General features: G+C 42.7%; 1 protein-coding gene and 2 pseudogenes across 1 annotated transcript; 1 reads left to right on the forward strand and 2 right to left on the reverse strand.

Annotated features, from left to right (window-relative positions):
* The first annotated feature begins 51774 nt into the window (after nucleotides 1-51774).
* On the forward strand, nucleotides 51775-93449 carry LOC140188262 (ubiquitin carboxyl-terminal hydrolase 35-like; annotated as a pseudogene).
* LOC140188081 (immunoglobulin lambda-1 light chain-like) lies at nucleotides 61815-64094 on the reverse strand. Its single transcript, XM_072244031.1, has 3 exons — nucleotides 64005-64094; nucleotides 63545-63901; nucleotides 61815-62512 (listed from the first exon to the last, which is right to left on the reverse strand). The coding sequence occupies exons 1-3, from the start codon at nucleotides 64048-64050 to the stop codon at nucleotides 62190-62192; spliced, it is 726 nt and encodes a 241-aa protein (XP_072100132.1). The 5' UTR covers nucleotides 64051-64094; the 3' UTR covers nucleotides 61815-62189.
* Nucleotides 93450-143902: 50453 nt separating the features above from the next.
* LOC140188140 (immunoglobulin lambda-1 light chain-like) overlaps nucleotides 143903-144179 on the reverse strand; it is a 4555-nt pseudogene continuing 4278 nt past the window's right edge.

Genomic DNA, 144179 nt, shown 5'->3' on the forward strand with positions numbered 1-144179 from the left:
GTGGAATTTTGTTTGGACATTTGGATGTACACACCTGCAAGGTTATGATGTTGTGAAGAATCAAAATTGTTATGGTTTTGGGGTGGAAGTTGTTATGGAAACAAGTCGAAGTGAAAGTCATAATCAGATGAACGGATTGTTTGGTCTATTCCACAATGTATACATGGTTCTTATAAGTCTGGTGATGGTGCTAAGTTTAGTAAACAATGGAGGAATTTTGAAACCTCTCCAAGATAAGGTCAATATAGCTGTTCAATTAATGAGCAAAGTTGCTGTTGAGAATTCACACAGAAAGACTGATATTTATCTCACATGTGCAGATAATCGAAGCATGTTTAGGAAGCCTGTAGGGGCCTATGATAGCAAAACCAGAGGTTTAAATTATGATGATGTGTCACAGACTTTTCTACCTTCCAGTTTTCCACAGGACTTAGAGGGTAGTAAAGCTGATGAGAGTAAAGTGTATGAGGAAGGTTTGTCTTTATTGAGGAAGGAATTTATAGAGGAACAGAAGGGAGATTCTGAAATGGTGGCTTTAAAGGAGATAGCCCTCACAGGAGAGGAGGTTCAGAGAGAGTCAGTTGGATATTATCTTAAAGATGGGGTGTTGATATGGAAGTGGAGACCAGCCACTGTGTGTACAAGTGAGAATTGGGTTATTGAACATTAAATGGTGGTTTCGAAAGTTTACAGGGCTGAAATTTCAAGCATGGCTCACAGTATGTCTTTAGGTGGACCTCATGGAGTGAGAAAGACAGTGAACAGGGTTATGAAAGAATATTACTGGCCTAGTTTAAGGAAGGATGTTGTGAATTTTTACAGGACTTGCCATACTTGTCAAGTTGAGGGGAAATCTAAACAGGTTATTCAAGCCATACTACTTAAACCGATACCTGCTTTTGGTGAACCTTTTTCTGGGGTCATAGTGGATTGTGTAGGTCGATTGCTAAAGACTGCAGCTGGTTATCAGTATGTGTTAACAATTATGTGTGCTGTGTCTAGGTCCCCTGAAGCCATGTCTTTTGAAAACATCAAGGCCAAGATTGTGGTGAAGGCATTCAGTAAGTTTTTCACACTGGTAGGACTGCCCAAAGAAATTCAATTTGACCAGGGCAGTAACTTTACTTCAAGAACATTCCAGGGGATAGTTAGAGAATTGGAAGCTAGGTACATGGTGTCATCTGCATATCACACAGAGCCCAATTATCACACAGAGTCCAAGGTAGCCTTGAAATGGTTCAGCTCCACTCTTAAGACCATGATTAAAACATATTGTGTGAAAAATGGGGAAAAACTGGGATGAGAGGGGTTCCCCTCCTCTTATTTATTATTGGAGATTCTGTTCAGAAGCCACTGGAGTGTAGTCTATTGGAACCTGTGTGCAGTTACAGGCCAAAAGAACCTTTGACCCTACTCAGAGAACTATGGTCTGATTTGGAAACATGTCAGTGTGCTTAATTCTGTTTTAAAATTCAAGAAGGGATTTAATAATATTTGTGACCTTGCATAGGAAGGTTTCCAGAGTGTTCGAATTAAAATAAAGCACTTGTTTATTAGAATGGCACCTGGGAGAATTGTTATGGAACAGAATGGAGTCATAAAGGCTGTGGAATCTGATAATGGAACGAAAAAACATGTTTACCCACTGAATCTAGTATCCACAAGATGTCAGAATTCCATTGTTTTGAAAAATATTACTGATAAGGTCTATAAGTTGGACCCTACACCACAAAACCTAGTGAAAGAACTAATTAGCAAGCATGGAGATTTATCTTCTGACATTCTGAAAGGGTGCACAGGTGCAGTGCATCATGTCATTATAAATTCAGCACAACCCATGAAACAGCATCTTTACAGAGTGAACTTTGAGAAAAGTAAAACGGTTGAAGAAGAAATTAGAAACAAGAAAGAACAAGGAAACAGAATGGATGACTGTATTGATAGAGTGGGGAAGGCTAAATACCTTATAAAGATTGACTTGTTAAAAGGATGCTGGGGTGTTCCTTTAACAGAGAGGGCTAAAGAGATATCAGCATTTGTGATACCGTCTAGACCAGCGGTCCCGAACTACCGGGCCGCAGAGCATGCTCTACCGGGCAACGATATGATTTGGTGATAGGAGTCAGCTGCACCTTTCCTCATTCCCTGTCACGCCCACTGTTGAGCCATTACGCATGCGAGTTCATTACCCGTACGTCATCCATTTCAGCGCAGGAAGAAGATCAACCGCTCAATCTTGCAAATGACTGGGGGCTGAAAAGTATGTTTGACATAACAACTCCGCTGGCATTATGGATCAAAGTCAAGGCTAAATATCCTGAGATAGCCACGAAAGCACTGAAAACGTTGCCTCCATTTCCAACGTATCTCTGCAATGAATGTAACAAAATCTAAATTGCGGAATAGACTCGACATTAGGAACCCCGTTCGAGTATCGCTGTCTCTCGTCACCCTTCGATAGGACCGTCTTGTTGCAGGAAAACAATCCCAGGGCTCCCACTGATTCAGCGATATTGGTGTGTTGCAACGATTTCATATGTTCATATGGGGAAAATAAGTGCTGCGTGTTTAATATCCAAACGATACTTAAAATGTCATGATGCTATTGACTTATATAACCATATAACAATTACGGCACGGAAACAGGCCATCTCTGCCCTTCTAGTCCGTGCTGAATGCTACTCTCACCTAGTCCCACCGACCTGCACTCAGCTCATAACCCTCCATTCCTTTCCTGTCCATATATCTATCCAATTTTTCTTTAAATGATAATATCGATCCGGCCTCCACCACTTCTACTGGATGTTCGTTCAACATTTACTTCAAGCTCCCCTGTCCTCCCCTGATAATTGACTTATCACTATAGCCATGAGAGGAAAATATGCGCTGTGCGTTTAATATTAAATTCGTTAGATAAACCGTTTTAGAAACAAAATTGAGTGTATTAGCTAATTATCATCTATATTCCGGTCGTGATTAACACCCCCCCCGAACAAAATTGCCAAAAACGATTTGTAGAAAAAAAATCGTACACGCATGCTGAAGTTACGTATGCGCACTGGTGCCTGTGCAGGGCTTCACGGTCATTGTAGTCTTTCTCGGGGAAAACCCAGAGTATTTGACTGCTACTCTTGTCCGTTGACAACCCTACCCGCCCCCACCCCCCGGTCGGCCGGTCGGCAAGAATATTGTCAATATGAAACTGGTCCGCAGTGCGAAAAAGGTTGGGGACCCCTGGTCTAGACTGTATGAATACCAGGTTTTACCCTTCGGGATGAAAAATGCTCCAGGGACATTTCAAAGAATGATCAATTCTGTGATTAGAGCTTTAGAAAACACAGGCGCTTATATTGATGGTTTAGTGGTCTGGAATAACATGTGGAAACAGCATATTAGAGCGGTAGAAAAACTGTTTGACAGACTTTCCAAGGCCAATCTTACTGTGAACCTCTTCTAAAAGTGAGTTTGGCCATGCCACAGTCACATACCTGGGTTATGTGGTGGGCCAAGGCCTACTGGCTCCTGTAGAGGCCAAGGTTCAAGCTATTGCTGAGGTTCCTGTTCCAACCGGCAATAAAACTTTGAGATGGTTTTTAGGAATGGTTGGGTATTATCGTAAGTTTTGTAAGAACCTTGCTGACATCACTGTCCCCCTAACAAAACTCTGAGGAAAGAGTGAAAGATTTGTATGGAATGACCTTTGCCAGGGGGCATTTGAACGTCTGAAAACCATCCTGTGCTCAAAGCACCAGGTTTTTCCAAGCCATTTTCTATAGCAACAGACGCTAGTGATGAAGCTGCTGGGGCAGTACTGTTACAGAAGGGTGTGGATGACATTCAACACCCAGTAGCTTATTTCTCAAAGAAATTCAATGTGCACCAGAAAAATTATTCAACTGTTGAAAAGGAATTGTTAGCTCTTATTCTGGCTTTACAACATTTTGAGGTCTATGTTCAGAAACCTCAAAATTTTTCTGATGCCCAGAGACCTCTTGTGGTTTACACGGATCATAATCCGTTGGTGTTTCTAACTAAGATGAAGGATAAGAATAGAAGGTTGTTAAATTGGAGTCTGATATTGCAAGAATGTGACTTAGAAATCAAACATGTGAAAGGTACTGACAATATTATAGCTGATTGTTTACCCAGATGTTAAATTGGAAATTGTACACATTTTTGGTCTGTCATCAGATTATCATACATGTATTGTTTCAAACTCTGTAATTTACATTTAGACTAAAAGAAAATTTCGCCTTCATCAATTTTTTTTTCTGAATGAAGGGGGTGTGACGGGATCCTCAATTACCCCTATGAAGTGTGCTTTTGAAGAGAGAGAGAGAGAGGTATTTAACACCGACATGTTGTTTTGAAAAGAGAGAGAGAGCGACAAAGACTAACTTTTGGACTGTCACTTTAAGGCACGAGGAGGAACTGAGAATTACTTTTGGATTTCTGCTGAGTTGGAGAGAGAGAGACAGAGTACCGAGCAGCTCATAAGTCGCTATGGTGATCGAGAGCGGAGTTAATTGATGGACAATTGATGTTATGATTTTTCAGCAGCGTGTTTATACCTCCCAAGGACATTTGCCTGCTTGTACATTTCTTACACAGACAAAGGAAGGAGGAGTTATTTGAGAGTCAGTTGGTACTCAGTACGGTGAGATAAATAAGTCAGATGATAGACCTCAGGCGTATGTTTTTGGACACTGAATAGGCTTTGTTGTGCCAACTGAAAAAGTGGGTTTTTGGAGGATCGATCAGGCGGATTGATCAGTGGCTCTTGCAGTGAGAAAAGGGATTGACCGGTGAGGATTTGTCCATGTGTCCACCCTTGCCTGGGTTGATGACTCCACCACAGAAAAACAGTCCCCTTTGTTGTGGTCACAGTCAGTGACTTTTAAAGGATTTTGGAGGACAATGGGAAGATTGATGGCGTCAGCTCACCTAAAGACTCAAATCTCTCCATCACTACTCAACTCAACACCACGATCTGTTCATCAAGATCTGGGATGAGGAGAAGATTCCAGCTGAACTCAGGGACGTCCTGACTGTCACACTCTTCAAAACAGCTGAAAAAGATGATTGCAAAAATTACAGAGCCATCTCCCACTTCTCTACAGCAGGAAAGTTACTCATTGAAATTTGTGTCACGAGCTTTCACCTCTGGCAGAAGAATTGAATTAAATTGAATTGAATTGACTTTCTTTCTTAATCCTTCACATACATGAGGAGTAAAAATGTTTATATTGTGTCTCCATATAAATATGCAAAGTGTAATCTTAATAATTCAAAATAATTTATAATAAATAGAACAGAACACGTAACATAGAAATACACTCAAATCAGTGTGAGTTAATCAGACTGATAGTGTCATGGTCCGGTCCATGATATCCGTATTCCGGTTCATGGTCCACTCCATCGACGCTTGCTCCAGGTTTTTCTGTCGACCCTGTTTCTGTTCTTGTTGAGCTCTAATTGAGGCAGCTGATGCTCGTTGGGGCAGGCTGCATAAGTACCTTCAGAGACCAGGGCGTGGCTGCTGGGTTGTTCTTGTCCATACTCCTTGTATCCCTTCCTCTGCCTTCTGCTTCCTCGCCTGAAGCCCTGCCTTGTCTTGCTGGCAACTCTTGCCTCATGTCGCCTGCAGTTTTCCCCTCGAGCCACCCTGTACCTTGCTCCCTTCCTGTCCCTTGCCTCCGCCCAGGTAAGCCAGGCCATCTTGCCGTTACCTGCAGTTGTTTCTGTCCCTTCCTAATCCTTGCCTCCATCGGGTAAGCCAGGCCGTATTGTTGTTACCTATGGTTGGTTCTGTCCCTTCCTGTATTCCACAACTAGCTCTTTTGTTATTGCGACATTGAAGGAGAGATTGTTTTCTTGACAGCACTGTGACAGAGAGATGATTTCTGCCCTGTTGTCCACCATGTTATTGTTTGAGCTTAGGCCAATCAATGTAGTGTCCTTGGCAAAATTAATTAGTAGATCAGAGCTCTGGGTGATGACACAGTGGTGAGTATACAGGGAGTAAAGGAGGGGACTTAGTACAGCCCTGAGGGACTCCTATGTTGAGAGTCAGAGGGGTGGAGGTAAGGGAGCCCACTCTTCCCACCGGCGGCGATCTGACAGGAAATCCAGGATCCAGCTGAAGAAGGCAGGATCAAGGCCGAGGGCCCTGAGCATAGAAAAATAGAGGGCGATAGGTAAGCCTTGTAATTTCTAAGGTAGGGACATGTTCGGCACAATCTCGTGGGCCGAAGGGCCTGTTTTACGCTGTAGGTTTTTTTATTTTTCTATGTTTATATGTTTCCTGTCAGGTCAGGATGGAATTATGGTATTGAATGCAGAACTGTATTCCAACAAGAGCATTCTCACATAAACATCCTTCTTCTCCAGACGTGTAAGGGTGGTATGTAGAGCAGTGCCTATTGTGCCGTCTGTCAATCTGTTGTGTCGGTAGACAAACTGTAAGGGGTCGAGTCTGGGTGGTAGCATGCTGCAGATATAGTTCTTGACTAGCTTCTCAAAGCACTTGTGTATTATTGAGGTGAGCCCGACAGGATGCCAGACGTGCAGGCATGTTACTTTGGTCTTTTTTGGTACAGGGGCAATGGTGGATAATTTGAAGCAAGAGGGCATCCTACACTGGGAGAGGGAGAGATTAAAATGTTTGTAAACACACCTGCCAATTGTTCTGTGCACATCTTGAGTACTCGCCTTGCGACTGTCAACCCATCGGAAACATCAGTGTACCTCAGCCTCAGAGCCGATGAAGCTGCAGGTTATAGTGGTGGCTTTCCTCGGGGGCTCAGAGTTAATGACATCGAACCGAGCAGAAAAGCAATTGAGCTCATCTGGGACAGAGGCCGCGATGTTGACGGCACCACTATGTTTGGTGCCTGTGTTTACTACCTCTTGCCTGAGCCTCAGTGCGGCTTCCGTCCACCCACAGGAGCATCTGAAATTATCTTTACAGCACGTCAATTATAAGATAAGGCCCAGGAACAGACTCACTGACTTAATATGGCCTTCACAGACCTTACAAAAGCATTTGACTCTGCAAATTGTCCTTTCCTTTTGCTGGTACTGTCCAACATTGGGTGCCCAGAAAAATACATCAAGAACCTACAGTTCTTTCAGTGATATGTGTGTAACAGTCATCAGCCACTACATCACTTTTCAAGGTGCGGCTGGGGTTAGACAGGGCTGAATCAATGTCCCAACTCTGTTTGCTGTTTTCACTGCAACCATTCTTCACCTCACAGCCTAAAACCTCTTACAAGGACTCCAGATTCTCTTCAGGACAGATGGAGGATTCTTTAAACTTAACAGGTTCAAGGCAAGGAGCAAGGTGTCAACTATTTCTGTCATTGAGCTCCAATATGAAGACAACAACACCAGCATAGCTCTCTCTGAAGAGAATCTACAGGGCACATTAAATACTTTTTGCAGAGCATACAAACTCCAGGGACATGATCTAAACATCAGGAAAGCCCAAGTTGTGCACCAACCTGCTCCAGATCCAGCTCCTGAACCTCCAACCACCCAAGGTGACAACATCCCTCTGGATAACACTAAGCATTTCCTATATCTTGGCAGCCTTCTTTCTTCAGGTGCCAAAAATTGACCTGGAAATAGATCAAAGAATAGGCTGTGTGAGTGGAGCTTTTGCCAGGCTGAGAAAAAGTTTTTTTCAATGTTGGGTTATCAAGACCAGCACCAAGCTTCCAATCTCCAAAGCTATAGTCCTTCCCTCCTTTCTACATGGAGTAGAGTCATGGACAACATAGAGCAGGCATGGAAAATCCCTTGAAAAGAACCATCAAAGTTGCCTCAGAAAGATTCTGAGAGGTAGCTGGAAGAACAGGCACACTAACTCCAGCCTCCTGGAGAAAGGTAACCTTATTTCCATAGCTACAATAGTGACTCAACACCATTTGCGATGGGTTGACCACATTATCTGCATGCCTGACTCTTGCCGACCTAAACATCTTCTGTTTGGCCAACGCAAGGATGCAAAGTGCAATCCTGGTGGGCAGAAAAAAGCAGTTCAATGTCAATATCAAGACCCAACTGAGAAAATGTCACATCAACCTGAATGAATGAGGGAAATTGGCATAGGATTAGAAAATTGGAGAGGACTGTCTATAAGGGGATTGCAGGCTCAAAGAATACCTCCACCTTGCCGCTCAGTCTAAGCGGTTTCAATGTAAGGAGAAACTGGGAAAGGCCCGACCAGCTACATCCACCAGCACTTCAAGGACCTATACATCCCACATCATATAGTCTAAGTCCCAGTTCGGATCCCCATTTCCAGCTTCTGTTTCGTGTTTCCAGTACAGAATTTTCTCTGAATTGAAAGACCTACTGTACGGCCAACGACCACAACTCCATCCATACAAATCGCTCGAGAATGTGACAGAGTACCTGCTGTCCCTTGTTTCCCGCCAAACCTTGTCGGCAGTTAAACCCGGGGAACAAGCGGATCGGTTACGAGGTGGTTTGCCTTCTCATACTCTTCAACTTTCCTCCGTAGATATTCTTATTAATCGGTGCCTTTATTAGTGTATTGACATGCCTCAATTGGAGAAATGATTCATCCCTGGGTCATTTTTCTTGATACTTACATTGTTATGCACCATTATTTTTACCCAATTCCTACTCCAGTTACTGTTAAAACCAACTTTTAACAACTATATACGATCCAATATTCTTTACAGGTATTATTTCCAATCCCTTCGCCCCAATGGTTAGCCCATCATCTACCACACACTGCAGCTTCTTCTCTTATCTTTTAGTCTAAATGTATTCTCCCGGAGCCTTCAATATCCCTTCTTCCAGTCATCATCTTGTTCCTCTACTCGAACTCAGGGGTGGTCACAAGCTGGTGTGGGACAGCTCGGGCAACCGTGTCTGGTCTTCACCCCTCTTGCTCGAGCGAACTTCTATCTTTTCCAGCAAGCATCAGGGATGGGTTCCTTCAGAATCCCATATCGTAGGGATCCCATCCTCGTTCCCAAAATACTGTCAAAGAATTTCGTCACCTGATTGCTGTTTTACCCTATTTTACTGTAAGAAAATTTACCCTGTTATCAAACAGAATTAAAGACACAGACTTCGGTGCATGTTTAACCTTTTTTGCGAGATTACGACTCCGCCAATGTCAGGTTACACCTTAAAATTATTCAGTAAATTTTCGGCAACAGCCAACAGCTAAAGATAATTAGTCAGCGACTTCGAGAAGCTCTTTTAGGTATCAGCCAGTTTACAAATATTCCTGCGCGATACATAAAATTGGTAGTGTACGTGTACAGTCAGTTCCTCTATTAGCTAGACAGTCTCGGACAAAGGTCAACAAACTGTTGATCACAACCACTGTTATGAATAATTTCCAGCTCTTATTAGTGAGCACAAGCAGGGAGGCATCTGCATATCATCCTGTCACCTTCATCATCCAAATCTTAAGCAATACTGAGCTAGTCAAGCTGGACAACAACGTTTAATTTAACTTTTATTTTTTCTCTTAAGTTACTTCCACAGCCATTCATGGAGAACGTTTCTTTTATATTACCACTAAGGTGAATAAAATGGCTTCTCTGTACTGTTAACTGCTGAGACAGTGGTTCTCTATAGCAGTATGTTTGGATTATAATTAGTGATAACGGGACTTGTATTCATTAGTTAACCAATTGTGATAGCTGTTATTGTTTCTGTCTGTGTGAAAGCTGTTAATTTGCGAGGGCTTCGGGGGAGAATGGTGTGAAGAGGATGAAGAGAGAAGACGTAGCTTGAGGAGATGGTTGCCGGACCCATTGGGCCTGAGCTCGGGGAGGGGGCCCAGGGGTCGACGACGAGCGAAGGAGGATTAACGAAAGGGAATCTGTGAGCTCCAACGTTTGTGCACTGGACATGTTTATGAGATTATTGGCGCCTTTGATTTGTTTTCCTTTTCTTTTGTTTCTCTACTAACTCCTATACTTAAATATAAAATCTTAATTGTTTAACAGCACAGTGTGGACTGAGTGTTATTTTGCGGTACTTATGTTAGACGGGACGCAACACACAGCATCTACACAAACTTGATTACCCAGTTTGGCAGGGCCAAAGGCTGCTATCCCTAGACGGAAGGGAGCTGAGCGAGACTGAGGTTTACCAAGGGCTACATTGTGGTGGCTATCATCCAGGATGTGGATTTTTGTAGGGTGCTGTGTGATTGCCATTTTTAAATCAGTGCTGCTGTGTCTTTGTGGGATTGCTGTCAGTAATGTGTCTCCCTGTGGAATTACAGTTAGTATTGTGTACCTCTGTGGGATTATGGTTAGTAACAGATTGAGTGGGGTGGATATTCGTACCTTGGATGAATTGTGAATTCGATTTTTCAGTGTGGTTAAAGCAGATGGTGAAGTTGAAACCGTAGCGCAAAAGTTTGATAAATTGGCGGGCTCAGACCTTGCTTCAGGCGGGCTAGCACTGACATCATGGAGGTGGGATTGCCAGTGTCTGTTGGTGCCCCGGTGGGGCGGGGCCAGGGGCTGTCAATACTGTCAGGAGGGAGGGGAAAGAGTGGTCTGAATGGTCCATCTATGGCCTGGTCTTTGGAATAACATTCACCCCTAAAGGGGCGGAGGCGTGGGTGGAGCGGACTTCGCAGTTGTTAGATGAGTGGCAGTGCTCGGCTGAGGGAAAGTGACAGGGTTTGGTTGGAAGTTTGGATAGGTGGGCTGTTGACCTTGTCAGAACTGTCAGGTTCAATTATCCCGTAGCAACAGCTACCAGTTATATGTAAGCGGAGGAAAATGCATTTGGTTCGACTGGAATTAAAATGCGGCACCTGGGGGTCTTACCATACCTGTGTCAAGAGATTGGGGAAAGGCTTTCAGTGTATCTTCTGTGGCTCGGAGGGCAGCTAAATTGCTTGCAGTGCCAGGGGGATCATTTAAAGGGGTCAGCCCCTCCCTCAGTTGTTCAGCTGATCAGAGAGGTGTCGGGAAACTTAGTGTAGGCCCAGTGGGGGAACGGCTTGGGGTCTCTGGGGGAACACCTTCCCAGCAATATACCAAGGAACTCGGGGTCAACAAGTTTAATGCGAGGGTCTTTTTTTGTAAAAGTGAAATGTATCCTCCATAATTTCAGAGGTCTGCAAATCGTTACGGAAAGCATTGCAGCCAGAGGTCTTTCCCTGCCCTTCAGTCGGCCAATGCGAAGCCACTGCAGTGCAAGAGGAAATGAAATGCTACCAAGCGGACCAATCACAGTTGTTGCGGTTTGCGTTGCTGCGACGCGCATTTACATTTTGGGATGGGTGCACGTCAGGCTACGGCGTTGGGAGCCACGTTACACTGCGTAGGTTTCGCGGTTACGTCGAAACTACCGCACTGAGTTTACGCAGAAGTATAAATCAGCCTTTAAAGGGGTTACTCCCGTGTGTGTCGTTACGGATAGATGGAAGCTATGCTAAAGCCATCCTTAACACCGTGGTGCATGCCAATTTGCTGCACAGTTCGTTTTGCAACCGGTATTTGAAGCATTTGCTCTCGGCACCATTCAAGGCACTGGAAATTCGGAATATAAATGCTAGGGATTATTCAGAAAACGATTATGGGTCAGTGAAACTGGAGTTCTTGGAAGCCAAGGTGAAGGTATCTCATATTCATGAATCGTTAGTGCTGATGTGTCTGGACACTGTTGAGACGCACAGCGTTTCGATTCTGGACAGGATCAAGACCCCGCTGATGAGGAGGCGCAAGGGGGCCTGCCAGGAGGCGGGTGAGAGCTGTTCGGGGGCGTTGTCTGTGCACCCAGTGTTTTGAGCTGCTTGTGAGGACGTGTGTAGCAGCATTGGGCCGGTACAGAATTTAAACGAGAGCCGATGGTGGTACGGCCTGGGGGAAGTATCTGCGGGTGAGACCCTCTTAGTGGATGCTCCGACGTACCACGTGGGGGGGGCGGGGAGTTGACCGCTGAAGACAGCTCGGTGAGAAAGAGGTTGCGGCGACTGGGCTCTGTAGCTGTGGAAGACGTAGTCAGCGTGTGTGTGCATTATAGGAGTCTGAACAGGCGCATTGTCGTTGACCAGAATACGGTCCTGAGGGCCGAAGACGAGATGGTCTGTTTGTGTGGTGCGACGTGGTTTAATATGCTGGATCTGAGGAGTGGATGTTGCCAGATCCCGATGAGTGAGGCCAACAATGAGAAACCCGGCCGTTATAGGTCCCCTAGGATTCTTCTGGTCCGAAAAGATGCCGCAGGGCATATCTGGAGCCCCTGCAACCTTTCTGTGGGGCATGAGGAAGACCATGGGGGATGTGGAGGTGTTTGGAGCTTTGATGTATGTGGATGATCGCCTAGGGTTTGGATTCGCCTTGGAAGACTATGATGTGAGGCGAGTGCCGGAGCATGGGACAGCCATTGAAGAATTGGAGTTCACGCTCGGCAAAGTGGAGATGGGGAAACAGAAATCCAAGTAGAAATTGCGGTCATTTACCGATGAATTAATCCGGAGAGACGAAACAATGACCAGACTTTGAAAGGATCAGCGGAAACTCTAGAAATCGATCCAGACAGATTGGAAGAAGTTGGTGGGATAACTGCACACCAGGTGGAGATGGACACGGAGCGTGGGTCAGAACTGCTGAGACTGCGGCGAGAGTTGGAGGAGTCAGAGAAGAAGCTGACGTCTCGATTACAGGAGGCTGAAGAGGCTGCAGCGGCCGCCAAGGCTAAGTGCTTCAGTTTGGAGAAAATTAAACAGCAGCTACCGATCGAGGAAATGACGAAAAATACGGATTCGAAGGATGACGTGCGGGATGTGTGTACATGTTGCCCTTCGCTAACTTCCCCTTGATTGATGAAGCGACTTTTGGCCCTTCTCCCACTGAGTCAGGTGTAGTGGGGAGGGCTAGCTGTGGGCAGTCTGGGTTACTATAGGACCCTGAAGGAAAAGAAGTGGTGACCCGGACACGGGACAGGTGGTTCCGATTTGCAGTCGGGGCATGAGTGAGGGATTGAGAGAGGAGTTGTCAAGCAGACCCGAGGTATCTCCAGTTGAATCCGAGCCGGAAGGGTTTAGATGAGGGGTTATGGAGGTCTAGGAGGATTAGGAAACTCTCAGATATGTTGGCCCATGTAGCGCCTGGAGAACAGGGCGTAAGGTCTACTGTTTGGGTTTTTGTGTCTGCAGGGAGTGTTGGCGAGTTATTTAGAAGTCATAAGGACATGACTAAATTTGGTGGTAGGAGAGTGTAAGGGTACATTTTTTTATGTCACTGCTGAGGTGAATAAAATGGCTTATGTGTACTGTTAACTGCTGAGACATTGATTCGCTATAGCAGTATGTTTGGATTATAATTAGTGATAATGGGACTTGTAATCAGTTATTAACCAATTGGGATAGACGTTATTCTTTCTGCCTGTGTGAAAACTGTTAGTTTGCACGGGCTTCGGGGGGGGGGGGGGGGGACAAGCTACGAAGAGGATGAAGAGAGAAGACATAGCTTGAGAAGACAGTTACAGGAACCGCTGGACCTGGGCTCAGGAAGGGAGTGCAGGGGTCAACGACGAGCGAAGGAGGATCAGCGAAAGGGAATCCGTGGGCTCCAACATTTGTGCACTGGTCATGTTTATGAGATTATTGGCACCTTTTATTTGTTTTCCTTTTCTTTGGTTTCTCTACTAGGCCCCCATACTTAAATATAAAATCTTAATCGTTTAACTGCGCATTGTGGACTGAATGTTATTTTGGGGTACTGGTGTTACACAGGGGATACAACATGCAGCATCCACACAAGCTTGATTACCCAGTTTGGCAGGGCCGAAAGCTGCTCGCCCTAGATGGAAGTGAGCTGAGTGAGCCTGAGGCTTACCAGGGGGCTACAGTGAGCACAAACAAGGAGGCATCTACTTATCATCCTGTCACGCTCATCATCCAAATCTTGAGAAATACTGAGCTAGTCAAGCTGGACAACAACATCTAATTTAACTTTCAATTTTTCTCGTAATTTACTTCCACAGCTATTCATGGAGAATGATTCAAAGTCAATAATGAGGAAACATCCATGGTTATTTGCTTTCCTGGAACATAGTTAGAGACCTACAACCTCTCCCAGCAAATTCTTAAAAGCTTCATCTCTCCACGGTTTAATCAAGGCGTACACCATGACTGCTCAAAGTATTTTAGAAATCTATTGGAAAGCTACATGAAGAAGAGAAGATGAGTAAAGGAATTCTCATACACTGAGACATTCAGGCAGTGAACTTCATAGAGAAGGTCGAGATGCAGAGAAAACATTAATAGAGATAATGTTTGGTGGGACAATTGTGACTAGGGTTATTTGTCATAGTTGTTCTGAGGTTTCTTTAAAAAAAAGCTTTCACTGGCCTGTCACCATCTAACAACATTCAAAAAATGTGTCATTATTCAAGTGATCCGTGTATTTCAATGCTTACTACTGCAGTTAGTTTGATATCACAAGCTAAGCAACAGCACAAGATTGCCGAGACTCCAAATAAAGATACAAACAAAATATAAAGATAATACAGTGCACGTGGTACCATTTGAAATAATCGCTTCCAATGGAAAAGCAAAAAGGGAGACTGCAGCAATTGGAACTAGTTACTTGCCATAAAATGATTTTGCAGTAGTTTTCAAGGGGTAAAATGTGTGACTCATCAAAATGTAGATCTGTGTCTGAGCTCATTAACTACTTTTTTTTTTCACCAGAAAGGTGTTAACAGATATGATCATCGTTAAAGGGGAGTGTAGAAGTGTGTGGCAACAATCGTGAAATTGGCAAGTTCTGCATGAAATCAGAATACATTACTGATGCGTTTATCAGTGCAATAGAAGAAGTTGGCAGTGATGCCGGAGTAAGTTTGGGATGAAGACTGTTCCATATAGCCAACAACAAGACAGGCTTAGCTAGGCACATATAAGTACTTATGGTCTTGATATTCTTGAGTGTTGTTGAAGCTGTTCTCATCCAGACAACTGGAGAGCATTCCATCGCATGACTGCCTTGAGCTTTGTAGTTGGTGGATTGGATTTGGTGAGTTCGGAGGTGACTTACTCGCTGCAACATTCCAACCTCTCATCTGCTTTTGTAGACATGTTGTGCATATGGTCGGACCAATGGTAGAAAATTGCATTTACATCCAGGTTAGTCCTGACAAAGGGTCTCGGCTTGAAACGTCGACTGCACCTCTTCCTAGAGATGCTGCCTGGCCTGCTGCATTCACCAGCAACTTTTATGTGTTGTTTACATCCAGGTGATTGGAAAATATCAAAATATGGGAGATGACATTTTCTGAATGCATAAAGTTCACAGAGTCACACTACAGAGTAACAGCCTCCTTACACCAACTGGCCCATACCAAACAATATCTTTACCTACATCTCCATTGGGTCCTATTTGCCCATAACATTCTCAACATTTCTAATCCATTTTCCTGCCCAATTCTCTTTTAAAAGTTGCTACTGGGCATATTTCAGCGACTTCCTCTGGGTCTGGCTCCACATTTTACATAGATACCACGCTATTTCTGTAAAAAAGTTATTTGCATGACACCAGGCCTCAAGCTCTTCCAACTCGATCCCTTCTCATCCATCTCAGACCACAGGAGCTGTGCTGGATTTCGGCACCTGCACAGTTTTCAAGATTATGATCAGCTGTGAAATCTGTCATTCAGTAGTTTGCTACAGAATGGGGTGGAATAAACCTGTTTGCATAACCTTCCCCACCCCAGATCGTCCAATTGTTATCCTGCAATTGATCAGATCACTGGTTTGGAGTGCAGCTGCTTTTGGCAAAACAGTGCAGAGTAAAGCTGAACTTAACAGTCCCAGGGCTGCACAGGTTCCCCCTTATTCCTATCTAGTTCCTTAAGAAACAGTGGGCCATTCATTGGGAGGATAGGCTCAAAAATGCTTTGGTTACACGTGAGGCTTTTCTCTCGGTCTGATAACTCACAACTTCAGTGACCTGGATTTGATCCTGAGCTTGTCAATGTGATATCTGTATGTTCCGTCTGTGACTACTTGAGTTTCCCACTGATGCTCTATGTTCGTTGCACAGCACAGTTATGGTACTGAAATTTTTCCCTTGGAGCAATGAAGAAACAAAAGAATCAAAGGGAGCTTGAAGGCGTGTGTGAGGGGAGTGGAACTGGCATTAATGGGGTTGTTTTATCGGGATCTTATATAAACCCAATAGGCTGAATAACCTGATTATGTGTTTTGCTAAATAACAATCCCTCAGTTTTCTTTGTAATATTTGATTATAAGAATTTATTCTATTACCACTTGAATAAATTGTCTTTACTCTCAGCACTGCAGCCTCAATTAAGAAACAGGTTCAATTGCAGAGTCAGCTTAGAGCAGAGAATGGGGTGTGTTTACTCAGAATGGTCAACTGGTTTAGGTCCAGGTTTCAGGGAATTTCATAGGATACTGGTTGTGGACAAGGAAGAGTTAATTGTCAATCTAGGATTCAGTTTCAAAGATAGACAAATTCTCCATCATAGTGAATGCAAGGTGAAAGTAGCACACTGTGCAGAAAAAAATAAAGTATGTACTCTGGTTGGTGTCTTAAAAGTTGGCGTTCTGTAGCAGTACAAACATACTGAATCAGATAGTTTTAAAATAGATTTGGCTTCTCAAAATTAGCACATGATGCAATGGAAATCCACAGCAGTAAAAATTTATATTTCCACCACAATCTGAATCTTGTTATACAGCATATCGTCACTCCACCATTACAATTAAACAAAGCTGCTGACCCAGGTTCAGTGTGAAATATAGATGAGTACATGAGGGGAACAAATGATACCTAAAAAATGCCTAAAGTGACCAGACAGTGTGCATTCATCAGTTGAGCTGCCTATAGTTAACTGGCAGCCCTAAACCAATAGATCTGAACAAAGAGCTTCTGCCCTTTAAAGGCAAGAAAGAGAAAATTAATGGAGGATATGCAAACAACAGACTTGTTAAAACAAATCTGTTACTAGCTCTTCCTGCAGTTAATCCTGATGTAAGGGTCTCGGCCTGAAACATCGACAGTACCTCTTCCTAGAGATGCTGCCTGCCCTGCTGCGTTCACCAGCAACTTTGATGTGTGTTGTTAAAACAATGAGGTTTTTGTCAGTTGTCCCTGTGAACACATCACTATTCAAGGGTACAAAAAACACAATCCTGGAAGAATACAGCAGGTCAAACAGCACCTGTGAGGGCAAGAGGTCTATGTTGATGTTTTGAGCAGAGAACAAATATCATAATGGAGGAGGATCAGGAAATGCTACCAGTGTATAGCAGTAAAAGGGAAGGTGGGACAAAGGCTATCAGATGATAAGTGGAGATACATGGATGATCAGATAACGGACAGACAGAAGTAAGCGAGAAAGCGGGAAGGAGATGTGGACATAATGAGAGGAAAACCAGTGTTATGGTTATCTGAATGTTATTATAGTTCAAAGTTCAATTGCAATGTCACTTGCAAGGTGTCTGAATGCCCTCCCCATTGAATTCAAGTTTCATGGTTGAAGGTACATTTATTATCAAAGTATGTATGCAGTGTCGAACTCTGATTTTGTCTTTTCCAGACAGCTTTGAAACAAATAAAACCATGGAATCTGTTCAAAGAAGAGAAAGATGTCAAATTGAACTACAGTCCAATTCATAAATCTCTGGCCCAGGACTTCGCTACCATCCTCCGGCAGCATCGAAGAGAGAGTCCACTGGAACGCATGGGCCTTCTTCGGGATCAGTGAGGAAGAGACAGTCACATGCAGGCACCTTCTCCTGAATCAGCGAGTGAGAAGCTGCTAGATGGCACTGAACATTTGCTCGCCTCCAGGGTGCTCCAATTTCCTCCAAGTCTAAAGATGAACAGGTTCTAATCACTAAATCTGAACTTTGTACCTCTCTCGGCAACCGCAACCTTAAACTTGAACTTGACTTCCTCACTGGAAGACCACAGACTGCGCAGATCGCAGATAACATCTCCTCCTCACTGACAATCAACATAGGTGCAACTCGAAGATTAAGGCTTAGCACACTGATCTACTCTCTCTCTACACCCATGACTATATGGTTAGGCACAGCTCAAATGCCATGTATATATTTGTTGATTACATTGTTACGTACCCCGTAACTGGGTTGCCAAACCAGCAGAAACGGATCACTCAGTTGGAGTCTGGATTACTAGAACTATGAAAGTTTTATTAAAGAAACAAGCAACACAGTACTCTAATCAAAAGGATAATAAATGCAACAGTTCAGCAATGATAAACACACATGTACACAGAATTAAGGTAACAGGATCAATCAAGCTCTATCGTTGTCTAGGGGTAAATGACCAGTTTCAAAGTGATGCAAAGTTCAGTTCAATTTAGTTCAGTTCAGTTCGCAGTAATCGCTGCCGTGGGAAATGGACAGTGGGGGGGGGGGGGAGAGAGAGAGCAAAACGAATGAATATTCAAAACAGCTTCCACACAGACCTTCGCAGTCAGCTTTCGTGCGAGCCCTTTGTGATGTCATCTGAGGTCACCAACCGTGACCCCTCCGTTTCCAGATAGGATCATTTCTCTGCGGTGAACCTGGCACCCAGGCAAGGGCGGACACACACCAGGTTCCCGCCGATCGTACCTTTCCACCTTGTGCGTCTATGGCTTGATCCCGCGTTCAGCCGTCCAAAACTTCCCACCGACTTGTGGGAGACGCACCGCTTCCAGGGTCTCGTTACCTCGGGGTGTCGTGTGTGTCTTGCCTTAGCGAACCTGTCCCTTTTTATCCCCCTGCTGGGGTATTGCCTGTCCATCACTTCAAACAGTTCAGGGTTCAAAGAGGGAGCCGACCTTGACAGCTCTCCTTCCGTTAAACTCTCCCGTCCCTTCATTAACATCTCCAATGCTGCTCCATTGTTTTCCTTATCTCTCTCTCTCCTGAAGACAGGTGGCAGACCAACTGCTGATCCCACTGGTGCCAGCACAGGACAGCTAACATCTTTATCTATGTGTATTCTCGTCACAACATAACTACTGTTTGCAGAATTTCAGAGAGTGACGGTAAGGGGAACACGAGGGAGATGGATCGGCTGGTTGAGTGGTCCTACAGCAACAACCTTGCACTCAGTGTCAGTAAGACCAGTGAATTGATTGCGGCCTTCAGGAAGGGGATGTCGGGGGAACATGCACGAGTTGTCAATTGCAGATCAGAAGTGTGAGCATCTCCGAGAATCTATCCTGGGCCCATCATATAGATTCAACTATAAAGTAGGCACGACGGCAGCTATATCTCATTGGGAGTTTGAGAAGAATTCATATTGTACCAAACACACTTGCAAATTTCTACAGATTGACCATTGGGAGCATTCTGATTGATTGCATTACTATCTAGTTTGGAGGGGCCACTGCACAATATCGGAGAAAAACTGCAGAAAGTTAGTCATAGTCATAGTCATAGTCATGCTTTATTGATCCCAGGGGAAATTGGTTTTCTTTACAGTTGTGCCATAAATAATAAATAGTAATAAAACCATAAATAACTAAATATTATTATGTAAATTATGCCAGGAAATAAGTCCAGGACCAGCCTATTGGCTCAGGGTGTCTGATCCTCCAAGGGAGGAGTTCTAAATTTTGATGGCCACAGGCAGGAATGACTTCCTATGATGCTCTGTGTTGCATCTCAGAGGAATGAGTCTCTGGCTAAGTGTACTGCTGCGCCCACCCAGGATATTATGTAGTGGATGGGAAACATTGTCCAAGATGGCATGCAACTTGGACAGCGTGCTCTTTTCAGACACCACCGTCAGAGAGTCCAGTTCCATCCCCACAACATCACTGGCCTTATGAATGAGTTTCTTGATTCTGTTAGTAACTCAGCCAGCCTCATCATTAGCATGCATTAGAACAGCTTCAAAAGGTGATGCCTCAAAAAGGTGGTATCTCTTATTAATGACCTTTATCAACCAGGCCATGTCTTCTTAGCATTGCTACCATCAGGAGGAGGTCAGGAGCCTGACGACTCACAATCAATTTTGGAAGCTTTTTCCAATCTGCCGTCGGATTTCTGAATGTACAATGAACTCATCAGCATTTTTCATTCTTCTCTTTTTGCAGTACTCATTAATTTATTTTTCCATATGCACCTCATTATAATTTATAGCGTGTAAGACAATGTTTTGCAATGTATTGCCGTTACAAACACAAGAACTTTCATGACATATGCAGGTGATATTAAACCTTACTCTGATTCTGGTTCTAATTGTGGTAACAGGTTAATTGGTCATTGCAAATTATTAGGTTACAGCAAAATCAGGGGTCCTGGGCTCTGCGGATTAAAAGCTGGAAGGGCCTACAGTGACATGCAAATGTTTGAGCACACCTGGTCAAAATTTCTGCTACTGCGAGTGAAAGATGACCTGATTTCCAAAAGGCATAAAGTTAAAGATGACACATTTCTTTAATATTTTAAGCAAGATTACTTTTTTATTTCCATCTTTTACAGTTTCAAAATAACAAATGGAAAAGGGCCCGAAGCAAAGGCTTGCACACCCTGCACGGTCAGTATTTAGTTACACCCATTTTAGTAAGTATCACAGCTTGTAAGTGTTTTCTGTAGCCAGCTAAGAGTATTTCAATGTTGGTTTGAGTTATCATCGCTAGTTCTTCCTTGCAAAAGGCTTCTAGTTCTGTGAGATTCTTGGGCCGTCTTGCATGCACTGCTCTTTTGAGGTCTATCCACAGATTTTCAATGATGTTTACATCAGGGGACTGTGAGGGCCATGGCAATACCGCCAGCTTGCTCTTGAGGTTGTCCATTGTGGATTTTGATGTGTGTTTAGGATCATTATCCTGTTGTAGAAACCATCCTCTTTTCATCTTCAGCTTTTTTACAGAGGGTGTAATGTTCGCTTCCAGAATTTGCTGGTATTTAATTGAATTCATTCTTCCCTCTACCAATGAAATGATCACCGAGCCACTGGCTGCAAGACAAGCCCAAAGCATGATCGATCCGCTCTCGTGCTTAACAGTTGGAGAGGTGTTCTTTTCATGAAATTCTGCACTCTTTTTTCTCAACATACCTTTGCTTATTGTGGCCAAAAATTTCCGTTTTAAATTCACTAGTCAACAGGACTTGTTTCCAAAATGCACCAGGCTTGTTTAGATGTTCCTTTGCAAACTTCTGATGCTGAATATTGTGGTGAGGACGCAGGAAATATTTTCTTCTTATGACTCTTCCATGAAGGTCATATTTGTGCAGCTGTCGCTGCACAGAAAAACAGTGCACCACCACTGCAGAGTCTGCTAAAACTTTTTGAAGGTCTTTTGCAGTCAAATGGGGGTTTTTCTTTGCCTTTCTAGCAATGCTACGAGCAGCTTTCTCAGAAAATTTTCTTGGTCTGCCAGACCTCAACTTGAGCTCCACCATTCCTGTTAACTGACATTTCTTAATATTACGAACTGAGGAAACAGCTACCTGAAAACGTTTTGCTATCTACTTACAGCCTCCTCCTGCTTTGTGGGCATCATTTATTTTAATTTTCAGAGTGCTAGGCAGCTGCTTAGAGGAGCCCATGCCTGCTGATTGTTGGGACAAGGTCTGAGGAGTCAGGGTTTATATAAAGCTTTGAAACTTGCATCATCTGGCCTTTCCTAACGATGACTGTGAACAAGCCATAGCCATAACAAGCTAATTAATGTCTGAGAACTTCGCAAAAGTTATCTGAGAGCTCAAATCTCTTAGGGTGCCCAAACTTTTGCATTGTGCTCCTTTCTTTTTTTCCACTCTAAACTTATACAAAACAAAAATAATACATTAATCTTGCTTAACATGTTGAAAATGATGTTTCATCTTTAACTTTATGACTTTTGGAGATTAGTTTATCTTCTACTCACTTAACTATTCACAGTAACAGAAATTTTGACCAGGGGCGCCCAAATCTTCGCATGCAACTGTATTCCGCGCAGTATCTCAAACGAAATACACTCCAGTCTACCTTGTTTATTTGTGTGTGTGTGTGTGTGTGTGTGTGTGTGTGTGTGTGTGTGTGTGTGTGTGTGTGTTTGTGTGTGTGTGTGAGAGAGATGGTTCCATTTGCCTGTTTCCCTTTAACGTTCCTTTTCCCCTGATTATGCCCTAATTTCAATTATTAGATTTCCAATTGCTGCTAGTTTACCTAATTACAGTACACCTGGTTTTCATCACAATCTGTGAAATAAGTATGATGGCTTCTCTTTCTCAGGTTGCCAGTTTGTTGGTTTAGTCTCTTGTGATACCTCATACTCTTGTCCGCTTAGAACCGTTAGTTCTAAGTTTAGTTCCATTCCTTTTCAAATATTTGTATTGTTATATTATACAAAAGAAATAACACAAGTACATTAAAGTATAACACTTAAAATGTCTCAAAAATACATTATCTTAAAGATTGAAAAACATTTTTGTGATAACAAAAAAACCTACTAAGCAGAGAAAGTGAGAAAAAAAGAACCCATCAGGTGTACAACCCTGGAGTCATGCGTCATACACAAAGTGTCCAAAAATAAACATCAAACCACCAGCAAGAAAAGAAAATATACTAAAAAAAAAAAAATTACAATTAGATCGTGGAAGAAAAAACTCTATCAATAAGTTCAAATGATAATAACAAGCGAATGAGCCCCATCTTTTCTCAAAATCAAATAAAGGTTCAAAGGTTCGACTTCTAATTTTCTCCAAACTAAGACATAGCATCACTTGAGAGAACCATTGTGACAAAGTGGGAGCTGATCTATCTTTCCACCTCAACCAAATGACCCTCCTACCTATCATTGTAACAAATGCAATAACATATTAGTCAGACACAGGAATACCATGACTATTTTGAGGAATTATTCCAAAAAGCACAGTTAATTTATTAGGTTGTAGAGTAATTTTAAGTGCTTGAGAAATTGTTGAAAAAAACGACTTCCAGAACTGTTTCAATATTAAACAAGACCAAAACACATGGGTCAGTGTGGCTATCTCAGTTGTACATCTATCACCATGACTATAAACATTAGAAAACTTTACAGAAAGTCTCTCATTCGTCAATTTATAACAATGTACAATTTTAAATTGAATCAATGAATGACTAGCACAAATTGAAGACGAGTTAACCAACTTCAAAATCCGCATCCAATCCTCTGTCATAAAAGTCAAATTGAGGTCCTTTTCTCAATCCAGTTTAATCTTGGATAAAGGACGCTTATCCAATTCTAATAATAAATTAAAAACTTTTCCAATAGAACCGTTGAAATAAGGATTCATACTCATAATAGTATCTAACAGGTCAGCCTCCAATATGTGCGGAAAATTACTTAAATATTTTTGTAAAAAATGTCTAACTTGAAGGTATTGCAGAAAGTACGAAAGAGAAAATTTGTCAATTAATTGTTCAAAAGACATCAATCTATCTTCTTAAATAAATCCAAAAAAGAATTAATACATTTATTTTTCCAAAGTAAAATAATTGGATCACTCAAAGAAGGCTTTAAAAAGTAATTTCAAAAAATTAAAATGCAAAGTTTAAATTTTTAAGGTTAAAAAAATTGCAGAACTGTAGCCAAATTTGTAAAAAAAATACATAATCACAGGATATAGGTTTACATTAACAACTTTAGCTAATTGCATAGGTAAAGCAGCTCCCAGAAACAAGATTAAATAGAACTGTTTTACAACTTTCAGTTCCAGGTCTACCCAAATTGTCCGATCACTCTTATCAACCCAATATAACCAAAAATGACATGTTTCGCACATTAACAACCCAATAATACATTCTTAGATTAGGCAAAGCAAGACCTCCATCCTTTTTCTATTTTTGTAAGTGACATTTACTTATTCTTGGTCTTTTATTATTCCAAATAAAAGATAAAATAATTTAATTAATCCGATGAAAAAACCTCTCAGTCAGAAAACAGGAATATTATGAAATAAATATAAACATTTTGGTAAAATCATAATCTTAACTATATGAATACGACCAACAAGTGAAAATGTAAGCGGACTCCATCTACTAAATGAACACTTAGAGTCTAATAAAGGAACAAAATTGGCTTTATAACGATCCTTATATTTTTTAGAAATTATGATACACAAATATCTAAAAGAATCTGTGACTTTAAAAAGAGTATTATCATATATAGAGACAATCATTTAAATGAAACAATTCACTTTCAGTAAAATTTATTTTATATCCTGAAAAACCTCCAAATTCATTAAATAATTTTAGCAAGGTAGGAATAGATTCATCAGGATTAGGTATATAAACCAATAAATCATCAGCGTAAAGAGAGATCTTATGCATGGTCTCATTCACAAAAATCCCATGGATATTTTTAGCCTCATGAAGAGCAATAGCAAGGGGATCTAATATTAAATTAAACAACAAAGGACTTAATGGACAGCCTTGCCTTGCCCCCCGTGACAGCTGAAAAAAAGAAGACATGCAACTGTTAGTGACAACACTAGCAATAGGGGCTTTATATATCATTTTAATCCAATTATTAAAATCAGCACCAAAGCCAAATTTCTATAAAGCATCAAATAAATATTTCCATTTGACTCGATCGAACGCTTTTTCAGCATCCAAAGATACAACACATTGTGGAGTTTTAAAAGAGGATGAAAATATAATATTAAATAGTCTCCGAACATTTGAAAAATAAGACCGACCCTTTATAAAGCCTGTTTGATCTTTACAAATAATTTTACCCAAAATATTCTCCAACCGATTGGTCATGATGTTTGACAGAATCTTAGCGTCAACATTCAGTAATGAAATAGGTCTATATGAAGCACAGTCAGTGGGATCTTTATCTTTTTTAAGAATTAAAGAAATAGAAGACTCATTAAAAAGTAGAGGGTATGTCACCTTTCACAAAAGAATCCTTAAACATTTCCAACATATATAGAAAAAGCAACTTTCCAAATTTTTAAATAAAATTCTACAGGATAGCCATCAAGTCCCGGGGACTTACCAGCTTGCATTGAAAAAATAGCTTTATGAATTTCGGATTCAGTGATTTCAGCATCGAGTTTTTTGATCCTCAGCCGACATTCTAGGAAAAACAATATTTCGTAAAAAAAAAATCATTCAGTGGAATCTAACGGACACTGAGATTTATAAAGTTCAGCATAAAAATCTTGAGAAATCCTATTAATTCCTTCATATTCCTGAGCCAAGGTACCTTCTTTCCTACGAATTTTCATGATTTGCCTTTTGGCTGCAGCCATTTTTAATTGAGATACGAGCAGTTTATTATTTTTATCTCCAAACATATAAAATTGGTTCTTTAACTTAAACAAATATCCTTCAATGGGATGCGTTGATAACAGGTTATATTGTGATTGAAGTTCCACCCGTTGTTTAAATAAATCAATATTGGGGGAAATTGCATAGATATAATCTAAATCTTTAACATGTTTTGAAATTCTATCTAATTTCGCTTTAGATTTTTTTTAAATTTAGCTGAATAAGAAATAATCTGACCACGTAAAACTGTTTTAAATGTATCCCATATAATTAATTTAGACATACCACCTATATCATTAAAAAGAAAAAAAACCTTATCTGGGTTGCAGTGAAATTGACGAAGTCAGAGTTTTGCGATAATGTCTGAGACATGCGCCAAGGTGGGTGGACAAAAATGACATAATCAAATTCAAAAGACAAACTCAGAGGCGCATGATCAGATATAGCAACAGTGTCATATTTGCAAATTTTAACACGGCAAGAAGCGGGGATCGATTATAATGTAATCAATCCTCGATTATTTTTATAAACATGCGAGAAGAAAGAATATTCTCTATTATTGGGATGGAGATACCTCCACAAATCAATCAACCCAAAATCAATCAAAAAGGAATTAATGAATGACGTGGATCGATTTTGAAGTCACTCATTGGTTGAGCTCTTATCAATCATAGGATTTAGGCAGCAGTTAAAATCCCCACCCATTGTCAGCATATATTCATTTTAATTAGGTAGTAAAGCAAATACCTCTTTAAAATAAAAGAAGGATCATCCAAGTTAGGAGCATACAAATTAACCAAAGCAACTTTTCTATTACAGATCGTTCCTTTATCAATTAAAAATCTACCATTAGAATCTGATTCAATATTCTCTTGAATAAATAGATTAGGTTAAATAAAAATAGACACGCCTTTTGTTTTACTCTGAGAAGTAGAGTGGAATTGCAAACCATTCCACCATCCTAAAAATCTATTTTGATCTCTCGCCCTGATATGTGTCTCTTGAACATAAAGTATATAAGGTTGGAATCGGTTACTAATTTTAAAAGTCTTTTTTCATTTAATAGGATGATTCCAAACAATTACATTCCAACTTATTATATTAATCCGTTTAAATACCATACTATAATTTTATTCTACTTTATATATGCGCAGAGCACATACCAATACGGGATGATCAAAGATGGCGGTGATGACGAATACAAACACATAAAAAACACGCATGCTCCGGAACCACTCAAAGGGAAAAAAAAATCTCCTAACTCTAAACCCACCCACCCACCCACCCACACCCGGAAGCCCAAAAAAGGCAAGCGACCTGCTATAGAGTTCAAAGCCACTGACCGCTCTGTCTGTGTTTTCTTTTCCTCCCCCCAGTTAGTAAAGAAGTAAAGTGACCTTGTAAAAAAGACAATAAAGTCTCAGCAAAGAAAGGTATTTACATTCCATCAACTAACAAACAAGAAAGAACCAAAATAATGTTATCTCTTAGAGAGAAAAGCAGCGCCATCTTTAAGTTAAATATTAATCCCCTGAAAAACATTACATTCAATTATAAAATGTTATAATAAAAGAGAAAAAAATAATAGTATATTTGACCTAGCTGAATTTTCAAAAAGACTGATTAATAAGTCATAAGTAATTAAACCCTCCCAAATATATATAGCCCCATTACTAGAAAAACTACCAATTAGCTGATTAAAAAAAGAAATATACAAAATATTAAATTAAAGGAACAAATCCCCTTATCTTCTTCTCTCAGTCGAATGTTCACGTGATTATTTAGACAGTCATACTTGAGCCGTAAATCTTCTTTCCAAAGTAATACCAACAATATGCAAAAATGAACAACTCTCCTTGTCTTCTTTAATTAATTTCTCAATGAAATATGCAAATGACCTTCATAAATCTTCTTTCTAAAATGCGAATAATATACAGATAGCCAAATAGCCTTTCACATAGTTCCTTCAGCAGCGACGTCGGTAACAACGGCTGGTATAGCCTGAACAAAGACCAGCGCAGCTTTCGGATCAAAAAAAAAGTCCGAGGAGGAGAATTAGCAGGAAAAACTTTAACTCTTGCCGGATACCTCAAAGAGAGAAAGAGATTTTTTTTTATCATATGCCTGTTTCATTACCAGGGCAAATTTTGATCTTTGTTCCATAATCTCCCTTGGATAATCTTCGTAAAAGCGGAGCTCAGATTCCATAAATCTAAAAACTTTGTTTTCTTGCCTGTCGCATCATTTGATCTTTAATTTTAAAGGGATAAAAGCAAACCAGAACAGATCTTGGTTTACTAGAATCCTTCAGTTTTGAAATAAACGCCCTGTGTGCCCTTTCGATAGCGGGCAGCTTTGACAGAATGGTAGGAAATAAAGCGTGGAAAAGCGTACCGAAGTAAGCAGTTAAACCTCCATCTTCAGTTCCTTCTCGCAGTCCAACAATTCTTATATTCTTTCGGTGAGACCTAGTTTCCAGGTCTTTAATCTGATTTTGATATCTTTCCAAACGAGTTGTATCTTCAGACGACTTTTGCTTAGTTATCTTCAATTCCTCTTCATTTGTAATAACTTGAGTTTCCAGGTCTTTAAGTTTTCCCAGAACGGAGTTAATTTCATTACTAATCTTTCCCAGTTGGTCTTCCATTGATCCATTCTGATCTTTAACTGAATTCAGTGTCCGAACGATATCTTCAGCCCACGATGGCATTTCATCAGACCTTTCCTTTTGCACCTTTCCTGTCCCATTACTTTTATCACTAGGTTCAGCTAAATTCTTCCTATTTCCCGTAGACATAGACATATTGTTCCCCGTCAAGAATCAGTAAATAAAAATTTTAAATTCAAAGTTTAAACAAGGGGGAGAGAAAGAAAACTAAGGCCAGCACAAAATTAGTGCTACTCCATTTGCAGATAGGGGCGGTCCTCCTATGTTTAGTTCCAAGTTCTGCTCTAGTTTCAAGATCGTAGCTGCAGATCCCGTCTCCTTGTCAAGAGTCCTCCGGTTTGCAATTCTACGTTCACGTCTGCGCCAGCATCCTAAATTCATTCGATGTGCCGGTGTCCTGCACTTGGGTTCTCCTCAGTCGCCCCGTGCAACAGAACGAACTGGCCAACTTGAACCCAGCGGACAGGAATCCTCTGCAGCGAGACCTCGCCAGCCAGGGTTTCCTACTGGGCTTGCACGATCGGCTGCTCCAGGAAGTCATGCAGGGAGGGAAAGATGGCGGCGCGATGCAGCGCACGCGGCCGTTCCGAATGATATCGTTTGTGTTAACTAGTGGGCTGTGCACAATCCGGATTTGATGGAGACAGCAGTGAGAAGCATGGAGGAACACCTGGAGAAACTACTGAAATGCCCGCTTCGCTGCCGCTGCACGAATCTCTGGAGCGGAAGGCCCCAAATCCTCGGCTTTGTCTATTACTTGTTGCCAGGACCGGGTCGAAGCGCTCGGCAGCGGTGGTGCTCGGTGCTCGGTGTCGGAGAGCTGGTCGGAGGCTCGGAGTTTTCGGACGGACTCGGAGTCGGACTGTGGTCAGATGCTTCCAGGATGCTGCATCAGCAAGTTTGCGGCGCTGGAGGTTTGCCGTCTGTGTGAGATGATGGGACTTTCGAGAGCCTTTGAGACTATCACCGTGCCATGGTCTGTTCTTAACAAATTAACCGCATTGCTTTGCACTGTTGTGACTATATGTTATAATTATGTGGTTTTTGTCAGTTCCGTTTTTAAATCGGTTTCTCATGTGTTTCTGGAAAAAAAACATTGTATTATTTCTTAATGCATGCATTACTAAAAGAAAATAAAAGAGGACTGCGCGTCCTCATAATCTAATCTAATCTAAAAACCTCCGTTCCCTGTCAGTAGACGTAAGAAAGGTCAGTGAAGAGGTCGACAGAGTATCCACCCATCTTACCCCGTCGACTCCGGGAACGCTGTCTGACCAGCCCAGACATCCTGTATTGGCGATGCCCGATGCGTCAACAACACGTCCGCTAAGAGAGCCGCACGTACCTGAACCAGAACCCTACGCCGGAGATCTGGGGAAGTGCCGGGCTTTTCTGCTGCAATTCTCCTTTGTGTTCGAGCAGCAGCCATCCACATACGCCGCAGACAGGTTTAAAATAGTTAACATTATATGGTAGTTGAGAGGAAATGCCTTAGCGTCCGCCACCACCATTTGGGATAATCAGCCAGACACCTGCTCTTCCTTCATCTCAGAAATAAGGAAGATTTTTGACCATTCCGTCTGCGGTAAAGATGCCGCTAAGCGGCTACTCACCCTCCATCAGGGCTCACGTAGTATTGCCGAATACTCCGTGGAGTTCCGGCCACGAGCGGCCGAAGCGGGCTGGAATGATGAGGCACTCCAGGAGGTATTCCGGCAAGGCCTCTGTGACAAGGTAATGGACGAGTTGCCAGCTAGGGGATGACACTAACAGCTTGGATTCATTGATCTCCCTAGCCACAAGGCTGGACAACCGACTCCCAGAACGTCAGAGAGAGAATCGGTCGTCCTACTCCTTTGGCTACCCCACGACACGATTTACCATCTACTCCCAGCCCTAACCTCTCTGCTCCTCCTCCTCCTCGAATAGCATCCGGCCCGGCCGTTTCCACCAGCCCAGGAGAAGAACCAATGCAGCTGGGACGGAGCCGTCTATCTCCCTCAGAGCGAATCTGGAGATTCAGAGCAGGGGATTGTTTCTATTGCTGTCAGTCTGGACGTTTTCGTATTTCCTGTTCCCATCGGCCAAAAGGGAGGGCTCACCAGTAGAAAAGGGGACTCTGGTGAGTCAGACTACATTCCCTTCTGTCCCCCAATTCCGGATGCAGATCCAAGCCACAACCAACAGTCCCTGTCCTTGTCTGCCTTGATAGACTCTGGTGCTGAGGGGAATCTGTTGGATGAAAACATAGCTTCTTAGGCCGGAATTCCCCATGAGCCGTTGACTACCCCTCTGGAAGCCCGAGCACTGGACTGAAGACTTCTGGCCGAGTCACTCACTGTACCCCACCACTGTCTTTGATTCTCTCTGGGAACCATCGGGAACAGGTACAATTTAACTTGATCTCCTGTCCTCAAGCTCCAATGGTACTTAGGTACCCCTGGTTAAGCCGCCAGAATCATTACATTGATTCATCCACCGGGAAGATAGCCAGCTGGAGTCCGTTTTGTCACGCCACTTGTCTACAGTCGGCCCTTTCCCCTGTAACAACTACCGCGACCTCATCTGCCGCTGAAACCCCTGACTTATCCAGGGCTCCAGCAGAGTACCACGATCTGGGGCAATTGTTTAGTAAACAATACACCCTTTCCCTGCCTCCACACCGACCGTACGATTGTGCTATCGACCTTCTCCCCAGAGCTCCTCTACCCACCAGTCGATTGTATAACTTGTCCTGGCCAGAGAGGGAGGCAATGGAAGGTTACATCAGTGAATCTCACGCGGCGGGCATTATCCGACCCTCTTCCTCCCCGGTGGGCGCAGCGTTCTTCTTTGTAGGTAAGAAGGATGGTTCTCTCCGTCCTTGCATCGACTACCGAGGCATAAATCATATTACTGTAAAGAACAAGTACCCACTGCCTCCTCTCAGTTCTGCGTTAGAACCCCTTCACGGAGCTACCATCTTCTTGAAGTTGGACCTGCGAAGCGCCTACCATCAAACACACGGGTGCGAGTCGTTTAATTACTTCTTCTAAAGAGCCGCTTTGTTCGGGGATTAAGGGAGAGACCTTATCAGTAGACCTGGCCAAAACAATAGCCTTCTCCCATCTGATCAATCCCATACTAATCTTTTCAAAATGTTTTTTTTCTCTTATCAGGGGGCCCCTAGCTTCATTGATTTCCACGCTAACACCGACTAGGTTTGTTAGCATATCAAAAGCCTGTGACCGTCTCAGTTCGCGTCGGTCATGATCAATAACATCCTTCCCCCTAGGCAGCCGGTAAACCTCTTTCATGATTCCACCAACTGTTTTCTCCAGCACCGCAAAATGTCCACCGGGGGGTACCTCGGGGGCCATGTTAAAAATCTCATCCTCATAACTCTTTTGCACCACCCCCCATTCCTCATCTGCGGGTACGGTACTTGGTTTCCCTTCCTTCCTTAGCACTTCCTCCTCCACACAATAGCCTACTAGTTCCCTTGTTAAAGCTGTGTCAGTGAGAGCTCTCTCTGCCAAAATCATCAGCCGCTCGTCTCGCTCCTGCGTCTGCACAAATTCTTTCCTGGCTACTGCTACGTCTGTCCCAGCTCCCTCACTACCTCTTGTCTCACTACACTCCTTTTCATTTTCTACCCCCGTCTCGTACAAGACTGGCAGAAACGTCTCAGCTAAATTTACTACTGCGGTCCCGTGATGAACCTGTGAGTCCATGGACGGGGCCTCAATGCTGGCAGGCTGACCTGTCAATCTCACGACTGGGAACACGATTCCCCCGGCGATGTCATTACCGAGCAAGACTTCCACGCCTTTCATCGGTAATTCGGACCTCACCCCGATCGTGACTAGTCCAGAGACCAGGTTGATTTGTAAGTGTATCTGGTGCAAAGGGACTGACTCTGTCCCTTCCCCAACACCTTTGACCTCTACCTCCCCAGACTGGGTCTCTGAGCTAAACTCTAATACACTCTTCAGTATTAGTGACTGACACGCTCCCGTGTCTCTCCAGATCCGCACTGGAACTGGTTTTAACCCCTCCTTCACTGACACCAATCCGGCCGAGATAAACCTCTCGCGCCCTTTCTGAACTTTGGCAGACCTGTCCTTCCCTAGCGGTTCGTTTACCAACTCGATACAGCCATTCAAAGTCACCGTTTTTCCTTTTCCCGTCTCCTTCTTTGGGGCAAAGCACCTGGACGCAAAGTGTCTGACTTTCCCGCAATTATAACAGACGACCCCAGGAGACTTCCTGCCAGACTGCTCCCGGTCTACCTTGTCCTTCTCACTAGTCCCCGGCTTACTTTCTGACTTTTCCGGCGGACTCTCCCCGCCGTCCTGACTACCCTTCTGGTAGCCTTTACTCGGGGAAAACTTCATTTTATGCGTCAACGCATACTCATCCGCTAACTTAGCAGTTGCGGCTAAGGTGACTGCCTCTTTCTCATCGAGGTAGGGTCTCATATCCTCAGGGACACAACCTTTAAACTGCTCAATCAGGATCAGCTGTAGCAGTCTGTCATAATCCTCCTCTACCTCCTTCGAGGCGCACCAACGCTCACAATATGTCTGCATCTCACGGGCAAACTCTAAATACGTGCGGTCCCGCTGCTTCCTCGCATTCCGGAACCTCTGCCGGTATGCCTCCGGGACCAACTCATAAATCCTGAGGATGGCCTCTTTCACCACCTCATACCTCTGGGCATCCTCCGTAGACAAAGCGGAGTAAGCTTCTTGGGCTTTCCCTTTCAGTACACTCTGAAGTAAAACAGCCCATTTATCCCTCGGCCAGTCCTGACTTATAGCCACTTTTTCGAAATGGAGGAAGTACCGATCCACGTCGGTATCGTCAAATGGGGGAACCAGCCTAACCTCCTGGGTCGCCCGGAACCCTCCACCTTGGTTTGGCACGAGTCCCTGCTCTGCCCTTAACCTTAACTTCTCCAGCTTGAATTCCCTTTCCCTCTGTTTCTCCAACTGCTGCAACTGTCTCTCTCTCTCTTTCTCTTCTCTCTCCAACTGTCTTTCTCTCACTTTCTCTTCTCTTTCCAACTGTCTCTCTCTCTCTCTCTCTCTCCTGCCTTTCTAACTGCTTCTCTTCGTGTTCTAACTGCCATACCCGGAACTCGTGCTCGAGTCTCAGTTTTTCAAGCTGTACCTGTACTGCGTCTCCAGAAGGTTTTTCAATAGACACCACCCCCAGCTCGCCTTGGGGAAACACACCCTTAGATACATAGTGCTCTACGATAGCTCTGTGTATCTCCTCTCTCCTCATTGTCGACTTCCCCTTAGCAAGATTCAACCGTTTGGCCACAGCTACCAATTCCGATTTCCTGGCATCCTCTAATGCCTCCAAGATCGGCGCCTTTATAAATTCCTCAGCCTCCATTTCTGCTGTTTGTCTTTTCTTTCTTTCGGGAATTTTAACCCAATCAATTTACCCCGTCCCAAATTTAGCGTTCAAAATCGCGGACGAGAACCCCACTAATATTACGTACCCCGTAACTGGGTTGCCAAACCAGCAGAAGTGGATCACTCAGTTGGAGTCTGGATTACTAGAACTAAGAAAGTTTAATTAAAGAAACAAGCAACACAGTAATCGAAAGGATAATAAATGCAACAGTTCAGCAATGATAAACACACGTGCCCAGAATTAAGATAACAGCATCAATCAAGCTCTATCGTTGTCTAGGGGTAAATGACCAATTTCAAAGTGACACAAAGTTCAGTCCAATTTAGTTCAGTTCGCAGTAATCGTTGCCATGGTGATGGACAACGTGGGGGGAGGGAGAGAGAGAACGAGAACGACTGATCATTCAGAACGGCTTCCACTCACAGACCGGCGATATTGCTCACAAGCAGCTTTCGGGCAGGTCCTTTGTGATGTCACCTGAGGTCACCGACTGTGACCCCTCCTCCAGATGCGGTCGATCCTCTGCAGTGAACCCGGCACCCAAGCGAGGGTGGACACACACCGGGTTCCCGCTGATCGTACCTTTCCACCCTGTGCGTTGTCCGGTACTTCCCACCGACTTGTGAGAGGTGCACCGCTTCCAGGGTCTCGTTACCTCGGGTGTCGTCGTGTGTCCTTCCTTAGCGAACCTGTCCCTTTCTATCCCCCTGCTGGGGTATCTCCTGTCCATCACTTCAAACAGTTCAGGGTTCAAAGGGGGAGCCGCTCTAGACAATACCCAGACTGATGGCTCCTTCATTAACATCTCCAAATGCTGCTTCATTGTTCCTTATCTCTCCTTCCCCTGAGGACAGGTGACAGACCAACTGCTGATGCCACTGGTGCTAGCCCAGGCCAGCAAACATCTTAATTTATGTGTATTCTCGTCACACCAGCATTCGCCAATGTGTCCTGCTAGGGGTTCACAATATCACAAGACATTCGCCCAACGAGTCTACTCCGGCACTCCACCATGAGCTAAACTGTTCCCCCATCTAGTTCTTATTTCCAGCTTTTCCCCATATCCCTCGATACCCTGACTAATTAGATACCTATCAATCTCCTCCTTAAACATACTCAATGATCGGGCCTCCGATCACGGTGTTCGCCGAACTACCGGGCAGTCAATTAATCTGCCATTCACGGAACAGCCCGCGGAGTCTTGTCGATGACTTTTATGTCAATGCTCCCGAATCTTTGAATTACAACCGCAAGGTTCTCCTCGGAGAGGAGTAAGGTGGCCCATATAATTTCCCTCTTCTTGGGCTGGGCCCTTTTATGGGCAGTGGCTTCATACGACGAATACGTTCCCGGGTATTCTGATATAAAGTTATTTCCGAGAACGATGAGGGTATACTTTCATCCTTCCTGGGGCGCAGAGTCAGCCAGCAGACTCCTCCAGATGCATCAGGCAGTGCGATCTATGGCCGACTATTCCATTGCTTTCCGTACCCTAGTGGCAGAGAGCCGGTGGGAAAATGAAAATTTCATGGATCAGTTTTGACAGGGATTGCGTGGCCAATTTGAAGACGTTTTGGCAACGAGAGGCCAGGTGGATGATTTGGAGGAACTTGGGGATATCGCCATTAGAATTGACAACCATAATTCCGATGTCACCCGGAAGACCGGTTCTCAGACTATTGCCTACTTATCTATCGCATCAATCCGATATCCAAAGCAGATCCTCGCAGTCCCGTCCGGAAAAAAAAAAACAGATGCAACTTAGGAAAAACCCGGCTTTCCTCAACAGAGCGAGCGGGATGTATGACGTAGGGATGTATGACGTAGAGATGTTGCTTATACTGTGGTAAGGCTGTCCACGTCTGAGCTACCTGCCCAGAGTTGTCTGGTAAACGTCCAGGACGGCCCAGTGAATGCGACACTCTCAAGTCTGTTTCCTGTTCCGTCGAGTCCCAGAATGGTTTATCATTGCTATAATTTTTGGGGAGACATCAACATTCTGTGAGAGCCTTGACAACCTCTGGTACGGCGGGAATGTTTTTGGACATAGGACTGTCAGAGATAAATCCAAATTCTTAAGGTACGGTAATACCAGCCGATCTCTGCTACAGCTGTATGATGGAGTTTCGTTGGAAGCTGGACAATTCCTTTATATTTCCGTTTCACTCAAGTTGCACATTGAAAGGCAACAGTTGTCACTTGTATATTCAAAATGCAATCATCATTCAGCAAATCTTGACCCCATCCATGTTTTTCAATTGAACATACTGAACCACAGAGGCCCATACATTTGATGTCCCATCAAAGACATACTCAGCCAGCACTACTGACTCGAACTTTGTAGGCGGTGGACAGGATTTGGTGAGCTTGGAAGTAAGTTACTCGCTACAGAGATTTCAAGCTCCGATCTGCTTTTGTAGCCATGTTGTGTACACGGTAAGACCCATAATAGAAAAATTGCATTTGCATCGAGGCAATTAGAAATATCAAAATATAGGAGGCGGCCTATCCTGATTTCATAAAGTTCATAGAGTTAGTTTACACAGTAAGAGCCACTTTGCCCAAACTGATCCATATCAATCAAGATCTCCATCCAATTCTCCATTGGGTCCTATTTGTCATTGTTTGGCCCGTAACATTCTAAACATTTTCAATAAATGTACCTGTAAAAGGTATCTTTTAAAAGTTATTATTGTACATATCTCAACCACTTCCTCTGGCACCTCATTTTACATAGATACTTCTCAGCCATGATGATGCCAGCCAGGCTCAAAGAAGTAACCATGCTTGATTTCAGTACCTGCAATTTTCAATATTGTAATCAGCTGTGAAGTCTATCTTACAGCATTTTGCTAAAGAATGTGGTAGAAATAATTGGCTGTCAGTTGTCTCCCCCACTGACTCTCCAGTTGTTATCCCACAATTCCGCTGGTTTGGAGCGCAGCTGCTTTTGGCTAAATGGAGCAGAGTAAATCAGAACTCACCCGTCCCAGGACTGCCTAGGTCCCTCCTTATGCCCATCTACTTTCTATAGAAGCGGTGGGCCATGCATTGGGTGGATAAGCAAAAGGATGGTCAGGTAGCATGTGAGGCATGTCTAGCAGTGCTGATATCTCACAGCTTCCTTGACCTGGATTTGATCCTGATCTTGTCCATGTGAACCATGTGACCACCTGTGACTACTTGAGTTTCTCAGTCATGTCTATTTTCCATGCAATGTGCAGATACCTGACTGTACGTTTCCCCTTCGTGCAATAAAGAAAGAAGAGAATCAAAGTGTGCTGGGTGGTATGTGTCAGGACACTGGAACTGGCGGGAACTTACATGGACCTAATGGGCTGAATAGCCTCATTATGTGTTTTGCAAAATAGCATTTCCACAATCTATGCTGTAACATTTGGTTACAGTTTTCAGTGTAAAACTACTACAAATGATAAATATTTTGTCCTGAAGAGGGCACTGAGATGTCACTGACTGAGAAGAGGAAGGTGTGAGACTTTTCTGATTGTATTGTGGTTATTTGGTGATTTTTTTTCTTCCAAGAACCTCAGGATGCTGTGAGTAATCGAACGTGGGTATGACTCAATATGGTGAATAACAGAGCACTCAGAAAGGAAAACTCTTTCTGCTGGCGAGGATGCTGCTTCACCTGGAGTCGATTTGACAGGTATTCAAACATCCACACAGATACTGACAATTCCACTGAACATAGAGTAATCTGAGTCACTTCGTTATGACGAGGAGATGGATTCTACGGGCTCCAGCCAATCAGATCTGAGCTGGGACTTAACTGCCAACTGAACAAATTGGGACAAAATGGTCCAAAGGCTTGCTGTGTGGACCTATTTTGAAGTGAGGTCCACTATTGATTAGTTAGGTGAGATCTTTTGGTCAGTGATGTGTCATGAATGGAAGTAAGTAGATTTCTTCATGATCATTGGTTTAGGAGATAAGTAGAACACCCAGTCCTTTGAATCTGCTCCACCATTCAATAACATTTAGGATGATCTTCATGTCTTATTACTCCATGTTTCAGGTAACCTTTCACCTTCATCCTGACATAAAAATATCAATTGATTCTGCTTCCACGTCCACTTGGAGAAAAGGAGTTCGAAAGCTTCATGGCTCTCTGAGAGAGAAACACACTTAGTTTCACAGCTGTCCTAAGTAGGCAGCTCCTGATTTTTAAAGACCAACACCTTGACAAAGCCATATTGCTGAGAACTATTTAGAATGAAGGTGCGATAAATTCCCTCTCAGTCTTCAAAACTGCAGTGTATTCAGACTTTACTTTCCCTTACAAAATGACCTACACATCAGAGCACTGAATTCAGTAAAAGGAGAGAGGAAGTAGGGCTCCTCCTTCAAGCTGGTAAAACTATTGGAGAGGAAACAGGGATTTGATTTTGTCAGATTTGGGAAAGCATGTGCTTATTTGTAATGGTCAGATGGCGATCCATGGGATTCAGAGCTGGGCACTTTCTTTTTTATGATGTACAGAAAATGACTTGAATAAAACTAGAGAGTGGCTGATTTGCAGCTTTGCAGATGGTAAGAGGAATACAAAGTGGTATTTGGGGTACACGAATTATGATATTACCGGTGCTCCTTTCATCAGAAACACGGAATGCTGAATTTAGATAAGCTACCTGGATTGACAGACAAGCCAACCAGACCAGATGGACTACACCCCAGGGTTCTGAAAGAGATAGCTGATAAGATTGTGGATGATTTAGTAGTTATCTTTCCAGAATAAGTAGATTCTGTAATGGTTATGGAGTACAGTACTGAAAATTGCAAATGTCAGACCACAATTTAAGATGAGTGGAATGTAAAAGACGGTTGGCAAAATGCTAGAGTCTATTCCTAAGGATGAACAACTATGGTATGTTTAATGTTTAATGCTTAAAGAATGCCTAATCTACAACGTATTTACAGTATGACTCAAATATCAGTGAAATATTAAATATACAACAAATAGGGTCAAAATTCAGTACATTTCCCAGGGTAGAAATATTAAATACTAGAGGACATGCATTGAAAGTGAGAGGAATAAAGTTTAATAGATATAAAAGGGGGAAATTTTTTTTTTACAGGAGTAGGTGACCAAGTGCAGTGAAGGATGCAGATTTGAAAGAAGATTTTAGATGGAAAATATTATGCAAGAGTGGAAGGATATGGATCATACAAGAAGGAAAGATTTAGTTTCATTTGGTATGATGTTCAGCACAGATTTCTGTGACAAAGGACCTGTTTTGGTGCATTGCTCTGGTATTTCAGAGATTTTTAGATTAATGAGCTAACCATCCAACATTGTCATAAATAATCACATCCAAGATTCTTTCATTACCACTTGAAAGAATAGTCTTTTCTATCAGTGCTGCAGCCTCGGTTGAGATACAGGTTAAATAATTGGGTCCGCTTAGAGCAGAATATGGGGTTGTGTGTTTAATAGGAACTGTCAAATGTTTAAGGCCTTGCTGTCAGGAAATTTCATGGGATGTTGGATGTAGACAAGGAAACCATCAATTATCAATCTAAGGTACAGTTTCAAAGATGAAAAACAATGTCGTCATACTGAATGCAAGGTAAAAGCAGCACAGAGCAGAGAAAGAGCAAATATTGCTCTTTAGGTGGGGTTTTAAAAGTCCATCAGCAGAAGTGAATAAGTAACAACTCTTCAAAGTTGACTGAGCCCTGAACATCATAGTTACCAAGTAAGACATTAGAAATACACATGGAATCAGATCTTAACTCTCCTCAGATTAGCCAATCCACAAATACATTTCTTCAAGAGAGTAAATGGGTGGCAACATATGTGGACAAAGTCATAAATTAACGTCAAGGATTCCCTTTATTTTGTTCTGTGGCAGCAACAGCATACAAAATTATATAGTTGCAAAATGGATCTCAGAAACAGCACATGTAGTATTGGATATCAGCAGAAGCACCTTTTAATTCCACGTCAATTTGTATCCTCGTTACAGAGCATACCATCACTCCAGCAGTACAATCAAACAAAGCTGCTGACCCTGATTCAATGTGAAATATAGAAGAGTATATGAGCAGGACTTGTCATATCTAAAAAAAATTCTGGAATCCTGAGGTGACCGCCCTGAGTGCATCTAGCAGTTGAGACGCATAAAGTTAACCAGCATGCCAAAATCTATTTATCTGAACACAGGGGTTAAGCCCATTAAAGGTAAGAAAGAGAAAATTAATAATGGAGTTGCAAATTATAGATTTGTGAAAACAATGATGTGTTTGCCATTTGTCAGCGTGAACACAAAAAAAACATCATTATTCAATGGTAGTGAAAAAAACAATACTGAATGAACAAAGCAATGCAGACAGCACACGTGGAGGCAAAATTTGTATATAGAATTTTTGTTGTACAGAGAAGAAATATCATGACTGAGAAGGAGGAGGATATATTACCCATGTACAGCAGTAGTGGGAAGGGAATGTGGACAAATGGAGAGGTAAATGAGTGTAGTGGTGATTTGAAAGCTATTACAGCTTGTGGCATTGAATGTCAGAGTTGCATTGCGATGTCATCTGGAAGGAGTCTGTCTGTCCTCCCCATGGAATTCAAGTTTCAAGGTTCATGGTACATTTATTATCGAAGTATGTATGCAATATACTACTTTGTGACTCACCTTCTCCAGACAGCCATGAAACAAAGAAAACCATACAAGCCATTCAGAGAAGAACACCCCCCCCCCCGTCCCCATGTACAAAATATAAACAAATCGTGCAAACATCAGGCAGCGAATTGTGCAAAGAGCACCAAGAACAACAAACCTCCCCAAAAGAGAAACAAATCATGTAAAATGTGCAAATGTAAGTTAGGCATTTGGCAGCAAGAACAACAACTCCCCACTACACCAACGTTATCACATACAAAATAAACCAAAAGAAATAGTGTAACCAGCAACAAAAAAGAATAGACAAAAACACGGAATATAACACACAGAAGTCGAAGAGTCCAGTTGAACTACAGCATAATCCATTAATCACCCACTCAGAACATCGATATTATCCTCCCACAGTTCAGAGGAGAGAGTCCATTCGAACACAGCGTCCTTCCCTTGGGAGCAGCGAGTGAGAGACCGTCACATGCAGACACCCTCTCCAGCAACAGCGAGCAAAAAGCTGCTAGATTCACTCACCTTCAGGTTCTTCCAATTTCCATCCAGTCTAAAGGTGTACAAGTTCTAATAAATCAGCCCCACATCCTGGGCCTCCTCACCTCACTCTGCAACTGGATTAGAAAGATAGAATGCCGACAGAACAATAAAGCTCCTTTGTCGCACAAAGCTATGCCGAACATGTCCTTACTTGAGAAATCACCTTGGGTTACCCATAGCCCGCTATTTTTTCCAGGCTCCATGTACCTATCCAGGAGTCTCTTAGAAGACCCTGTCGTATCTGCCTCCACCACCATCACCAGCAGACCATTCCACGCACTCAGCACTCTGCACAAAAAAACTTACCCCCAACATCTCCGCTGTACTTACTTCCAAACACGTTAAAACTGTGCCCTCTTGTGTTAGCCACACAATCAATGCCTCTCATCATTTTATACACCCCTATCAGGTCACCTCTCATCTTCCATCGATTCAAGGAGAAAAGGCGGAGTTCACTCAACCTGTTCTTATAAGGCATTCTCCCCAGTCCAGGCAATCGCAATGTAAACTTCCTTTGCAGCTTCTCTATGGTTTCCACAGTCTTCCTGTAGTGAGGCGACCAGAAGTCAGCACAGTACTCTAAGTGGGGTCTGACCAGAATCCTCTATAGCTGCAACATTTCCTCTTATCTCCTAAACTCAATTCCATGATTGATGAAACTGAATGCCTTCTTAACCACAAAGTCAATCTGCGTAGCAGCTTTGAGGGTCTTATGGACTTGGACCCCAAGATCCCTCTGATCCTCCACACTGGCAAGATCTTACAATGAATACTATATTGTGTCATCATATTTGATCTCCGATGATGAACCACCTGACAGTTATTTGGGATGAACTCCATCAGCCACTTCTCAGCCCAGTTTTGTATTCTATCGATGTCCCGCTGTGACCTTTACAGCCCTCCACACCATCCAAAACACCCTCAAGCATTGTGTAATCAGCAAATTCACTAACCCATCCCTGCATTTACAGACCCAGGTCATTTATAAAAGTCACGAAGAGTAAGGCTCCCAGAATAGGTCCCTGACGCACACCGGAGTTCAACGACCTGCATGGAGAATATGACCCATCTACAACCAAACTTTGCCTTCTGTGGGCAAGCCAATTCTGGATCCACAAAGCCTTGGAACCTATGCCTCTATACTTTCTTAATAAGTGTTGCATGGGGTACCTTACCAAATGCCTTGCTGAAATACATATACACTATATCTACTGCTCTATCTTCATCAATGTGTTTAGTCACATCTTCAAAAAAATCATTCAGGCTTGTAAGGCACGACCTGCCTTTGGCAAAGCCATGGTGACTATTCCTAATCATATTATGCCTCTCCAAATGTTCATAAATCCTTCCTCTCACGATCTTTTCCATCAACTTACCAATATACTGAAACAACACTCACAGATCTGTAATTTCCTTGGCTATCTCGACTCCGTTTCTTGAATAAGAGAAAAAAAATCCATAACTCTGCAATCATCAGGAAGCTCTCCCGTCCCAATTGATGATGCAAAGATCATCGCCAGAGGCTTAACAATCTCCTCCTTCGCCTCCCACAGTAAGCCTGGGGTACATCTCGTCCAGTCCCGGTGACTTATCCAACTTGATGTTTTCCAAATCTCCAGGACATCCTCTTCCTCAATATCTACATGCTCAAGCTTCTCAGTTCGCTGCAAGTCATCTCTACAATGACCAAGATCCTTTTCTGTACTGAATACTGAAGCAAAACATTCATAGAGTACCTCTGCTATCTCCTCCGGTTCCATACACACTTCTCCATTGTCATAATTGATTGGACCTATTCCCTCACAGTTTATCCTCTTGCTCTTCACAGAATTGTAGAATGCAATGGGGTTTTCCTTAGTGCTGTCCACCAAGGCCTTCTCATGGCTCCTTCTGGCTCTCCTAATTTCATTCTTAAGCTCCTTCCTGCTAGCCTTATAATGCTCAAGATCTCTATCATTACCTAGTTATTTTAACCATTCATAAGCGTTTCTTTTCCTCTTGACTAGTTTTACAACAGACTTTGTACACCATGATTCCTGTTCCCTACCGTCCTTTCCGTCTCTCATTGGAATGTATCTAGGCAAAACTCCACGCAAGTATCCCCTGAGCATTTGCCACATTTCTGTAGTACATTTCCCTGAGAATATCTGTTCTCATTTTATGCTTCAAAGTTCCTGCGTAATAGCCTCATATTTCCTCTTACTCCAATTAAATGCTTTGTTTGTTCTTGTCCCTCTCCAATGCTCTGGTAAAGGAGATAGGATTGTGATCACTATCGCCAAAATGTTCACCCACTGAGAGATCTGACAGCTGACCGGGTTCATTTCCCAATGCCAGATCAAGTTGTACGCTTCTTGGCTTTCTCAATAGGAGACCACTGTCTGTGCAGAGTAGAAATATGACCTCCTCCTCACTGACAATCAACACTTGTCCACCTCAAGGATGAGTTCTTAGCCACTGCCCTACTGTCTCTACACCCATTACTGTATGGCTAGGCACAGCTTAAATATCATGTATAAATTTGCGGATCACACATCTATTCTTGGCAGAAATTCAAACTGTTATGATAAGGCATACCAGAGCGAGATTGGCTGGTTGAGTGGGATTGCATCAACAACCTTGTATTCAGTATCAGTAGGATCAAGGAATTGATTGCGGACTTCAGGGAGGGGAAGTCGAGGGATCACAAACCAGTCGTCATCGGGAGATCAAACGTGGAAAGTTTGGAGCAATTTGAAGTTCCTGTGTGTCAGCATCGCTGAGGATTTATCCTCGGCTCATCACATTGATGGAATTTTAAAGAAGGCACGATAGTGGCTATAATTCATCTGAAGTTTGAGAAGAATTCGCATGTCACCAAACACACTCGCAAATTTCTACAGATGTAATGATGAGAGCTTTCCGTCTGGTTGCATTACTGTATGGTTTGGAGGGGCATTGCACAAGATCAGAAAAAAGCTACAGAAATTTGTAAACACTGCTAACTTCATCATAGGCACAAGACTCCCCGGCATCACGACAGCTTCAAAAGACAGTGCCTCAAGAAGGTGGCATCGGTGATTAAGGACCCCTATCACTCAATACATGTCCCCTTCTCAACGTTACCATTAAGGAGGTGGCAACAGTCTGAAGAAACCCTCAATTTTGAAAGCTTCTCCCCCTTTGCTACCAGCCTTCTAAATGGACAATGAATCCATAAACACTTCCTCAGTATCTTTCTCTCTCCTCTACTTTTTGAAGTACTTTTAATTTATTTCCTTTTTATTTATTCAACTCATGTAATTCATAGCTTTTATGTCAATATAGTGTAATGCACTGCTGCATTAACAGTAAGTTTCCCGACATATGCCGGTGATATTAGTCCTAATTCTCATTCCGCTGGTAGCTTAATTGGTCAGAGTAAATTATCCCATGATTAAATCAAGGTTAATTCACAGGCTGCTGGGCTGTGCGGCTCGAGGAGCTGGAAGGGCTTTTTCTGCGCTGTCTCACTAAATACATGCAAATAAAATAGGTAGACGTGTGTGTGTGTGTGTGTGTGTGTGTGTGTGTGTGTGTGTGTGTGTGTGTGTTCGTGTCTTTGTGATGAATTCTGCCGGCCAGCGAGGAACGTCGGATAGCGGAAATTGATTAACTTCTCACGGCACTGGCCTGCCTCGGATAGGCAGCTGGACTGCACGAGCAGCTTGTTCAGGAAACACTTGCCTCATTGCGGAAGGACTCTGGTTTCGAGCATTCGTCAATGTATCCAGCTACGTGTTCCCAGAACTATCCTGGAAAGTCAACTAACCTACCGGCCCTGGTACAATGGAAACTTGTGTCTCAAGGCGGATTCTTAAGTGAGCGATCCCAAGTCTTTGAACCGCAAACCGCAATGTCCTCCTCAGAGAAGTAAGGTAGCCTTTATAATTTTCCTCATCTCGGGCTCGACTGTTTCATGGGCAACGACTTTGTGGGAGAATGACGCTTCTGCTATTTCTAAGAATGAGGTGGAGAATATTCCTTCTTCCTGCTGGGGGCCCACAGCCAGCTAGCAGACTCCTAAGCTGCATCAGGGAGTGTGACTGATGGCTGACTATTGCATTCATTTCGTTCGTCTAGTGGGAGAGTGCAGGTGGGACAAAAATGTTTTGATTGCTCTGTACACAGGGTGATTAAAGGACCACTTCAAAAACTTTCTTGAAACAAGGGAACAGGTGGAGGATTGAGGAAGTTATGGACTTGACCATAAGAGTTGACAGTCATAATTCCGATTTCACCCGGAAGGCCGGTCCTGAGAACCATTCAATCCAATAACCAACGTACAATTTGCTATATGTGCGGAACAACCCATGCAGCTTGGAAGAACCCTGTCTCTCCAGCAGAAGGAAAGGAATATATGAGTTAGATACGTTGCTTATGTCAGGGGGTTTCTTCTCTTAGGCTCATTAAAATGGCTTCTTTGTTATGTTAAACCCTGAGAAAGTTTTTGCGCTCGCAGCTTGTTTTGGTTTACAGTGTGAAAAGAATATGCTACGAATCAATTGGGATAGTGGTTACGCTTTTGGTGTATTTGAAGATAATGTATGCGCGGGGTTTTGTGGCAGAAGGCGGGAGAGAGAGAAATAGGATGGACCAGGTGCTGTGATGTCCGCTAACGGGATCGGACCCCGAGGAGAGCGTTCGGCGAGGAGGCGGAGACGGACTTGTGTGGAGCGTCTGATCGACCACCGTTGTAGGTCCCAGGGGGCCGGTCGAGGTGGTCCGTGGGGTCGCAGGGTGAAGAAGAAGGGTCCTGAGCTCCAACTGTTTGTGCACGAACAGACAATACAGCATATACGATTAAATAATTACAATTTATAGATATTACTGGAACTATGTAATTAGTAGAGATACAATACAAAAGGAAAGTAAAAGGCGCCAAACTTATCAAAGTTCAACCTCTTCGTGCACAAGCAGTTTGAAGCTCTAGTAACGGGGTCGACTTTCCACCATTCGATCCCCTCCGACCTCCTCGACCCGCCGCCTGAGACCAACCACGGTGGTCGACCAGACGCTCCACACGAGTCTGTCTTCGTCTCCTCTACTCACCGAAGACCCTAGACCTCAGACTCCAGCTCGAGGTCCGCCCCGTCGGCCAGCTCACAGCATCGCGTACACTCCCTCTCTCCCCCATCACGCTTTCTCCACAAAAACCCGCGCATACAATAGCTTACAGACACACAAAAAAAAAGAATAACCAATTGGTTAGCAACTGAATACAACTCTCTATAACCCAAACAACCTGCTAGCGAGAGAACTTTCTAAGCAGTTAACATAACAGAGAAGCCATTTTTATCAGCCTGCGCAGTAACATAAAGGAAGAAATCCCTCACACTCATAATCCTTGGATTAACTGGTCCTCTGGCAGCATTCACGGTTGGTCAAACCTGTGCCGAGATAAATGCCCGTGAGATACCGAGTTGCCTTCCTGAGTTTCTGAGACGCCTACCCGAGTTTCCAGGAAGACTGCCCGATTTAATAAGTGACCTGCTATGAACCATCTCCAGTCGCCAGTGGCGTTGGTTCCTGATTCCTCAAGACCGGATGTGAACTCAGTTGAGCTGTCTGCAGTGCCTTCAGATTAAAGCATGTTCTCGTAAGACATATTTTAAAAGTTGCAAAATAACTTTCTAGAGTAAAATGTGCACAACCATGTCTGAATTGTGTTCAAAGTTCATTCTTTCGAGTGATACACTCTTCCAAAAGTATGTGGATGTATGTTGATGGGACATCAAATGCATTGACCACTGTGGTCCTGTGTGTACCATTGGAATGAATGGATGGTTTCAAAACTTGAAGAATGATAAATATATCATGAATGCAGAGCTGATAACTGCTTTGACCAATATGATTGTTTGGCTTGCATGGCTGTTAGCCAGGAACATAAATGAGAAGATTCTTGGTTTGCAGAAATGTTTAGCTGCTGTGAAAATGTTCAGCATTCTGAATGAAGTTACGCTTTCTAAAACTGAATCTGTGTTCTCAAGGCTGTTTTTCGCAGTATTGCTGGTGATGAGCTCCAGCACTGTTTTGAAAGGTGTTTCCTCCCCCGTTAAACCTCTGCCTTTTTGTTCTTAATTCACAAAACTTGTAAAAAAAATGTTTGCAGTTGTTGAAAAGAATGCTCTGATTTCCTTCACCCTATGTATGCCCTTCACGTCCGTATAAACCTCTATCTGATCACATCATAGTTCTAACCTGACTGATATCTGCCCATATCTTAGTCCCTCAAGTCTAGCACATGGTAAATCCTTTCTGCACTCCTTTCAGTGTAATGATATTCTCATTTTACTTCTCATAAGCAAGAAGGGATCCACTATGAATTTCCACATTGGGACTATAATTAGAATGTCAATTTACTGTCGAGCAGGTATCCTTCCCTGGGAATGCCCGGTACATTGTCCGCTTCTGAGAGGCAACATATGGAGGATTATTCCAGTAGTTGTGGAGTTACTAATTTATGGTGGTGGCACTGTCTTCCCTCTCTGTGTCTGTATGATTGTCATAAGGGGGGCGTTGGTGGCGAATCCAAATGCAAGACACAGACACTGAAATACTAGGAATAGGTCTAGGTTTGACAAGAAAGCAGGGAAAGTGCTGAAGAAAGGCTGCTGGACATTGACGCAGGCCCTGGGCGAGACTAGGATGCAGGGCCTGGGATATGATATGGAAAAAAAAACACAGAACCCAGACAAAGAACAAGGAACAAGGAGCCTGATCTAGGGCTCCGAGCCATGACTGGACAGGGACCCGGAACTTGGGTCTTGCCTCGGGCTTGGACCCTAGATCTAGGCAAGGACGAGACGTGGCTACAGGACTGGACGTGGCTCAAGGACAGTACAAGGTACACCAGCACAGGACAAGGTGCTTGGACGTGGCTTGGACAGGACAAGAGATTCCTGGACAGGACGAGGGAACTCCAGCAATGGACGAGGGATCACCAGCACAGGGCTGGGCGAGGTACTCCTGGGCTGGGCGAGCCACATGGACAGGATGAGAACACGAAGCCTTGTCTTGGACTTGGGAGACAGCAACATGGAACAAAGAGGCGGGACCCCTCCTTGGGAGCAGGACGTAGGGCCAGGACTCGTACGCAGCACACAGAGTCAGGACCCCCTCCTTGGTAACAGGGCCAAGGGCCGGGGCTCTTTCTATACACGGTATACTGAACATGAAGAGACAGTTCTCTACTCAGGGTAGCGGTAATCAGCCAGACCTACCCAGCGGAGGCGAAGACACAGAAAGACGGTTCCCAAAATAAGGTAGTGGCAAACGGCCAGACCTACCTAGTGAAGGCGAAGTCACAAAGAGACAATTCCAAACAACAACAGACTGTTCCTCATGTTGATGCAGCAAGACCCCGGTCTTGCTCCGGTGGTTGAACTTGACAGTGTTACAGGCAAGGACACAGGCGAGGTTGCAGCAAGGCTTCAGCTGAGGCTTCAGGTGAAGGCTGCAGGTGAGGGTTCTGTTGGAAGGAGGAGGGAAGGGAACAGTTCAGCAAATGAAGTTCAACCAAGGAGCTATTTATGTCGCTAGCCCAAAATGAGAAACTGGTGCCTCAATTGATGCACTCAACAGAACAAGGGAGAAAACAGGAAAACCCTGAACAAGGGTCGACGGATTGGACCATGGACTGGAATGCGGACTTCACAGTCTGGACCATGACAATGATAATTGTTTGAAAGATGATCTCAGCTTTTAAGTTTTCATGGAAATCATACAGAAAATTGAATGTTTGTTGCTTAGAAACCTTGATGTAAATGAAGCTTGAAAGCTTTAATTTATTGTAGAAAACAGAATTGAAAAGACATGGATGAGATTTCTGAAGTTATGATGTTGTCTTCCCATCCAGCTTTGGTAAAGCATGTACTTGTAAGAACTATTTTAGAAACTGCAAAATAAGTCTAGAAATAATCATCATCATTCAGGTGCCTTGCCGTTCGATGTGAGTGATCATGTCCCTCCATCCATCACGGTTCCTGACCCTCCGAATTGTAGTTGTTGCCTCCCCTGATTCTAACCATGATGTTATTCCATCTATCATTTTCATTCTCTGTCTTCCTCTACTTCCTTTTCCTTCCAGCTTTCCAGTTGTAACTCAATGTTCTAATAGCTCTCTTCGCATGATGTGTCCAAAGAATTTTGATTGCTGTTTTCTGATTTTTTTTAAGTAATGTATGTTTTGCTTTCATTCTCTGTAGAACTCTTCGTTGGTTATCCTGTCCGTATATGATACACATAGCATTCTTCTGAGGAACCACATCTCTGCTGCCTTGATCGTTTTTTCCATTGCATTTGTGATGGTCCATGTCTTCGCAGCCATATATCATTATAGGAAGAATGTAGCAGCTGAGAGTTCTAAGGCGGATTTCAATTGCTATTTTGTTGTTTGTTAGGATGTTTCTCATTTCTGTAAATGCTGTTTTTGTCATTGCTATTCTTATCTGTTTCGCCTTTGCCATCAGATGTTACCCATAATCCAAAGTAATTGAAGTTCTGAACTTATTTCAGTATATCATTTCCCAATGCGGTCCTACAGTTTGGGATATCAGGTTTCTTTGATATTACCATTACTTCAGTTTTTTTTTTGTTTAAGGTTAGGCCAAGATTTTCGCTCTCTGTGTTGATGGTAGATACTAGTTTCTGTAAAGTCACTTCACTATTTGCTACTAGTACTGTATCATCCACATAGCGGAGGTTGTTGATATTGTATCCTCCTATACTTATTCCAGGTAGGTCTTGTATGGTTCTCATGATGTTTTCACTGTACAGGGAGAACAGATCTGGTGGTAGAACACAACACTGTCTAACTCCTCGCTTTATTGGCTGATATTCACCAATCTCGTTCTTTATCCATATGGCTGCACTCTTTTGCCAGTAGAGATTCCTGATTATTCTTAGATCTTTTCCGTCGATATTAATATCTTTAAGCATTTTCATGATGACTTGGTATTTCACCGTGTCAAAGGCTTTTGTGTAGTCAATGAAACAGAAGTATAGATCTTGTTCTACTTCTATTGACCTTTCGACAATGTTCCTGAGAATATAATTTGTGTTTTACATTCTCTTGTCTTCTACAAAGCCGCACTGTTTTTCACTGATCTCTGGTTTAATTTTGTTTCTTATTCTGAGCATGACGATTCTAAGTAGAATTTTTGTGAGGTGGCTAATTAAGCTTACTGTTCTGTGTTGTCCACACGCTGTTGCATCTGGTTTCTTTGGCAGTGCAATGAATACTGTCTGTTAAATATCTTCTGGTACTTTGTCACTGTTGTGTATTCTATTCAATAAGATTGTTAATTTCTCTACACCAAAATCATCTAGCGCTTCATGCAGTTTAACCGGAATTTTATCTGGTCCTGATGATTTCCTCTTTCGCATTTTCTTCAGAGCATGCTCCACTTCTTCTTTCAGTATTGTTGGGCTCTTGTTGTTGTTGCCAATCTCAAAGTTGTCCTCACGTTTTTCTTGTTGTATAGGTCTTTGATGTATCCTGACCATCTTTGCATTATTTTCCCTTTTTCCATAATTGTCGAGCTGTCTTTTGCTTTTATACATCCTGTTTTTGCCCCACTTTTCTTCCAATATGTGACCTCCTTGATCCCGTCATTCATACATTTGCTGTTGTTGGTCTTCTGCAATTGTTCTATTAACTCACATTTGTCCTTAAGCCACTTTTCTTTTGCTTCCTTGCACTTGGTTGTTACCTGTGCATGCATGCTTTTTCGTTTTCCTTACATTTTCTTTGTTCCATAAGATTCAGAATTTCTTCTGTCGTCCATTTCTTTTTAGCTTTTTTCTGTTGTTTGAGAATCACCTCTTGTACTGCTTGTGTTATACTGTCTCTGAGGTTTTCCCATTGCTGTTCTACAATAGTGACGTTTTGTAGAGCTTTGAATTTGTTCTTCACAGTTATTTGGAATTCATTTCTGATGTCACTGTTTTTCTTCTCAAAGGTCCCAAATTCAGCTTTGGCTGTACTTTTGGTCTATTAACCTTTCTGAGTCTCAGGTACATCACACTGATTATTGGTACGTGATCACTGTAGCAGTCTGCACCCAGATATGCTTTGCATGATTTCAGAGCATTTCTATATCTTCTCCTTATAAGCACCAAATCAATTTGGTTTCTGGTATTATCCCCTGTGCTCTTCCATGTGTATAGTTTTCTCGGGTGTTGCTTGAAGACAGTATTACCAATTATATAATCTTTTTCTGTGACCCATGTCGCTAGTCGTTCTCTTCCCTCATTTCCCTCACCATTGCCGTAATGCCCAATATTGTCCTCGTCCCTGGTCTTGACTACTTTTGCGTTGAAGTCACCTTGAATAATGGTATTTTCTGAGTTATTACAATGTCTTAATGCTGTTTCTAGTTCGTCATAAGATTGATTGATGCTTTCTTCACTGCTGTCTGCTGTTGGGGCATAAACTTCAATGATATCAATGTCAAAAGGTTTTGCATGTGTTTTCCATCGAAACATTTGATCTGATATAGTCCAATAACCTTTTACTGATTTGCATGTTCTTCACCTAACATAATTCCAGCACCTTTTTGATGTATTTCTCCTCCTGAATAACTGATGGTATATCCCTCTGAGCTTGTTTTACCAGCTCCTTTCCACCTCATCTCGCACATTCCCAAGATGTTGATTTCTAATCTTTCCATTTCCTGTTTGACGTTGTCTAGTTTATCAGGTTTGTTAAGAGTTCTTACATTCCAGGTTGCTAGCCTGATCTTTTTTGCTTTTAATCTGCCGACAGTTGCTGGGTAATTGTGAGGTTCACCTGTGGCTCATGAGATCCTCTACTGGATGAGGCTCCTTCAGTGAAGGCTCCATTCACATCTTTGAGCTGAGAACATAGTTGATTTGAGTTCATGATTGTACAAGGGAGGAGTACTGAAGTGGTTTCCCGTTGCCCTTCAGTTGCAGTGTCCATTCTGGACGGGTAACCCTGGCCATTGATCAGCAGATTCATCTGCCCAGCATTTTTAGTTTTACTACCATAAATTCCATTTGTAGAATCTGCTTGTAAAGACATCCACCACATGCAAACCATGGCTTCACGTTGAACCTGATTGGGGGGCTAAAAAGATACTACACCATGCCCAAGGGTGACCTGTAGGCTATCGGACGGAAGGAGCGTCATACACCTCCTTTTGCTGAGCAATTGCACAGCACCGATACTGACAAATCTAGAAATAATTGATGTAGTCAAATCTTGATGACTGATGACTACATCGTGAATGCAGACTTGATAACGGTTTTGACCAATATAATTGATTGGCTGGCATGGTTATTAGCCAGTAACATAGAAAAGTGGATTATTGGTTTACTGAAATGTTTGGCTGCTGTGAAAATGTTCAGCATTTTGAATTGAGTTGCACTTTCCAAAATTGAACCTGTGTTCTCAAGGCTCATTTTTCCAGTATTGCTGGTGATGAGTTCCAGCACTGTTGTGAAAGGTGTTCCCTCTGACTTTAAACTCATGTCTTCTTGTTCTTAATTCACAAAATTTGTAAAAATGGCTGAATGCATCCACCCTATCTATGCCCTTCATGATCTGTATCTTTATCTCCATCTGATTACCTTTCAGTTCCAACCTGACTAACTTCTCCCGATAACACAGTTCCTCAAGTCCTGGCAACGTGTAAATCCTTTCTGCACTTTTTTCAGTTTCATCATATTTTCTTTTAGCAGGGCAACCAAATTTGTACTCAAGTATAATTACAGCAATATCCTGTAAAACTGCACCGAGGCCTCCCAACTTATATATTATAAGTCGTGTCAAATGAAATCCATAGTGCCAAAAATCGTCTTTGCCACCTAGTCTAACGGTGACTATACTTTCAATTAACCTTGTACTTGCACTCCAAGGGAGTTCTGTTCCAAAACATTCACATTTATGTGAAAGATCTATCTAGATTTTCTCTTGAAAAATGGAATACCTTGTACTTAGCCAAATTACACTTCATTTGACATCCTCCATCTCACTTCCCCAGCTGATCAAGCTGCCACTGTAAATCTGATTGATCTTCTTCATTGCCTACCATACCACCTATTTTACTGTCAACTGCAAACTTATTAATCATGCCTTGTATGGTCTTGTTCAAATTGTTTGACAGAGATGCCAAACATCAATGAGCCTAGCACCATCCCCCGAGGCACACGCTTAATCATAGGCTACCAGGTCGAGAGACAATCCTCCACTTTGTTGGCTACCATACAGTCAACTTACTGGCACTTCACTGTTGCTAATGATGAATCAAATAAGAACATAAGAAATAGGAGCAGCTGTAGGCCATCTGGCCTGTTGAGCCGGCTCTCCCATTCAATAACATCATATCTGATTGACCATGAACTAATGTCCACCTGCCTTTTCCCCATAACTCGTAATTACCATACTAATTAAAATTTATCCAACCTTGTATTAAATATATTTAGTGAGGTAGCCCCCACTACTTCATTGGGCAGAAAACTACACTGATTCACCACTTTTTGGGAAAAGCAGTTCCTCATCTGCATCCTATGTCCCCTAGTTCTAGGCTTGCCTATCAGTGGAAATATTATCTCAACCAAGGCACCTAATTTCTTCTCCAGCCAGCCAGAGTGTTCTTGGAGATACCTGCTCAGACTCTGGGGACTGTCAAACTCCACACATTTTTTTTAAAAATCCAGGAAAAAAATGGATCTTTGCAATTTTCTTCCATTGGAAGCTGAGCCAATGAAGAGATTCATGGCTGTGTGTAAAGTGAACTATAGTACAAACCCACGTCTGTGATAGGGTGCAGTTGAGGCCGAGATCATGTAACCATGACCTGTATAAATGATGGAGCAGGCTGGAGTGGCCGCATGAATGGGTCCTGTACCCATCTCCAGTGTCCCTATAATCAGAGAGACTGATGATTAGACTGAGGTTATGAGGACACAGTCTGTATGAGAGCAAGTTTTGTGCCCACATTTGTTTGCTAATATCATTGGACTTAGTTATAAACCTCAATGAACATGTGTTGGTCTCTCTCAACCTTTCAGATGATGTAGGTATTTTTACAATGATGCTGATGAAGAAGCCTTGCAGTGAAACTCAGTCCCCTCTGATCTATAAGGGTACCAGCTATGCTGAGACACCATAGCCATATTGAATTTCACCACCCGCACAATCCTCGGTGTTACAATCCGTTGGGAAATTTTGTTCTTCAGTATTTGGCTGGAGAGTGGTGTGCAATAAATTTGCTGTCATTCCTCTATCCCCATTGTCACTTCAATTGTTATCCCACAATTGATCAGCCCATGGGTTTGGAATGTAGCTGTTTTATCCAAAGTGTTGTAGAGTAAATGAGAACTTAGCAGTCCGAGGGCCTCCCAAGTTGTCAATAGAAGGCAAAGGGTGATACTAGACCGGTCATAATCTGCATGGAGGTTGGTGACCAGTGGTGTGCCTCAGGGGTTGGTTCTGGGACCCCTACTCTTTGTGATTTTTATAAATGACCTGGGATGAGGAAGTGGAGGGATGGGTTTGTAAATTTGCTGGTGACAAAAAGGTTGGGGTTTTGAGGATAGTTTGGAGAACTGTCAAAGGTTACAGTGGGACATCGATAGAATGCAAAACTGGGCTGAGATGTGGCAGATGGAGTTCAACCCAGATAAGTGTAAGGTGGTTCATTTTGGTTGGTCAAATATGATGGCAAGACTCTTGGCAGTGTGGAGGATCACAGAGATTTTGGGGTCCACGTCCATATGACATTCAAAGCTGCTATGCAGGTTGACTCTGTGGTTAAGAAGGCATACAGTGCATTGGCTTTCATCAATCGTGGGATTTAGTGTGAGAGCCGAGAGGTAATGTTGCACCTATAAAGGACCCTGGTCAGATCCCACTTGGAGTACTGTGCTCAATTCTGGTCACCTCACTCAGTAAGGACGAGGAAACCATAGAAAGGGTGCAGAGGAGTTTTACCAGGGTATTGCCTGGATTGGGGAGCATGCCTTATGAGAATAGGTTGAGTGAATTCGGCCTTTTCCTCTAGGAGCAACGGAGGATGAGACGTGACCTGATGAAGATTTCAGGAGTAAGTTTTTTTTTTATGCAGAGAGTGGTGAGTACATGAAATAGGCTGCCGGCAGTGGTGGTGGAGGTGGAAACGGGAGGGTCTTTTAAGAGACTTCTGCATAGGTACGTGGAGCTTAGGATAATAGAGGGCTATGGGTAAGTCTATTTTGTTCTAAGGTAAGTACATGATTGGCACAGATTTTTGGGCTGAAAAGCCTGTATCGTGCTGTAGCTTTTCTATATTTCTATGTTTCTAAGGTACTGTAACTTGCCTCTCGATGTAAAGAAGCAGGAAAAGAATCAAAGGGCGTTTTAGGGAACGTGAGGGGAATGGATGTGACATTAATGTAGCTACTCTGTTGGGAGCTTATATAGACCCAGTGGGCTGAATAGCCTCTTTATGTGTTTTGCTAAATAACGACTGCTCAGTTTCTATTGTTTTCTTTGATTTACTGATTTTTTTTCAGTAATATTACCTCAAACTATATTTATTTCCTCCTGCCGTGAGCACTGATATATCACTAATTGGGAGGAGATTGGTGTGAGATTTCTCTGTGGGATTGGTAGGTCTTGACCATTGTCATATTTGTTGAATGTGTTTTCCTTCCCAGGAATCTTGGGCTGCAGTTCCAGTGTTGTGGGAAATCAAACCTGAGCTCCATATTAACACAGTGAATGAGGGAGAACACAGTAAAGAAAACGTTTCCTACATGCGAGCATGCTTTTTAATTTGTAGGTGCTGTTGCAGATATTTAAATACACACCCAGCTCCTGACAACACCGCTAAACATGGCTTAGTCTGAGTTTCTACTGTCTGTCAGGAACGGTTGCATTACAAACAAAGTCATCAGAGAGATATTGAAGCTTGTGTTTGTCGAAGTGTTTTATTGAATAAAATGAGACACTTTTGGAGGAAGATGCCTGTTTGGCTCAATATTACACAACCTTTTATATTTTAAAGATCAAATCCGGCAGCAGGACAATTCTATAGTTACAATGTATCTACAATGCTTCCTTCGAATTCCATATGATTTTCACACCTCCTTCTTTGCACCCACACTCCATGCACACAAAATGAATGTTGATCAGAATTGATTGGTTTTCAATTAACTGGTGTCCATAGCTCCAGAGAACTGCTGTCCAAGTCTACATTTAAAATTTAATCTCCAGTCCATGTTCAGGTCAAAGATTGGTTGTCAAAGTCAATACTTGCTATTTATCCTAACTCTAGAATATGCCCTAACAGTCCCTCCTCTTGGTCTTCCTGGACAAAAAAATAAATTTGTTCCAGGAAAGGCCAAGCCTTAAGGAGATTCTAATCAGATACGGCAACAAAAAAGTACTCTGTATTTTGAAACCCATTTCCCATGTACCTATATGCATCCACATTTACACTATCATCCTTAATAAATACTTGCAAAACACGAAGCAGAGATTGTTCCAGAAATTTGACGGGCTGTATTTAAACTGCAGTTTCATCAAATGTATGGCGGTTGCCTTCTTCCATGCTGGCTTATTGCAGTCTAATCACAGTCTTTACTTTCCCCGATTTGTGTTCTGATAGGTAAAATTCAGCAGTGGCTATCATTGCTTACTCTTTGGTCAGGCCACCAGCAAGGAGAATGTATCAGGGTCATAAGTGTATCAGGATCACAGGCAAAAGTTCACATTCCATGTCATTGCAAATGATTGTCAGAATCTTGATGACTAGTCTCCGGGACACTCTGATGGATGTACAGGAAAAGTTGGTGAGAGCAAATCTGAGAAAATCCTCTGCTTCTCTCCAGGTGTGAATGACTTATGGTGGTCATAATCAAGGTGAATGGCTGGCTTGACCCTCAGAGATATCAACCTGACATTCGCTGACCTCAATCAATGCCACCCTGACAGATATAACTGGGTATAATGTCTCCGTCAAATATCTCCACACCAATTCCCACACTACATATAATGTAAATGGTGGATAAGAATTAAACACTACATACTTAAAACATTTGACTATACCCCTTGCCCATCCTCTGTTTTTTTTTTTCCCTCAACTCCGCCTTTTCCTTCTCCCTGGGCCTCCTGTCCCATGAACCTCTCATATCCCTTTTGCCAATCACCTGTCCAGCTCTTGGCTCCATCCCGCCCCCTCTTGTCTCCTCCTATCATTTTGGATCTCCCCCTCCCCTTTCCACTTTCAAATCTCTCACGAGCTCTTCCTTCAGTTAGTCCTGACGAAGGGTCTCGGCCCGAAACGTGCACTGTACCTCTTCCTAGAGATGCTGCCTGGCCTGCTGCGTTCACCAGCAACTTTGATGTGTGTTGCCAGTTCATCTCTCTGTCGTGTTGGTGATACCTTGTGATCCTGAGGCCACTGACTCATGTAGGTTCAAGTGTGTGCTAAGTTTAAAAATGCTCACCAACTAGGACTGCTATATTTGCAATATACCTTACCTTCAGAATATGCCCTAACAGGAAGGAATATCCCACACGTACCTGCCAATGAGATCTGAACTGGCACTTGGCTACCAAAGGAACAATGGATAGATTGAGAGAGAATGGACAAAAGGGTTCTATCTGGAGCTTTTGAAGTGAAGTCCAATATTGCTCAGGGACGTGCAATCTTCCAGTCAGTGATCTGTCATGAATTCAAGTCGGTAGATTTCCACACAAACATTGATTTTGGAGAATTGGTAAATGACTTAGCCCTTCCATCATGCTCAGCCATTGATTCACATTATGGCTGATCATACTGTAACCTTAATGTCCCATTACTCCATGTTTCAGTAAACTTTCAACCTGTTCATTGTTTAAAAATATGAATTCATTTTTCTTCCACAGCCCCGTAAGAAAAATAGTTTCAAAAGATTATTTGCTCTCTCAGAGAAACAAACAGCTTTGCATCTGTCCTAAATAAACTGCTCCTGATTTTTAAACACTAACATTATGTTCTAGATGCTCTGATGAGACAAAACATCCTGTTCATAGTCTCCCTGCTGAGAACACTCTGGAGCTGATGATCCAACCAATTTCCCTCGCAGTTTTCAAAATTCCAGTGGGTACAGGCCTCCCATTACCTCACAACATGACATAAGTATCAGAGAACTGAATCCAATAAAAGGGAAGAAAGGAGACAGGAAGCAGTGTTCCTTCTTTCAACTAACAAAGATATTGAAGGGGACTATTAGGCATTGGATTTAGTCATATTTAGATAAGCATGTTCTTATTAGTAATAGTCACCCATGGATTGGAGCAGGGCTGAACATGCATTACAAATTGATGGGGGTTTTGGGGAGATGACAAAAATAATTGATGAAATTAGAGTTGTAGATGTTTTCTACATGAATTTTAGAACAGCATTTGACAAGCTTCTCAGGTAGCCTGTTTCAGAAAACTCATTCACTTTGTATCCATGATAACATTTGACTAGATTTTAAATTGGTTGGGCATAGGAGACAGAAGATAGTACTGGATGGGGAATATCCACTTTGGAGGGCCATCGCTAGTGGTGTTCCATAGGAATCAGTACTTGGACCTCTGTTGCTTACGATTACAGAAAATGACGTGGATCAAATACAGAGTGGTTGATTCGTAGACTTGCCAGTGGAAACATAAATACAGAGATTGCTTGCAGTTCCCCAATGTGATCTCACCAGGGCTTCTTTCAAAAGAAACACAGATAGGCTACCTAGACCTGATGACCACCCTGACCAGATGTACTGCAACCCAGGGTCGTGAAAGATGTATTTAAGAAGACTGTTGAGTTGAAGCATTAGTTGTGACCTTTCAAGAATCATTAGATTCTGGTATAGTTTCAGAGGAATGAAAAAAAAAATGAAAATATAACTCCATTCTTTAAGAAAGGAAGGAAATAAAAGGCAGGATAGTATATGCCACTAAGTCTGACTTCAGTGGCTTGCAAGATGTTAGATTTCATTTTTAAAAGTTAGATTTTTCAGTATTCGCAGACTCATGACAAAAGAGAGTTAAGTCAGTATGGTTTCCTAAAAGGGAAATCGAGCCTATAAGTTCTGTTTGAATTCTTTGAGTAAGTAACAGGCAGGATAAACAAAGGGGGGTAAGTGTAAGTTGTTTTAAATTAGATATTCAGAAGCTCTGACAAGAGGTCAATGTTATGACCACTTCTTTTCATGTTTTATGTCAATGATGTAGATGATGGAAGTAATAGCTTTATGGCCAAGTTTGTGGATAGGTGGAGAGCCATCAAGTGCTGAGGAAGTAGAGAGTATGCAGAAGGAATTGGAAAGATTCGGACAATGGGCATAAATGTAGCAGATAGAAGACAGTGAAAGGAAGTGTAAGGTCATGCTTGCTTCTAGACAATTTTCTTAACAGGGAACTATTCCAGAAATCAGAGATGCAAAGAGACTTGGGAGACCTAGTGCAGGATTCCATAATGGTTGACTTACAGGTTGAGTCAGTGCTATTGAAAGTAAATTGAGAGGACTACGATATAAAGGCAAGATGTAATGCTGAGGCTTCATAACGCATTTGCTCAGACTGCACAAGGAGTATTGTGAGCAGTCTTATCTGGAAGTGGAAATGCTGTCACGGGAATGATCTCTGGAATGAAAGAATTATCATATGAGGAATGATTGATTGTTCTGGACCTGTACTCACAGGAGTTTAGAAGAATATGTTGGATTTCATTGAAAGCTATCAAATACTGAACGGACTAGTAGAGTGGACACGGAGAAGATGTTTCCAAGCGTGGGAGAATCTAGGACCAGGGACCAGAGCCTCAGAACATAAAGTCTATCCATTAGAACAGTAAAGAAGAGTGATGACTTCAACCAGAGACTGGTGAATATGTGCAATTCATTGCCACTGATAGCTGTGGAGGCCACGTTAATGGGTATATTTACAGCAAAGATTGATAAGTTATCGATTAGGAAGGACATCAAAGCTAAGGGGAGAAGGCAGGAGAATGGCGATGAGCACGGTGATAAATCAATCATAAATACATGGGATTGAGAAGGAACATTTATCAATCATTCTTTGGGCCAAATGGCTTAGTTCTGCTCCTGTGCCGAATCATCTTCTAGTGATCTTATAGTGGAAGGAAGGTTATTGATGAAGCAGAAGGATGAATGTGTTGCATGAGGAACTTCTGAGCGATATCCTGGGACTGCAATGTTTGACGTCAAGCAACCATAAAATCTTACGTTCAGTGAGATATGATTCCCTTTACCGATATATTTTGCTCATAACATTGAGTCTTGATGGAATGTTTGAAAACAAAAATAGCGCCAATCAGGTTGCTTTACTCGGAACTGAATTGGGCTGAATGGACTCATGATGTGTTTTGGTAAATTCTACCGTAAGGCCACAGGACATTGGAGCAGAAACAGGCTATTCAGCTCATCGAGTCAGCTCCATCATGGCTGATTTATTATTCCTCTCAACCCCATTCTTCTGACTTCTCCCCATAACGCCTTTACTAAATAAGAAACTGTCAACCGTTGTCAAAAAAAAAGGCATATTTCCCAAGTCATTATCCTAACGACTTGGACCCCAGCGCCGTCTGTGGCAATGAGTTCCGCAGATCCACTGCCGTCTGGCTAAAGAAATTCCTTTTCATCTCTGTTCTAAACGGACAGTCTTGTATTCTGAGATTGCGCCTGTCCTTAAATCACCCAATAACAATTGAACAGTGAAGTTCATGCTGTAATATTTGATTAAAGGCTTTTTTCCAGTATAAAATTACTACTTAAATATTGTTTTACCTCTGCAGGAAGCAGAAAGGTATCACAGATTGGGAAGGACAACTTGGGAACAGGTCGGTGTGAGATTTCTCTGTTTGATGGAAAAGATGGGGTTTGCTCATTGCAATTTCGGGTTTTAGTGAGTGTGTTTTCTCTATCAGAAACCCAACACGGCAGTTCCTGTGCTGTGGGATGGCCCTAGTCCCCACAAAAGCCAACGTATGTGCAAACTGCACAGATCTTTCTAAAGTCCATTTGAGTGTGTGTGTGCGTGTGTGTGTGTGTGTGTCTGTCTGTCTGTCTGTCTGTGTGGAGAGAGAGAGAGAGAGAAAGCAGGGAGCAGTGTAACACAGGAAGATAAAAAGGGAGAAGAGGACAGCAAGGGGAAGGAGGGGAAGGTTGTGTGAAATGAGGGGGAGGACATGAAGGAACAATTCGAGCTGTACCAGCATGGCCGGGTTCTCACTCTACCTCTCTTCAATAAGTAATGCTGACCCCACCTCTCACCTGCTTCCCTTATTGCGTTTCTGTCTCCTGGGCTTTTCCCCTCACCTCACCTTCTCTATCAGCTGTTTCCCTCTCTCTATCCATCTCTCACTCCTTCTTTCTATATCTCTCTTTCTCTTACCCACATAATGTTCCTCTCCCTGCCACCAAATTTTCGGCTTCTCAAATGATGAACAGCAGGACTGTAGTCATTACTTGATATCCCCGCCCTTAATCACCAAGTGTTGACTAGCCCTTCACCGAGGTAGCCGGAAGTAGGTGAGTGGAGGTGGGCTTGCAGCATGGAAGCGAGCTGGTGGGAAGGGAGGTGAAGGATCAAAGTAGGAACAGTGCTCGTTAAATAAATGTAATGGCGCTGCCAATGGAGAAAGGCTGAGGGTCAGCCTAGGGTGCATTGAACGGAAGAGTGTTCGGTTGCAAAGAGAAGGCGGAGAGGGTGAGAGTGCGGCTGAGACAGTAAGGGAAAGGGGATCAGGAACTAATGTGAAACAAATGCTTAACTATTCTGCCTCTGGACTCTTTCACCCCAAAGCCATCGTCTGAGAGATAGTGGAGTTACAGCTTTTAAACTTCTGAATGGGCAATTTTCATCCCTTGTAATCCAATTATTTCAGACAACCAGGTTTTCCCATTTGTCAGTATCGGTGATTACTGCCGAAACTTCACTAGCAGAGAACATAGCTACAATATATCCCTCTCTCTACCAAATCTACTCCAGAACCTGAATAGTTGCAGCCATGTTAAGTTTATTTCCTTCGTTAAACTTCCCAAAACCAACTGTTGGCATCGCAGTCTTACAGTCAATACACCACACTGTCTTCAATGGTTCTTGCCGTCCTTCTTTGCTAATATTCGGTGTTCAAGGCTGCTGAAGAGAAACTTTAAGAAACCAGGACACGAACCTAAGCAGAGAGACAAATCTCCTTTTGCTTCGCTCCCCCGTCTCGGTGTCAGAATTTAATAAACACGAAAGATGACAAAACGCACACATGGAAATCATTCCTGCATTGATCATATTTATTGCTAGTTAGTCACCGTTACCTTCTGTTAGTCTGAAACTGAGGGCGAATCACAAAAACATTTATTAATTATTCTAATTAATCTAAATCCCAGTGCCAGAGAAACCTTTCACCGCCTGAAATTTCCAAAAGCCATGGAACTATCCACTTTAACACCGCGTAGCTTCTCCGTAGGAAAAATGACAAAATCAGCCTCAAATCAGAGTACAAATATTCCAACATCACAGTGGAAACTACAGGGAGCGGAACAGAAGGGAAGTACAGTGAAGAGCGAGTAAGAGTGGTAGAGGTGAAAGATACAAGGCCATGATCTCCCGTTAATCGGGGAATAAACTAGGCCGAAGCCACGCTCTGTTTAACAGCTGGATTGTGTGACTGTTGCGGATATTGTCGAGGCTGCTCCTTGTTGAACTGAGCAGGAGTACCTCTTCCCACTGCTCCAGTCTGCGCCGGGCACCGTCAGGTAGCTGCTGAGACTGAAGGTTTTGTCCGCGTTCTGAGTCACCCCGCCGGTTTGCACCTCACTGCTCGTCGGACTGTCGTTCACTGTCCAGCTGACGACAGGGAAGCCTATCGACAATTTACTGACCAGGCAAACTAAGGTGCCCTCTCCTTTAGCCGAGATCTCTTCGGCCGACGGCCCAAGCAGTTTCACTATAGGGTCCAGGAGTTGCTGATCTGCAAAATGAACAAGAGAAGACGTGTTTCAAAATAACAGAAGATTTCACACTTTAACGGAAGCTCAAGTTAAACATTCCAGCTTCATCGACTTTGGCCAAGTATCTCACGGAGGGACGGGGACCAGGGGGAGTTAGAGATGCGGAGAAGGACCCTTCATGCTTGCCAACTAGAAATCTATTCCAACCGGTGAGGATGCTAGGTCCTGAGTCATTAACGGAGTTGAGAGACACACTGGCATCAAAATGCCCCAGAGTAGTGCCCACTCTCTGTGCCATCAGCCCCTTTATCATTCTCGATAAAGGTCTCTCAGTCCAGTATGGCAGTGGGCAGTAGGGCTGTGTTTATTTAGTTGAGTCCATTCTCAGTTATTGACACAAGATAACAGAGGCCACTGATAATTGCTGAGCGCTGTATTTCAAGTTCCTCCTCCACCCTCGGTCCTATCCACCATCAGAAATGGCCTCGCTGCTGTCGGGAGATTAAACACAAGCCACAATCTGTCTTCCCCGAAATGGGCGAGAACACCAAATGCACGGTCCCGAGCTACATTGAACGAGGTAGGGTAGGTCGCTCTGTGATCTGGGATGATGTCGAGGGATTTTGCTCCCAATCTCTGTGGTGATGGGGAGGTTGGAGTCCCCGCAGAATGAGAGCTCTGGTCATAGTCGGTGTAGTGGCCTGGATCACTGAACAGCGGCCCCTGAAAAAAATAGCAGCGCAGAGGGGAACACGTGGCAGGAGAGGAGGCAAGGACTGGGAAGTGGGAGAGCGTCGTTCAATGGATGGGTACTGGATGAGAGTTTGTCCGAAATGACAACCGAAAAGAGAAATGCTTCATTGAAAGACGGAAACGATTCACCGAGCACAACTCTATCGAGTAAAACTGACACTGGACACGGAACATGATTTGATTATAAATCAACATTTTCACTGTAAAATTCTCAGGTATTAATAATAACGTTACAATTATTAAATGCCAGTGACAGTATTCATGCCGTGGTTATTCAGGATTTTATTCCCGTCACTTGCCGGCAACAAAGAGCGTGGTCCCTCGGCCGAACCCGACAGTATTGGTCGATTCAAGCCACTTTCCGCAGTAATAGAGGGCGGCGTCACCCTTTTCCGTGTTCTTTATGATCAACTGGTACTCGGTGGCGGCGCTGTTGGCTGTCGATGTGAAACGGTCGCTGCCGAACCCAGGGCCGTAGATTGGGGTACTCAAGGAGTAATAGTGATATAGGATCCACTGTGTAACTGTTCCTGGAGTCTGCTTGTACCAACCCACATAATAGCCATCATCTGTTCCGATGTTACAATTCAGCGTGGCCGTGGTTCCTGGAAATACCGACACGCTTGGAGGCTGAGTCAGAGTCTGAGCCTCTCCAACTGTGAAAGAACAGGAATTCAACTTTAAGGACTGACTCTTTAACGTGACCCCAAAACCCACTCCAGCAAACACAGGCGGTGCAGACTTGCTGCCTGTACTTACAGCCCAGCCACACTGACAGAGACCAGAAAAAACACAGCGTCCGCATTGTTGTTGCCCCTTAGCTTCTGCTTCCGTTCTGCCGGTGGATCTGTGATGGGCTGTGGCCGCCGCTGCCAATGGAACCCAGTTATAGAGCCATTCGTTCTAGGAGGAAATCCATGCAAATCACGGCGACTCCCACTGACCAACCAGAGGAAGGATTGGAAGCCCTCCCATTCACCGTCACACGCCACCGGATTGAGGCGATGATACCATCAGTAACTGACATATCTGTTCAAGACAACGTGCAGATGAGCAGGTCGTTCATTGTCTGACATTTCTCATACTCTCCCCTCATTTCCTTGATTTCATCTCTCGGAACAGAGATGCCTCTCACGCTTCCAGTTACAACAGGGTAGAAGGTGCAGAATACCGGATCCCACATCGGTCATTCAATATTGCGTTCAAACCCTCCCTGGCACCCTCTCAGGGTTGCTGCTGCTGGCGCAGGGTGTGGCCCATCCCTTGCTCCTCTAGTTTGGAAAACACCCGGACTATCTTCCGGGAGCTTCTGGGAATCGAAGATTGAGCCAGGAAGACGGTTCACAATGCACAGTCCTTGGAGAATCAAGGCAAAATCATACCTGTTGTGTAGTTAATACTCAGTATTATTTGCTTAATATTTTACTTATTTCAGTACATACATAGTTTAACTGAGCATTTTTATTTGTTTAAATAAATAATTACGAGATATATGTATAGATGCGTGAACTGCATAGGTCAACAAGCTACACCTAATAGATGCGCTGCTGGCTTAAAGTAAAACACGACATTAGACTGATGTTTCGAACTGCAGTGTCTTCCTTTGAATTAGCTTAAAAGTACGAAATGCCGTCCTCACGTTGGACGGCATCTTTATGTGTGGTTGCCTCAGAATGTGCGTGGCACCTAAGTACATGGCTACCAACTACGTTTTTCGCGGTCCTTTCTGTTCCCGGTTTTGCGAAAAATGTGTCTGGCCCCGTTACAGCGTAATGTCTCAACCAGCTAAACGGTGCCTTTCTACGTGTTCTTTGTGGAAAAAAAAAAGTTCATCCAGATCAACACTTTTGACTATAGGCCAACTCGTCAGTGGTCAACACAGAACGTCCTACAGACACTACAGCAGAAGGACTCGATGTGTACGATGAGGTTGTTCCCTGAGCAGGCTTGTCAGATCATTTAGCAGAACTCTCATCGCCAGACCTCACCACTAGGCACCAAGGCCTTCTTTGGCAAGCGGAGTGAGGGGCTCTCACAGTCAGATCCCTATTGTATGCCCGGAATATCACTGTCGCTGTGCGTTCCCCGTGAGAGGACTCTTGTTGGGATGAGACAGTCACTCGCCTAACTTTGCGGACTGCGGGGTTGCAAAGAAGGTATGAAGAAAAGTGCTAGGGCCTGCTTCACGGTTCATTCCGAGCAGCAGCGTGCCGGAAAATTATCTGATCCACTGAACATTCCCAACGGCACATCGTGAGACAGATTATGAAGTGCCGCTGAAAGATTATCAACTCGGCGAAATACGCCCTTTGGTCTGCACGGAAGTAGTTGGGCTGGTCATCGAGATGTTGGTGGATCAATGGTGCCAATGGGCACATTTCAGGCTGCAGGAGTACGTGCTGAGGATGCATTGAAGCTTGGTGCAGCCACCACAAGGGATTGGTGGGGAAGGGCCACAGTGTAGGGATCGGAAGAGGGATGGTTTGACGAGGAAAACCCTCAATTATTGCAGCAAGTCTCCGATCCAATGGGACCACATAAATTGAAAAGTACTTAATGAATTTCCTCAGAATGAAAAGGTATTACAAGGTTTACTCTTCTAAACATTTTTTATTATGAATAAGGTTTATTTTGGTGAAAATAACCTTTGCAGTATCATCTGAAATGACTGTGCCCGACTCCAGAACCACACTATGCCCTCTGCAGTGGCCTGCCAACCCAACCCATTGATACAGCCACTTATAGGAGGCCTTCACCGAAACCTCCTCTAGGCACCATTGGATGGGCAATAAATATACAAATAAGCAAGAATGTGGAATATCTGAGGTTGACCAGAGTACCAGGATCTGGAGCAATGCTGTACTAGGAAACGCAGAACAGGAGGTAATGTCCCAGTGAGGTTATACATGCATTGATCTTCTTTGAATACCCAAGTAAATAAATCAGTCTGTTGAGTAAGAAAGGCAATATGTCCTCAAATAGTTGGAAGGGGAATCTCAGTTCTGTAGGAATGGACACCCATATGACGATGGTCATCCTGTAGCTAAAGTGATTGCATGCACTGGGGAGACTGGGATATCACCAGACAGACAGAGAAGCAGGTAAATGGGTCAGGAGACCCCTGAAGATAACTTTCCCTCTAACTGTATGATATTCAGAGTACTGTTTGGGGATACTATTCCTCTAGGTACAGAGGATTGGCCAGGCAAATGAATTCATTGTGCAGGCAGAGGACCAGGAAGAGGAAGAAGTCTTCATTTGTAGAGCAGAATATCAAACTGCTCATGAAAGTAATAGGCCTCTTCCACATGTGGCAAAAATGGTGTCAACTTGAACTAAACCAATTTGCTTCCACCAGGTCTATATACCTGCTAAATTCCTTCGTATGCTGCAGTTTCCTTCTGCATGTTAAAGAACTGTAGTTTGGTAGATTAACTAGCTGCTGTAAATTCCCCCATGTATGTGTCGGTGACTGCTGCAATCAAAGGGACCTTGAATAGAATGTTAAGGTAAGGAAATGGAATGGGATTAATGCATAGTTCGACTAAATGCAGGATTGATGGCTACCACTGACAGGTTGGGCTGAAGGGCCTGGTTCCATGCCGTATGAATGTCACATGTTACATTGTGAAGGTGAAGCAGAATATTGTAAACAGCAAGCATTTAAGGAGGTAGTAGGAATATTAGAGAGCAGAACAAGGATGGTGGTTAATTCCCCTGCTTCACTTTGTGGGTGTAGTAAACTGTAGATAAATGTTTGTCTGAATAAATAGTGCAGAAGGATGCCTGAAGACCATGGGTGATTAGGATCTGTTCATGGGTTTGCGCATGTGTGTGTATGGGAGGGAGAGGTGTGTTGGTGTACACGGTTCCGGCCGGACTGAGGGGCCAGAATTGTGACCAGTGTTGTGTAATGCAGATGGAAGTAAAAAAGTCTAAAAAGGAATAAGGTGAGATAAGTATCTCCAGAGCAGAAATAAACATCTTTATAGAAAGGACAAAATAATGATAAAATACAAGAAGATTCACACAAGATTTACGGAATGGGCAAATTCAAGATGTTAATGAAACAAAACTGATGAACTGTGTGCTGATAATATTGTGATAACTTACATCTATTCAGATTTTGTGGGATCTGAAGCAGCTAATGAGGTTAATGTGAGAACCACAGACTCTTCTGGGGATGAGGCAGGAGGACGTCGACAGGCGAGGAGTGTGCAATCTGTGAGAATTTCTGTTCTCTCCACCACTGCTACAGGACCACAATGTACTCCTGATCCATGGGCTTGAGGTTCTTCCTTCTCAAATCCAAATGCTCCTTTTCATCTAGATTGGTCATAGGCAGGAGAGTCTCCAGAAGCCATTGAGGATGTTGCAATTCTTCAGAGAGGTTTTGAACACACATTTGAATCTTATTTTCTGTCCACCAGGCAAACTCTTCCCATGGCAGAGCTTGGAATACGGTATATTAATTCAACTCTATAGACTCAGCTATATGAACAACCTTCCCTGTCCAACATATAGAACTTCATGTAACTATGGACTTAGAACTGCAAGTGTTTGCCTGGGAAGATTGGCATTAGTTCAATTGTCCCTGCAGAGAATTTTGTGGAGATTCCTTTGGTGGTAGTTTACAGAGCCTTAAGATGTCTTCTGTAATTATGGTACAGCTCAGATGTATCTGAAAATATAGTGACCTGTGTCTCCTGGTGAATTGTGAGTTATGTGACAGTTGAGCAGAAGGTTAATTATGTAGTGTTCCTCAATAAAAGGGTGTGCAATTCTTTCTGTATGTATAAATGCTGGAATCACCTGTCCAAAGCAGGCTGGCTACTGAGTTTGGGAAACCTTGGTTCAAAAGTGTAGTCATGTTGGTTGAAGAGTTTCCTGTTAGATCTGGGGATTATCTGCTCTCCTGCAGAAATGTTGTTGGAGGTGGCGAGCAGCATAGGAGCAAGACAGTGTGAGAAGGGTGTTCAGGAAAGTCTGCAAGTTTGATACTGGTCTTCACAAATAATGACTCTGTTATTAAACATTTGTAGAGCAAATGTAAGATAGAATTGAATTTGATTGTGAACCAAGTTTGGGAAGTCTGTTCATAGACCCTCCTGATTGATGGAGTCAGAGGAGTATTCGTACAGTGAAGATCATGACCTCTGTTCTGTGGGTGAATGAATTTCATGCTGTGATTCAGGGAGCAGCTCTACAGTCACTGAAGAGGGTGTTTGAGGAGGATTCTGTCATTTGTCCCCACTGTGTTGGTGAGTCAGGTGACTGCTGTGTATTTACTACAGTTGGATTTGTTTCTATGACAACCTATGCCTGTGAACATCCTGAAATATTGATTAATAAGATCAATATAATTGTAAAGGTGTTGAAGATTTGCTGGGCCATGGATGACTGAAACTATTTGCTTGTCAAAACACAGAGGGGACATTGGTCAGTTGGGTAAGTGAGTGAAGGAATGGCAAATGGCGTTCAATCCAGATAGCTATAAGGTTTTTGCTTTTTGCGTTTTTCTTTTTGTGCATGAATGATGTGAACAATCATGGTCTTTCCATGACGATGATCGTTCTTGGCAAATATTTCTCCAGAAGTGCTTTGCCATTGCCTTCTTCTAGACTGTGTTTTTCCAAGCTGCGTGACCCCAGCCATGATCGAAACTTTTCAGAGATTGTCTGCCTGGGGTCAGTGTAACATATCCTGCAGTAGTGATATCCACCAGCTGCTCATACTAGCATCCATCAGCTGCTCCCATGGATTCTCTTGACCATGATCACGGGGCGGGGTGTTAGGTAGCGGTTACACCTTGCCCAAGGATGACTGAGGCTATCAGAGGGTACAAGTGGCATACATCTCCTCTGTTAGAGAGGTATTTCCACCTTGCCACCAGGGTATCATGTTTTGAGAAATAATACTACCATAGGACAACCACAGAAAATGGTCGGCCTCTGTTGAATGTTGTGGAATAGAAAGACCAATACGCAATATTACATATTGTCTGGAATATCGTCACAGCTAAAAAGGATTGAATAGAAGTCATTTGCCACACTGGCCAGATCAGTCAGGCCACCAAATATAGGTTTCAGGACACTATATTACAGTTAAAAGTCATGGGTGAGGCAGTACCTGGAGTATTGTGTACAGTGTTCATTGCCCCGTTATAGAAGCAACCTCATTAAGCTGCAAAGAGAGCAAAGACAGTCTCTGAGAATGTTGGTAATACCTCAGGGTTCTAGGAGGAGGTTGGGTAAGTGAGGACCTTTTCCTTAAAGTGGATAGAATAAAGTGTGGACTTACAAAATTATAAAATATGAAGTGGAAGTATAGATAGGGCAAATCCAGAAGGTCCTTTTCCAAGTGATGGGGAAGTAAACACTAGGGGGCCTAGGTTGAAAGTGAAAGGACCTCCATGCAGAGTGCAGTGTATATATGGAAAGAGATGCCATAGACAGGTATAACAACAACAATATATGGTGATGTGTATCTGAACCTAAAATGGATACAGCAATAAATAGAGAGTAGCAGTAACAGGTTATTTATCAGACTGGAGGTAGATGTGAGTGAGTACTACAGTGATGATTATGATGACCACCACTCTTTTGCCTATTTCTTTTATTGTGCTGCACTTGGGTTCAGTGGACGCAACCTCCAGATTTGCAGGTGGCACAAAACTTGCAGGTGCAGTGCAGTCTGAGGATGATAGCAATAAGCATTAAGGGGGCAGTGGCAGGCTTGTGAAGTGGTGAGACAGGTGGTAGAGAGAGACATGGACACAGTGAAACTAGGAACCGTAGTAGGCCATTCAGCCCCGTGGACCTACTGTCTCATCCCACATGATCATGGCTGATTACCTTCTTCCAAACCCATTCCTTCATCCCCAAATTCCTTCATTGATTCAGCACTGAGAAATGTACCCAACTTCTTCCTGGATATTTTAATAACTTGGACACCACTTCTTGTTTTTGCCTCTTCAGTGATTGATGATATCTCCTTTGGAATGGTTCTGTCCAGTCCTCCTGAAATTTTAAATTTTACTGTGAGAGCCTCTCATTCCTCTTTACCTTGGTGAATATTGGCCTTCCCAACAAGTTCTCCTTTCACAGAGAAATACTGACTGCAACAAGGACACAAAATATACTCTGGTTCGGAACCTCATTCTCCATCACTGCATCTGGCTTGGAGTCCCACCACTACAAGCTGACTTTGTACTAAATTATGTATCTGCCACACTGGGTCTAGGTAATAAGTGAAATTACTTGGGGCGTGGCATCCCAGCTTCCTGAACAGATACAAGACTTTTCTCTACTTGTCAATGGGGAAAAATACTCAAATTTGTTCTGTTCATCAAACGCAGCACAGATCCAATCCAACTAATTACTGTATTTTTAATTGATAGTCACTCATCAGCAAATGTGGAACAATTCATGGATAATGGTATTAAATGTCACTTACACAGCAATAATTTGACAAATGAACCACACATTGATTTTCACAGAAAGATTTGGCTTTAGATATTGAAACGAGTCAGTAGGAGATAGAAGAGCCAATAAGTAAAGGGAATTCATGTTATAGAATGTGGATATTAACAAGGGAATTATACAGTAGTGTTTTAAACTGCTGCAGAGTGGACTGGGATTGCCTCAATGAGAGGGGCTTAGATGAGTGAGTCTCAAGAAGTGGTAGAAATGTCAGTAAACAGTATTTTGGTGATAGTGGGAATTGTTCCGTACATTTCAATGCCAATTTGTGAAGTGTTCACACTTATCTGGGAAAGCTGATTCCAGTAATAGATAAAGCTGATTGGAAGAAGCTGCTTTGGGTACAAACAATATCTAACTTGTTTGAAAAGTGTTAGAGTGAGTGCTCAGGGCTAACAGGCTTCTATAAAGGTGAATGGAATGGATGGATAGATTAAAAAGTCATCAATATCAAGGTATATGAAGGGCTTAATGAAGCAATGAAAGAAGCACATAGCTTGTTTATATGATTGAAAATGGAACAGATCCTTGCATATGAGGACATAGATGATATCTTAGGAGAGCAAAGAGGAGCCATTAAGCCATTAAACACACTTAACACACAGGTAAACAAGAATCCCAAGGCATTTTACAAGTATGTTAGGTGAAAAGAAGTAAATAGGGAAAACATTGTGTTCTTTTGGGACAAAGTGGAACCTCTGCTTGGAGCCAGGGGATGTGAGTGAGAACTTCAATGGATACATCTCAACTCTATTCAGAAAGGGAGAAACCCATAGTAAATGGAGAGTTTAGGGCAAGGGACAGTGATATTACGGAGCATATTTGTTTTGAGCTCTTTGTGGCCTGTGCGGTGATCCAGAGAGCATTGGGCTCTGAGCTTTCTAGAGCACCTGTGTTTGTTAATTGTTGTCTCAACTGGAATCTTTAATTGTTGGTGCTTTCTGTTTAATCTTGTTAAGATTATTCTGAGTGGTGCATAGTCAGCACGGTTATACTTCTAGGGAAGCATGTCCGAATAATTGATTGAATTTACAGGTATAACAAGAAACTGGATCAACTGAGTTTGTTTCCTTTGGACCTGGAGAGGTCAAGGATAAGAGCCGATAGAGGGATACAATATTATGAGGAAGAGATATTGTAGACACAAGGATATTTCTCCAGTGGATTGAGAGCCTGAAATCTGTGAGATTACACCCAAAAGCAGATAAGTGGGGCTGGAACAGAAAACTAAATTATTTGGCACTGACATGATGGGCTGATTGTCCGATTTCTGTTCTGTGTAAGTCTATGACTCATCATAACCTTAGGTCAAACATTGACCAAAGAGCTGAATTCTAGAGGTAAAACGAGATTTACTGCTCTCATTGTGAAGGCAGAATTTGATCAGTTGTAACATCAATGAGATCTGTTACACCAAATTTAATGTGTATCATGATGAAAGTATACCAATGACTGGAATCATAGCAATCACTAAGAATACTGTTGTCATTGTTGTATGTCAGTGTTTCCACTCCCAGGATGTCTCATGGAGTATATTCAACACAACAATGTTTAAAAGCTTCATCTATGACCTTCCTTTCATTGTAAGAACAGAAGCAATAATGTCGATTGATGATTGCAACTCTTCAGCTCATCCACCAGTTCATAACTACATGTAGCATGTCCTGGACAACATACAAAAATTTGGCTAATAAGGGGTGAGTTATGTTCACATGACAGATGTGCCAGTCTAGGGTCATGTCCAAGAAGAATATGTCAAGCTACCTACCTATGGCATTCAGTGCCATTACCATCACAATACTTTTCCACCATTTACTCCACAACATCGAAGACAAAAACAAAATGGAATACTCTCCACTTTGGAAGATGTGTACAGGTCCAAAATCATTTCAGAATCTCAACACCATCTAGGACAAGGCAGGCCAATTTCCACCACCAACCATAGTAACTCCACGATGGATGGTCAGAATCCCCACAATGAAAGTGTTTGTTATGGGGTTAGCAACATATCTCGTAAAATCCAAGAGCTACAGATGTCCTAATAGAAGCTTCAAATTCCTCATCCCTGAGAGGAGGAGTTTTCTAGGATGTGCTAAACCTGGGTACAACTTTGTTGAGTGGTCAGGACAGTGGACTGTGCCTGTAGCCTATGATCTAGGAGGGTGACAGTCTTAAACAAACAATCAACAACATCTATTCTATCCACCACAGGTATACAATGGATGTAGTGTGGTCCATTGACAAAATATCCTGCTATTACTTCCAGAGGCTACTCAAACAACACATCCAAAACCATTCAGCTCTACCACCAAGTGCACAAAACCAGAACTAGCAGGAAATGCCACCTGCAAGTTTACATCCAAGTCACAAGCTATCCTGACTTGGAAATTTCTAGTTAATAGATGAAATATGTGTTCTTGGGCCCTGGAAAAAATTGGGTAATGGGCCGGTGTTAGGTAGTATTCTGATTGATTAGCTTTTGAGAGAAAGATGCTAAAACATCAATGGCCACACGTGAGTTCACTTGAGTTAGATCTGTCTCTGTCACTGTCTAAATATCACAGCCAATATATTAGTGCAGGGAGAATAAATTGCAATAGTTAGAAGGGAACGAGATAAATATCTGAAACTGCAGGATTGTGGGTAGTTGGCAAGGGGATGTATTGTCATTTATAATGTGCTGCTCTGAGGTGAACAGGCCAAATGACCTCACAATGTCCAGTAAACATTCTATTTCACTATTATTTAGCTTCTTCTGATGACCTCTGAGTCTGAGACAGTGAATTTAGCACTGGTATCTCCCAAATAAAACCTCCATGCTTTTGTGCAGTTAATAACATAGATAGTTGTCTGATATTTCCTCGTTTCTTCACTTGTTTCTGTAATGTCTGGTCACTGAGATGAAATGAGAGCATCCATCTCCAACATAGTACAACTCCCTTTATAGCTTTTGTTAGATCTGGGGATGATATTGCCCAGAAGATTTTTTTGGGAGTGAAAACATGTTTATGGTTACACCTGTTTTATTAGATGTTCATCATAGCAGAGGACAGATATGTCCAGCGTGATCCAGCAAACAAAGCAGACAAATAACAAAGGGATGTGAGTAAATTCTTCACATTCATATTGGAAAAGCAGTCGGACTGGTCCCTGATAAGAAACCTCAGACCAGTTACCAATTCACACTTCGCTTTGGCCAATATTTAGGAGAAACAGATACACTACCGGTTGCTAAACATCCATGGATAAATAGATTCAGTATTCAAGATTCAACAATGTCATTTCCAGGCACTATGAATGTGTAGAGGAAAATGAAATAATTGTGACTTCAAATCTGATGCAACACAAAAAGCCAGCAAGATTTAGAACACAATACTAAAAGAAACAATAAATATGAATACATGAGATAGCTTATATATTTAGATTGATTGAATGTCCATAAACTGACGCTAAGTACAGGAGTGTCTGTACAGAATGTGACTCTGATATGAAATGATAAAGTAGTTGGGGGTGTGGAGGTGAGGGTTCACGGGTGGAAGTGTTGATCATCCTTATTGCTTGGGGAAATTAACTGTTCTTCAGTCTTGCCATCCTGGCATGGACGCTATGCAGCCACCTCCCAGATGGGAGTAGTGCAAACAGTCAATGTCAGGGTTGGTGGGATCTTTCATGATATTACTGGTTCTTTACCAGCATCTTTCTGCATATATATCCTTTATGGCAGGTAGGCTGGTGTTGGTGATGCACCGGACATACCCATTGTAGAGAATTTCTTGTATACCACCGTGTCGTTTCCATCCGACACATGATAAAGTTTGTTAAGAAGGTCTCTACTGAGCATTCATAGAAAGACATGAGTGAAGTTGTGCAGGATCCAGCTCTTTTTAACCTGCTCAAAAACTTGGATGTTGGTGAGCGTTTCTGATAGTGTAGGTTGTGTTCTGGGACCATGAGAGACTGTACAAGATGTGCTGTCCCAGGAGTTTGAAACTGCTCGTAGTTTCCAGTGCTGTGCTGGCAATGTGATGTGAGTTCTCCTGATGTCAATAATATTATTCTTTGTTTTGCTGACATTCAGAAAGATGTAATTGGCCTGATACGAGACCTCAATGTGTGAGCAGAGTAGAGCAATGGGCTCAGCACACAGCCCTGGGATGTGGGGGGTGCACATGTTGGAGATGATGGAGACTGACGAGCAGTTGTGCATCCTGACAATCTGAGGTCTCTTTATTGAGAAATCCTATGTCCAGTTGCACAGTGCTGCATTCCGACTGAAGAGTAGGAATTTATTAACCAAGATCTATGTGACCATGGTGTTGAATGTTAAGCTGAAATCCAGAAGCAGCATTCTGATACATGGGTCCTGTTTTCTCAGTGTACCAGAGCCACATGCTTGACAGATGCTGCCATCTGACATAGAGTGGGTCTGTCGGTAAGCATACTTGTCAGTGTCCATCTAGCAGGAGTGCTGCTTCTGACATGTGCCATTACCAGTTAGCTAATTTGAAGCATGTGGGGATAATGAAATGTTGTAGGTGTCTGTGAAGAGGTCAGTGAACTGATGTGTACATTTCCTGAGTACTCAGCCTAAGATATTGTCTGGTCCAACTGCCTTACGGAGCTTGACTCTCTGCAGAGTCCTTTTGATTATACAAACCTAAAAGGCAGTGTAAGTAAATGTAAAAGTGGAAAAATACAATGAAAGCAACAAGCTGGACTCTAATCAAAAGACCAAAGTCAGTATCAGAATGATAATCAGGTTTACTATCACTGGCAGATCCAATACCCTTCCCTTGTGACTCTCTTTTTTAGAAAACAAAATAAAAAAAAACTTCTTCATCTTGTAAGACAGGCCATTATTAGTAGTTCTTTAAGAAAAAAAAAACAGTCCAAAGCATTGAAGGTGTCAGAACAAAAGATGGCAATGCGGAAGCATACAAGAATGAGACACATCACCTGATTGAGGTGTGTTATAACAACAACCTTGCACTCAATGTCAGTAAGACCAAGCAATGGATTATGGAATTTGACAGAACACACACCAGTCCTCATTGAGGGATCAACATTGGAAAGGATGAGCAGTTTCCTTAAAAGGGGATGACTCAAACAGGCAACATCCATCATTAAGGATCCATCACTCAGGAAATGCCCTCTCTCCATTGTTACAATCAAGGAGGAAGTACAGGAGCCTGAAGACACACACTCAATGTTTCAGCGACAGCTTCTTCCCCTCCGCTATCAGACTCCTGAATGAACAATGAACCCATGAACACCGCGTCGGTATTTTCCACCCTCTTTTTGCACTAGTTATTTTCTTTAATCTTTTATATATATTGGCTTAGGGTTAGTTTCAGAGCTGGCTGATGTAAGAAAGTCCTACCAATGGCAGGGCTGAGGGACAGCATAGAGCCGCTGCTCATGGCTACACAAGAGGATTAGAAACAGGGTTCTATGACACAAGAAAAGACCCAGGATGCAGACGGTGCCAGGAATTTGCTGAAGCCATCCAGCATATAGTAGTAGGCTGCAAGATGCAGGCAGGGACAATGTGCACTGAATGGCACAACCAATTTGCACTAATTATCTATGGGAACAGCTTTGCTGAGTATGGATTGGATGCTCCCCAGTCCAAATGGGAAAAACCTGAGAAGGTAGTGGAGAATGAGAGAGGTAAGAATCTGTGGGACTCCCAAGTACAGACAGATAAGCAGGTACTGGCCAGCCAGTCAGACATAGCAATATTGGAGAAGGTACAGAAGAAAGCAATAGTAATAGCTGTGTCAATCCCAAATGTAGAATCATTGGGAAGAAGGAATATGAGAAACTGCAGAAAAGAGCAGGGCTTAAATGTGTAGATAGAAAGAGTGTGAAAGTTTAAAGCCAAAGCATTCCCAGTGGTGATAGGAGCACATGGGGGTGTGACACCTGGACTGGGACAGTGGCTGCAAAAAATTACAGCAATAATATCTGAAATCTTGTACACGCATGTACACCACCCATAAGGGGTTTAGAAAAGTAAATATCCCTTGTTGAAATTTATAGTTCATTATTATTAGAAATTATTATGTAGAGTTCATGTAAAACAACAAATTGCAACATGCCAGTGAAACTAAATACGAGTCTAATTATAAAAGTTTTCCCTCATACAGAGAATATAATTGATCTCCTTCCATAATCTTTAGACAATATTATTGCATCTGAGGCAATTATTGTTTGCTACCAGTGTTTCAGTCATAAATTATCATTCCTCACACCATAGAGTGTGGTATTTTTGATAGTACTAATACATTAATATTATTTGACTCTAATATTCCAATTTGTTAATAATGAAATGCAGAATATATTAAGACCTTACATTCCAGTCATTAATAAATTTTAACATAAACTTTAAGATCCTTGGAATAAAAAGAGGGCTATGAAATCTATCACTATCACAAATCAGCTGAATCAAATTGTGCAAAATTATGATTGGAAGAAATTCTATGGGAACACTGAGAAAGAATTCCATGCGAAATTGAATGTTATTGAGCTGTGTCAAATCTGGAGAAACAACGCATTTTAATGATCAATTTTATCAATAAAAATGCCTTGCCATTTAAAAAAAAGGAGCTTTGGTTCTGATCATATCATCTGCTGTCTGGATATGAAAATAGCAAACATCTGTGGCCCCAGCAGCATAGAAGCTGTTATTTTAAGGGGAGGGACAGCCCAGAACATTTATATTTGCATTTTGTATCATATTATCCAAATATCACTGTTTCTGTTTGGCCTCATATTCTTTTAAGAATCTGTCAAGCTCTTGACATTTAAAGGGACATTATCTCTGTTGCTACCCTTGAGTTATGGTTGGGAGAAGAAGAATTGCTTCTGAAATTGTGCCATATTAGTTGTCAAAGCAAAATCACCCCACAGATTAATTCATAGAAATCCTGGGGAAAGCAACGTTAATGAGGCCTGATGGTTTCACCATGTGACAGTGAGTTGAACCTCATTACATGCCAAAGATTGGTTTCTTTTCCATTGAAATCAAAGGAGTTTAGAAATGAAGAGATTTGTTCTGTTCAGTGCCACCTAATTTACATCCTCTGGGTGATCACTTCTACCAGTACGATCATTGACAAAAGCATCTGCCACCAGTGCAATAGTGAGATTGAGGTTAAATATGTTTCTCACTGCTGTTGTTCATTCATTGTCTGTGGCAGGCTCAGTCTGGAAGCTCTGTTTTTCAGGTCTTGGAGAACTGAAACTGTGGTGATGCAAGCAAACCACCCTTTGTGATGGTCATTAAAGTCCCAGAGAACATTTTGTGTCCGTGCTTCTCTCAGTACTTGCTTAGCATGGGGAACATTGATTCATCAAAGGAGGGAGGCCAGGAGATTGTAAGCAGGAGGAGGTCTATCTGTCCACATTTCACCTGATATTATGAGACTTCACTGTGTCTGGATTCAATACTCAAGACACCAGGGGATCATTTCCCCTGCCAGCACACCAATGTGTCCAGAACTCCAGACAGTCTTTCCGAACAGGACATAACCAGAATGGTGGGTGGTGAGGGTGGAGTTGGCATATTGCCTGAACTACTCTTGCCTATTATTGCATCTGTGCTTTGCACAATGGAAAGAGAAGTACCCAGAACAAAGATATCACTGCAGGATGATGAATTTGCAGATTCTCTTCTGTTTATCATCATTGCAGGCTTTCCTCAAGGCAGAGTCCTCACCCCAACTGCTTCATCACTGACTTTCCTCCCATCATAGAGGCAGGTGGGATGTTCCCTGTCATATGCAGAATGTTCAGTTCCACTTGCAACCATTCAGCTGATGTTGCAGTCCCAACCTGTTTGCCACCCAGATGTTGATTAAATTCAGCCATGACCTGATAAGTGACAAGTGATATTTGCACTCAAACCAGCCAGTGGAGAGCATTGCATGATTTTATATCATAAGCCCAGGGATATATGAACTGATTTAGGTCATGTGGACCATCATATCTGCTCCATCATTCCATCATGTCTGATCCATTTTCCTTCTCAGCCCCTATCTGCTGACTTCTCCCATATCCCTTCATGCTCTGACAAAACAAGAATCTAGCAATCTCTGTCTTAAATATACCCAATGACTTGGCCACCAGAGGTACTTGCAGCAACACATTCCACAGATTCACCACTCTCTGGCTATAATTTCCTCCTCATCTGCATTCTAAAAGGATGCTCCTCTATTCTGAGGATGTGTCCTCTGGTCTTAGGTTCTCCCATCATAGGAAACATGCTCTCCACATCCACTTTGTTAAAGCATTTCAACATTCAATAGGTTTCAATGAGGTCACACCTTATCCTTTAGAATTCCTGTGACTACAGGCCGATAGCCATCAAATGCTCTTCATATGACAAATCTTTCAGTCCTGGAATCATTTTCATGAAATTCCTTTGAACCCTCTCCAGTATCAGTACATCCTGTCTTATATACTGGGCCCAAAATTGCTCACAAAATTCCAAGAGAGGCCTTACATGTGCTTTATAAAGCCTAAGCATTATATCCATGCTTTTATATTCTAGTCCTCTTGAAATGAATACTAACGTCACATTAGCCTTCCTTAGTTCCAACTGAACCTGCAAATTAACCTTTATGCAATCCTGTTCAAGAACTCCCAAGTCCCTTTGTATATCAGATTTTAATTGTTGCTCCATTTGCAAAGTAATCTATCCTTTTATTTCTTCAAAGAAAGTGAATGACCATACGCTTCCTAACCCTGTATTCCATTTGATTCTTCTTTGCCCATTTCCCTGATCTGTGTTAGTCCCTCCTTAGCCCGTCTACTTCCTTAAAACTACCTATCCCTCCACTTATCTTGTAATGTCCAGAATATTCCCTGGGACTTTAATGGCCATCACAGAAGGTAGTTAGTTTGCACAACCACAGACTAAGCTGACTGAGTCTGTGGTAGGTAGTGAATGAAATATAGCAGGGAGAATCATATTTGACCTCAATCTCACCAATCTAGCTGTGGCAGATGGCTCTGTCAATGATTGCACTGGCAGAAGTGACCACTGGAACATCTTTGTGGAGACAAATCCCATTTCTACATCGATGACTCCCTCTATTGTATGATGTTGTAAGGCATGACAGACATGTTACAGATCTGACAGCTCAGTACTGGGCATCTATAAGGTCTGTCTGGACTATCAGCATCAGCAATGTTTTCCACCACCATAATCTGTAACCACACAGCCTGGCATATCCCTAACCCTCCTTCACTGTCCAGCCAGAGCATCTACTCCAGTGGAATGATGAGCGCTGTTGGAATTCTGGGAGCAGCACCAGTCTGTCCCATTACTGATGATGCCTCACAGTGTTGAGGAGGCAACACAGGACTACATGACATTAAATAACAAACACAGCACCGACTGTGCAGACCTGAGAGACTTCATTTCCAATGGATCAGATCAATCCTCTGAGTCTTACCACAATGCATTATGAAGCAGGAGGCTCTGAGAAAATCCCCAGCCTCAATGATGGATCAGCCAAGCGAGTGCGCGCTAACGAAAAGGTTGAAATATTCACAAGCTATTCTCCTGAGATTTGCGCTCTAAACTCTAAATGGTTTACACAGGCATTCAAGAAAACCTTTTTGTCAATGTTGAATGTTGTACCTCATTTCAGACATTTTTAACCCATCAATCCATCCCTTTTCTTGAGTAATTTAAGTATTAACAACTGGATAATACATTAAAAATTAAAAATACATGATCATTGTAAGGCCTAGCCTGCTGGGAAGTGATTATTCCAAAACAGGACGAGAATATTTCAAATCACTCCAAATTGCTTCCCAAAGTACCAGTTTGGAATCAATGACATTTAATAAGTGTGAAACTTACACCTGGATTTAGAGACCCTTACATTGTACACCACATTGAGCAGAACTGCAAAACGTTTGTAATAACCATGTCAATATTTGCTTCAGTAAAGAAGGGAAGGAAACAGATAAGAAAGGATAAAATGTGAGCTTAAGGCAGAACAAAAAAAACAAAAAGATAATTTTATGAAGATTCTTGATGAAAAACAATCTGAAATACCTTCAGGCTCTACAGTGTAATTCATCTTAAACACTCAGGCCATAGAAAACAGGCAGAAACAATAAGTAGTCAGATCTGACAGAGCTCTCTCCTTCACAGAGCTTATTCACATAGTTACATGGCCTCCCGACACATAAAAAGTTCTCTGAAATAATTTCTCATTTACTTACACAGAAACTTTCTCCTAGTCCTTTCAAATTTCTTGTGGCAAAATTAGGATTATCTCAAATTCCTTGGAGAAGAGAATGCAAGACACTCAGCAGGATTGCTCTCTCTCTCTCTCTTTCTCTCTCTCTCTCTCTCTCTCCCCCTCTCTTTCTCTCTCTCGTTCTGGAAAACTTTCTTTCTTTCTTTCTTTTTAAATCTTTTTATTGAATAAGTATACAAAAAGGTAAGCCATATAGGCACTAATACACTGTTAGAATATAATAAAATTACAGGAGATATTAATACACAAAAAAAATGATACAAACAATGTAATTTAAACATAACATACTAAGGTAACATAATAGTATACTAATTTATATATATATATATCAATAGAGAAAAGGAAAAAAAGACCCCAAAAAAAACCCACCGTGCAACTAACTAAAAGCAAAGCAAAGCAATGGGGAAAACTTTGATCTCATATCATTCATAATCTGAGTGATGAAACAGGGGAGCAGCGAAAATGGAATTATCCACATTTTTAAGAGACGTTTAAGTTTCAGGATCTAAAGGAATGATGGAAGATGTTGATGATGTAAAACTCATACATTCAGACATACTCCACAGCATCCACCAGAAAGTTACTCAGACAAGCAACATGGCAGAATGTCTGAAACAATTCTCTTTCTGACTGTCACAATTCAAGGACAGCAACAAAGATGATGTCCCTTTAAACTGTCAGTGCCCAACAGATTCTGAAAATAGAACGGGTAGAACAGAAACTATGATATTTGGGTAATGTTGTTTAAAATCAGATGGTAATGTCTTGTCTCAGTTCTGGCCAGCCCCTCGCCTTAAAATAACAGTTCACTTCCTGCTGGGGCTGCAGATGTTTTTTTCAAATGGTTAAACCAGGTTAAGTTTAAATTAGTTTGCTGGACAGCATACTGCTGAGGGTTTGGAGGACCAATTCTGCACTGTCAGTAAACAAATAAAAATAAATAAACTAGACAGACAGAAACTAGATAGACTTGTATATGTGTGTGTGTGTGTGTGTGTGTGTCTGTGGACCAGCAGTGGCCAGGGACAGGCAGTTGGATGACATGAGCAACATCACCAGGTAATACTTGCATAATCGCAGACAGACTCTGATGTCAAGCAATCGCCAATGTGTCCTGCTACATGTTCCCAGAACTACTGTGTAGAGTCAATTAATCTGCCAGCCCTGGAGCACTGTAATGGGGTCTTAGAGTCTTGCTGTGGATTCTGCAGTCAATGATCACAAGTTTTTAAATTAAAACCCAGGATGTTCTCCTCGAGCAAGAGTAAGGTGGCCTATATAATTTCCTTCCTCTCAGGCAAGGCCCTTTCACGGGCAATGGCTTTATGGGAGGAGGACGCTCCAGTGTATTCTGAAATAATGTCTGTTTTTTTAAAAATGATGGGGAGTGTATTGTTTCATCCTGCCAGGGGCTCAGAGTCATCCAGTTGCATCTGGGAATGGATGACTATTCCATTGATTACATATCCTAATGGCAGAGAGTACAGTGGCATGCAAATGTTTGGGCACCCCAGTCAAAATTTCGGTTACAGTGAGTAGCGAATCGAGTAAAAGATGACTTGATTTCCAGAAAGAATGAAGTTAAAGATGACACATTTCTTTAATATTTTAAGCAAGATTACTTTATTATTTCCATATTTTACAGTTTGAAAATAACAAAAAAGGAAAAGGGCCCGAAGCAAAGCTCTGCATACCCTGCATGGTCGGTACCTAGCAACATCCCCTTTGGTAAGTATCACAGCTTGTAAACACTTTCTGTAGCCAGCTAAGGGTCTTTCAATTTTTGTTTAGGGGATCTTAGCACATTCTTCCTCGCAAAAGGCTTCTATTTCTGTGAGATTCTTGGGCCATCTTCCATGCACTGCTCTTTTGAGGTCTATCCACAGATTCTCGATGATGTTCAGGTTTGGGGACTGTGAGGGCCATGGAACAACCCTCAGCTTGTGCCTCTTGAGGTCTTTCATTGTGGATTTTGATGTGTGTTTAGGATCATTATCCTGTTATAGAAACCATCCTCTTTTCATCTTCAGCTTTTTTACAGATGGTGTGATATTTGCTTCCAGAATTTGCTGGTAATTAATTGAATTCATTGTTCCCTCTACCAGTGAAATATTCCCCATTCCACTGGCTGCAACACAAGCCCAAAGCATGATCGATCCACACCCATGCTTAACAGTTAGAGAGGTGTTTTTTTCATGAAATTCTGCACCATTTGTTTTCCAAACATACCTTTGCGCATTGCGGCCAAAAAGTTCTATTTTAACTTCATCAGTCCACAGGACTTGTTTCCAAATTGCATCAGGCTTGTTTTGATGTTCCCTTGCAAACTTCTGTTGCTGAATTTTGTGTATTGAGGACACAGGAAAGGTTTTCTTCTGATGACTCTTCCATGAAGGTCATATTTGTGCAGGTGTCACTGCACAGTAGAACAGAGCACCACCACTCCAGAGTCTGCTAAATCTTCCTGAAGATCTTTTGCAGTCAAACGGGAGTTTTGATTTGCCTTTCTAGCAATCCTACAAGCAGTTCTCTTGCAACACACATTAAAGTTGCTGGTGAACACAGCAGGCCAGGCAGCACCTCTAGGAAGAGGTACAGTCGACGTTTCAGGCCGAGACCCTTGGTCAGGACTAACAGCAGTTCTCTTGGAAAGTTTTCATCGTCTTCCAGACCTCAACGTGACTTCCACCATTCCTGTTAACTTTCAATTCTTAATTACATTATGAACTGACGAAACAGGTACATGAAAATGCTTTGCTATCTTCTTATAGCATTCTCCTGATCTGTGGACTTCATTTACTTTAATTTTCAGAGTGCTAGGCAGCTGCTTAGAGGAGCCCATGGCTGCTGATTGTTGGGACAAGTTTTGAGGAGTCAGGGTATTTTAAAACTTTGAAATTTGCATCACCTGGCCTTTCCTAATGATGACTGTAAACAAGCCATAGCTCTAACAAACTAATTAAGGTCTGAGGCCTTGGTGAAAGTTATCTGCGAGCTCAAATCTCTTGGGGTGCCCAACCTTTTGCATGGTGCTCCTTTCTTTTTTTCACTCTAAAATTGTATAGAAGAAAAATAATACACTAATCTTGCTTAAAATGTTGAAAAGAATGCTTTGTCTTTAACTTTATGACTTTTAGAGATCAGTTCACCTTCTACTCACTTAACTATTCACTGTAAAAGAAATTTTGACCAGCGGTGCCCGAACTTCTGCATGCCACTGTAGGTTTTGGTTGCTCCTTTTAGCCAAGGATAACATTACCAGCTAAAAGACATTCTTGCAACCAGAGTTTCGTTGAGGATCTGCAGGAATTAAAGGATGTCAGTGTAAGAATCTTCAACTATATTTCTGAAACAAGGCTGGAGAGCGAAGCCGATTTCACCCGGAAGGCCGATTCTTAGAACTGCCCAATGACTGCTCTGGTTCCTCAACCTGATAACCGATGCAGATCCCTGCAGACATCTCAGGAAGAGCCCATGCAACTTGAAAGAACCTGGGTCTCCCAGCGGAGCGAGATGGACGTAGGAGGCAGTAGTGTTGCGGATACTGCAGTAAACCCGGCTTTTGAGTGGAAAACCTGCCGTCCAGTGGAGCAGAACTGGAACACTCTCAAGCTTTTCACCCATTTTGTCATGTATCAGAGGCACCCTCCCATTTTTGTTATCCTGGGGGAGACATCAATATTCTGTGAGAGCCTTGGCAGCCTCTCATTTCGCGGAAATTTTATTGGCCACCGGACTAGCAAAGAAAATCCAGATACCTAAGGTATACCTCTACCAACCCACCTCTGCTATGGCCCTGGGTAAGAGATCGTTGGAAACTAGACAAATCTATTATCTGAGTCTCTCTCAGGTTGACTATCGGAAGTCACCAGGATTCGATTCATTTCCATTTATTTCACTGTTAGTGCATTCCCTGAATCCTTGGTTACAGCGCCTATGAAATGTATTCAATCCCACTGGAAGTTTTCACGTTTTAGTGATTTACAACATTGAGTCAGTGAATGGAATTTGGCTTTTTTAAAACACTGATCAACAGAAAAAAAGACTATTTCCTGTCAAGGTGAAAACAGATCTCTACAAAGTGATGTAACTTAATTGCAAAGATAAAACAAAATAATTGACTGCAACAAGAGAAATCTTGCAGATACTAGAAATCACAACAACACATACAAAATGCTGGAGGAACTAAGCAGGCCAGGCAGCATTTATGGAAAAAAGTACAGTTGATATTCTCGGCTGAGAAACTTCGGCAGGACTGCAGGAAAAGAAGATGAGGAGCAGAGTCAAGAGGTGGATGGGGACGGGGGTATAAGTGAATAGATAAAAAATAAGATGATAGGTGAAACTGTGAGAGGGAGGGACAAAATCACTGGTGAAAGAGATACAGGTCTGGAGAAGGTGGAATCTGATAGGAGAGGTCAGAAGGCACTGGAAGGAGGAAAGTGGGGGTGGGGCGGTGTGGAGGAGCACCAGAGGGAAGTGACGAGCAGGCAGGAAATGTAAGAGAGGGAAAAGAGGTCGGGTATTGGTGAAGGGGGACAGTTATTACCAGTAGTTTGAGAGATCGATATACATGCCATCAGGTTGGAAGCTACCCAGAGGGAATACGAGGTGTTGTTCTTCCAACCTGATTGTGGTCTTATTGCAACAATAGATGGGGCCATAGATTGAAGTATCTAAATAGGAATTGGGACTGGAGTTAAAATTGTTGGCCACAGGGAGATCCTGCTTCTTCTGGCAAATGGAACTTCGATGCTTGGCGATACAGTCTCCCAATCTACATCAGGTCTTACCAATATACAAGATGCCACACCAGGAACACTGGATGCAGTATATGACCCTAACATACTCAGGGGGGATGTCTCGCCACACCTGGAAAGACTGCTTGGGACTCTGTTTTTATATTGCCTTGTGTGTGTTTCTTAAATTACTGATTGCATAAGTAGTCACCCTCTAAAAGTCAGTATCTAGTAGAATCATCTTTGGAAACAATTACAGCCTTGAGTCTGTGTGAATATTTCTCAATCAGTTTTGCATATCTGAACCCCGCTAGTTTTCCACCTTCTTCTTTACAGAACTGTTCAAGCTCTGTCAGATTGCATGGGGATCGTGAGTGAACAGCCCTTTTCAAGACTAGCACAAATTCTCAATTTGATTGAGGTCTGGACACTGACTTGGCCACTCCAGGGCATTAACTTTGTTGTTTTTAAGCCTTCCTTGTGTTGCTTTGGCTTTATGTTTGTGGTCATTTTCTTGCTGGAAAACTAATCTTCTCCCAAGTCACAGTACTCTTTTAGACTGGATTAGTTTTCCTCTAGGGTTTTTCTGTATTTTGCTGCATTCATTTTACCATCTACCTTCACAAGCCTTCCAGGGCCTGCTGCAGTGAAGCATCCCCAGAGCATGATGCAACCTCACCATGCTTCGAGGGAGGGACAGTGTATTTTTGCTGATGTGCGATGTTTGACCTACCAAAAATAATGTTTCGCCCGATGGCCAAAATGTTCAATATTGGTTTCATTAGACCATTAAACCTTCTTGAAGATGACTTCAAAGTCTTCTACATACCTTCTGGCAAACTCTAGTGGCTTCTGTTTGCTACTCTTCCATAAAGCTGCAACTGCCAAAGCAACTGGGCAACATTTACTGTCGGTTCAGTCTCTCCCATCTCAGCCACAGAAGCTTTTAGCTCCTCCAGATTTGTCGTACGTCCTTTGGTGGTCTCCCTCACTAGTTCCCTTCTTGCATGGTCACTCAGTTTTTGAGGATGGCCTGCTCCAGGCAGATTTACAGCTGTGCCATATTCTTTCCATTTCTTGATGATTAACTTAACTGTACTCCAAGAGATATTCAGAGACTTGGACATTTTCTTGTATCCATTTCCTGGCAATAATTTTCAATAACCTTTTTGCAGAGTTGCTTGAACTGTTCTTTTGTCTTCATGGTGTAGTTTTTGCCAGGATACTGACTCACCAGCAGTTGGACCTTCCAGATATAGGTGTATATTTACTACTATCAATTGAAACACCTTGGGGTCATTATCTTGCTGGAAAACAAATGTTCTTCCAACTCACTGTTTTCTTGCAGACTGCATTAGGTTTTCCTCCAGGATTTCCCTGTATTTTGCTGCAATCATTTTAACCTCTGCCTTCACAAGTCTTTCAGGGCCTGCTGCAGAGAAGTTCCCCAGAGCATGATGTAGCCAGCAGCATGCTTCAAGGTAGTTATGGAGTGGTTTTGCTGATGTGTGGTGCTTGGCTTACGTTAAACATAATGTTTAGTGCAATGGCCAAAATACTAAATACTGGTTTCAGCAGACCATAAAACCTTTTTTGGGCTGACTTCAGAGTCTTCTACATGCCTTCTCGCAATCTCTAGCAGAGATTTCATGTGAGTTTTTTTTTTCAACAGTGGCTTTCTCTTTGCCACTCTCCAAAAAGCTGCAGCTGCTGAAGCACCCAGGCAGCAGTTGTTATATGTGCAGTCTCTCTATTTTCAGCTATTGAAGCCTGTATCTCCTCCAGATTTGTCCTAAGTCACTTGCTGGTCTCCCTCACTAGTTCCCTTCTTGCACGGTCACTCAGTTTTTGAGGATGGCCTGCTCCAGGCAGATTTACACCTGTGCCATTTCTTGATGATTGACTTAACTGTACTCCAAGAGATAGTCAGTGACTTGGACATTTTCTTGTATCCATTTCCTGACTCTACTTTTCAATAACCTTTTTACAGAGTTGCTTGGAGTGTTCTTTTGTCTTCATGATGTAGTTTTTGCCAGGATACTGTCTCACCAGCATTTGGACCTTCCAGATGCAGGTGGACTTTTAGTACAATCATTGAAACACCTTGGTTATCCACAGGAGATATCCATTTCAATAATTATGTGACTTCTAAAACCAATTGGTGGTACCAGTGATGTTTTGGTGTGTCATTTTAAGGGGGTGATACGTATGCAATCAAGTATTTTGTGTTTTATATTTTTTAATTAATTTAGATCACTTTGTAGAGATATATTTTCACTTTGACATGAAAGAGTCCTTTTCTGTTAATCACTGTCAAAAAAGCCACTGAATTAAATCTACTGTGATTCAATGTTGTAAAACAATAATACATGAAAAGCTCCAAGGGGATGAATACTTTTTATTGGCAATATATTTGTAGTTACAACTTCATAATTTTAGCTTAATTGCTTCTCCGGTACCATTCCAGTTTGGGTGCCCCTATGCTAATATTTCCCAGAGGCCTGCCTATGTTTCAGAGTGTTCTGCTGTGAACCATGTCAAGTCATCAATTGAGTTGCATCCTGACTCCCCAAGGCTGGATGTGTACTGAATGGAGTTGTCTCGAGTGCCTTCAGAGTATTTGGATTTGTTGGGTGTGTCCATCAAGAAGAGAGCCTCTGCGCCTTCTCCGCATAGGGACTGTCATTGTGCCATCAATTTACAACAGGTATGTGTCCACCATGGGAAGGTTTTGTGCCTCGTCTGTTACGGATAGGCAAACAATGGAGCAATATTCTTGGAATTGTGGAGTGACAAAGTTATGGTTATGGCAGGGATCTCTGAGATTAATTGTTAGGAGTATTTTAGAAGCTGCAAATGACCCTGTCAACAGTAAACAGTGCATAGCCATGTATGAGTTTCCAACATTCATTGGAAGCATTCCTTGTGTTTCTACCTGGCATTCGCAAATTAATAATGATTCACTCTGAAGAAGAATCAGACTTTTCTATAAGCTGTCAATGATAAACATCTCATTGTTATTACTATGTGATCTGTTTTTTTTTCAGGCTTCCCTGATCTATATAAACCAGTTGTAGAAGCAATAAATGATTTTCCAATTCTAACGGAGGAAAAACAAAAGCAGCTCTTCAATCAGAATGTGTGAATGTCACAAACATGCATTGGAATGGAACCTTTGTACTCAATACTTGGTGCAGGACTGGATACAGGAAAGAGAGAATTGGTGGAAATTGGCAATGCCTGCAACATGAACAGTGTCATTCATGTCCTTATCAAGGCTTCTGACCAGACATTCTGTTATGCTACTCAATGAGAGTGATTTACAGTTATTAATGATGACGCTTCAATGGTTAATTGCTTTCTCGGAACATACCCAGAGACCTACCATCTCTCCTGGCAGCTTGTTGAAAGCTTCATCTCCTCCATGGTTTAATTAACAGGTGCACCATAACTGTACAGAGTAGATAAGATACCAATTGGAAAGCTACATAAAGAATGGAATCATAAAGGAATTCTCATAGGCAGGTATATTCAAGCAGTATAGAAGATTGAGGTCCAGAAAAAAAACATTAACAGAAAAAAATCTTCAGTTTGGATCCTTTGTTGTTGCTGTTGTAGTGCTGCCTTTCAAGAAGAAGCCTTTACTGATCCAGGCCTAGCATTTCCACCACCTAACAATTTCTACAAATATCTGATCGTTCAAGTGACCCTCATATTTCAATGAAGATTCCTAATACGATAATTCAGCATCACCAGCTGAGCAACAACATGTGACTGCCAAGACTCCAAATAAACAAGCAAAACAAAATATAAAGAACATTCACTATTGGTGACATTTGAAATAATCAATTCCCATGAAAAATGTAAATAGGAGACTGCAGCATCCGGAATTAGTTTCTTGTCACAGAATGATTTTGCAGCAACCTCTGTGGGGAAAATATATGTCCAAGCAAATTGTAGGGCTGTATCTGTCCTCATCAACTACTTTGTTTCTGATATCTGTATCTGTCCTTCCAAGTTAGATTCTATGAGCACTCACTGTGGTTCAACAGAAATACTATCACATGATATCAGATATGATCATTGTTAAAGGCAGTGTAGAAGTATATGATAACAATGATGAAATTGACAAGTTTTTCCATGAAATCAGGATACTGCACTGATGCATTTGACAATGTAATGGAAAAAGTTGGGGATGGATGCCTGAGTAGGTTTTCGAATAAAAACTGTCCCACATACCCAACAAAAAACAGAGGCATAGCGAGGCCCATGTGAGTACAAATGGTTTTGAACTTCTCGAAAGTTGTTGAAGCTGTTCTCATCCAGACAACTGGAGAGCATTCCATCACACTACTGACTTGAGCCTTGTAGGTGGTGGACAGGACCTGGTGAGTTAAGAGGTAAGATAATGCCCTGAGTATGTAGTCCATTATGTCAAAAGCTTTAATTCCCACCCTGTCTACCTGTGACTGCACTTTCAGTTAAGCTTGTACTTGTGCTCTAAGGTACGTCTGTTCAACAACACTCCCCAGAGCCCTGCCATTCATGTTAAAGTCCTACCTAGATTTGATCTTGCAAAATGCAATGCCTTGCACTTATCCAAATTAAACTCCATTTGACATTCTCCATCTCCCTGTAATTTATAATGACCTTCTTCATTATCTGTCCACAATACCACATATTTTACTTTACTGTCATAGAAACATAGAAACATAGGAAACCTACAGCACAATACACACACTTCAGCCCACAATGCTGTGCAGAACATGTACGACAAACTTCTGCAAACTTATTAATCATGTCTTGCATGCTCTTTTTCAGATTGTTGATAGAGATGCCAAATATTAATGGGCCCAGCAACATTGCCCAAGGTACACCACCAGTAATGGGTACCCAGACTGAGAAACAATTCTCTACTTTGTTTTTGTCCCTCTACTTTTTAATATCAAGCCAGTGGTGTCACCAATTAGCCAGCTCTTATTGGATTCTATGTGATCCATCCTTCCAGAGCAGCCAAATAAGTGAATATTCAAGACTTTCAGAAGTTCATATAAATCACATCTATGGCACTGCCCTCAATGGCTTTCATATATTGCATCATCAAAAATCTTAATCAAGTTCATAAGACATCATCTCCCATACGCAAATCAATGCCAATGCCTCTAATCAACCCATGTCTGGAGCGTCGCAGCCTGAACGTCAACTGTGCTCTTTTCTTTTGATGCTGCCTGTCCCGCTGAGTTCCTCTAATACATTGTGTGTGTTGTTTGGATTTCAAGCATCTGCAGGTTTTCTCCTTTTCTTGTCTTTCAAGATATGTGCATATCTTATCCCTCAGAATGTTCTCCAGTAATGGGATTACAGCAAGAAAGTGTCGTTCAGGCCAATATTATGTTACTATGACCTGACTAAATGATGAGGCAGCAAGGGATGGCCATATGGACTGGTCCTGTCCCCTTCACCAGTGTTCTTTTGCTCAGGGAGAATGATGATCAGACTCAGGTCATGAGGACACAATCTGTGTAGGAATAGGTTTACTGACCACATTTGTTTACAAATGTCAATGGACGCACCTTCAAATTTCACTGATGGACACATATGTATTTTCTCAATGCCAGTCAGACCCTAACACCACATTTCTCTTGTCTCTTGCTCAACTCCTCAACACATTCAGGGCTGATTTGTTCTTGGCCTGAACTCTGCCAATCCCAATGTTCCCAGCACAGCCTCAGCTCCATTACAGTGCAACATCTGTCTAGTTCAGACTGAAGTATATTCGATGTCTACTCCTCCATAACTGTCTGAGGTGGAGAATGACACAGGTTCTAGACCCCTGAAGAAGAGTAATTTTTCCCTAGCTCCTACATTATTGGGACACCCATTGTTCTGAAATTGCATTCCTCGGGAGAATCTGGGCCCCGGGAGTGAGATATCCTCTCAGCATCTATCCCTTTCCTGCTCCTATATTGTCAGTTCTTATGAAATGTCTCAGTTGCCTGTTTCCTTTGTGATTCCATCATTTCATACTGGTAGCTGAATTATGAGCACTTTTTTCTCAACAGTTTAAATAAACCGAAAATGAAAAAAAAACACTTTTGGAAAATTTCCATAATCCCTCTCCAGCATCACAATAATATTGAAGCAACAGCTGAACACTGAACACGGAACCTGACAACCCCATCACACTGGGGTCAGATATGTTTTGGCATCAGAACATTATCATGAGCATAATCTTATCATGTAAATGCCTACACCTTTAGCAGTGGAAAGGCTCATTTCCATGAAGAGAATGAGGTGGCACAGTTGTGTAGGGATACACACAAATTTTACCATTTACCGAGCTTGAGTTCCTGATGCTGGCTGTAAGGAGTTTGCACGTTCTCTCCATGACTGCATGGGTTGCTTCCAGCTGATCCAGTTTCCTCCCACTGTCAAAAGATGTACCGCTCATAAGGTCATTGTAAATTCACTTGCGATTATGCTAAGGTTAAATTGATGGTGTGCTGTATGGAATGGCTTGAAATGCTCGGAGGACTAACTCCACACTGTATCCCAATAAATAGTCTATAACTAAATAGATAGATAGATAAAAAAGATCAATAACTAAATAGACAAACAGATAAATAACTAATAAATAAACAGATAGATTGATCGATAAATCGATAGGCAGAGAGATAAATGAACAAGCAAGAAAATAATGAGAATGGTGCTGTGGGTTCACCTGTGTATCATAAATGTGACAGTTCATTTTTCAGGACACAGAGCTCCAGGAAAGAAACCCACCAAATCGTACTCTTTAGTTTTAGCAATGAGGGATGTGATGTCAGTACTGGCCATTGCAACGGGGAATTCATATTTGAGTATCATCATCCTTCCAACAAACTCACAATGCTCCTCGTCTGGACTGACATTTCACAGCATTGTCTGTGCAGATCTAGGAATTTTGATAAATTTCTTATCTTGAACAGATTACCTACCAACTCAGCTTTGTTTAAGATTATAGTGAGTCATGACCAGAAAAGATTACTTTGTAAAGTTTGACTTTGAAATTGAGAAACTGATTAATTTTGAAGTATATTTGAAAAACACATATTTAATGAAGGAATTTATGATCATGGTAAAAATGGGTCATTGTACAGTTATCCCATTCTCAGTTGTGGTTGTTACAATCAAGCAAATTTTCCCTAGCTCAATTCCCAGCATGGGTCTAAATTCATTAGTTCACCAATTCTACAGTATTTCTTGGAGGCTGATGAAACTTTGGATCAAAATATCTCAATGAAAGAATACTATCCTTTGGGTTGGGAACAGGAAATGTGGTTGCACTTCACATGGTGGCATTCTTTAGTTCCCTCATTTGACCCATGGACATGGCCACACTGTGGTTTCCAGTCCCAGAGATCCAGGAAACAAACCTGGCCTCATGTCTGTCGTTTCTCCAATATACCCAAGTTGAATTCTTCAGTTGCAAAAAGGCATACAGGAAGTAGCTTCCAATACCACTATCATATCAGTTATCAATGAAAGGAACGTGAATACCACCATTTTACACATCTGCCAAAAGTTAAAAACCTCAGTTATGTTCTTCCTGTGTTCCAATTTTCCAACTTTCTCTCAGGGCACCGGGAGCAGCAGTTCACTGACACAGTGACCACTCTTCCCAGCGGAAGCCAGGCAGTGAGTGTGGCAGACAAGGGCAAGTGAACCCATCTAGCCCAGTTCGGCCCTCCTCACACAGCTAGCAATCTGGGTCACAGGTATTGAGCAGGAGTATGGACATCTTAATGAGCAGGGGCGCTTGTTGTAGTTACTGCATCCTCTACGGAAGATTGATTAATCTATTCTGAAAAAGGAACCAAGCAGTGGAACTTGTTGGTATATAGATCTCTGTATAGCATCATTGTAAAGGCATTTCCATGATATGATATCTATTGACAAATTGATGGATATGGTCAATCAAATACATCACTCTTGAATCAATTTCCCATTTATTGCATTCAGTTCCAGTCAACCCATAATAGGAAAGAAGTGGCAGCTTTGGAAAGGGTGCAGAAAAGTTTTACCAGGATGCTGCCTAAAGTTGAGGGCAAGTGCTATAGGGAGGTGTTGGGCAAATCTGGTATATTTTTCCCATGATGAAAGTGTCTTATATGAAATGGCATGCCCCTATGATAAGAGGTAAGTTCAAAGGAGATTTGCAGGGATATGTTTACTCAAAGTGTGGTGAGTGCCTTGGCTGCACTGCCAGAGTTGGTAGTGGAGTCCAATATGATTGGGGCATTTAAAAAGTTTTTAGGTCGGCACATGAATCTGCAGAGAAGGAAGACATATGAACAGTGTGTAGGCAGAAAGGAATTGTTTTGTGAGGCATTAATTAACCTCATGGTTCAAAAGGCCTGTCCTGTTCTGTACAATTCTCTGACCCTTTCCCATCATTATGAATCCAAATTCCTCCATTTCTGTTCTCCTTGAGAGACCATGGATTCACAGATTTGTGACCTGGGTTTGCATTATCCAGTGGATTATCATTAATAAATGTTAATGATGCAGTGTGCCTTAGCTTCATTTAAACGAATTGCTCCACTGGAGTTAATTATTTCATTACTTTCCCACAGAAACTAATATCCTGAATGTCCTTGCAGCCGACGATATATACATAGCAACCAGCACAGTCCTTGACGTTATAATCAACTCTGAAATCTGCCCTTCAGCAGTTTGCTACAGAGTGGAGTATAATAATTCTGCTGTCATTCCTCTCCCCTTACTGACTCTCCAATTGTTATCCCACAATTGATCAGCTCACTGGTTTGGACTGCAGCTGCATTTGGCAATATTGTGCACAGTAAACCAGAGCTCACAAATTCCAGGGCTTCCCAGGATCCCCCTTATTCTCATCTTCTTCCTCCAGAAGCAGTGGGCCATGTATTGGGAGGATCGACATAAGGATGTGTGAGTTGTCATACAGTGCTGACATCTCAGAGCTTCAGTGACCTAGATTTGATCCTGAGCTTGTCCATGTGAAGTTTGTATGTTCTCTCTGTGACTACCTGAGTTTCCCACTGTTGCTCTATTTTCCTTGCACTGTGCAGATATTTTCCAGTATAGTTTCCCTTAGTGTAATGAAGCAACAGACAAGTGAAAGGATATATGATGGCAGATGTGAGGAGAATAAAAGTGGCATAAATGGGTTTTCTCTATCGGGAGCTTACATGGACCAAATAGGCTGAATAGCCTCATTATTTCTTTTGCTAAATATTAATTGCAGGTTTCTTTTATAATAATTAACTACTGGTATTTTTCCGTGTAAAATTACTACAAATGATAATTATTTTGTCCTCTAGAGGGCAGTGAGATATCACTGACTGAAAAGAAGTTGGTGTGACATTTCCCTGATGGTATTGGTTTGCCTCAGCCATTGCATCATGGTTATTTAACAAATGTGTTTTCTCTCCCAGGAAACTCAGGCTGCAGTACTGGTGCTCTGGGAAATCGAACTTACAGCTACACTCAATACAGTGAATGAGGGAGCACTTTGAAATAACAAAAAAACATTCCTGCAGGCTGGGATACTGTTTAACTTGGTGTCAGTATTGTATTTAAACACCTGGCTAGCTGCTCACAACTCCGCTAAAGGTGAAGTAGTTTCTGTCACTTCTTTGCGATGGAAAGGAAGAGTCCACAAACTGCTGCCAATCAGATCTGAACTGTAACTTGACCACCAACTGAACAGATTGCGCCAGAATTGTCTACTTTCAAGTGAGCTCCAGTATGCTCAATCACATGAGATCTTCTGGTCAGTGATATGTCATGAAGTCAATTAGGTAGATATCTGCATGAGCATCAGTTTAGGAGAAGAAGTAGATCACTCAGCCCTTCAAACCTGCTCTACCATTCTATTAACTTAATGGCTAAACTTGATGTCCCATTACTCCATGCTCCAGGTAACCTTACACCCTCTTCCTGACAGAAAAAATTAAATTGATTCTACTTCCACAGGCCCTTAGAGAAAAAGAATTCTGAAGGTTCATGACTCTCTGAGAGAAAAACAAATATAGTTTCACATCTGTTCTAAACATGCAGTCTCTGACTCTTGAACACCAACACCTTGTCCATGACAGCCAGCCAATATGTCTACGGAACTGAGGATCCCATCATTTTCCTCTCAGTCTTCAAAATTGCAGAGTATACAGGCCTCAACTTTTCTCATAAGATGACCTGCACTGCCGAGTACTGAATTCAGTAAAAGGAGAGAAAGGAGAGAGGAAGCAAGGTTCCTCCTTCCAGCTATTAAAGCTATTGGAGTGGAATCTTAGGTATTGGATCTTATCACATTTGGAAAAAGCATGGGTTTATTACTCACAGTCAGAATTACTTTGTGCAGGGCAGATCATGCCTTACAAAATTGACTAAGGTCTTTGGAGAGGTGCAAATATGACTGACGAGGGTAGAGAAGTTCAATTAAAATTTTGCAAAGGCATCTGACAAGCTTCTTCCGGGTAGCCTGATTCAGAAGAGTAATTCACTTTGGTTCTAAGATAACTCTGTATGCTGAACTTAAAATTGATTGGCTGTAGAAGACAAAGGGTAGTGGTGGAAGGGTAATATCCAGATTGGAGGACTATGGCCAGTGGTGTTCCACAGGTATCAGTGATGGGACTTCTGTTTTTACAACGTACAGAAAATGACTCAGATGAAAATACAGAGTGGCTGATTAGTCAGCTTGCAGATGGCAAAAGGAATACAATGAGTACTTGCAGGATACAAGATGTGCCCTTTCAGCAGACACACAGAATGTTGAATTCGGATCAGGTACCTAGACTTGAAAGGTAAGCTGGCTGGACCAGATGAAGTACAGCGCACCTTTCTGAAAGAGTTAGCTGACAAGAGTTTGGAGGCATTAGTAGTCATCTTTCAAGAATCATTAGATTCAGCAATGGTTTTGGAGGGCTGCAAATTGCAAATGTCACTTAACTCCTTAAGAAGTGAGGGATGCAAAAGGCAGGAAATTACCACCGCTGGTAGGCAAGATGTTAGAGTTCATTCTTAAGGATGAGCTTTTGGGATACACTGACACACTTGTTCTGGTGCATATGAGCCCCTGCCATAATGGTAACACAATTTGATTGGCCATGCTGGTTTCTGTTTTGATGCTACAACTGCACTCACATGCACTTTCATTCCTGACTGCAACTCGGTTTCTCATTTTTTCCATGTAGAAAGGTATTTCTGCTCCTTTTTTATGATTATTATCACCCAGTACTCACTGTTTAAGAAGTCATGAGTTCTTGTTTTCTTCCTTTTCTTCTGAACTCAGTGATTTTTTCCTTTTGCGAAGAAAAAAACGCTGCTCCAAAGAAATAAAATGTGCTATGTTGCTTTTTAAATACTCAACCATTTTGCTGCACTTTTTCAAAAACTTAAACTTCTCGCTGCACTTCAACAGGTAAATCATCATTTAGGGTTTGTTTAAAACTTCCTTGCTGCCACCGTTATGTTTTGTAATTTCCAAAACATTGAACTACTTGAAAGGACAACAAGGGAGGCAGGAATAAATTGTTTACTACGTTTTTACTTAAGCAAGAAGACACATATGACGTGGTAGCATCATAACATATGCAATTCATTTGCTTTTACATATAACCTAACGTGAATTCTTTAAACAAATAAAGAATGCTTATTCAACATACTTAGTATATTACTGATATACTAATATACAATTGATAGGCTAAAACGTCAGTCTCTTTTCCATGTTAGAAATGTCAACTATTAGAGGATATGGATTGAAGTTGAGATGAATAAAGTGTAAAGGAGATATATAGAGAAAACAGCATTTCACTGGAATGAGCTGGAAGCAGATATGATAGTCATTTTTAAAATACTTTTATGCAGACATGAATTTGCAAGGAGTGGAGTGATATGGATCATGTTTATGCAGAAGAGATTTAGAATTATTTGGCATCACATTCAGTGCAGATTTTTTGAGACGAAGGACCGGTTTCAGTGCAATGTTCTAATATTTCAGAGACATCTAGGTTAAACAGATAACCAACCAACTTTGCCATAATTAATCACATCCAAGATTCCTCCATTACCAATTGAAATAATTGTCTTTGCTATCAGCCGTACAGACTCAATTACTGATACTGGTTCAATTTTAGTCAGATTAGAGAAGAGTAGCGGGTGGTGTGTTAGTAGGAAGGGTGAAACATTTCAGGCCTGAGTTTCAGGAAATTTCATCAGATGCTGGTTGTTGATAAGGAAACCTCTTATTGTCAATCTTGGATACAGTTTCAAAGATAGATAAAAAAATCTCCATCAGAGTGAAGGCAAGGTAAAACACAGTTTCAAATATAAATAAGTTCTCCATCATAGTGAATTCAAGGTGAAGGCCACGCAGAGTGGAGAAAGAACAAAGAATGTTCTCCAGGTGGGGTCATAAAAGTCCATCAGAAGGAGTGACCCAACAGCCACACATCACAGTTGATTGAGCCCTTAACAACATGTTTACCAGACAAAACATGAGAAACACACATGGAATAAAATCTTAGCTCTCCTCAGTTTAGCCAAACAACAAATGCATTTCTTCCAGAGAGTAAATGGGAAGAGTATCCACCCTGCAATCATGTTGACAAAATCTTGAATTAGCATCGAGAATTCCCTCCATTGCATTCTGTGGCAGCACCAATAAACTAAATCAGATAGTTTCAAAATAGTTTTGGCATCTCAAAAATGGCACATGAAGCATTAGTCATCAGCAGAAACAAAATATTATATATTTCCATTACAGTTGCAACCACGTTCCAGCATATCCTTGCTCCACCATTCCAATCAAACAAAGCTGCCGACCCTGATTCAATGTGAAATATAGTATATAAGCAGTATATAAAAGAGTATATAAGCAGATCTTCTTGTATCTAAAAATTGCCTGGAAACCTCAAGTTACCACATTGTGTGCATCGAGCAATTGAGCAGCATAAATTTAACCACGTCTCTACAATGCCATAAGCCCCTAAAAGGCAAGAAAGAGAAATTTAATAGGGCATATGCAAACAAGAGATTTTTTAAAACAATAATACATTTACCAGTTGTTCCTGTGAATAGAAAAATCATCACTATTCAAGGGTACAAAAAAGCAATAGTGGAAGAACACAGTGGGTCAGACAACACCTGTGGAGACAAAAGGTGTATACTGATATTTTGTACTGAGAACAAATATCATGACTGAGAAGGAACAAGAAATATTACCAGTGTGCAGTAGCATGAGGGAAGGTGGGGCAGAGGCCGGTGCTGTTTGTTGGAGATGGATAGTGGGTCAGATAATGGACAGATGGAATCAAGAGAGAGAGGGAGAAGAGGGTGTGGATAAAGGGAGAGGAACCCTAGTGTAGAGGCTATCATGATGCTATTACAGCCTGAGATATCAGAGTTCAGAGTTCAATTCCAATGTCATCTGTAAGGAGTCTCTATGTCCTCCCCTTGGAGTTCATGTACAGTTATTATCAAAGTATTTATGATGTAGACAACTCTGAGTTTTCTCTTCTAGAGGCAGCCACGAAACAAAGAAAACCATGGAGCCATTCAAAGAATAATATCATCACCCCAACGCACAAAAAAGGTTGCACAGGTGGCAAAAAGTTCATCAACCCATGTGCAAAAAAAGCAGGTACTTCAAATTGTAACAAGAATATCGAAACCCCATGCAGAAAAATCAATTCATGAAAATGGCACCAAAAACATCAATTCCACCACCCCTCCCCCCAACTTAATGTGCAAAATAAATAAATATATCAGCGAGATATGGATAGCACGCAGAACTGGGCTGAGAAGAGGCAGACGTAATTGAACCCAGATAAGTGTGAAGTAGGTCATTTTGGTAGGCCAAATTTGAAGAGGGTCCATGTCCATGGGTCACTCAAAGCTGCTGTGTTGGTTGACAGTATTATTAATAAGGTGTATGGTGTGTTGACCTTCATCAACCATGGGATTGAGCTCAAGAGGCATGAAGTAATACTACAGCTATGTAAGATCCTAATTAGAACCCACTTGGAGTACTGTGTTCAGTTCTGGTCACCTCATTACAGAAATAATGTGAATGCTTTAGAGAGCGTACAGATGAGATTTACAAGGATGTTGCCTGGATTGGAGAGCATTATGATTGGACAGTGTGCCTTATGAGAATAGGTTGAGTGAACTTGGCCTTTTCTCCTTGGAGCGATGGAGGATGCGAGGTGACCTGACAGAGGTGTATAAGATGACGAGAGGCATTGATCACATGGATAACCAGAGGCGTTTTCCCAAGGCTGAAATAGCTAACATGAGGGGGCATAATTTTACAGTACTTGGAAGTAGGTACCAGGGGAAAGTCCGAGGTAAGTTTTTCACACACAGAGAGGTGGGTGTGAGGAATGTGCTGCCAGTGAAGGTGGTAGAGGCAGATACAATCAGTTGTTTTAAGAGTTTGTTCGATAGGTACATGGAACTTTGAAAAATAAAGGGCTATACTACAGGAAAATTCTAGGCAGCTTGTAGAGTAGGTTTCATGGTCGGCACAACATTGTGGGACGAAGGTCTTGTAATGTGCTATAGATTTCCTATGTTGCATGTTCTATATCGGGCAAATGCAATAAGGAAAAATGGGCAAAAACACAGCATAAAAAAACATGAAATTGAAAGAGTTGAATTGAACTGTTGTCCAATCCATAAATCACCAACCCAGAACTTTAGTACCATTCTCCAATAGCTTCGAGGACAGAGACCATTTGAATGCAGGGGCCTTCCCTCAGAGAGCAGTGAGCAAGAGACTGTCACATCCATACACCTTTTGCAGTGAATGAGGAGCTGATAGACCCTGCTGAACATTTCCTCACATGCAGGGTGTTCCAATTTCCTCCCACAGTCTGCAGGCATACAGATTCTACTTAATAACCTCCAAAGCGTGGGCCTCTGTACCTCCCCCAGCAAGACAGTGCATGTCCCAAACCACCATGGCCTAATTCCCCTTTGCTCCGATGGACAATGATGTCCTCAATTCTCGATGGAAGAAACACTTTCAAGAGCTACTTAACAGCAACACCACTGTTAACATTGACATTATCAACCAGAAGACCCATGAAGGAGGACATGATTAAGCCTCCTTGTATCAAAGAGGAGCAGGTGGCTGCAAGACGGTGGCACAGAACTTTTAAATCATATTCATGACCTGTTCATCAAGATCTGGGACCAGGAGAAGATTCCCGCTGAACTGAGGGACGCCCTGGTTGTCACACTCTTTGAAAAGGGTGAGAAAGGTGATTGTGGAAATTACAGAGGCATCTCCTCCCTCTATACAACAGAGAAAATACTCACCCAAGTGTTGTCTGACCAGCTTTCACCTCTGGCAGAAGATCACCTGCCTGAGTCTCAGTGTGGCTACCGCCCAGCCCGAAGAGCCTCTGACATGATTTTTACTGCACATCAACTGCAGGAGAAGGCCCAGGAACAAACTTTCCCACTTTATATGGCCTTCATAGAACTTACAGAAGTATTTGACTCTGTAAACAGTCCTGTCCTTTGGCAAGTACTGTCCAACATCGGGTGCCAGGAGAAATAACTCAAGACCCTACAGCTTTTTCACAATGACATGAGAGCAACAGTCATCAGCAACAGCGGCTCTAGAACATCTTCTTTCAAGGTGAGACTGATGTCAAACAGAGCTGAATCATTGCCCCAAATCTGTTTGCCATTTTCATTGTAACCATTCTTCAACTCACTGGACAAGACCTCCCACAAGGATTCTAGATTCTCTGTAGGGCAGATGGAGGGTTTTGTAGCCTTAACAGGTTCAAGGCAAGGAGCAAGGTGTCAATTACTTCTATCATAGAGCTCCAATATGAAGAGAACAACACCATGGTAGCTCACTCTGAGGAGGATCTACAGATGTCCAAAGCTTCAACGTCCATTCAGGAATCAGATGGCGGAGGGGAAGAAGCTGTTCCTGAATTGTTGAGTGTGTGCATTCATTACCATCTGATAATACAAGCCTTTTGATCCTTCATGATGTGGATCCAGTTTAAGGCCTGGTGGTCTGTATCCCAAATGAACTTGCGGTCAACTGGTAAGAGCGTAGGCTGCCGAGGGCCTCTTGATAACCAGAACATCTTTCTCAAATGTCTGTGTTTCCTAGGGTAGCAACTTCTTACTGAGGTATAAGTCAGGCCTGAGTTTGCCTTCTTCTCCTTGGGCCAAGACAGCACTCTGAAAATGCTCACTTGCACCAGAAAGGCTTATTAGCCCTGATTTCGGTAAGTATTGGTTCTTCACAGAGTGTCACCTTTAAACTTACAAATGCCTCTGCCAAGTGTGCAAGATTCTTTGCCGACTTTAAGTTCAAACTGGTCAGGGGAGTTGCCACTTCAGCAGGGTATGATACATCGATACCATCTGACCAGCCCAAGCAAAGACCCGACTTGTTTGTTTGTGTGAGGGTGGGGACTGTCCCAAATTGCTTGTACCTTTTTCACCTGAGGGTGTACCAGCCATTCCCAAGCTGATCCGCCAAGTATCGGGTATCTGTCTTTGCCCACTCGCATTTCCGTAGTTTGAGCGTAAGACCTGCTGAGTCAAGCTGACCCAGGACCTAGTTGACATGCTGGAGATAGTCCTCCAAACTTATGCTGAAAATTACCATGTCATCTAGGTAGACTGTACTGAACTCTTCAGAGCCCCTCAGTACACAGTGCATGAGGTGCTGAAATGTCATTGGAGCTCCATGTAGGCCAAACGGCATCACCATGAAATGGAAAAGGCCAAGTGGGGTCCGGGAAGCAATGTATTCTTTGGATGTTTCATCCAGTGGAACTTGACAGTCACCTTTACGTAAATCCAGTGTGGAGGTATACTGAGCATATCCCAACCTCTCCAGTAGCTCATCTAGATGTGGTATAGGATAAAGGTCAAACTTGGATATGGCATTGTTCTTTCCAAAGTCCATACAGACCCTCGTGGAGTGATCAGGTTTAGGCATATTAACTGCTGTACTGCATCATTCACTGATGGCTCAATTATACCTATTTTCAACATGGTCAGTATCCCCGCCTTTTAGGCACTGAAGAGACATTCAGGCAATCTGTATGGTCTCTGAATTGGTTGGTTCTCTTTTACATAAATAGCATGCTTGATCAAGTTGGTACATCCAGGTTGTAGTTTAACAAAGTGGGATGCTGGAAGGAGAACTCTTAGGGCTATCTTTTGGTGAGGCTTAAGGTGGTCAAGAAGAACTTCAACTGAGGTTTCCCAAGGCTAGAGATCTTAATTATTGTCCTCCTCTACTTCCATCATTTGGATCATCAGCAACAACTTAGCCTCCTCCCTCTCCTTCCGTTCCTTCAGGCAGTTAACATGGTAGACCTTTTAGCTTGGCACAGTACATAGATCAAAGGACCTATCTTCCTCAAAACCTCATAAAAACCTTGCCAACAACCTGTTGCTGAAGGTAGGTAAAAGAAGCAGGACCTTTTGACCTGGCTGGAACTCCTTACATTGGCCTTTGGTATCATCCCAGAGCCTCTGTTTTATTTCTGTGTCTTTACCATGTTCTGGTAGGCTTCCTCACAATACTAGTCAAGATGATTCCACTTCTCGAGGGGACCCAATATTTCCATGGAGATAAGTTTAAAGGGTGTTGTGATAATGAGCATCCACTGATGAGGGGCTTGGAAAGACTTCAAGAATGGACTTGTCTTTTTGACACTCTGCACAGGTTCAAAGATACTTCTGCACATCTGCATACATGGTGGGCCAGTAGTACCATCACCCAGTTCTCAAGTAGGTCTTCTATTGAACTTCCCAGGGGAGAGTGAGCGCTAGATGCACATGAGGGGTCTGCACATGGTTGGAACCACTAGACGGTTTTCAGGGGAGCTAGATGGACGGAATATGTTAGACCATAGATCTAAGAGCAGAATGAGGCCATTTTGCCCATCAAATCTGCTCTGCCAATTCAATCATGGCTGATCCTTTTTCCCCTTCCTCAACTTCATCGCCCAGCCTTCTTCCCATAACCATTGATGCTCTGTCCAATCAAGAACCTATCAATCTCTGCCTTAAATACACCCAACGACCTGGCCTCCATAGATGCCTGTTGTAACAAATTCCATAAATACACTACGCTCTGGCCCAAGAAAATTTTCTGCATTTCTGTTTTAAAAGGATGCCCCTCTAACCTGAGGCTGTGCCCTCTTGTCCTAGGCTCCCCCACAATGGGAAACATCCTTTCCACATCATCTCTATATAGACCTTTCAACATTTAAAAGGTTTCAATGAGATCCCCCCTCATCATTTTAAATTCCAGCAGGTACAGACCCAGAGCAATCAATGTTCCTCTTATGATAACTCTTTAACCTTGTGAACCACCTCTGGAACCTTTCAAATGCTAGCATATCTTTTCATAGATAAGGAGCCCAAAACTGTTTACAGTTGTCAAGGTGAGGCCTCATTAGTGCCTTATAATGCTTGAGCATCACATCCCTGCTCATGTATTCAACACTTCATGAAATTAATGCTAACATTGCATTTTCTTTCCTCACCACCAACTCAACCGGCAAGTTAACCTTTAGGGTGTTCTGTGCAATGATTCCCTAGTCTTTTTGCATCTCAGATTTTTGGACAGGCTCCCTGTTTAGAAAGTAGTCTGCACATTTATTTCTACTACCCAAGTGCATGACCATGCATTTTCCAACATTTTATTTCATTTGCCACTTTCTTGACCATCCTCCAAATCTGTTTATGTCCTTCGGTAGCCTATCTGTTTTCACAACACCACCTGGCACTCTACTAAACTTCCTACCATCTGCAAACTTGGCACCAAAGCCATATATTCCATCATGTAAATCATTGATATACAGCATGAAATGAAACGGTCCCAACACCAACCCCTGTGGAACATCACTAGTTATGCATTTAATCCCATTCGCTGCCTCTTACCAATTGGCCAATGAGCTAACCATGTCAGTAACTTTCCTGTAATACCATGGGGTCTTAACTTGTTAAGCAGCTTCATGTGTGGTACCTTGTCAAAGGTTTTCTGAAGGACCAAATATACAACATCCACTACATCCCCTTTATCCATCCTACTTGTAATCTCCTCAAGGAATTCCAACTGGTTCATCAGGCAAGGTTTTGCCTTAAGGAAACCATGTGGACTTTGTCCTACCTTGCCCTGTGTCACCAGGCACTCCATAACCTCATCGTTAATAATTGACTCCAACATCTTCACAACTACTGAGGTTAGGCTAAATGATCTATAATTTCCTTTCTGCTGCCTTCCTCCTTTCTTAAAGCATGGAGTTACATCTGCAGTTTTGCAGTCCTGTGGCACCATGCCAGAGTCTAATGATTTTTGAAAGATCATTGCTAATCTCTATAGAGATCCACAATCTCCAATGCTACCTCTTTCAGCTTTTTGAGCAGCTTCTCCCTTGTAATAATAAATGTAATCACTTCTCTTCCTTCACATACTGCAACATCTGTCACACTGCTAGTGTCTTCCGCAGTCAAAGACTGATACAAAATACTACTTTAGTTCATCTGCCATCTCCTTGTCACCTGTTACTATTTCTCTGGCCTCATTTTCTAGCAGTCCTGTATCCACTTTCTGTCATAGTCTGGTCCGTGAAGTCTGCTTTCCGTTCATGGTCTGGTCCATGGACTCAGGACTCCAGCTGTTCCAGCTGTCCCTTGTTTTGGTTGGCTTAATCATAGGCACCTGATTCTCATCTTGGGGCTTGTAATATAAGTAGCCTTGAGATTGAATGTGGGCTACTGATTTGTCTTGTCAAGATTCCCTGGGAGCAACCTGCTGGTGGAAGGCTAGAGCGGCCACGTGCCATCTTTAGGCTGTGTTGGAGAACCATCGCTTCATGGTTCCTTGTCTGGTTTCCCTGTTTCTTGCCCATGTCCTAGCCCAGGTCCTGCATCCTATTCCTGTCCCTAGTACTTCAGTGTCTGTCTCTTGCATTTGGGTCCCTTCCCATTGTGACACGTTCACTTCTCTTTTATTTTTTACATACCTGAAAACAACCTTCTACTATCCACTTTTTTATTGTTTGCTAGCTTGTTTCATATTTCATATATTCCTTTCTAAATGAATCTTTTAGTTGCTCTCTGTAGTTTTTTAAAAACTTCTGAATTCTCCATCTTCCTGCTATTTTTTGTTTTTTTATATGCCCTCTCTTTTGTTTTCAGACTAGCTTTGATTTCCCTTGTCAGCCACGGATGTACATTTTGCCATTGAGTATTCATTTGTTTTTGGAATTCATCTCTCTTGCACCTTCCTCATTTTCCCAGAAACTCACAGGATTGCAGGTCTGTTGTTATCCTGCTAGTAGGTCCTTCCTATTCACTTTGGTCAACTCCTCTCTCATACCACTGTAATTTTGTTTAATCGACTGAAATACTGCTGCATCAGACTTTATTTTCTCCTTATCAAATTTCAAGATGAGCTCAATCATATTGTGATCATTGAGTCCCTAGGGCTCTTTTACCTTAATCTCCCTAAATGCCTCCAGTTCATTACATAACACCCAATTCAGTATAGCTGATCCCCTATTTGGCTGAACAACAAGCTGCTCTAAAAAGCCATCCCATAGGCATTCACCAAACTTACAGTCTTGAGATTCATTATCAACCAGATTTTCTCAAACGACCTGCAAGTTAAAATCTCCCATGACTATCATAACATTGCCCTTTTGACACTGATTTTCTATTTCCTTTTGTAATTTGTGGTCCACATCCCAGCTACCGCTTGGAGGTCTGTATTTAACTGCCATTAGGGTCATTTTACCCTTGCAGTTTCTTAACTCAATCCACAAGGATTCAACATCTTCTGATCCTATGCAACATAGTTCCATTGATCTGATGCCAACTTTACCAGCAGAGCTGTGCTATCCTCTCCGCCAATCTCTTGTCCCTCCAATACAACAAGTAACCTTGGACATTCAGCTCCCAACTACATCCATCCTTCAGCCATGAGTCAGTGATGGCCACATCATACCTGACAATCTGTAATAGTGCAACAAGATCATCAACTTTATTTCTTATGCTCCGTGCATTGAGATATAACACTTCGGGTGTTGTATTTCTACACTTTTTGATTTTGCATCCCTAATGCATGGATACTCACCTCACTGGCTGCAATTTTGTCTTATCATCTGCCTACCCTTCTTGATAGACTGACTCCACACTACCTTTGTTTTTTTACCATCTGTCCTATCCTGAGTCCTTTCATTCCTTTTCTCACCCTGCTACCAAAATTAGTTCAAACTCCCCAACAGCTCTAAAAAACTTGCCTGTGAGAATATTGTTCCCACACTGGTTCAGGTGCAATCTGTCCCTTTTGTACAGGTCATACCTCCGCCAGAAGACATTCCAAGGATCCACGAAACTTGAAGCACTGCCCTTGTACCAGCTTCTTAGCCACACATTTATCTGCCAAATCGTCCTGTTTCTACCCTCGTTAGTAACTGGAACAGGTAGTAAATCCAGAAATTACTACCCTGGAGGCCATTCCACTGATCTTTCTGCCTAGCTCTCTAAATTCTCTCTTCAGGACCTCATTCTTTTCCATCCTTTGTCATTAGTACCAAGATGTATCAGGACATCAGGCTGCTCTTCTTTCCTCTCTAAAGTGCTGTGGATGCGATCCAAGTTATCTCCGACCCTGGCACGTGGGAAACAGCATGCCATCCGGGTGTCCTGTTCATGTCCACAAAATCTCCTGTCTGTTGCTCTGATTATTGAGTTTACTATCACTGCTGCTTCTCTCTTCTCCCTCTTTCCTTTCTGCACTATGGACCCACGTTCAGTGCCAGAAACCCAGTCTCTGTGGCATTCCCTTGAGGGTCAACACCCACAATACTATCCAAAACTGTATACTAGTTTTTGAGAAGAATGGCCACAGGGGTGATCTGTGCTAACTACCTATTCACATTTCAATTTCTCTTGATCTCATGCAGCTACTCGCCTCCTGCAACTTCAGGCTGACTATTTCCCTGTTACTCTGATCAATCGTCTCCTCATTCTCCCGTTAAAAACCTGATGTCATCTATCTGCTGCTCCAGATCCCTGACACAGTCTTCAAGGAGCTGCAACTGGTTGCACTTCATATAGATGTAGTTCCCTGGGAGACTCTGGGTTTCCCAGGACTCAAACATCCGGCATGAAGAACACACTGCGGTCATTTACTACGCTATGTACAGTAAGAGAGAGGGAAAAATGGAAGCTTACAGAAGCTTACCTGGAGCCAATGTCTATTCTGAGCTGAAGCATCTTTTGAGTCAAAGTCTGACACTCGCCTCCTCCCCGCAATAGCTGCAATATCTTGTGCTTTCTGTACTTTTATTTAAATTGTTGTGGCCTGCTCCTACCGCCGATTGGGCCTCCGGTGTAACATAACCATCTGTTCCCAGGCATGATCCCTTACCGTCTTTCTCCCTTACACTCTCAAATAGGGGTTTTAGGAATCGTTTTGGAGTTCACTGATGTCACTGGGAACCTGCCATGGACCCATCTGAGATGTGCGCTGTTTGGTGTAGGGATGGTTGCACCTAAGGCCTTCTCCACGCAGCACTGACTACATATTTTCTGAGGGCCCTTCCCACCTCCCTCAGACAAGCTGACAAGCCCAGCTTTGGTCTGCTCTCACGTGTACACAGGTTACGAAAACTTAAGAGTGATACTACGTTCAGTTTTTTGCAAGAAATTTGACAACACTGGCCTTTCCAGCCCAATGACCATATCTCTAGGCAAGTTCCTAATCACCCCGACCCACAAAGGAGAGACCTGATTGTCAATGCCAAGGATATGTTCTGTTGTAGGATATAACTTAACATCCCCATGCACACATTTAAAATCGCCCCACCCCTGCACCTTACACCAATATGAGCCTTCAGTAAGGATTGCCTTACGCTAGGAGAAAAGGGATAGTACATTCTTTGGAATACGGCTGTGGGGCTGTGTTATTACCATGAGCCTAAGCAATTACACAAAATCAAAACACAGGATTTCACATCATTCTTCAAAATATCAAATGTCCACAAATGCATCTATCACAATGAGATCAGAATGACATTGCACAACAAAGTCAATCAACAACTATTCATGTTCCAGGAGTCAGCACTTTTCTCCATCTCTCAAAATTAACTCACTGCTGAGCCAGCTCAGAGCATGTGCCTCCACAAACAGGCACCTTTTTAAGACACCCCGCCCATCAGTCAGGGGCCCTTCCTGAAAGTGGAAGCAACAAGAACACTATCTATCCCGGAGGGGGAAATACAAACCAATGTGCCCACACTGTGCATTCGCCTAACATGCAACCGATAAGCATAATGTCAGCACAGCCAGACAGGGACAACGAGACTTACGAGGCTACTGGGGCGGAGGAAGAAATTACATGTGGCGGACTTACTCGGCCACAGCTGGCTTCCCAACCCTCCAAAATTTGTGCAGTGATATTGGGCTGAAAGTTCCAGTGTCCATACCAGAGATGACAAAGAAACTGGTCAGGATAATGAATGACGTTGGAGTAAGTTGGGCCGGGGTGTGGGATGGGGAGGTGGAATCCAGCTTGGCTTGTCCCTGTGTGCTGTTCATTTGTGTTAATGATGCTGCTGAAGAAGCCTTGCAGTGAAATTCGATCTGCACTCACCCAGACTGATTCCAGCCAGGCTTTGATTACGGTAGCCATGTTGGATTTCTCTGACTGCCCAGACCTCAATGTTATAATCAGCTGGGAAATCTGTCATTCAGTAGTTTGCCAGTGAGTGGGTGAAATAAATCTGCTGTCATTCTTCTCGCCTCACTGACTCTCCAATTATTATCCCACAGTTGATCAGGCCATTAGTTTTGATTGCAGCTGGTTTTGGCAAAACAGTGCAGCGTAAAGCAGAACTAACCATCCCAGGGCTGCCCAAGTACCCCCTTATTTCCATTTACTTCCTACTGAAGCAGTGGGCCATGCATTGGGAGGATGAGAACAATGACGCTTAGGTAGCATGTGAGGCATATCATGCAGTGTTGATATCTCATAGCTTCAGCAACCTGGATTTGATTCTCAGTGTGTCCATCTGAAATTAGTATGTCCTCTCTGTTACCACTTGAGTTTCACACTGATGCTTTATTTTCCTTGCATCATGCAGATATGGTTCTGTAACTTGCCCCTCAGTATAATGAAGCAACAAAAGAATCAAAGGGTTTTTGATGGCATGTGTGAAGAGAATGGATCTGGGAATAATGGGACTACACTTTTGGGAGCTTGTATGGATCCAGTGGGCTGTATGGACTCATTATATGTTTTACTAAATAACAATTGCACAACTTCTGCTTTAATATTTAATTACTAACGTTTTTTCAGTGTAAAATTACTACAAATGATAACTATCTTCCTCATGTAGGGGGCACTGAGATGTCACTAACTAGGAACAGGTTGCTTTCAGATTTTTCAGGTGGGAGTGGTGGCTCTTGGCCATTGCATTATGGATATTTTGTGAATGTGTTTTCTTTCCCAGGAAACTAGTGCTGCAGTGCCTGTGATGTGGGAAAATAAACCTGGGGTCCAACTTAACACAATGATCAAGGAAGCACTCCAGAAGGAAAACGCTTCTTCCAGGCAAGGATGCAGTTTAACTTGGAGTCAGTATTGCAGGTGTTCAAACACTCAGCCAACTCCTGACAACTTCACTAAGATGGAGTAGTCTGAGCCTCTTCCTTGGGATGGAAAGGGAGATTCCATGAACTCCTGTCAATCAGAGCTATGTTGGTACTTGGCTACCCACTGAACAATGGATAGCATTGTCCAAGTGATGGCTGCGTGAAGCTATTTTGAAGTGAGGTCCAGTATTGCTCAGTCATGCACAATCTTCAGTGATGTGTCATCAATGCATTTAGGTAATTTTTCACATGAACATTGATTTAGATGAAGTAGATTGCTCAACCACTTGAACCTGCTCTGATATTCAATCACATTATGGATGATCTTATTGAAACCTTTATGTCCTCTTACTCTGTGTTCCTGGAAACTTTTCACTCTCTTCCTAAAATTAAATTATCAATTGATTTTGCTTCACAGCCCTTTGAGAGAAAAAAGGTTTATGAACCCCTGAGAGAAGAACAAATTAATCTTCAAATCTGTCCTAAATTGACAGCCCCTGATTTTTGAACAGTAACAATTTGTTCCAGATACTCCTAAAAGAGGAAACATCCTGTTGATAGCCATCCTGCCAAGATCACTCAGGAGCTGATGAACCACTCAATTTCCCTCTCAGTCTTCAAAACTCTAGTGTATATAGGCCTTGCCACTCTCACAAGAGGCCCTACACTTCAGAGAGCTGAATCCAGTAAAAAGGGATAAAAAGCACCGTTCCTCCTTCCAAGTAGCAAAGCTATTGGAGAGGAGTCTTAGGCTTTGGATTGAGCTACATTTGGAAAAGCATAGGCTTATTAGCAACTTTCAAGATGGCTTTGTGCAGCACACATTATGCCTTACTAAATAGACTGAGGTATTTGAAAAGGTGACAAAGATGATAGATGAGGGTAAAGCAGTAAAAGTTGTCTACATACATTTTAGGAAGACATTTAATAAGCACCTTCAGGTTAGCCTGATGATGAATATTAATTAATTCACTTTGTAAACCGGATACAAAATTAGTTAGCCATAAAAGATAGAACATAGCACTGGTAGAGCAATGGCCAGATTGGAGGTCTATGTAAATTGGTGTTCCACAGGAATCAGTATTGTGACCTCTGTTGTTTATGACATACAGCAAATGAGTTGGAGAAAAATACAGAGTGTCTGATTAGTAGGCTTGCAGATGGAAAAAGGAATTCAAAGCGCATTTGCAGTTACCGGATGTAATCTTACCAATGTTCCTTTCAACAGAAACGCAGAATGCTGAATTCAGAAAAGCTACCTGGACCTGATAGCTAAGCCACATGAAACAGATGGACTACACCACAGGTTATGAAAGAGGTAGCTTAAAGATTGTGGAGGCATTAGAAGTCATCTTTCAATAATCATTAGATTCTGGGATGGTTTTGGAGGACTAGAAAATACTTAATACTTTATTTATACTTTATACTTTATTGTCGCCAAACAATTGATACTAGAACGTAAAATCATCACAACGATATTTGATTCTGCACTTCACGTTCCATGGAGAACAAATCAATAGTAAATATTAAAAATTTAAAATTTAAATTATAAATAATAAATAGAAAATAGAAAAGGGAAAGTCAGTTAGTGCAAAAAAATACTGAGAGCCAGGTCTGGATATTTGGAGGGTATGGCCCAGATCCAGGTCAGGATCCGTTCAGCAGTCTTATCACAGTTGGAAAGAAGCTGTTTCCAAATCTGGCCATTCGAGTCTTCAAGCTCCTGAGCCTTCTCCTGGAGGGAAGAAGGACGAAAAGTGTGTTGGCTGAGTGGGTCGCGTCCTTGATTATCCTGGCAGCACTGCTCCGACATCATGCGGTGTACAGTGAGTCCAAGGACGGAAGATTGGTTTGTATGATGTACTGGGCTGTGTTCACAATCTTCTGCAGCTTCTTCCAGTCTTGGACAGGACAACTTCCATACCAGGTTGTGATGCACACTAGAAGAATGTTTTCTTAGGTGCATCTATAAAAATTAGTGAGAGTTTTAGGGGACAGGCCAAATTGTTTTAGCTTTCTCAGGAAGTAAAGGCGCTGGTAGGCCTTCTTGGCAGTGGACTCTGCTTGGTTAGACCAAGTCAAGTCATTTGTGATATTGACCTCAAGGAACTTAAAGCTTTTGACCTGATCCACTTGCGCACCACCGATGTAAATGGGGTTTTGCGGTCCGCTACTCCTTCCGAGGTCAACAACCAATTCCTTTGTCTTGCTGACGTTGAGGGATAGGTTATTGTCTTTGCACCATGCCACCAGGTTCTTAATTTCCTCTCTGTACTCAAACTCATCATTACCTGAGATACGGCCGACAGTTGTGGTGTCATCAGCAAACTTATATATTGAGTTTGATGGAAACTTGGCTACACAAACATGGGTGTACAGTGAGTACAGCAGGGGGCTGAGTACACAGCCTTGTGGGGCACCGGTGCTCAGAGTGATTGTAGAGAAGAGCTTGTCCCCTATTTTTACAGCCTGGGTCCTGTCTGTGAGGAAGTTGAAGATCCAACTTCAGATCTGAGTGCTAAGACCCAGGTTCTGGAGATTAGAAATCAGTTTATTTGTAATGGTGGTATTAAAGGCAGAGCTCTAGTCAATGGAAAGGAATCTTACATATGTGTCTTTATTCTCCAGGTGTTCTAAGGAGGAATGTAGGGCCAAAGAGATGGCATCTGCCATTGACCTGAAGTTCCGGTAGGCAAATTGCAGAGAGTTGAGGTTGACTGGTAGGCTGTAGTTGATGTGTGCCACAACCAATCACTCGAAGCAGGTCATAGCAATTGATGCCAGAGCCACAGGTCGATAGTCATTCAGGCATACCACCTTGCCCTTCTTTGGCACCAGGATTATCGTTGCCTTCTTAAAACACTAGGGGATCTTAGACTGAAGCAAGGAGCAGTTGAAGATGTCAGCAAACACTCCAGCTAGCTCGCTTGCACAGGCCAGGAAAACCCGTCCCGGGATGCCATCTGGGCCCGTCGCCTTCCTTGGATTCATCTTCAGGAAGGCCCTTCTAATGTCTTCCTCGGTGATGATGAATCTACTCTTGCAAAAATTGCAAATGTCAGTCTACTCTTTAAGAAGGAAGGGATGCAAAAGATAGGAAATTATAATCCAGTCAGCCTTTGGTGGCTGGCAAGGTGTTAAAGTCCATTCTTCAGGATGAGATTTTGGGGTACTTGGAGACATATGATAAAATAGGCCAAAATCATGCTGCTAAATAAGATATGAGCCCATGGTATTACAGGAAAGTTACAGGCATGGATAGAATTTTGGCTGACTAGCGGGAGGCAAAGAGTGGGAATGAAGAGGGCCTTTAGTGGTTGGCTGTCAGTGACTGCTGCTGTTCTGCGGGGGTTAGTGTTGGGACCGCTTGTTTTCACCTTATTCATCAATTATTTAGATAATGAAATTTATATCTTTATGAGCAAGTTTGTGGACGATATAAACATAGGTGGAGGGACATGTTGTGTTGTGGAAGCATGGGGTATGCAGAAGGAAGGACATGGACAGATTAGGAAAATGGGCAGGGAAGTGGGAGATAGAAGACAGTGCACGGAGGTGTATGCCCATGCTCTTCAGGAGGAGGAATAAAACTTGAGACTATTTTTTAATGGACAAAAATTCAGAAATCAGAGGTGCAAAGGCACCTAATAGTCCTTGAGCAGAATTCCCTAAAGATTAATTTGCATGTTGAGTCAGTAGTAAGGAAAGTAATTGCAATTTTAGCGTTTGTTTTGAGAGGACTAAAATATGAAAGCAAAGATGTAATGATGAGGCTTTACAAGCTATTAGTCAGACCGCACAAGGGGTATTGTGGGCAGTTTTGATGCCCCTAACTGGAAAAGGATGTAGGGCATTGTAGACAAGGTTCACGAGAGTGATCGCTGGAGTGAAACGGTTAGCATATGATGAGCATTTGATGGCTCTGGACCTGTACTCGGTGGAGTTCAGAAGAATGAAGAGGGGATATAATTGAAACCTTCAAATATTGAAAAGGAAAGGGGAGTGGATGTGGAGAGGATGTTTCCAATATTTGGAGAATATAGTACCAGGGAGCAGTGCTTCAGAATACGAGGATGTCCCTTTAGAACAGAGATGAAAAGGAATTTCCTCAGCCAGAAAGTAAAGAATCTGTTGAAAATTCTCACAGGCAGCTATGGAGGCCATGTCAATGGGCGTTTTTAAAGTAGTGCTTGATAGGTTCTTGATTGGTAAGGGGGTCAAAGCATAGTGGTAGAAGGCAGGAGAACGGGATTGAAAAGGGTAATATATCAACCACGGCAGAGTGCCTAATTTCATGTCCTGTGTCTCATGAAGATCTTACAGTGGAAGGAAGATTCCTGATGAAGCAGCAGAACATGCTAGGGTTCAATTTATTCCATGAGGAACTGCTGCAGTGATATCATGGTACTGGGACGTTTGAAGTACAACAAACACATCTTACGTTAGGTGAGGTATGATTCCAGTTACTGGTGTAATTTGCTCATGATCCCAGTGTTACCATTACTTGATGGCATGTTTGAGGAGAACCGAACAAACACAAATCCGATTGCTCTGTTGGGACCTTGCATTGACCCGGTGGGCTGAATGGCCTCATTTTTCTGCTTTGATAAATTCCACCATAAGACCATAGGGCACAGCAGGGGGATGGGAACAAGTGCAGAGAGACAGAGGGGTGTAAAATGAGGGTAGAAGCAAAAAGTAGTAAGGTGAAAAGTAAAAGTGGCAGGCCGGCAAATCCAGGGCAAAAATCAAAAAGGGCCACTTTTCAACATAATTGTATAAGGGCAAAGAGTGTTGTAAAAGTGAGTCTGAAGGCTTTGTGTGTCAATGCAAGGAACATTCGTAAGAAGGTGGATGAATTAAAAGTGCAGATTGTTATTAATGAATATGATATAGTTGGGATCACAGAGATATGGCTCCAGGGTGACCAGGGATGGGAGCTCAACATTCAGGGATATTCAATATTCAGGAGGGATAGACATGAAAGAAAAGGAGGTGGGGTAGCATTGCTGGTTAGAGAGGAGATTAACTCAATAGAAAGGAAGGACATTAGCCGGGAGGATGTGGAATCAATATGGGTAGAGCTGCATAACACTAAGGGGCAGAAAACGCTGGTGGGATCTGTGTATAGGCCACCTAACAGCAGTAGTGAGGTTGGGGATGGTATTAAAAAGGAAATTAGAAATATGTGCAATAAAGGATCAGCAGTTATAATGGGTGACTTCAATCTACATATAGATTGGGTGAACCAAATTGGTAAGGGTGCTGAGGAAGAGGATTTCTTGGAATGTATGCGGGATGATTTTTTGAACCAACATGTCGAGAAACCATCTAGAGAGCAGGCTATTCTGGACTGGGTATTGAGCAATGAGGAAGGGTTAATTAGCAATCTTGTCATGAGAGGCCCCTTGGGTAAGAGTGACCATAATATGGTGGAATTCTTTATTAAGATGGAGAGTGACATCGTTAATTAAGAAACAAAGGTTCTGAAGTTACAGAAGGGTAACTTTGAAGGTATGAGACGTGAATTAGCTAAGATAGACTGGCAAATGACACTTAAAGGGTTGACGGTGGATATGGAATGGAAAGCATTTAAAGATCGCATGGATGAACTACAACAATTGTTCATCCCAGTTTGGCAAAAGAATAAATCAAGGAAGGTAGTGCACCTGTGGCTGACAAGGGAAATTGGGGATAGTATCAATTTCAAAGAAGAAGCATACACATTAGCCAGAAAAAAGTGGCTTACCTGAGGACTGGGAGAAATTCAGAGTCCAGCAGAGAAGGACAAAGGGCTTAATTAGGAAGGGGAAGAAAGATTATGAGAGAAAACTGGCAGGGAACATAAAAACTGACTGTAAAAACTTATATAGGTATGTGAAAAGAAAAAGATTGGTTAAGACAAATGTAGGTCCCCTACAGACAGAAACAGGTGAACTGATTATGGGGAGCAAGGACATGGCAGACCAATTGAATAAATACTTTGGTTCTGTCTTCACTAAGGAGGACATAAATAATCTTTTGGAAATAGTAGGAGACAGAAGGTCCAGTGAGATGGAGGAACTGAGGGAAATACATGTTAGTAGGGAAGTGGTGTTAGGTAAATTGAAGGGATTAAAGGCAGATAAATCCCTAGGGCCAGATGGTCTGCATCCCAGAGTGCTTAAGGAAGTAGCCCAAGAAATAGTGGATGCATTAGTGATAATTTTTCAAAACTCTTTAGATTCTGGACTAGTTCCTGAGGATTGGAGGGTGGCTAATGTAACCTCACTTTTTAGAAAAGGAAGGAGAGACAAACCGGAGGAATTATAGACTGGTTAGCCTGACATCGGTGGTGGGGAAAATGCTAGAGTCAGATATCAAAGATGTGATAACAGCACATTTGGAAAGCGGTGAAATCATCGGACAAAGTCAGCATGGATTTGTGAAAGGAAAATCATGTCTGACGAATCTCACAGAAGTTTTTGAGGATGTAATTAGTAAAATGGATAGGGGAGAACCAGTGGACGTGCTAAATTTGGATTTTCAGAAGGCTTTTGACAAGTTCCCACACAGGAGATTAGTGTGCAAACTTAAAGCACATGGTATTGGGGGTAAGGTATTCATGTGGACAGAGAATTGGTTGGCAGACAAGAAGCAAAGAGTGGGAATAAACGGGACCTTTTCAGAATGGCAGGCAGTGACTAGTGGGGTACCGCAAGACTCAGTGCTGGGACCCCAGTTGTTTACAATATATATTAATGACTTAGATGAGAGAATTAAATGCAGCATCTCCAAGTTTGCTGATGACATGAACTGGGCGGCAGTGTTAGCTGTGAGGAGAATGCTAAGAGGATGCAGGGTGACTTGGATAGGTTAGGTGAGTGGGCAAATTCATGGCAGATGCAATTTAATGTGGATAAATGTGAGGTTATCCACTTTGGTGGCAAAAACAGGAAAACAGATTATTATCTGAATGGTGGCCGATTAGGGAAAGGGGAGGTGCAACGAGACGTGGGTGTCATTATACACCAGTCATGGAAAGTGGGCATGCAGGTACAGCAGGAGGTGAGAAAGGGAAATGGTATGCTGGCATTCATAGCAAGAGGATTCGAGTACAGGAACAGGGAGGTACGACTGCAGTTGTACAAGGCCTTGGTGAGACCACACCTGGAGTATTGTGTGCAGTTTTGGTCCCTAATCTGAGGAAAGACATCCTTGCTGTACATAGAGGGAGTACAAAGAAGGTTCACCAGATTGATTTCTGGGATGGCAGGACTTTCATGTGATGAAAGACTGGATCGACTAGGCTTATACTCGTTGGAATTTAGAAGATTGAGGGGGAATCTTATTGAAACATATAAAATCCTGTTTGGACAGGCTAGATGCAGGAAGATTGTTCCCGATGTTGAAGAAGTCCAGAACGAGGGGTCACAGTTTGAGGATAAAGGAGAAGTCTTTTAGGACCGAGATTAGGAAAAAATTCTTCACACAGAGAGCGGTGAATCTGTGGAATTCTCTGGCACAGGAAACAGTTGAGGCCAGTTCATTGGCTATATTTAAGAGGGAGTTAGATATGGCCCTTGTGGCTAAAGGGATCGGGGGTATGGGGGGAAGGCTGGTACAGGGTTCTGAGTTGGATGATCAGCCATGATCATACTGAATGGCGGTGCAGAATCGAAGGGCCGAATGGCCTACTCCTGCACCTATTTTCTATGCTTCTATAGGACATAGGAGCAGAAACAGGTCATTAAGCTCATCTGCTCCGCCATTCCATCTTGGTTGATTTATTTTCCCTTTCGTTCCCATTCCTCTGCCTTGTCAGGTGCACGTTCACAAGTTTACTTAGTAAGAAACTAACCACCTCCTCTTTAAATATACCTAAGAAATTGGGCAGACCAGTCATCTGTCGCAATGAATTCCACAGATTCGCCACCCTCTGGCCAAAGAAATTCCTCCCTATTTCCGTTCGAAAGGGACATCCTTGTATTCAGAGAGTGTTCCCTTTGGTCCCTGACGAACTGTGGAGTACAACATGGGAACAGGTCAGTGTTTTATTTCTTTGTGTGATGGGAATGGAGTCTTGCCCATTGCAGGGTGGATTTTTAATAAATGCGCTTTCTTTCTCAGAAACTCAGTGCTGCAATGTCTGTGCTGTTGGAAATCGAACCTGGGATTTCGCCTCCACTCTACCTTTCCATGCAAGTGCAAATGGCACAGTTCAAACTGCCAGCTGTACTAGAATTGCTGGGTTCTCTCTTTACCTCGCCCTCTGTCACCCATCTCACCCCTCTCCAAACTGGTTCCCTTAATGTCTTCCTGCCTCCTGGGCGTTTTTCTCTCTCATCTCACCTTCACTATCGACTGTTTCTCTGCCGTCCCCTTTGTCTCTCCATCCCATCTCTCCTTCCCTCTCTCAATATCTCTCTCTCTCTTTCAGAACAGACACACATTTCCTCCTTCTGCCACGACTCTCATGCTCCTCAGAATGAACAGCAGCAGGGATGCAGCCAGTATTTCAAATCCCCGACTGAATCGCCCAATGGTGACTACCCCAACCATCGAAGTCACAGCAAGGGGGTGAGGGGGAGGTCAGCGGCGGAAGACTCTGAGCGAGTTGCTGGGGAGGGAGGGGAAGAACCAAAGTTGGAACAGGGTTCTGGACATGAATGTAATGGCACTGTGACTAAGAGAGGATGAGCGTTTAGCCTAGGAAGCATTGAACAGAGTGGGAAGGAGAAGGGAAGGAGGGCGAGGGCACAGCTGAGAGAATAGTGGAAAGGGGAGCAGTAGCTAACGTGAAATAAATCCTTAACTACTTGTCTCTGGACTCCTGTACATGCATACCATCACCCAATAGGTAGTTGACGAACAATATTTAAACTTATGACCGAGAGAGTATTGAAAATGACATCAGGAATAATCTGAACCGAATCCCTAACTACTTTGTCTCTGGACTCCTGCAACGGCACGTCATTACCCAATAGATACTTGAGAAACATCATTTAAACTTCATCCCTTATGGCCGTGTTTACGTCAACCATTTCAGCTAACCAGACTTTCCACTTGGTGTCAGTATTGATGATTTCTGACGAAACCTCATGAGCCCGGAACGTTACGACAATATATCCCTCTCTCTACCAATGCTGCCCCAGAAACTGAATATATCCATCCATACTTATGTTCATTTCCTTTATTAACTTCCGAAATCCAACTGCTTTGCTTGCATTTTACATCGCAGCCAACGGTCAACCCACCACCCTGTTCTCGATTCTTTGCAGTTTCTCCGCAATGGAACTCCCCTTTCTTCTTTGCTGATATTCTGTGTCCGAGGCTGCGGAGAGATTTCCTGAACCTCTTGAAACCAGGATACGAACCAAAGCAGAGACACGTGTCTACTCTCTCTTCGCTCCTCCTACCCGGTGTCAGAATAGTAAAAACATGGACGATAAAGAGATGCACACACGGAAATCGTTCCTGCATTGAACATCTTTATTGGTAGTTAGTCACCGTTACCGTCTGTCAGATGAATCACAAAACATTTATTAATTATTCTAATTAATCCAACTCCGCTGTCAGAGAAAAGCATTCACCGCCTGAAATTTCCAAATGCCAAGTAAATATTCGTGTAGCCTCTCAGTCGGGAAAAGAAGAAAATCAGCCTCAGGTATAAATATTCTAACATCACAGTGGAAACTACAGAGAGCGGAACAGAAGGGAAGTACAGTACAGTGAAGAGCGATTAAGAGTTGCAGAGGTGAAAGATAGTAAGCGGTGGTCTCCTGTTAATCAGGGAACAAACAAGATCGAAGCCGCGCTCTAACAGCTGGATTGTGTGACTGTTGCGGATATTGTCGAGGCTGCTCCTTGTTGAACTGAGCAGGAGCACCTCTTCCCACTGCTCCAGTCTGCGCCGGGCACCGTCAGGTTGCTGCTGAGACTGAAGGTTTTGTCCGCGTTCTGAGTCACCCCGCTGGTTTGCACATCACTGCTCGTTGGACTGTCGTTCACTGTCCAGCTGACGACAGGGAAGCCCATCGACAATTTACTGACTACGCAAACTAAGGTGCCCGCTCCTCTAGCGGAGATTACTTCGGCCGACTGCCCAAGCGGTTTCACTGAAGGGTCTGAGAGTTTCTGAGCTGGAACGAGAACAAAAGAAGATGAGTTTCAAGTCGGGAAAGAGTATTCGTCATTTCCGTTTGACAGAAATGCAACTAAATGGTTTCAGCTTCACTGAGTGGGGCCCGCAAAGCCCATGGAGGACAGTGCATGTTGACGAGCACGGAAAAACTAGAAATCTACTCCAACCAGTGAGGCTTTTTGGCGCTGAGTGATTCACGGAACTGAGAGACGCACGGCATCAAAGCGCTTTCTACCCCCAGAGTAGTTTAATGTATTCATTCTCTATGCCATTGGTAATACGTTCCTCTTCTTCACCCACCCGTCTCTAATGGCCTCGCTGCTGTAGATAGAATAAACATCTCACCATCTGCTCTGCCCCAGTGGACGGGGGCACCAAAAGCGCGACCCTGAGCTCCATGGATCGGGGCAGGATAGGTCGCTCTGTGATCTGTGAAGATGTCGAGGGATTCGGCTCCCACTTCTTGTGAGGATAGGGAGGTTGGAATCTACCCAGAATTGGAGCTATGGCCACAGTCGGTGTAGTATTCGGTATCGCTGAACAGTGGTTCCTGGAAAAAAGCAGCACTCAAGAGAATAGGTGGCAGGAGAGAGGAGGCAAGGATTGGGCTGAGGGAGAGTGTCTTTTAATTGATGGGTGTTGGAGGAGAGTTCAACCCTTGGGAGGACAGCAAGTCCAATGAAAGGAGGTTTCACTGGAATGTCCTAAACAATCACTTGGATTTTGTTGTTTTACAGTGTTGACAACCGTGGGCTGTCTTTAGTCCGCAATATCCTATCCCCACTGACAGCTCAATCCCGACTGTGTTCTTTCACTGGATCCCTTCACGTTTGTTCCTATCAAACCAACATAAAAAGCAGACAAACTAACCCTAGGGCGTAAATAACACTAATGAAAAGATAGTGTTAAATCATTGTTTGGCCGAAAACACAATCGAAATGAGAAATGCTTTAATAAAAGATGGAAACATTTCACCGAACACAACTCTATCAAGTGGAATTGAACCTGTACAAGGAACACGATAAAATTGTAAATCACTATTTTCATTGTAAAATTCACTGAGAAATTATAACATATAACTTATTCATTGCCGGGTGACCATATTAATATCGTGGTTATTGCAGGAGATTTCTCAGACACCTACCTAAAGAGTTTGGTCCCTGGGCCGAACACCCACACAGTGTGAGATTCCGAGCTTCAGTCAACACAATTACTCAGGACCCTGTAATCAGGCACAAAACACGGTCAGACACTTCAGCGTCAGCATGAAACACATACCAGGTATCCCGGTCTGTGAGGGGCAGGAGGGGGTGAACTCACAGCCACAACGTCAGACTGACATTAAACGACATCGAATATCCGACAGTGGGCGGCGGAATTCGGAATCTTTCCAAATATGACGAGAATGTTCAGAATATAAGGTATATATGGTCAAATTAAAATGAGTTTATGGACGGTGAAAGATTAGAATATTTCAATCCGATACAAAGATGTGAAGTATATCATGTCAACACAAGCATCTATGTCAGGATACTTTACATCGACTATAGCTCAGCTTTTAATCCATAATCCTGATTGAGAAGTTGCAGAACCTGGCCTCTGTACATCTCTTTGCAATTGGGTCCTCGACTTCCTAACCGGAAGATCACAATCTGTGAAGATTGGTAATAACACATCCTCCTCGCTGACGATCAACACCGGTGCACCGCAGGGGTGTGTGCTTAGCCCACTGCTCTACTCTCTCTATACCCATGACAGTGTGGTTAGGCATATCTCAAATGCCATTTATAAATTTGCTGACAATACAACTATTGTTAGTAGAATCTCAGGTGGTGATGAGAGGGCATACAGGAGTGAGATATGCCAACTAGTGGAGCGGTGCAGCAGCAACAACCTGGCACTCAACGTCAGTCAGTCGAAAGAGCTGATTGTGGACTTCAGGAAGGGTAGGACGAATGAGCAGATACCAGTCATTATAGAGGGATCAGAAGTAGAGAGAGTGAGCAGTTTCAAGTTCCTGGGTATCAAGATCTCTGAGGATCTAACTTGGTGACAGCACATTAATGTAGTTATAAAGAAGGCAAGATAGCGTCTATACTTTATTATGATCTTGAAGAGATTTGGCATGTCAACAAATACACTCAAAAACTTCTATACGTGTACCGTGCAGAACATTCTGACAGGCTGCATCACTGTCTGGTATTGCTCAAAACAAATCGCGAATCAAAAAGTCCTTCATTGCCTGCCATTTCCCACACTTTGCCTTCATTTACCTAATTCCTTCCTTCGGTCCAGAGGTGCCCCTCACACCTCCAGTTACGTCAGGCCAGGACAGTGCAGGCTTACTGTTCCCACACCAGTCACTCGGTCATGGAGTTCAAACACTCTCTGGCAGTTTCAAGGTTTGAATTCCGTCTATTGGTGGGGATTTAGCTCAGTACGAGAAATATTGACGATGAATGAAAGAATTGAAAACAATTGAACGTGTTCAATATAATGAAATGATTTTCAATATAAATAAAATTTATTTTGATACAGAGGAGAGGGGGCAGGGTAGAAGGGAAGCGGAGGGGGTGGAAGAGGGAGATCGAGAGAGAGAAGAAGAAGAAGAAGAAGAAGAAGAAGAAGAAGAAGAAGAAGAAGAAGAAGAAGAAGAAGAAGAAGGAGAAGAAGAAGAAGAAACAACAACAACAACATCATGTATAGTCCATGACCATCACATGAACATTGAAGGTACAGATACCGGCAACTCAGACTGTTATTCTTCTGGTAGAACAGTGGAGAGCAGCACCTAGGGGAGAGACCAACTCCTGATCCAGCAGGGAATCCTGCTACACTGCCTCACTTGGGCTACAGCAGCAGGTAAGTCCGCTGGAGGCCTGGTCGTTGCTACGCCCGCTGTCACACTGGCGTCTCAATGTCTGTCTTCCTCACCAAGCAAGGGAGAAAGGGCTGCGGAATGTCACATTATCAATATCCAACATCGTCGGAACCCAGGTGCGGAGGAAAGACAGAGTCCAATGTATAGAAGACAACCAGAATTTATTCATAAAATTCCCATAGAACATCGGTGGCTCAGCCGAGCTTCGCCGTGAGACATAACCGTTTTCTAACCTAGGACACTGCGAGTTCCGCTGATGGGGTCTCCGCAAAAATATGACAAGTAACATGGAATCCCCGAGCCTATCAGAAATAAATTTAATACGTTTAAACATAAAACACTGAGAGACTTCATTGCAAAGAGTCCGCCGCTCCAAGAAAAAACAAAACGTAAGCACTCTCAACAAATATCTAGTTAAGGCGCTCTTAAAAGCCAAAGAACCCAACGCGCTCCGGCTTGCCGGACAAGCCCGAAAAGCGCTCATTATATAAACGCACATAATAGTGATGGTGTTTCAAGTGTCGATTTTCCTTGTGAATTGAGGCAGTCTGATTAAAGCAGGGAGTATGAGAACAATGGGAATGGACATCCTAAACAATCTGGGACCTCAGGGTGCACCCTGTTCCTGGAAACGACAGGTGCGGAAAGTTTTTTTTTCAGCTGGAGCAGCATGGTCTTTGTGTTTGCATTGGGGAAACTGGGAGACTACCAGACAGGTGGAAATGCAGGCAGTTGCGTCAGCAGACACTTGAAGAAATTCGGCTCTCTGACTGTATAATATTCAGAGTAGTGATTGGCGATAGACTTCTCCTCAGGACAGATCAGATCAGGTCAGACAAGTGGGTTTATTGTGCGGGGAGAGGAACAGGAAGAGGGATTTTTTTTTTATTTGGGAAGCGGGATATCAAACTGTTCCTCAAAGGTATAAGCCACTTGGCCCATGTGTCAAATTAAACTAATCCAATCTGCTTCCCTAAGGTCTATATCCCCGGTATATTCCTTTCTGCTGCAGTTTCATTCCATATCTCAAAGTAGTACAGGTTGGAAAATTAACTGGCGGCTGTGAACTGCCCCAAGTGTGTGCCAGTGAGTGGGAGAATCTAAGGGAAGTTGAGGAGAATGTGAAATGAATGGAATGCGATCAGAGCAGGTTAGAGCAAATACCGGCTCGATGGACTACACAGACATGATGGGTTGAAGGGCCTGTTTCCATGCTGTATGAATGGATAATGTGAATCAAAATACTGCAAATGCAGCCAGAATTTAAGGAAGTAGTGGGAACGTTAGGCAGCAGGACAAAGATGGCGGGAGTCAAGTGCAGATAAATGTTAGTCTGAAGAATTAGAGCAGGAGGATGGCTGTAGATCCATGAGTGATACAGATCTGTTCGTGTGTGTGTGTGTGTGTGTGTGTGTGTGTGTGTGTGTGTGTGTGCGTGTGTGTGTGTGTGTGTGTGTGTGTGTGTTGGGGCGGTGGGGGTGGGGGACTGGAGTAGTCAGCTCAGGCTGGACTGAGAGGCCAGAGATGTGACTCGGCATCCTCACAGTAAGTGTCACTGGAGTAGGAGGGAATGAGAACAAGAGAAAGTAGCAGTGTAATGGCGGGAAAAAATGTGTAAAAAGGAATAAAGAGAGATAAGTGGCTCCAGAGCAGACATAAACCTTTTTACATAAAGGACATGATAATTATAAAATACACAAACTCTACACAAGATTTATGGAGTGTTCAAATTCAGGAAGATTATTAAACCTGATTGATGATTTGTGTGGATTGATGATGTTATGATGACTTAGATCCAGTCAGCTTTTGTAGGATCTGAGGTGGCTAATGAGGCTAATGTGAGAACCACAGACTCTTTGGGGGCTAAGGCAGGAGGAGGTCGACAAGTGAGGAGTGTGAAGTCTGTGAGAATTTCTGCTCTCTCCACTACTGATACAGGACTGCAATGTACTCCTGATCCACGGTCTTGAGGTTCTTCCTTCTTAAAACCAAAACTTCTTTTTGACTTGCTTGCTCATAGGCTGGAGCGTCCAGTGTGGATGTTGCTTTTCTTCAAAGTGCCTTTGAGCACATATTGAATCTTGTTCTTTCTCCAACTAGAAAACACTTTCCATGGAGGAGCTTGGATTATGATATGTTTCATTAGTATGGACTCAGGTATGTGAACAATCTGTCCTGCCCAATACTGTCTCCAAAACTGCATGTACCTATGGACTCAGAACTTCTAGGGTTGGTCTAGGGTCTCTAACATTGGTTCACCTGATCTTTCAATGAATTTTATGGATTTTGTCGAGAATCTTTTGATGGCAGTTTACTGTGCTTTGAGATGCCCTCCATATGAAAGGTTGAACTCAGATAGACAGTATCTGAAAAGACAGGGATTTTTGTTAGCTGGTGAACTGAGTTATGCGACTGTATTGAAGACTGGGTCTTAATGTGTCTTCTTTATCAGACAATCAAGTAAGTACTGGTGACTTTCATCAATAATGTCTGCGTTCACTGAGTAGCAGCCCTGCAATGGAGGATGAGTCATACTAGGGTAGGTCTTTCACAGAAAATGGCCGGGCTTTAGGAGTGTTGCGGAATGGAAGGACGTGGGAGCAAAAGTACATAGTTTCCTGATTGTAGTGTCACAGCTAGAAAGGATTGAGAAGTCATTTGTCACACTGTCCTTTACAAATCAGGGCACTGAGTATAGGACTCATGACATTATACTACAGTCGATAAGTCATGGGTGACGCTCTACCTGTTGTACTCTGTAGTGTTTTGGTCATCCTGTTATGGGAGCAACATCATTAAGCTGGAAAGAGAGCAAAGATAATTTCTGACAATTTTGCTAGGACCTGAACTTTGGAGGAGGTTGAGTAAGAAAAACCTTTTTCTTGAAATACAGGAGACTGAAGTGTGAACTTGCGAAGCTGTAAAATATGAAGTGGGAGGGGTAGATACGGCAAATACAGACAGTCCTTTACCAAAGGATAGTGAAATAAAAACTAGAGCTGAGGTTGAACACGAATGGAAAAATCATTAAAAGGGACCTGAGGAGTAATTTCATGCAGAGTACAATGTGTAAGTAGACAGAACTGTCAGAAGCTGGTATAAGAACAACAACTTAAAGACACTATGAGAGGTACATGGATAGGAAAGTGTTTAGCATGAATGTGCCTAATGAAGGGACGTGGACTAACTTACACGGGCATCTTGACAGAAATAGACAGGCTGAGCTGAATGCCTGTTTCCATGCTGTACTGCAGTACATTTCTGTAACTTTAAGGGAGAAAACAGTAAAGAGGCACTAACCTGGCAAGGCATTTTGTATACATATCCTGTGCGTGGGAAGGATATTGAACAACAATTTTGCAGAGATTATGCATGGTCCAAGAACAGAGGGAACAGCAGTAATATAACAGGGCACAGACTGGGTGGAGTTGATGAGGGCTGAGAAACCTTCATTTTTAAGAATTTTTCTGGTCCTTAAGGCAGAGGGGAGAGGTGTGGCACTTCAGTCTGTACAAAGGAAGAATGCCCTCCTGGAGTCTCAGCAAAGCAAAACAAGGCTGAGAAGCTACTTGAATTAGACTGAGAGGGAGCAAGTCTGGTCATGTCTGGTGATGTATAGATGCACTTAGCATGGATACAGAAATAAATTAGAGAGTAGCGGTGACAGGTTACTTATCAGGCTGGAAGAAGTGTGACTGAGTACTGCAGGGATTATGCTAAAGACCACTATTTTGCCCATTTCTAATAATGACTTTCACTTAGGTTTAGAGGACACAACGTCCAGATTTAAAAGCGGCACAAAATGTAGAGGCACAGTGAAGCTTGAGGACGAGAGCAATAAACATTCAGTAGGCAGTTGCAGGCTAGTGGAGTGGTGGGACATGTGGCAGAGAGAGTCATGGAAACAGTGAAGCTAGGAACAGAAGTGAGTCATGTGGCCCCTTGGACCTGCTGCTAGTTGAACATGATCATGGCTGATCATCTACTTCAGTATCTGTTCCCACCCTGTCCCCACATCCGTCATTGATTCAGCACTGAGAAATATATCCACTTTCCTCTTGAATATATATATATTTTTAATTACTTGGACTCCACCTCTGATTTTTCCCTCTCCAGTGATTGATGAAATCTTCCTCGGGATGGTTCTGTGCTGTCCTGTTCATATCTTAAAGATTGCTGTAAGACCTCTCACGCCTCTATGCTTAGATGAATATTAGCCATACCAACCCATTTTCTCTTCATATAGAAATACTGAATGTAACAAGGGCACAGAATATATAGTCCATGACTGGAAATGGCGTGGAGACCCATCACTGCATACTGAATGATGTATCTGACTCACTGGGTCTGGGTAGTGAGTGAAATTTCTTCGGGGTAGGCAATCTAGGTTCCTGGACAGATACAAGAATTTTCTCTTCTTGCCAATATGGAAGAATACTCAGATTATTTATTTTTATTTTTTTTTCTGTTCATCAAATGCAGTGCAAATCCAACACAGCTAATTGTATTTTTAGTCGACTCTCATTCATCAGCAAGGTGTCATGGACAATGGGTTCAAGTGGCACTTCTGCAGCAATAATCTGATCACTCAATCACACATTTATTTTCACAGAAACATTTGAGTTTACTTGTCCAGACAAGTCAGTAGGAGTTAGAAGAGCAGATGTATAGGAAAACCACATAAATGTATATTAGCAAGGGAATTATATATTATATAGATTTTAAATGCACAATATGGACTGGAATTGCCTCAGCATGAGGGGCTTAGATGGACGGAAGTCGTAAAGTACAGCCTGGAAAGTCGTTTCTGGCATAAATTGATAATCCTGCTAAGACTTGTCTGTACTCTACCTTATCTTGGGAGTGAGGCTCAAGAAATGAGGGTAGTGACAGTGAAAAGCATTTTGGTGATAGCGGGGGGATAATTCTGTCAGTTTCAATGCAGCTTTGTGAATTCATAAGTCTGGTCCAAAAAAGCTGATTGATCTGTTAAAGTAACTGTCAGAAGCTGCCTTGGGTACAAGCAACATTTAGCTAGTGGGTGTGTGTTAAAAGTAGAAAAGTCAGTGTTCAGGACCAACATGCTCTTATGGAGGTAAATGGAATGGCTGGCTAGATGAAGAAATCATCGGTATCAAGTTACTATATATGAAGGGCTTGATGTAAAAATGAAAGAAACACGTAGCTGCTATAAGTGACTGAAAATGGACGAGATCCTTTAGAGGGTGCAGGTGAGAACTTAGGTGAGCAAAGATGGGCCATTAAACCTACTTGGCACACAGATGAACAAGAATCCCAAGTCACTTTACAAGTATATTAGAAGCAAATAAGTAATGAGGGGAAGACTCGGTTCATTGAGGGAAAAAAGTGTAATCTATGCTTGGGGTCAAGGGATATGAATGTGGTCTCAAATGGTTACATCTCAACTATATTTGGAAAGGGAGAAATACATAGTAAATGGAGAGTTTGGGGATATGGACAGTGATATTTATAGAGTATCTTTGTGATGAGATCTTTGAGCTTTTGCAGCTCTAGAGCACATGTATTTGTTAATCAGCTGAATGAGAGTCATTAATTCTGGGTGCTTTCTTTGTAATCCATATCTGGAAATGTATCACTGGTCCTCCACTGAAGTTCAGGAACTTTCTGTCTGACATCACTGTGGGAGCACCATCCCCAGGGTAGGAGTTGTGTAAGACTAAAGTTCACCATCAATCTCTCAAGGAATGAGCAATCAACACTGGGACTACCAGTGATGCCAAGTTTCCAGAAATGAATTTTTAATTAGGGTAATCTACTTAGACTAAATTGAACTTTTACTGAGTCACTGTTTAATTCTGTTATAGACATTATGTCATAAGAGCAAGATTATTCCAGACTGGTTTGTACGTAAAAGCAGAGGGAAGCAGATTTTAAAATCAGACATCTTCTTTCTTCCAACTTGTGAGTTCAAAAGTTGAACCACTTCCGGAATTGGAATTTGTTTACTATTGTCACCTATACTGAGATATCATTATACAGTGTATTGAGGTAGTACAAGGTTATACAATAATGGAATGCACAATAAAGACTAGCAGTTGCAGGGAAAGTGCAGTGCAGGTGAACAAAACGGTGAAAGATCAGAATTAGGTGGATTGTAAGGTCAAAGATCTATCTTATTGGACCAGAGAATCACGCAGTAATCTTATATCAGCAGGCAGAAGGTATCCTTGAGCCTGGTGGTACATGCTTACAAGCTTTTTCTGGTTAGCCTGATGAGAGGGGGATAAGTGAAAATGTCTAGGGTGGAAAGGTCCTTTGATGATACTGGTTGCTTTACTGAAGTATAGGAAGAGTCCGTGGAGGAGAGGATGGTTTTCTTGATGTGCTGAGGTGTGACCACAACTTTCTCAGCACCAATGATATCGACAGGATCCTGTGTACCAACCCCTTCCTGCAGAAATTGACCAGATCTTTTGTTTAACTGACATTGGTTGTTGTCATGACACCATGTTACTAAGTTCTTTGTCTTCTTCCGATAGGAATGGTGGCCTACAGCCAATGTTTGACAATACTGTATTGAAGGTTTTTGATTTTTGGATTGTGAGGAAGGTCTAATTTAATGCAGAGAAGAACCTAATGCTGTATCATGTTGGCAGACAAAGTCAATCAATGTCCCTCAATACATGTATCCAGGGGTGATACTTGTACTAAACGGAGGAATAAAGAATGGAGGGAGCTTATCCAGTTGTACTATTGTACGATATGCCTTTGGGATATATCAAAGAACCCCAGGTGGACACAAATACTTCATTGGTTTATGCAAGTGTGGATGGGGTAAGGAGCCTGGACCATATTGGACAGGATAGACTCAAACTAGATATAGGTTCCACAGTGCATCTCACAAGCATTGACTGTTCATTCATGTCCATAGTTTCTGGCTGACCCGTTGAGTTACTCCAGCAATTTGTGAGTGTTGCACTGTAAGTGAGCATGTTCTGTTATGTGATATCTACTCATAATACCTAGGTGGTTGACTGAGACCTGTGTCCATAGTCAAGCAAAGTGAGTGAAATGTTTGGCTGAATCCACTGAAAAAGATTTCTGAAAATCTGGAAGGGAAAGACTGTTCGACCCAAGGAAGGAAGAACGATGCATGAGGCACTGGATTGACAAGGACAGAGGAAGCTGGAGGTTAATTTCGGGATGAGGGGGATGCCTTGTCTCAAGCAGAAGAAGAAACGTAAAATAAATTGTTAGGGAAATTCAAAAGGTAAGGTAGCATCTGTAGAGGGAATTGGACAGAAATAGCTTTGGGTTGGATTCCAGTATCTGGACTGAAAGATAAGAGGGCAGACATCTAGCTTAAAAAGGTGAAGGGAAATGGTGGAGCAAGAGGTGGCAATGGATTGATGTGAAGGGTGGGAGTGACAGGTAGATGAAGTAGGGGAAGGTGGAACTGATAACAAAGCTTGGAGGTGATAGGTGGAGGGAACAAGAGCTGAAGATGATCTAATCTGACAGGAGGGGAAGTTGGGTAATGGAATCAAGTGAGGAAGGTGGAGAGGGCAGATGGGAATGGTGATGGAGGGGAGACCAAATGGGAGGTGTGGGTAGTAGATGGGTAGATGTGGTAGGTAAAGGAAGGTACAGAGACTGGGTAATAGGAGTCAGGGAAGGCTTAGGAAAAAATGGGTAGTCCAGTGTATAGGTAAGTGTATATTGTGTGGGTCAGATGTGTGTGCCTGAAAATTGGCACAGCAGGGAAATGGTTAATAATTAGGAATTTGTGTGCCTGTTATGTTGATGGGCAGATACACTCTTGATACTAGATAAGGGGAGAACAACATGTGACTCTGGTCTACTGGATAACATGCCTGAGAGCAACTAAAAGTGCTGCTTTGTGTAAAAGTAATTAATCACCTTATCTCTAAAAAATGCTTTTTTTTACATTGTTTGGTTGTAAGATTAATAAGATGCATTGTCCCTGAGGGGGAAAAGGACGGTTGTTAAATGTCTCCTGACCTTGGTACTTGCAGGTATGGAGGATGTATGCTGGCATCATACTTGGCCAGGACTTGGATTGGCCCGGTTAGGCTCGTGTAAGCATTGGATTGGATGCCTAGCCCCTTCCAGCTGGACTGGGAGGTGCTGATAGTGCTATAAGGGGGGAAAGTTCTTTCTTGAGTAGACCACTCGAATGGGTCCCACCCTCAGGCCGAGCAGCTGAACCGGCGCCAAGAACCTCCACCCTAGCCAGTCCATTGTCAATTGCCTGCTCGGCAGTGTAGACTTCTAGGGGTTGCTTAGGCTAGCCCTACCTACTGGTGGTGTAGGTAGTGTACAATATACAGCATTTCTCGCAACTCTCTATTTTCTACTCCGCATCAACAATAAAGTGAGTGTTGGAGGAACTACCAAGTCTGGGTCCATTTGTTCAAGCGAAACCAAATAGTTGCAGCACCCACCCATCATGTTTATTCTTATTGGGTATCAGTTTTCTGGAACAACCAGGTGGAGAGAAAAATGGAAGAGAGGGGGAACACTGTACTGGAAATTAGACAATTTAATTCTCATGCCATTAGACTGTAGTTTACCCAGGTGGCATATGAGGTGATGATCCTTCATTTTGTGTTTAGCCTCAACCTGGAAGAGAACAGGGCTGAGAACAGATATATCTGTGCAGGAACAGGTCCTAAAATTAAATATCTGGCAACTGGGTGCTCCAGATAGTCATGGCACATGGAACACAGGTGCTCAGCAAAGAGGTCTCCCAGATTGTGCCTGGTCTTACCAAAGTAGGAGAAGCCATATTGGGAGCACTACAAGCAATAACCTAGGCTGGAGGCTTTGCAAGTGATTTTGTATTTACATGTCTCATGGGGCAGCAGACATCTGATCTTGAAACCTACCTCCATCAGCAAGTCTAACAATTCTAACTTAGCTCCCCCAATTTCTCAATATTTATATTCTAAGAGAAAATCACTTTTGTCCATATATCAGTACGAAAGGATCAAAGTTTTAGAAGCATAGAAACTTAGAAAACCTACAGCACAATACGGGCCCTTCAGCCCACAATGCTGTGCCGAACATGTACTTACTTTAGAAATTACCTAGGGTTATCCATAGCCCTATATTTTTCTAAGCTCTATATACCTATCCAGGAGTCTCTTAAAAGACCCTATCATACCTGCCTCCATCACTGTCACTGGCAGCCTACTCCACGCACTCACTACTCTCTGCGTAAAAAAACTTTCCCCTGACATCTCCTCTGTACCTACTTCCAAGCACCTTAAAACTGTGCCTTCTCATGTTACCCCCATTTCAGCCCAGGGAAAAAGCCTCTGATGATCCACATGATCAATGCCTGTAATCATCTTATACACCTCCTACAGGCACCTCTCATCCTTCACCGCTCCAAGGAGAAAAGGCTGAGTTCATTCAACATATTCTCGTAAGGTATGCTCTACAATCCAGCACCATCCTTGTAAATCTCCACTGCACCCTTTCTGTGGTTACCACATCCTTCATGTAGTGAGGCAACCAGAGCTAAGCACAATACTCCAAGCGGGGTCTGACCAGGGTCCTATATAGCTGCAACATTACTGCTCAACTTCTAACCTCCATCCCACAGTTGACGAAGGCCAATGCACTGTATGCCTTCTTAACCACAGAGTCAACCTGCATAGCAGCTTTGAGTGTCCAATGGACTCAGACCCCAAGATCCCTCTGACCCTCCACACAGCCAAGAGTCGTACCATTAATACTATATTCTGCATCATATTTGACCTATCAAAATGAACCACCTCACACTTATCTGTGTTGAACTCCAAATGCCACTTCTCAGCCAGTTTTGCATCCTATCAATATCCTGCTGTAACCTTTGACAACCCTCCACACTATCCACAGCACCCCCAACCTTTATGTCATCAGCAAATTTACTAACCCATCCTTCCACTTCCTCATCCAGGTCATTTATAAAGATCTCAAAGAGAAGGGGTGTCAGAACAGATCCCTGAGGCACACCACTGGTCACCGGCCTCCATGCAGAATATGACCCGTCTACAACCACTCTTTGCCTTCTGTGGGCATGCCAGTTCTGGATCAACAAAGCAATGTCCCCTTGGATCCTATGGCTCCTTACTTTCTCAATAAGTCTTGCATGGGGTTGCTTATCGAATGCCTTGCTGAAATCCATATACACTACATCTACCGCTCTACCTTCATCAATATGTTTAGTCACATCCTTAAAATATACAATCAGGCTCATAAGACACAACCTGCCTCTGACAAAGCCGTGCTGACTATTCCAAATCATATTCTGCCTCTCCAAATGTTCATAAATTCTGCCTCTCAGGATCTTCTCCAACAACTTACCAACCACTCACTGGTCTATAATTTCCTGGGCTGTCCCTGCACCCTTTCTTGAATATGGGAACAACATACACAACCCTCCAATCCTGCAGAACCTCTCCTGTCCCCATTGATGATGCAAAGTTTATCTGAGACTATGATGGAGTCATGATACGAGATGGAAATAGAAGCGATTACAAACGAAGAACCTAGGCGATTATGCAGGTGAATTTACAGTTCAACACCGAACCACAGTTCAGGTGCTCTTTAAATGTTAAATCCCAGTTCCAAAGCATGCCGCCAATTAACAGGGCAGCCTAAATCTTAAAAGGGGTCGTTCCAGCTATCCATAATCCGAAGAGATAGAACGTATAAAACGCGGAAGTTGGCAGCGCTAGGTGCATGTCTGATAGCAAGTATCCCTCTGCTACGACTGACTGCTGACAGCCCTGGCTACATGGAGAGACGATGATAGTAGTCATGAATGAGAGCCGGTTCCGAGATGCCCCTTTCAGGCACCCAGCACCTTTCCGTGGGTCCGAATCCTTCCCAGTCCACGAGAAGCAGCCGAACACCCCGAAATGTTCATGAATCCTAACTTCTTCTCATGGTGAAACCCTGTTCTTGAATGACACACTTGGGTGACAGCGGGACTGATGATCCTGGGGCTAAAGAGCTGGTGTGCACAAGTTTTTTAATTTTAAAGTGTGTTAAGGGGGATTGATATGGAAGGTCTTTGATGATGCATGGTGTAAGCAACCAGGTTTACATTCTTGAGAACATTGAAGGGATCAATGCACATGGGCGCCAAATTCCTGGACTCCAGCCGGAGTGACAAAACCTGAGTCGACATCCAGACCTGATGCCCATGCTAAAAAATGGCACCCCGTCTTTTCTTCTGGTTAGTCTTTATTTCAGCTTTATACGTAGAAGGTAACAAAATTTCCCGTGCTGTAGTCCATTTTTCCTTGCAGGGTTCGATGATATCTTCGGCCGTAGGAACGCAACCTCGGCCATTGGATTGCAGGAGAAACCCAGAGTATAGACTCACTATTGCTCCAATCAGCTTACAGAACGTCCTGCAACACATGACGCAAAATGTGGCCTGCGAAGAGACGAATGTTCACCGGAAAACTGTGCATTCTGAAGACTTGGTGAAAGAGAATTTCGGCCGTCTACGTCGCAAATGGTAGTCTGTGCAAGACAATGTATATGCAGACCTCTGAAAAATATTCCAAAATTACGATGATAACGGTCTTCCCCTTGGAAGGAGGAAGACTTGTGATAAACCCTAACTCAGCGTACAACTCCGCTTCAGGGTCTTCACCAGAACCTTGAAAAGGGGGAAAAAAACAGATATCGAAGATGGAATACAGCTGCTTCCGAAAGTGCAAGCAAAGATGTCGCCGGTAGGCACCATCATTCTCCTAAGCTCGCAAAAACATGTTGATATTAAACAGCGGAGTAGCCACTGAGTAAAAATTGTGAATACATCTCTTATAAAAGTTGGCAAACTCCAAGGAGTTCTGAAACTGCTTGAAAAAAAGTGAGTGTGGGCCAGTCCTGAACGGTATGAGATTCATCCGGATCCATTAATCTGAGAATGAGACTTTATGTACAGTATATGATATCCACTCTTCTATGTCTTGACAAACATGGGAGACATGTTCCAATAAGAGGTTGAAAAATCAAAATATGATCTAGGTGCACAAAGACAAACCTGTTTGACATCCCTTCAAGACATCATTAATGAATGCCTGATATTAATAACTGTTAGGGCGTTAACATCCCAAAGTGTATAACGAGATATTCATAAAATTCGTTGGAGGTACTGAATGCCATCTTCCATTCATTGCCCTGAGGAATTGAATTAAATTGTAGACATTCCTGAAATCCAATTTACTGAAAATTTTAACGTCATGCAGTAAATCAAAGTCTGAGTTCTTTGAGAGCAAGTTGTAAAGATTTGATGTTAATCTTGTTAATATCCCGATAATAAATATCGGGTCTCAGGCTGCTATTGTCTTCGTGTCAAATAGGAATCCCGCCCATACGGTGGAAATCAAGAGTCTGACAAATCCGCTGTCAACGCCTGTTCGAGGTAATCGTCCATCGGTCATCTCTCAGGACTGGATAGTGAGAACAGCTTCACTTGGGACGGGCGGGAACCAGGCAATAATCAATAGCCCAATCATAATTACGGAAGGGTGGAAGCGAAGTAGCATTTTTCTTGCTAAAACTGCATGAGATCTGTTTGTACGTATTTAGAAGGAACTCTCTGAATCTCATTGATATCTTAATTAATTAATTAATATCTTATTAATATTAATATATTAATAGCTACCCCTGACCAGGCAATCACAGAGAATTACTGCAGCAGCCATTAATAACCAAGAATGAGATGGTTTGACGGCATCCAGCGAGTAGGTCGGCAAAGGATCTGTAGCAGGAAATGTTAAGGCTGGTGAAGCGGAGTTCGGGGGAGGAGTGGTAGTTATGATTGAAGCTGGGGAACTCCTGGCGTCACTCTTGCAACGGAAGTCCAGACGAATGACTGAATCGACTAGTATATTAAGGTCAAGTACAGCAACTAACATTTCATCTTTAAGATTGCTGTTGACACCTTTGTAGAACATGACCGCAAGAACTTCACCATCTATCTACTCTCTAAAGTCATAGCTCCGAATTTGATTCAATTGTCAGCCACAATCTCGCCACCTGTCCGATGTCAGTAAGTCTCGCAATCGCCTGCTGACCACTGACGGAATGATTAAAGATTATCTTTAAGACAAGCATTCGGGTTCCTCTCTCCCACTGAGCTGTTGCCCATTCCAGAGCCTCACTAAAGAGGAACAACGTAAGCCATTTAATTCGTTCAGTTGGGTTCTTGTGCGGCATCAGTTCGACCACCAGAGAACACTCGGTATAAACCCGCGGGACTACTGGCGACTCCTGTTGAAGCGTTTCGAAGTGAGCAAATTTAGGGATCACCAATCGCAAACAAGAAAATCTGCAGACGTTGGAAATCCAAACAACAGACACAAAACGCTGGAGGAACTCACTAGGTATGACAGTATCAATGGAAAATAGTACTGTAGACATTTAGGACCGAAACGTCGAATCTACGCTTTCCCAAAGATGTTTCCTGGACCAGTGAGATCTGCGAGCATTTCGTGTGTATTTGAAAGACAAATAATTAGAATAAAAGATAAACAATCCCAGGAACACAGTGGGGAAATTTTATGATCCAAATATAGATGGGCAACAGCAACATAAGAAGCAGAATATCTGAGGAGTGGATGAGAATGTTTTGAAGATCCTTATTCTTCAAACTTTTCTTGTCCAATAGGAAGGAGGACAGAGCTGTGGCACTTTATTCTGCACAAATGAAGCAGGGCCTTCTGAAATCTCAGGAAAAGAAGATGTATCTGAGACTAAAGATCGAGAAGGAGGAAGTCTGGTGATGTCTATTTGCATGGATACAGCAATAAAATAAAGAGAGAGTAACTTGATAGGTTATCGATCAGACTGGATGGAAGTGTGAGTACCTACGTGATGGTATGAGGGCGACTTTATCCTTCAAGCATATTAATGACTTGCACTTGGCTTCAGTGGGCTCAACCTTCAGAATTACTGTTTGTATAAAGCTGGAAGAACAATCAATTTAAAGAATGATAATAATAAACTTTAAGAACACGAAGACTGGCTGGTAGAGTGGCTAGGTGAAAGAAAGAAACAGAGATCCGATGAAAATTGGAGCAGGACTTGGTTTTCAGCCCCTTGGACTGCTGCCCAATTCAATAGAATTATAGCTGGTCATCCTTTTCAAAACCTTTTCACAAATTCTCCCATTATCCTTTGTGCCACATCAATGTAGTGATGTGGGGGGAAGGTGGGAGCCCAGACTAATGTGAATACTCATCCATGACCGTGATGACCTGGCCTTCACCTACTTCAGGGGCAGAAAGATCAGTAGATATTTGTAATTTAGTTCTGAAGTTTATTCCCTGAACCCGATGACCCACTGACTTTGACCACTCCAGTGATTGGTGAAGCTTCTCAAGAATGGTTCTGTTCGGTCCTGTCTGAATTTTACAGTTCAGAGTTTGATCTTTCACTTGTCTGTGCTCCGATAAATGTCTGCTAGAGTAAACTAGTCTTTCTTCATACTGAAGTTTTGAAATTGACAAGGACAAGGAACGTACCCTGCTTGGGCACTTCATTGTCCATCGCTGAAATTGGATTGGAGCCCCACTACGACAAATTGTCTCTATAATCAGTGACCAATCTGCCACACTGAATCTTTAGTCGATAGTTACGGAACCAAAACGGGAGTAGGCATCGTAGGGTCCAGATCAAATACAGATCTTCTCTCTGTATGACAATATTCAGGTTTGTTCTGTTCACCAAAAACATGCAAATCTTATCCAGCGTATTACTGTTTAATCTGTCTACTCTCACTCATCAGCAAAGGGGGAGGAGGTCATTGTCAATGTTATCATGTAGCAATTTGACAGCAATAATCTGTTCACTGGTGCATAGCTTGAAATTCTTAGAATTAATTGACTTTAAATCTGCACACAAGCCAGTAAAATGCAGAGGAACAGATATTTAGGCAAACCAGAGAAAGTTGCCTGAGCCAGGGTGTTATAGCAATGGGGATTTTAACCTCTTTATGGACAGGGAATGTCTCAGAAGGAGGGGCTTAGATGGGTGGAATGTATAAAGTGCATTGGAAGATGTTTTCGGCCAATAAATAGTCCTGTTAAGACTTTCCTGCATTGGAATCTGCCTTGGGAAGGTGGGTCAAGATGATAGCTGATGAGGACATCCAAACTGTTACAATGCGGATTGTAGAAATAGTTCACCACAGCCACAAAAGCTTGGGTAGGTTCAATCTCATGGAGTGCCTGCATATACAATCAGGATTTATTCAGATGGAATAACTGAAAGATTTAGCTTTAGTTCCAGTTCCAAACTAAATCAATAGATATCCCCCAGAGAATGCAACAACCATCCATGCTCTGGGATTGCAAATTAAAGCTCAGTCAGGATGTCCACTCTCCTGCTCACTATCAGTGACCCTGGATGCTGGGTGTATGATGAGGATAATATTGGGCCAGATGGGTTTGTTTGAATTTGTCTGTCCACCTTCCTATGGGAAGAGTGGTCACTGGTCAGTGAGACAAATAGTGTTGAACTCCTCAGAGACTGAGGGAAAGCTGGGCCTCACAAAGAATAAAACTGAATGGTTTAACTCAGGACAGATGTGCAAAGTGAGAGTGGTCATGAAGCCAGGTTTTAGGTCCTAGATCATGGTGTGCGGAAACCACAGTGAACACATCTCCAGATTTCAAAGGTTGGATCTAAACAAGGTGCACAATGGAAGGGCAGCAAAATTTACTGTTGTTAATGCGAAGGAGAAATTACCTACAAATAAATATCTACTTAAAATTTCTTATAAACTTCTAGGAAGTAATGTAAATAGTGTGTATGATTTCCAGTTTTACATGTTGTATTTCTTTGTATATTCTGCTGTCAGATGTTTACTTCGTGTTTTACAGGCCCAGATGAGAGGGGAGGAATTGAATAAATGTCCCATATTCAATGCTTCCTATGATCATGCACACAATAATAAATGTCCTCCTTTTTCAAAGGAAGTTTTATTGATTTATGCTACCACTTCATGTCTTTGTGAACCTCCAGGTTCAGTTTTTTTTCATTATTGTGAAGCGGTCTATTGATATTTTGTGGTACTGACAGGCACACAAACAAAAAATGCCGTAAGGACTCAGGCAGCATGTATGCAGGGATATAAACAGTTGACATTACAGGCCGGGACCCTTTATCAAAAAGAGCCAGACTAAGAAAGTTTGGATGGCAGAGGCTGCGGGGAGGGCAAGGGGCAGGTTATAAGTGAGACAAAGTGAGGAGGTTAGTGGGAGAGGTGGATGATGCAAGAATCTGAAAGGTTATAGGTGAAAGAGACAGAGCACTGAAGAAGTAGGAATCGAAGAGAAAGTGACAGTGGAGCAAGGATCAAAAAGAAGGGGGTCCCACCAAGAGATGATAGTCCTGAGGGCGGAGGAGGAGAACAGAAATGGTGAAAAGGTAACCTGAAAGTTAATGGTGAAAAGAGAAGCTGGCGGGGGGAGAATGGAGTAGTGGAGACTATTTGATGTTATTGAAATTGAGGGTCATGCCATGAGGTTCGAGGACAACAAGACGGAAGATGATTTGTTACTCCTCCAATCTGACTTTGGACTCAGCAGGGCAGCAGAGTAGTTCAATTGAAATAGCGGCTACAAGGATATAATGACTTTGGCGGAGAGCAGAGGGAAGATGCTTGACAGAGTGGTCAGCCAACATTTTTCTGGTCTCACCAATATAGCGAAGGCCACACCGTGAGCACCAATGCAATAGATGACCCAGACAGACTCGCAGGTGAAGTATTGACTCACCTTGAAGGAATGTTTGAGGCCCTGAATGGTGATGATGGAGGAGTAGCACTTGTGACAGTGGCTCAGATAAGTGCCAGGAGGAAGAATAGTAGGGAGCGATGAGCAGACAAGTGAATAATGCAGTAGCAATCTCTATGGAAAGAAGTGAGGTATGCCTATTGATGGGATCTCAAACGAGACGGCAGATTGGCAAACAATTATATGCTGGATGTTTATGTCAAAGCCATGCTGGGGGATTAACTAGCCCTGTTACAATGGCCAGAAGTTGGGATAAGCGCAGATGTGTGGGAAATGAATGTGATGTGGGTGAGGGCAGCATGATGAAAGAGATGAATGAGATTCCTTTTTAAATAAAAGAGGACATCTCAGATGTTCTAGAATGGAAAGTCGGAGACCAGATGCAGCATAGATATAGGAACTGAAAAAAAGTAGTAACACTTTTACACGTATATGGATGGGAAACAAGTAGTCAAGATATATGTGGGAGTTGGTGGCATTGTAAAAAATGGCAATATATTCTCTATCTCTGGAGATGTGGTACTGTGTGAGTTGCTGAATATTTCCAGCAGCAGATCTCTCTGCTGTGGCATTGAATTGGCAGGTTGGCAGTATGTTCCATTTTACCCCAACATATTTTCACAGAGACCTGTGTGGATTGTAATGTGCTCAGTGCAGACAACGTGCAATGGGAGCAGTAAAGGTCTGCTGGAAATGCGATGATACTCAAGTGATGAATTCCACACTAGAATGGCCAGTACTGACATCACCTCTCTCGTTTCTAAATGTAAAGAGCTCTGGCTAAGTGGGATTGTTTCCTGGAGCTCTGTGTCCTCAGAAACACACCGTCACCCTTATGATACAGAGGTGGCCCTCCATCACAGTCCCCCCTTATATTCATGGACAGGAGCTCTCCACTCCATCGGCAGACTGCAGCCACAAAATATCTGACCGCACGGTGTGATTGCTGTCAGGTCTTTGTTCACTGTTCAATTGTTGCTTCATTATTGTGGTCCTGGGTAAGGACTGTCAAATTTTTCAAGAGTTGCTTTTTTTTTTGGTTTTGGAAATGTTTCATAATGTTTCGTGAAATCCATGCGTGTGTGTATATATAAGACTAATATAGGAGCCAGAGGGCCAGATGCTTAGAGGATCTGGGTTATATGTCTTCCTGGGGGACATGGTTTTGGAGTGATTAGTAATGTAGGAGCTGGGGCTAAATTTCCATTCTCAAGGAAATTTTCCACCCTACAGAAATGTGGAGGCATCCACAGTGAATACATTCAGGGTTGAGTTAGACTGATTGTTGGCCTGCTGTGGAGTTGTGTATGTACAGGGAACATGGGACGCTTCTTTCCTTACCCTTCCTCCTCATTACATTTATTCTGGCGTGTTTCCCCTTTCTTTTTAGTCCTCATGAAGGGTTTCACCTCAAAATATTCATTTCCTTCAATGCTGTCTGGCCTGCTGGAGATCCTCCAGCATTTTGTGTGTAAGTAAACATATTCCTGCATTAGCTTTTGCTGTCTTGTACATGTGTGGAGACGGAAGATGTTACAGAGGGAAGCAAAGTTGTTATGAAACCCGACCTCCTCCTTATAACGTGAGTGCTCTCAGAGGTCTCGACTAACAAACTTACTTATGCCCATCACTCCTACTGGGGCATAGCCCACTGACACCAGCTGGTCAGAGTTCTCTCCACTGGGCCACTCTTTCAAGTTGTTCATGGCAGTAGAGGAGGCCATGTATGGGCATATCCAAATGGGAATGGGAAGCAGAGTTGAAGTGGGTGGCAACTAGAGATCCTGTCTGTTGTGGCGGATGGAGTGGAGGTGCTTGACGAAGCGGTCCCCCAATCTGCGTCGGATTTCACCAATGTAGTGGAGGTCATGGCCTCCCAGTTGCCACCCTCTTCAACTCTGCTTCCCATTCCCATTCGGATATGTCCATATATAGCCTCCTCTATTGCCATGATGAGGCTAAACTCTGGTTGGAGGAGCAACTCCTCATATACCGTTTAGGTAGTCTCCATCCCCTTGGTATGAACATAGAATTCTCTAACTTCTGGTAATTCCCTCCCCCTCCCTTCCCCTATCCCTATTTCACTCTGTCCCCTCTCCCAGCTGCCTATTACCTCCCTGATGGTTCCACCTCCTTCTACTACCCATTGTGTTTTCCCCTATTCCTTCTTCACCTTTCCTTCCTATCATCTCCCTGCTTTCCCTCCCCCACCCCTTTATCTTTCCCCTTACTGGTTTTTCACCTGGAACCTGCCAGCCTTCCCCTTCCCACCCACCCCCGCCTTCTTTATAGGGACTCTGCCACTTCGCTCTTGGGTCCTGACAAATGGTTCTGGCCGGAAACTTCGACTAATTGTTTCCACGGATGCTGCCTGACCTGTTGAGTTCTTCCAGCGTGTTGTGAGTGTTGCTAGGATCCCTCTGTAGCTTGCTATAATCGTACTATTGGTTGTGCTTGTACGGCATCTTATTTTAGCCGACTGCCCTTATGAAATTTATTGTGATACTTCCACCACTTAAACCATTATACTTTAGTCAGTAAGTGAGCTTGCTACCTGTATTTAGTTGTGTATTTTATTTTCCTGTATATTCTACCAAAGAGGAATCAACGGGTGGAGTGTAAGTAAAAAGTTAAAATTAATTCCTTCTCGGTATATGCTATATATGCATACACAGTAGAGTTTCGTAACATGTAGTCTGGAATGTGGAAATGTTTTGAGAAAGGACAAGGGCCCACATGTCCACAGCAATGTTTGGCGAACTTAATGTAGGCACTAGACCGTGGTCATGTGAGTAGATAATGGTGGAGCACATTTTATGTGGGAAGGCAAGATGACTCAGCAGCTGAAGATACCATTTGGCTTGCCATGGGAAAGTACCAGGTCAAAGGGCTTGAATGGCATTAAACGGGGCAATGGAATGCGTTGGAATCTTCTCCTCTGCTATGTCTCGACTAGTGCTAGGGTTGGAAATAGGTACAAGGACATCGAGAGAGAGCCATCCCTCACCACTCCGACCTCATCTTCGTTGTTTCTCGGGCACTTTTTCTTACCTCATCAGTTCTGTCCACCCCAGGTCTCTCTGATTATTTGTCTCTCTGACTCTTCCTCTCTTCCCCCGTCCCCTCCTCCCCTCCTTCCCTCCCCCTTCCAACGGCAAGACGGTAGGATTTCTGACGTTATTTGAACTCTCGGACTTCACTGGTCGGTGCTGTTCAGTCCGCGCGAGTCTCCTCCCTCTTCCCACCCGGATGAGAATGGGAAGAGCGAACAAGAGAAAAATATGCATACACGGAAATCATTCCTGCACTAAACACCTTTATTAGAAGTTTGTGGCCGTTACCATCTGTCAGTCTGATATTGCTGAGAAATTATGAGCAGATTAATTAATAACTTTAATTAGATTAAAGTTATTAGCTGATTCACTGGTTGATAGCTCTAATGATGACAGGTGACAGGCCACTTTTACCCCACGTAGCTTCTCGGAGGGTGAAACGGAACAAAATCAGCCTCGCTACAAATATTCTAACAACAAAGTGGAAATCAGAGAGAACTGATCAGAATTTAGGAGTACAGTGAAAGGAGTGGTATGGTGGGTGAAAATGCTGGTAAAAAGTAATATCCTGTTTTTCGGAGCAAACAAGTCCGATGCCGCGCTCTGTTTTAACAACTGGAATGTGCAACTGTTGCGGATGTTGTTGAGGCTGCACCTAGTTTAACCACGCAGGAGTATACCTTGCCGCTACTCCAGTCTGTGCCGGGCACCGTCAGGTCGCTGCTGAGACTGAAAGTGCTGTCCGTGTTCCGCTTCACTGCGCTTGTTTTCAGCTCACGGCTGGTCGGACTCCCGTCCACTGTCCAGCTGACGACAGGGAAGCCCACCGATAGCTTACTGACCAGGCAAACTAAGGTGCCGGTTCCTTTAGCGGAGATCTCCTCG

This window comes from Mobula birostris, chromosome 26 (genome assembly GCF_030028105.1).
Source record: "Mobula birostris isolate sMobBir1 chromosome 26, sMobBir1.hap1, whole genome shotgun sequence".
Taxonomy (NCBI): Eukaryota; Metazoa; Chordata; class Chondrichthyes; order Myliobatiformes; family Myliobatidae; genus Mobula; species Mobula birostris.

Bases quoted from the DNA above. Each gene is read 5' to 3' on its own strand.
- LOC140188081 (XM_072244031.1), bottom strand. From the start codon at position 64,050: ATGCGGACGCTGTGTTTTTTCTGGTCTCTGTCAGTGTGGCTGGGCT. The intron at 63,902-64,004 runs GTAAGTACAGGC...GTTCTTTCACAG, and splicing joins TCTGTCAGTGTGGCTGGGCT to TTGGAGAGGCTCAGACTCTG. The intron at 62,513-63,544 runs GCAAGTGACGGG...TTCATTTTGCAG, and splicing joins GACCACGCTCTTTGTTGCCG to ATCAGCAACTCCTGGACCCT.